Consider the following 116,353-nt stretch of genomic DNA (forward strand, 5'->3'; position numbering starts at 1 on the left):
AACTTTACGAGGTTGTTATGACCTTGACGTTTTCAATTATGTTAAAGTCTTGTTAATATGGTCACGGCAAATGTTCAACGTCTTCTTATTGTATATAACTTCTAACAACTCTGGAAGTGTGGATGGGAGCATAGCATTGTCTTGCTGTAAAATCAAAGGGAGAGGTCCAAAAATGTTTTTCCTTTTTGGCAATAACCGTTCAGCAAACATTTATAATTGTTTCCGTTCATTGTTGCGGACAAAATCTCGAAGTCAGTTGTGATATAGTAGGTTATATCTCCCCACCAGCGTTACCACTTTACTTCAATTGAAGGAGATCTACCTAATTCTTTTTTTTTCAAATAAAATTAAATTCTACTTCCTACTTCGCGCCATCATCAAATATGTATATTAAGGTCTATGTTTGTACCTACTTCAATTTCTAAAACAAAAGCAGTCCCAATACAAATTTGTACGGTCAAAAATCGATAATTCAAATTTTCCAAAAACAAACCAATAGATTTTTATTAATTTTTGCTAAAATGTTTGTTCTTAGTTTGGCTCCATTTAATATAAAACAAATATTTTTGTATTGCTTCAGAAGGGTTCTCCTCATAGAACCGTTATTTTGTGTTTAATATTTCTCAAGAACTTGACTATTTTTTTTCTGCAAATGCTCTTTACTGTCTCAATAATATTTGAGAAGAAAATATTAATTTTTTTTTGAAATTTGGTATCTTGAAAATGGGTCATCATTTTTTACAAAATTAAAATGCAAGACGTCTAATTTTTAAACTAAAATTCAAAAACGATTTTCAAATAAAAATAAAAAAATTACATTTTAAATCTTAAAATCTTAAAATTGTATTAGGATTATAATAACTATTTCTTGTAGAACTCGACCCTTGCAATCAAAACATCCTAAAGTCATTTCATTTGACCAAAAAGAGCCTAATCCTTCCGTTGTCGATGCCAACAACCAATAATTAATTTAAGAAATGATACATTTACAAATAAAAGCTTAAATAGTTCTTATTTTTTTTTTCATTGAAATAATGTAATTTAAAAATATGTAGAATAATATGAAAAAATTCATTTTTGAAATCTACTTCTATTTTTTTTCAATCTACTTCTCTTTTTTCCTAAAATCTACTTCTACTTTTTTTGAGAAGTGGTAACGATGCTCCCCATTATTACAAAAGGCTTCATCATAGTGAAGCACCATTTTTGTACGATTTTAAGAAGTTCATTCTTTGATCTTATGAAATTCCAACTCTCGTTTATAATTTGCCCTTTAATTTTATGAATTTGGAATGGGAGAATACGTAACTAGCTATTCACTTGTAGTACAAGTTTTCGGGTTCGAAACTTCCACTATGTATTACAACATACTAAATCGATTCTAAAATATGTGGCTTTATTCTAGTTGTTGACAGTGTACATAAGTTTATGTATGTGTTTCTAAAACTTAATGAATATGATAGTCTTGTGTCGACAACCTTTTTTTTCTATTAAAAAATTGTATATAAAGGGTAAATCCAAAAACCAAAACAAATTTTATGAAATGCTATAAATATTTAAACTGCAGATTGAAAAATGATTAGAAAACCATCACGAATTTTATTGGAAAAAAAAACTTGTTCATGAATTTAGATAGCCTCCAAAGAAATAAATAAATTAGATGGAAGTTTAAGAAGGAGTTAATAATTCCACTTTTATGTATAAATAAAAATCTGCTCGTTTGAATTTTCAACATATAAGAAATAATCATGAAATTATTGATTTTTTCTCTGTGCAAAATAAAAAATTAAAGCCGGTTTATCAATTGTATTTATCGTTCCAACGTTAAACTAATTGATTAAAAATTTAAATGATATATAGAGTCGCATGTTGAAAATATTTTTTAGTTGCGGGGAATATTTTTGTGTATAAAAATAAAATTAAATAAATAATGCATACATATTTTTAACCTAAAGCCCAATAAGAGCAAATAATAGAGAACAAAATAATTGAAGGTCCTTTTAGAGCGAAAACCACTTAATTTTCAATGAAAGCAGCTGAAACATACATCATTTTTCAAAAGGCAGCCTCCGGCCGTATATACCTACAAATTCATATGGATTCTTTGGATCCATGGTTATTGAGAACAATGCGAAATACTTCGAGTATCATCCATCTTTTTCAGTTTTTTTTTTTTTTTAATTTGACAGTATTCCACCCTTAAAAATAAACATCCTTTCAACATACATATGTTTTTTGATTGCCATTTAATAAGAACCTGCATTACATTTTACGACTTTAACTTGATATTTTTAATTAACTTTAAATGTGGAAATTACTTGACTAATCACGCTAAAGCTAGTTCGAAGTCATCGGCTAAGGTGTAGCTGTTGGAATTATTCATTACTCAAACAATACTCTTTTGTTTTCCTCTCGAACAGCTTTAAAATACATTTCAAAATTATTCCAAATTAATAAAATAATATTAGCACTGGAATCCAAATTAAAGTTATCCCAAGTTCTTAAATGGTCTAATCCTGACTTCGAAATCACGTCATAGTCAGGTTTTTGAGATGTCAACTTTTAAAATTTAAAAAAAATACTAATTATTATTCAATATGTTTGCAATATTTCATAAAATTTTTGCAAAATTCACATTAAGTTCTACAAAGACCTTAAAAACGATGAGCCAAGAAATGTTTTTAACAGAATACGGTTTAAAAGTTAAATTCGTTTTTTTTTTTCAAAACCATGAAAACATAGGATTCATGGTTTCTCAAAATTTCTCGTGAGTAATGATAATTTTCGGAAACTTAGTGAAATACTTAAATGATTTAAACTTTATCTAGAAGATAAATATTTGTACTTTCGAAAATCACCATACGCTACCTTAAAGCACTTTTTTAAAGAGGCATATTTTAATAAATTCAACTAAACTGTTTTGGTAAACATTGATTTTTGACTCGGATACCTTGATAAAAATGTGTAAAAAATTTTGTTGTCAACATTGGGTAAAATTGTTTGAAAAATCTAATTAATTAACAGTTTTTTTTTACATAAATGAAAGTCTTGTCACAAATATATCAAAATTGTTTAAATCCTCGGCTGAGACGAGACGAGACTAGCGAAACGAGATTCTGTTTCGAATGGGGTTAAACAAAAATCTTAGCCAATTAGGGAAATTGTTTGTTGATGGCCAAATGTCGGTCTTCAAAATTGATGAACATTGTTATTTAAAATTTAAAAACATAGTTTAGAAGAACTTGTTGTTTGCGGAGTAACCAATTACCTTGCAAGTTATCAGTTAGAAAGTAATCAAGAATTTTGTCATAGATCATTTAATTATATTTAAAAAATGTCTTGACTGTGACAAATTCTAAAGTAAGAAAGTTAAGAAGCAAAAACATATACAAAGTACTTATAAGACTTTTATTGAACATATAGAAAAAAACAATTAACGACTTTTATACATTAATCTCTAAACAAGTAAAATATATGGGGACAATAATTCGTGCAGAACCAGGGCCTAGTGACTTACAACTCTCAACCATTCCTGCGTGTGAGTCATTATAGGAATGTAGGACTAATTTGGCAAATCCTCTAATTAATCGTAAAGGATTTGTCAATTCCTCCAAGAGGCAGTACCCGTGAAAAAAAATGTAGGTGTCACAGGCAGGGTCATTCCCCCAAGACCTCTGGCATGATAGTTCTATGCACTAACCATCAGGCTAAGGGTACTTCATACATTAATCTAATAAGCTACAATTTTGGCAAAATAATGTTATTGGTTCAGAAAATCGAATGTTTTTTTTAGTCCGTCTATTAATCTCGTAAATGTAATTTAAATAAACTTTCACAATAAACTTTATCGAAACTTCAAACAATTTTCCTTCGATTCATCTTTTCTATTCAATTCGTAATAAGGGGATTCATGAACCAAGACAAATTTTCGCTTTGCAGAAAGAAGTAACTTTCTGCCAGATGCTAACACAAAACATCCCTCAAAATAATATTCGCACAAATTAAATTATATTCTGTATAGCAGGTGTTTCAGCATTGTTACATGAATCCTATTATATCTTTTCAAAAAACTACCCCAAAAGATATTGGAAATTCTAAAAACCAGATTTCTTTTCTGCAAAAAAAACAACAGAGATGTAAAATTTAGTATTTCAATTTGTTCCGAATCTAAATTCTTTTGTTTAAATATTGCTTTTCAAAATTAATTCGAACAAAATATTGGAAATAATAAAATGAGATTTCAAAAATATAAAACCAGTGCAAACAAGGGAAGAAGATAGGAGGCCAACATGCCAAAGACCTTCATAAGCACTATTACCCTGCAAATTTTAGGATTTTAGATTTTTGAAATTCTGTCTCCAAATGTATTAGTTTGACAAACAAAAAAGGTAAAATAATTTCTACATACATATGTACATAAAGGGTGTCCCAAAATTAAAGCAAGATTTGAATTTGCCGCCATTTGTGCAGTGAAGTGTTGGCAACCCTGAAAAAAACGTGTCTTCATTATTAAAGAATATTTCAAAAATAGTGAAAGCTTGGCGGCTGCAGTTCGAAAATTTCATACAAAATATGGTCGGAATAGTGTTTTAACTTCGTCAACTGTGAAGAGATTAATTGAAAAATTCATGGAGACTGGATCCGTTGGAGACGCCAAACACACTGGTCGTCCAAAAACAAGCCGTTCAAATGTGAATGTCGAAGCAGTGCGTGAGAGTGTTGCTGACAACTAAGGACCCTTAATTCGACGTCGTGGACAAGAATTGCAAATTTCAAGAACCTCTCTACAGCGTACACTCACCAAAGATCTGTGTCTTCATGCTTACAAAATTCAATTAACACAACAATTGAAGCCTAATGACCGTGGACAGAGAAGAGAGTTCGTTGAATGGATTATTGAACATCAACAAATTGACCCTCATTTTTCGAGCAAAATCATCCTAAGCGATGAAGCACATTTTCATCTTGATGGCTTTGTCAATCGCCAAAATTGCCCATTTGGGGTTCGGAGAACCCACATGTGACTGTCGAAAAACAAATGCATCCACAACGCGTGACTGTATGGTATGGATTTTGGGCTGGAGGCATAATTGAGTCATATTTTTTTGAAAATGATGCTGGTCAAGCAGTGACAGTTACTGGTGCTCGATATCGCGACATGATTACACAGTTCTTTCTGCCAAAATTGGATGATATTGATGTGTCCAATATGTGGTTTCAACAAGACGGTGCCACATGTCATACAGCCCGTGAATCAATTCAATTACTGCATGAGACATTTCCAGGTCGTGTACTCTCTCGTTTCGGTGATCAAAATTGGCCTCCTAGATCGCGTGATTTAACACCATTAGACTTGTTTTTATGGGGTTATTTGAAATCACAAGTCTATGTCAACAAGCCCACAACCACCCGTGCATTAAAGGAGGAGATTCAACGCTGCATCAACGAAATTCAGCCACATTTATGCAGAATGGTCATGGAAAATTTCAACAAAAGAGTGCGCATGTGCATGCAAAGCCGTGGAGGCCATTTGTCCGATGTGTTATTCCATACATAACCCTATCCTATGTACTTTACGAGTCAATAAAAATATAACTATCAAAAGACTAAAAACGGCGTTTTCTATTTATTTCAAATCTTGCGTTAATTTTGGGACACCCTTTACATATGTTTAAAAAAAATAATACAATTGGTAGTAATAGAAATTTGTGTATTATCGTTTTGTTAATGAACCGGATGTTTGTTTATAACCGTCAAATCAAAAACAAACTATCGGAGAAAAAGTATTTCACATTTAAATCTTGCACAAAATAAAAAAAATATAGGTTTATATTTTGTATTTAAAGTACAGCTCAAAGTGGAGAAAGTGCACGTGAAAAAATGTATATATTCTAGTAGGTCTGCTCATTATTTAGTAGTCTACTATAAGATACACCTTTACGTGTTCCTGCCTCCATAATTAACTCAGATTTGGTGTCAGACAACCACAACAAGTCCAAATGATAGGTAGACGTTATGTTTACTAAACATTACACAGTTTTATCACATTGTTTTCTTGAATAAGAAACTGTCATATTAATTATGTATAAGCTGGAAGCTTCGTTACAGTCTGCTAATTTCAACAAAAATATAGTGAAATAGTGCTTATAAAGAACTTTAACATTTCTTGTGTAGTTCCACATGCCCTTGCACGCGCTGTTTTTTAGGTTTTTGAAAATTATATTTAATACTACCAAAATTTTGTATTTTCTTTCGCAGTCTGAAAGTCAGCCTCAGCCTTTTCTGAACAATTCTGCATTGTACATCCCTGTTTTTTTTTTAGAACAGTACATCCGAAATTTGTTTAACCATTTTGAATGTTTTATGGGGTTGTTTTATAATATATTAGGGTTCCTAACCCAATGCTGTAGTAAACTTGACAGACCGGATAATTCAATTTGCACCACTCATTATTTGAAAAGGCGCTTATTTAGACATCTGGCATAAAGAAACCTTTTTTCTGCAAAGCGAACATTTTTTGTCGGTGTATAAATATATCAAAATTACCAAATGAGTAGAGAAAATGAGCAAATGGAAAATAGTTTAGAGTTACAACATGAAAAATTAGACTGATTCAAAAAAAGCCTTAGATCGTCAATACCACTATATAGCTTCTTTTGGATACTGGACTTTTAACTTCAATTAATTTTCTTCTATCAGAGTTATTAATGATTGAAGAAAAAACCTTCGAAATTTGAAACTTACGTTGATTCTTAAATAAAATATAATTTTCAATAGAGTATACGCATTGTCCAAAAAGTCTTCGTTCTGCAAACTAATTTTAGTGTTTTTTTTTTTGAAAAAAAGTACAAGAATATAGGAAAGTAGAAATAAATGTAAAAACGAAAGTGGTAATATTGAAAAAAAAATTAGTTTCCACCTTCACCTTTTTACCAAATTTAAACAAATTGTGATTGTGATTTTTAAAACCTCTTTTAATAAATATTTTATCTCAGAATCAACAAAACGAAAGCTGAAGAAACAACCTTGGAAAAACAATTTCCGTTGCGTGTTAAGATTTGTATTTGATTACATTCAGAATAAGGTTTTGTTTTTTCTCGGTTATTCTCGTGTAGATTTAATTTAAGATTTGAATATTAGACTGTTCAGAATTTTGCAAATCTATCAAAAAATTATACAATGTATTTTTTTTAACAATTTAAACAGTAAATTTAATAACGGTAGTCGTTTTTCGAAAGCGAAAAGAATGATTAGATTGAAGAGAGCCTCGACAAATTTTGATCCAAAATACAGTCTTGTCACTGAACTTGTATTGCCTCTTTTAACTATATACTGGAAAAAATTATATTCCCAATGAATCGTTCAAATTTAAAGCTGAGCATATACGATTGTCAGATGTGATACTAGCTGACATAGCCGACAGTAACGAAACACCTTCAATGAAAAATTACTTATTTATGCCCAAAATCATACAATGCCATTGTAAATTTCCGATGGTCAATATATCCTCGATAACTTCAGGAACTCAATCTTTGTCTCCCAGAAAACAAAGTATTAAGTTGTTAAATCTCAAGATCTCGGACGGAAATGGTGATCCTGGTCATTTTTTCAAGAAATTACTCAATCAAAAGGTTTTCTTGTTCCATTCATTGTAAAAGTTGCACCAGAATAAAAACCGCACCAAATATTGGCACTCTTGAATATGACGAGGGTTTCCAATAATCTTTTATAGATTTTCCGAGCCACAAATGCGCCTTAGGTATAAAAATAGACATCATCACTTTAGTTTATTTTTCGATGAGTCATCTTGATCAATTTAATGATCAAGAACTCAATCAACGAAGATAGGACTTTGCTGGTGATCTACCGGCATGAAATTTTGTTTTAACTGAATCTTAAAAATCTAATTTTGTATGCAAAATACGGTATTATGTAGTACCTATGCGGAATGCCTGATTCCAAAAATCGATAAACCTATAGGTCTTCGTCAACACAACTTAGGTTTCTTTTGAATAATTGAGTAATTTACTTGTCAAATTTCAGAAAAAGGCAGTTTGAAAAGTGTCTAAATAGTATCTTATTGGAAAACCCTTTACTTTAGAATGAAAAACAAATACATATTAAAAAATAATATTAAAATTTTTTAGAATGTACCTTCCTAGAATAAATTTTACTCCTATACCTATTTTAGATATGGCATTTTTTATCTGATGTTAAGTATCAGTCAATGTTAACATAAGTCCAATAGGAGCTCCAAAAACAACTTATTAAAATTAGCTTCATCTATGTTAATTATACCAAAAAGAACCAATATCAAATAAATTAAATTACATTTCCAAGTAAAATTAACTGCTGTCCATAAAAATATTCCGATATAAGGAAAACCCATCTTACCCTAAACTCATACCCAAAATTATACGAAATATCAGAGCCAGAATTAATGACTTTGAATCTGAAATTACATCTGGGATAAAATTATCCCTCCGGAAATACATTACTGAATAATAATAGATACAAAAAGGGGAGAATAATCCTTAGTTTTTTATATACAGATAGATACGTAAGTAAGAGTATCTGTGTTCTGTAGGTATATCTTTACAAAATGTGTATCCTTTATCTCTACTAAAAGGTTCACTTCGATGGACAAAAAGTCCTGCTCTCCATGTTATATTTCCCAGTTATGGACTCATTAGAAACAAAGAGACTATCAAATTTAAAAGAATTAGGATCATAAAAAGGGTTATGACAACCCTTAAGCTTCTGCTCTAACTCAAAGTTTCAACCCGAATAATAACTTTGGGAACTAAAAACTATAACACTTACTTATTTTTATTAAATTTAAATTTATAACAATTAATTATATTTCAAACCTTAACTTATTATTTTGTCTTATAAATCTAACCTCTTCTGTTATACAAAATTTGAATTTGATCAAGTATGCCTTAAGCCGCAAGCTTTACAAAAAGCTTTTGTATAAAAAAGAAATAAACAAAAACAAACATTTTAAAAAAAAAAACTCTCGAGCAATATAAAAGAAGGGCCAAAGGCCAACAATCGACACAATTGGTTCTTGCATTGAGCAGTTCGGCTGAATACTTCAGCCTCTGCAATCCTTTGTATTTAAACAATTGTTATCTAAGCAACCTTTATCAATAATAAAAGCGGCACCCGCTTTATTTTTTAAAAATAGAAAACAAACGCTGTGTTTTATTTTCTACAGTTCAACCTCCACGCACACCAAGTGTGCCTGTTTATGTGTTTTTCCAAAGAAAACTATTTCCACGCACTCACTCCCTTTACCTCATTGTCTCACTCTACATTGGCGCCCATCTTGTGGCAATAGTTTTACAACAACAAAACACACCACGGAAAATCTTCGAAGAAGTAAACGTTTGGCAAAAAACCAACAGGAAACCGCAATGGCGTTCACTGAAGATCAAATGCAGCGTATGCTTACTGCTGTCATGCAATCGGCTAGACGACCAGGTAGCTTTACTACATGCTCGAGTAGGTTCAAAGGGGAAAGAGACCCAGTCAAAGTTGAAGAATTTATCGCAACGGTTTCATGCTTCAAAGATGTTGAGCATATAACTGAGGCTGACGCAATAAAAGGGTTCCCACTTCTACTCGATGATGACGCTCGGAGTTGGTGGCAAGGTGTGAAATCCGAGGCAAATACTTGGCAAGATGTTATTTCTTTGTTGAGAAACGCTTTCGCTCCCACCAAACCAGCATATAGGATCTATTCTGAAATTTTCGAGTGTAAGCAAAGAGCTAAAGAACCTACGGACAATTTTATTTGCAAGAAAAGAGCTTTGTTTGCGCAATTGCCCTCGCCGAGACCAAGCGAAACCATGATGTTAGATTTGATTTATGGTTTACTACATATTTCGATCAGGGATGGTGTACCCAGAGAAAAAGTAGTCACTTTTCAGGACCTGATCGAACATGCAAGAAGTATTGAGCACAGTATGGCTGAAAAACAACAGTACAATGACAAAACTGAACTCAAAAAACGATGCTCTTATTGCACGCATATCGGTCATACCATTGCGGAATGCCGTAAAAAGCAAAAAGCTGAATCTGACGCAGTAAAACAGGCATGTTCACCATCAAACCAAGGCATACACTGTTACAAGTGTAAAGCACCCGGCTTCTTAAGATCCAATTGCCCAACATGTAAGGAGTTACCAAAAGGGCCTAAATCTGTGTCATTCAATTTAATAAAAAACACTCTAGGAAATGATTTACCGACGATTTCAATCATGTCACATGGTGAAATCGGTATAGCTTACCTTGATACTGCAGCCAGAACAAGTGTTGCCGGTCGTCATTTATTTGAACACCTCATGCGTAATGGCACACAATTTAAGCAGCTGGATGTTGATATAAGCCTCGCTGACGGTAGTGTCCAACAGAAGAGTGATATACGTATAGCACGAACAACAATAATATTCGGTAACAGGTTAAGACCAATAAATTTCATTGCTCTGCCTAAAGCAAAAGACAACAGAACGCTTATAGGTATCGACTTCCTAGAAGAAAATGGTGTGGTCTTAAATCTGGGCCAAAGACTTTGGTACTTCCAAGATCAACCAAAAAAAACTTTCGACTTCTTTGACACAACAAATACTGTTGTCACGCCATCGGAAACCATGCTCCGAGGCATACAATCGTATGATGAGTACATACGACAGATTAAACCGGTTTCGCCACTTAAGAAAACTCCCGAATTCAATTCGATGCAGATGAAGACAAATTTGCCTATCCACTATAGTCCTGTAACACCAGTTCCAATGTCTCCTGACGATTACGAAGAACGCTATGGACCAGAGCCATGTATGTCTTTAAGCACTAGGCAAATCCAAAATCGAAACCAAAGCAACGAGTATTCACCGCATTCAATTCACAACATCTTTCGTGACTCATTGCGTAATGAATCATCTCCAAATGAAAGGAACTTTGGAAAAAGCTTGTTTCCAGAAATGAAACGAAGTGAAGAGCCGCCTGATTCTGACGAATTCTTTACAAAAATCGTGTTGATGTCCATTGATTTTGTAATACGTAACGATGAAGGCCAAGATCTTGAAAGATCCGAGAAAGACCAACTCAACTCCTTGATTTCAAAGTATGAAACAGTTTTCCAACCATTTGCAGAGCCGACACCTTTTGCAGAACACAGAATAGATACTGGCACTCATCCACCAATTGCTACCACTCCTTACAGGCTATCAAATACAAGAAAGAACCAGCTTAAGGACTCCCTCGACCAAATGCAAAACCAAGGTATAATTGAAGAATGTGAATCACCATGGGCAGCTCCGGTTGTTATCGTACCTAAGAAAGATGGCAACATTCGCGTATGCATCGACTACCGAGCTCTTAACAAAATCACTATACCAGATCAACACCCGTTTCCCAGAATTGATGATACTCTCCATGCTACAAAAAGTACAAGATACAAAACTACACTCGACCTCCAAAGTGGTTACTATCAAATAAAAGTCGCAGACACCGACGTAGAAAAAACAGCATTTATAACACCATTTGGTATGTTCTGTTTCCGCCGGATGCCCTTTGGACTACGTAACGCTCCTGCTACTTTCATAAGACTTATGGAAAAGTTTCGAAACGGGCTTGATTCTGCAAACAGTTGGCTACTCATTTATTTGGACGATATCATCATTTGCTCCAGCAGTTTCTCTGAACACTGTGAACATCTAACCAAAGTCTTTAAACGTCTTGTACTGTTTCAACTCAAAGCCAACAGAGATAAATCAAAATTTTGTTGTGCAACCGTGAAATATCTAGGACACTTGATTTCTAATCTTGGTATAGAAGTTGATCCTGAAAAAACTGCAGCTATTTCAAACCGTACGGAGCCAAGAAACGTTAAAGAGGTGCTATCTTTTCTGCAAACCTGTTCATGGTACCGTCGCTTCATAGAAAATTTTGCGGGGATTTCAAAACCACTAAGCAACCTCACCAAAAAAAATGCTACCTGGAAGTGGGAAACTGAACAACAGAACGCTTTTGACACATTGAAGCTAGCGTTAATATCAGCACCGGTACTCCAGCAAGTTTGTGAAGAAAAACCCTTCTATCTCAAAACGGACGCTAGTAGCTATGCCATAGGGGCAGTTTTGGTCCAGGGGGAGAAGGAAAACGAACATCCAGTCGAATACATATCCAGATTGTTAACAGATGCAGAACGTAACTACTCAACGACAGAGCGCGAAGCCTTAGCAATCATCTGGGCAGTTAATAAATTTCGCGGGTACATCGAAGGTTCCACGGTCACGCTCCTGACAGACCATCAACCCCTAAAATGGTTAATGAGCTTAAAGTCTCCAACCGGAAGACTAGCTCGTTGGGCTTTACAACTTCAGCCATACAATGTGGACATCAAATACACCCCTGGCAATACAAACAAAGTCGCCGATATGTTGTCAAGGCCACTATGTCAAGCTAAACATAGTAATAACTCCTGTGAGATCTGCAACGTTAGAATCGATATACCATCTAGAAAAGCAAAAGAGATTCGAGACGCACAACTTGAGGACACTGAAATAAAATCAATTATGGCCTCTTTTGAAGGTAATAACGAGGATCTACCCCGATGGACAGCTCGAGGCTACATCATGAATGACGGTGTTCTCTATAGATATTCACCTGAATCTGATTCCGAAGATGCCCAGTTAGTAGTTCCAACTAAAGAACGCTCTGGTATATTGCATACTTACCACGACATTGCCACAGCAGGACATTATGGTGTGGACAGAACTATTGCTCGGATTATGAAACGGTATTACTGGCCCCGAATGAGGGATGACATAAATAAGCATGTGGGAAAGTGTCTCGAGTGTCAGCGATATAAGCCGACAAATAAGAAACCTGTTGGCCTATTACAAACAGTAGCAAGTAACCAACGCTTCGAGGTCTTGGCTGTTGACTTATTCGGGCCTTTGCCGAAAACCAAAGAAGGTAACCAATGGATCTTTATCATTGAAGACGTTGCCAGCAGGTGGACAGAAATTTTTCCACTAAAAGAGGCCACTGCAGAAAATTGCGCGCTAACGCTTCTCAATGAAATTTTCTTAAGGTACGGTACTCCTAGACGCCTCATATCAGACAACGGAGTACAGTTTATATCCGCTCTCATGCAGCAACTGGTTTATTGGTTGAACATTCAACACACGTTAACTCCACTATACCACCCTGAATCCAACCCGGTTGAAAGAAGAAATCGGGATATGAAAACTCAACTAGGAATCCTGGTCGGAAACGAACATAACACGTGGGATGAAAACTTACCTGCTATCCGATTTGCCATGAACACCTCTAAATGCCAAAGTACAGGGTATTCGCCAGCATATTTAACCTTCGGCCGTGAATGCAGAACAATCGATGACGTAAACAATGACCTAAGAACTATCGCGGAATCTGAGAATTTCATTCCGCAGATAACACCAAAGCTGGTAAAGCTATCCGAAACCCTTCAAATCGCTCGCGAAACCACCGAAAAAACACAGGACCACAACAAAGCCTACGTGGATAAGAAGAGACATCCACAAGCCGTTATAAGAGTGGGAGATGAGGTAATGGTAACGAGTCATGTTTTGAGTAAAGCAACAAAAAACACATCATCGAAATTTGTACCAAGAAGGGATGGCCCATATGTAGTCATAAACAGAGTTGGGTCATCATCTTATCAAATCGCCCATAAGGACGACCTTGCAATACCAATGGGAACCTATCATGCTTCCGCCATAACAAAATGTGGTACTACACAAAACACCGCAGTACCAGTCCGAAGACTGCGTAAAAGAGGACGACCAAAGAAATAGACAAAATCCTGTCACTCCATCGAGACGATCATCGTTCCAGAGGGGGAGACTATAACACTTACTTATTTTTATTAAATTTAAATTTATAACAATTAATTATATTTCAAACCTTAACTTATTATTTTGTCTTATAAATCTAACCTCTTCTGTTATACAAAATTTGAATTTGATCAAGTATGCCTTAAGCCGCAAGCTTTACAAAAAGCTTTTGTATAAAAAAGAAATAAACAAAAACAAACATTTTAAAAAAAAAAACTCTCGAGCAATATAAAAGAAGGGCCAAAGGCCAACAATCGACACAATTGGTTCTTGCATTGAGCAGTTCGGCTGAATACTTCAGCCTCTGCAATCCTTTGTATTTAAACAATTGTTATCTAAGCAACCTTTATCAATAATAAAAGCGGCACCCGCTTTATTTTTTTAAAATAGAAAACAAACGCTGTGTTTTATTTTCTACAGTTCAACCTCCACGCACACCAAGTGTGCCTGTTTATGTGTTTTTCCAAAGAAAACTATTTCCACGCACTCACTCCCTTTACCTCATTGTCTCACTCTACAAAACTTAAAATGGTTTGTGTACTCTTTTTAATTTTTTCTTTGTAGGTACCAAATATTTATAAATTTTACAATCGGTACTAACTTAAAAATGTAGATACGTACCTACATTTGTTTAATTTGACTCTTTCTATTTCCAAAAATTAAATGGATTAAAACTTCGAATACAATTTAATTATAAAGTTATTTGGAATCCTTCAATCCTATATATTTCCGTAAAAAAAGTGCTCAGCTCAGTCTGGCGTTTTACATTTACACGTTCAAAGTCCATAAATATCAAAAATCTTTATAGATATACGGGTTGGGTATAGAGGTATATAGATTTTATTTATATGTATCTGATGCTAAAATGTTTAATGTTCATTACGAAGTATAAAACTTTTGCCAAAATCATCAGCCCTGTGTGTAGCCAAGCCAAATTCATAAATGACCCGCCCCCATTCCATTTCAGTCTTCGTCATCACTCGAATAACCCGGAATGTGTTCAGCTGCCAGGCCAAAATTGATTCCCAACTTCAGAAACTGTGGGTGCTATATTTCATTCCAGTATCTGTATTTATCTATCTATATATCTCTACTCACTCTTTATATCTGTATCTTTGCTGTATATACTACCTATCTACTGTAGAGCACATAAACCGACCAACATAGCAGCCAAGAGTGCTCTTGGGAAATAAGGAGAAATAGAGCAAAGAAAAAAGGGAATATCGATCCAATGCTCGTGAGACTGCTCTTGCTTGTGAATTGAGTCCGTACTTTTATGTCTTTCACTTTTATAACGGGGGGAATACAAAGTTCCTAAAGGGAACCTTATTCAAAGAAAACCCACTTTACATAAAAGTTCAACCTAGGTACCTACGAGCTATGTATATGTAAATATCATAAAGTTTTGCAATACTAGGGTGCCGTACAATGGCTTCAATCTTGCTTCCATTTTGCTTTGTGCAAATTTCTCATACCGAAACCATTTTTGGATCAAGCACCTATATACAAAATGTTTGTATTCATACATACCTACATAAATGTTCTTGAGCTATATTAGATTGAAACTTCGCTACCCTATCTCCATGATAGATACTTAGACGCAATTAAAAATTAATTACTAGTCCACATTTAGCTCATTATTCTGTGCCTAGGTATATTGAACAAATGTATGATCTGATATCGCTCAACGTAGGTGAGTATGTCAGTCAAATCCAAAGTGGCGCAGAATTAATCAAAACATTTATACACATAACAACAACAACAACAAAACAGAATTTAAAAACTCTACACTAAACTGAACATTGAAGTGGAAATTTGAGGCGAAATGCGCGTGACTGTAATTTTTAATATAATTCAGCTTTGCTAGTGTTTGGTTATCGCAGCTTGAAATCCAATGCGCCATAAAAGGTTTTATGGTTACCATACGGTGGAAAATTTTGTTTGACAGAAAAATAATTCGAATTAAAAATGAACTCCATAAAAATAGTATTAAGACTAATCTTATTCTCTTATTCTCTCAGGCAACAATGGAAATCGATACTGAGAAATTCTTTTTAATAAAAGAGGGTTTTAGTGATTTTTAAAATACGACATTTTTTTAAAATTTGGCAGCATTTATAGAAACAGTTTTTCCACATCTGATAGATGATGATATGAAGAAATAAACTTACTTCAAAATTCACTTATACTGACACTAGGAAAGATAAATGTTGGTACAACAAGATTAGTTCAAGAGAAAAACCCGTTTATATAAATTTGATTGACAAATTTTTCCAACCTCCAATATCTTTTACTTATAATTAAAAAAATAGTTGTTCAAGTATAAACTGATTTCACTAAATTTTATTGATTTTTAATTTTTCACCGCATAAGTGAAAATTAACTTTTTGTTTATCAGGATTCTATTTAAGTGATTTATATTTTTACTTAAGCGCAACTCGTGTTAAGCAAAAAGCCACTAACAAGCAAAATGTTATTTTGTCTGTTTCTCCCAACTGTAATAAATTTATTCATTTGACAAAATAAATAAACTACAATCTAATACACACAATTATTTTATTCAAAATATTTATTTCAGTCCAACTTCAGGAATTACTTTTGGGTGTTTGACGGGCTTCTTAATCCTTTTGATTGCATTATTTAATTTTCTTATAAAATAAAAGCCCTTTTTTAGATTTTAATTAAACCATTGTTTCTTATCTGATAAAATATTATCCTCTCTTTCTTTAATTTGTCTGTATATTTATATCAGTCTAATCGCTGCTAAATATCGTTTTTAATTAATTTTTCTTTATAACTTCATTTTATAAATAAGACAGAAAAATAAATAATATTTTGATATTGACGTCTTTAGGTTATTGCGTCTGTGGACACAGTATCTGACTTAACTTCTTTTTGCCTATCGTCAAAGAATTTGTGCCGTATGTCTTAGATATTGTTTTCACAAATTCCATTTTTAAGCTTTAGCATTAACTTTTTCTTACATGTTGCCCAAAGAAAAAAAATCTGCAGGCCATTAAGCCAACAACATCACTGGCCAATTTGATCATCTCTTCTAAAAATAGCACTTAAAACTTTTCAAGAAAAATGTTGCTTATTATTCTGTTGTTCGTACCGCCGTTGACATCTTGTAGTGAATTTTAACAAATTCGAAATCTTTTGAAGCGTGTATTGTTCCATTCTTAACAATAGCGCAGTATTTTACTTCTAAAAAATTCAAAAAATAACAGCAAGATATTAAAAACTAAAAAGTGCATCTGGTGTTGGTTTATGATATTGAATATCAGTTAAGGTGAATATTTTGTATAACTCTAATTGGAGATTCAATTTTCCATTAACATTAACTCATGTTACCAACTGTGCATCTTATTATATCTAAATGCTTTAAAAAAAAATAAATTTGGTGGCGCAACAGTCCGTTGAGAAGTAGTGGCTTGCAACTCTCAAGCATTCCTGTGTGCGAGTACTGTTGTCAGGTATGGAGGGGACCTACAGTTTTCAGCCGAATATGAACGGCAAATTTGAGAAAGCAATTTTCATGACAAGAATTACTCTTGGAGATTTGTCAATTCCTCGCAAGAGGCAGTACCGAACCCAAGACCTCTTGCATGATAGCCCAACGCACTAACCATCATGCCATTGCTAAAGGCATTGTTAAAGATTAAATTAAATAAACCATTTATTAAAAATTAAGGTTTATGAAAAGGGTATATTGGGGCTTGAGAGTTTCTGACATTTTAATTTTAGACCTCCGTTCCCCAGATTAAGACCGTTTTTAATAAAAATTATTATTACTTATTGAATTGCTTAGTATTTATAAAATTGTTTACAGGATTTTTCTTATCAGATAATATTTTTACTTTCCATCATACAAGATACAATGGACAATTTCCTCAAAAGCAAAATAATACAGGATTCGTCTCCAATAATTGAACTTATAATTGAAATGGTGTTCGTCCCTGAAGACTGTTTTAAGTGATATTAATTTTCGATGGTTTATATTCCAAAATGATAAATATCCGACCACGAAGCTCTTGAAAATTATTATAGGGTCAGGTGTAAAGTGACTAAAGCATGTTTTTTTTTTGTATTAAAGTATAATAAATCGAACGAAATTTAAAATGCATCTTTAGGCCGTTTTTAAAAAGGAGTTTAAAAGGATTTTAAAATTGCCAACACTGTATCTCAGTTCGTTTTATATTTAATATCCTTCTCCGTGTAAATATTAATGTTCATCAATCAACATTTTATTGGAATGTTTCAAGGAGATTTCAACATTTGCAACCATTAGATTAAATTAGTCTATGCCTATTTCTAGAATGCCTATAAAGGAATTAAACTTCACATTATGCCAACTCATACCTTATTTTTAGGAAGACGCTTCTGCGCCATTATGGTAACCATAGCCATTAGCACTACAGTTTTCGCCTTGCACATGTTTCCCTTTCCATGTCGTCGCCCCATTACCCATTACCCATCAAACAACACTCTTCAGTCTTCACTCAAAACAAAAAAAAGAAAACCAAACCAGGCAGAATGTGTTTGTAGACTTTAGACATGAACCTAAAACACAAATGGTTGTTTTTGGAGAGTTTCGGTTTTAGTAAGTTTCTGTTTCCGACGACAGGCCATTTTTTTAGCGATTGTAAGTAAAACCAGTCGTAGTCGTCTTTCGGTTTCGCTTCATTTTGAATCTTTTGAATCTAAACGAGGAACGTAGGTTGTTTCGAACGTTACATATTTAGTACATTGTTGTGCTGTGCGCATTTTATTCATTTAAGTTTCAGCACAGACACAGGCTACAGAGACGGAGAGTGTTTTATATTCAAGAGTTTGTTCAATTGTTGTTTTATGTATCGCAGTTTGTGTCTGCTCTCATTGTTGCTTTGATGCTCTGCTCAAAGTCAAAGTATCTTGTGCTAAGGGTAAGGGGTGGATTTTAATTCGAGTATCTAATCAAAACAGAGATATTCTCAGAACTCAGAGATTAGTGCTGCACTGTTATTGTTGTTTTGTGTGTTTCGGCTTATTTTTTGAGTTTTCGAAATGGGGTTTTGTATTGTTCGCGGGTGTAAATCGCGATCAGACTGCAATAACCGTGGAACGAAGTTCCATGTGATGCCAAGGAATATTGCAGTAAGAGAGAAGTGGATTGCGGCAATTGGTCGTTCAACCATACCAAAAAGTGGAAGCGTGTGTAGTAAACATTTCTTGCCTGAAGATTACCAGATGTCACGCTCAGGTAGAATTATTTTCTATTTCTATTTTTACTTTATATTCTTATACCTACCTGCCTAAAGAAGATTATAAATGATAAAGGTAATATGTACTTTTTAAATTTAACTATACGTAGGTATACCTTGCCAAGGATTTTATGCCAAATAATTTACAACTACATAGATATGTGAACCTTTTCTTATAAATAGTATTAATGCGATTGTTTATTGTTATTGTTTTTTTTTTACCAGCAAAATACTGGACTGGTTTTCATGAAATATTTCAACTGTGTAATTTGCACAGATAAAAATGTGCAACTTTTTATTTATAAGTGAAAAATGTTAGTACATATACACACAGTGCCGGTAAAAAAATAGCACCACTAGTCAAAGTTTTATTAAAAAATTACAGCAAAATATTTATGGCTTCACCGTAATATATTATTACTTGAAGTGTGCAACTCTGTCTTTAAAAGAATAACGGTTCTTTTTCTATGGCGAAAAATTATTTTTTTTGTCGGTAAAAAAAAATAGCACCGATTGGAGTTTCCGTAAGAAAAATACTTTTTTCATTATTATTTTTAAAGGTAAGGCTATAAAATATCAAATTTTGATTGACTTATTGATTTCTGCCCATTTCAAAATCAAAATTTAGTTAAAAAAAAAACAAAAATAGGTCGCGGACGAGGAACGAACTTTCATCCAAAAACTTATTGCAAAAGGTCAATCCTACAGTGAAGTTCGGCGTTTAGTAAGGTGCTCCAACAAAATGATAAGGAACGCAATAATATATGCTGCCAAAGGTGAAACTCGTGGACGAAAACCTGCAATGACAACTAATGCTATCAGACGCGTTGTTCGAGAAAGCAAGAATAATCCCTTCAGGCCTGCAACTGAGCTCAAAACTGAATTAAATATAACAACATGCGTGGAAACTGTTCGACTTAGATTGAGGGAAAACAACTTAAAGGCAAAGTTCCTCTTTTGACTACAAAACATGCGCAAAATTGTTTAAATTTTGCTAAAAAGCATTTAAATTGGCAAAATGAGATATGGCGCAACATTATATGGTCGGACGAGAATAAAATCGTGATGTTTAGAGGCAAGGTTTCTCGTTGCTATGTGAGAAGACCCGCGAAAGCGGAATATAACCCCAAATTCACAACCAAAGTTGCAAAGCATGGGGAAGTAAGCATAATGGTATGGGCATACAATGGATTTGGGCCCATATATTGGATAAAGGCAGTTATGGATCAACATGTTTATGTCAAAATGTTATGCTTCCTTAAGCAGACGAGGAAATTCCGCTTTTGTGGGTCTTCCAACAGGATAACGACCCGAAACATACCAGCAGAAAGGCAAAAAAATAGTTTGCGGACAACTTAATTAAAGTATTAAGATTAAGATGTCTTGGGAGAGTATTTTAGTCCAAAGGTGCCAAGGCTTAATCAATTCCATGCCAGGCGATGTGACGCCGTTATAACCAACAAAGGCTATTCAACAAAGTATTAATATTAAATTTAAGACAAATAATTTTCATTAAAAAATTAAATTTTTATTATTTTTTAGGTTTAATTTATAACAAGCAGTGGTGCTATTTTTTTACCGATTATTTTTTTATTTTTCTTCCGTTCAGTGTTCTCAGTAACCTGTAACTTGCAATTTTGTTACGAAGGAAAAAAGTTGTTAACCGAAAGCTTATGATAAATTTGTTCTCAACAACAGCGAAAATCTATATATTGAAATTTTGGTCAAAATCGATGCATCCGCCATTTTGAATTTTAACAACTTAACATTGGATTCATGCTCGGTGACCCACAAAACCTACACATATAATCAAATATTGATCTCTTTGACTGATCGCGAAAAAAAGTTGTTCTAACGTAGACTTTCTAAAAACTTTAAAACTGTAAGACTATCGTGCTAGAGGTCTAGGGTTCAATCCCTGATTATGCCAGCCACATTAAGTTTTTTTTTCACAGGTACTGCCTCTTGCAAAAAAATGACAAATCCTCCTGATATGAAATGCATACAGGAATGGTTGAGAGGGCACAAGGCCCTAGTTCTCAACGGACGGTTGTACCACCTAATTTAATTATTGAAACCAAAAGTTCTTAGGTCCCCTTAAATCTATTATCTATTGATAATAAATATTTCGCAGCAAAAACAATTTTAGCGACCATTTATCTGATACCGTTTTCCATTGTTAATGTTATGCCTAAACCTTTCGAATTCAAAAAACATCCATTGATTTCTCTTTGCGCCTTTTTTTAAATATCAAAATGAACCTTTTTATTAGAAAAATTCTTCATTTTTATAGTGAAAATTCACTTCGCCGCACTCACTCATCTGTTTTTTAAATATATATTCGTATTCGAATGCAAATTAATAAATCGCTATTTCTTGTATAAAATTAGTTCATCAAAAAGTGTTTCAATCCCTAAACTCATTATGTCATTTAATATTGCAATAATTTTTCCCCATCAAAGTTTTGTTTTTTTCTCAATTTTCAGCGAGTTAATATTTCTTGGAACATCAAAGTGGGTTATAAAATACATTTATTCAAAAAATGAACAGAGTGAGGAAGGAAATTCAATTAAAAAAGGTTTCTCCTGAATGAAAAGTATGGAGAAAGGAACATTTTACAAATTAAATTTAAATTTCAATATTGTTTATTATTTTTTCTTGGCAAGATTTAATATTAGCTTAGTTTGAAAAGTTTCAGCATTTTTGCAATAGAATTTAATTTATAACTCAAATTATTAGAATTCAAATTCAAGGCAGCAAAAAACTTCGGATTTCGGAAAATCACTGACTTCGAAAGAATAAAAAGCAAAGCCAGTTCTAATACTGTAGTCAACAGCAATTTTTTTGTATCTTTTTACACAAATACAGCAGCACGAAAAAAGTTCTCTTATCTCATTTTTCTCCAAAAAAAAACTAAAAACTTCGTCAAAAAACAAGAATTTATGTATAGAAAGTTTTTATTTTTTTTCAATCTGCATATTTTTGTTCAATCATCGGAAAACCGGTTAATATTTCTATTAAAAATTTTGTAAAATCATTGATTTAAGAAATTTTATGCTAAATTCATGATATACGTTAGTACAATGTAAATATAAACTATGTAATTTAGAGTAAAAAAATTAACCAAGCACTTGGTTTTATTAAAATAACAAAATAAGCCTCAAGACGCTGCTTGGCGTCCAATTCTTTTTCTTATAGTCGTTAATGATCTTTGGATGAAACTACTAATACATTAAATAATTTCGTTGACGAATGCTGTCTGCTGTCACTGAAATAGCCCCGTTCCCTAACACAATAATCAATGGGTAGCATTTCTATTGGAGATAGTTAAAAATTTGTACTTTCAGTTTTGGGTATGAGTATCACAGTATATCCTATACTTGTGAATTGATCACGTATAGGAAATAAACAAATCACACTGCTTAGTGCTTAGATTTTTTTTCGACAATGCCATAAGTGTTGTTTATCCTTTCAATCAGTTTGTGTATTCTATAGAGCCTTTTTTTCAGAAACTCGCGTACAATTCTCATATTTGTAAGGTGTCTCAATAATTAACTTTTGTCTTAGACAGAATTCAAAGAAAAACAACCAAAATGAAGGATGAACTATGTGGTACCGCCGCTCCGCAATGTTTTATGGCTATCATTATTCATCGCTGTTTCCATAAGCAATGTTCAATTGAAATACCCAGTTACATACCTCCCTTCTATAACAATTCAACCGTAATAACCGAACTTGTAGAAATGCTCATCAGTTAACCCTAAAGTTGAATTTCCGGCGTATTTTTAAATAAAGAGATTGTTTTTTAACCGCACTACACGAATGCTTAACTCGGCACAATAGTTCCCGCTCATAAAAACTTGGAGACATTTAAATACAAAGTCCACTGGCAACCGCAAGGTGGTGTTCTATCCCCTCTCCTCTGGAACCTAGTGGTGAATGAAATCCTAACTAGTCTGGATGCGGAGGGTTTCAGAGTGATAGCCTATGCGGACGACGTTGCTATAGCAGTTTCAGGAAAGCATCTTAATATCCTAAAAGAACTCTTACAAAATGCCTTGGACAGACTAATACTCTGGGCTGATCGGTGTGGACTGGGTGTTAACCCACACAAAACCGATCTGATCTTATTTTCGAGGAGATACAAAATTCCATTTGTCAACCCTCCTTACATTAAAGGAATCCAATTAAAATTCTCAGAAGAGGCCAAATACCTAGGTCTTGTCTTAGACAAAAAACTAAATTGGAAACACAACGTACAGGAAAGAGTCAAAAAAGCTACTGTAGCTCTCTTTTCTTGCAAAAAAGCTATTGGTAATAAATGGGGTTTACAACCCAGAATCACGCATTGGCTATACACATCGGTAATCAGACCGATTTTAACGTACGGTGTAGCAGTATGGTGGACTGCTTTAGAGAAAGGTATAAACAGGGATAAGTTAAATAAAGTTCAACATTCAGCCTGCCTATGTATAAGCGGATCGCTTCGCACGACTCCGTCTGCGGCACTGGACACCTTGCTCTACCTTACACCTCCTGACATATTTAGTAAACAAATAGCTGCAAGCTCTGCTATTCGCCTCAATGCTTCGTCGCAGTGGACTTACAACAACATTGGCCACTCCGTAATTCTAAGGTACTTAGAATAAATTCCAAAGCACACAGACTACACCATCCCCCAACTACAATTCGATAGGAATTTCCAGATTTCTATACCTACCAGATCTTTTTGGGAGGATAGGACATTCTTAGAGGATGAGTCAATCCACTTTTACACAGATGGCTCAAAGACCAAAGAAGGGGTTGGTGGTGGTGTGTACTCTGAACGACTGAAATTAAGTCTCTTATTCCGCCTTCCCAATCATTGTAGCGTGTTCCAGGCGGAACTTTTGGCGATTAAGAAAGTCTTGTCTTGGCTCTAAGAAAACGTGATATCAACATCTGATATCCGTATTTTCTCTGACAGCCAGGCCGCTATCAAATCTCTGGACTCAGTCTCTACAAACTCTATAACAGTCCATAACTGTCGATCATCTCTAATGGAGATGGCGCAACAGTTTAATATTCACCTTTGCTGGGTGCCGGGCCATAGAGACATTCCAGGTAACTGTAAGGCAGATGAACTCGCCAGGAACGGTACAGTACAACCCATCCTACCACGTTTGGCAAGTACTGGCATACCAATCGCTACTTGTAAACTGCTACTAATGCAAGACGCTGTGAGGAGGGCAGGCACCAGGTGGACCAACATCACCACGTGTCAAGCCACAAAAAACATCTGGCCAACACTGGATTTAAAACGTTCAAGGTGCTTGCTCTCTCTAAGCAGATCGCATATAAGCTCGATAATAGGTGTCATAACCGGACACTGTCTAATAGGAAAGCACGCCATGAGACTAGGCGTATTCTCAAATGACTTTTGCAGAAGCTGTATGGACGAGGAAGAGGAAGAAACGGTTCTTCATCTTCTCTGCACATGCCCTGCTCTAGCTCGAAAACGCAAGAATTACCTAGGAGAATTCTTCTTTAACGGCATAAACGATCTAAATCATATCGGGATAATCAGCCTCACACGTTTCGTAAGAGACTCTAACTGGTTCCATTGAGCTTAGGAGGAAGCCTCAAGATTCATGTGGTATCACAATGGGCCATTAAACTGGCCTAAGTGTGTCCGTTCCATCTTGGACAGCCACTATAACCTAACCTAACCTAACCACTGGCAACCCCTTTTAAATCATATCATTTGCTCTAACTGTGGTTAACACTATAAGAGTATTAATAACTCATTGAATTTCCGCAAAATACAATACAAATTAATTTAAACTAAAGAATGGGTAAAAGATACATTAGTATTGAATGTCAACTATTTTTGTTTTGTTTTAATTTTTTTTTTTTTCAATGTTGTGTGTTGTGTTTTTTTGATTTGTGTCTTGCTGTTTAAAATCAAAATTATTGTTGAAATGGCCACGAAAGCTAAAAATAAAAAGATTTTACATTTTGAACAGAGTAAAGTTTTTATTATATCAGCTAAGTTTGTATAATATTATATTTCTGTGTGTATTTTTTATATTAAATTATTCGATGTAAAACTATTTAATTTTGTTAAGTGCAAAAGGTCAAAAATGTTTCTTCTTTAAATAGAATGCATTAACAAGTTATTTAAAAAAGGCTTTCTTTAGTTTTAATTAATGCTCCAAAAATATTTTAAAAATAATACATGCTTATAAAATACAGTCTACATTGATCGGTTTATTGATCGAAAATGCAACTCTATAATTAGTCTGCCTTTCAAAAACTTTTGTCATAGAAAGAGAAACACCATAAAGCAATAATGATTGCTGTGCATCTTATTAAAAAAAAAAACATTGTAGTTCCCGCCTTAATGATGTTCAAGGTTAAAATGCTTATCTATAATTTGATGAAAAAATAGTGTTTGTCAAATTTTTCGAACAATTGAAACTTCATCATTAAAAATGTAAAAGTTAATGAAAAATTTTAACTTTTTCAAAATCTAATGATTAAAAAATAGTTTTAATTAGAAAATACCAATTTCACTGTCGTTTTAGTCTAATAGCTTCCTTTATATTTATCGGATTACAATGATAAAAGATAATATAAAAAAGCTGAGGGATAAGCTTTGATTATGTATACAAATATTAGGAAAAAAAACAGGTAAGTTGTATCTTTCAAGAATGTCAAAGTATTACGTGATTTACTTGCATTTAATGATGTCTACCGAGGACTTAACAAGTAAAGCTGGCCGATAGACTTTACAGACTACGAAAACTGGTTTTCAGTATTGTAGGAATTGACAATTATACTCGTTTCTGCATCATGTTACTCAATTTTGGCAATGTTGGCGATAGTCGGAATTTAAACAAAATAGAACCTTCGTGTTTCTATTTGCTCTTCATCCTTCTTCATCGTAAATCGTTTTATTGAAAAGTCAAGTATCACCTTTAGTGCCGTGTCGCTTTTGGATCACTTCATTCAAACGATTACCGGCACCACTAAGGGTAAGTATTTGAATAATTTTCAAGCTTTTTTTTATACCGTATCGTTCTTTACAATTTTTAAAACTCAAGTTTCTTGTGGAAGACTTTTTATTCAACAATTATGTACCTATTCATGATATGCAAAATGGAAATGTTAATAACTACAAAAAGTAGACATAAACCAAACTTTCATGATAACATCTGGACTTATATTAACGGTTTATGCTCTATTGAAATAGTCAGCTGCATTCCTCCTCACCAGTATACCCTCGAGTCCAACTTCGGCCGTACTGTCAAATACAGGGATTCGTTCTTTAGTCGTACTACGCGAATGTGGAATGCCCTACCTTACTGTCTTTCCTAGTCATTGCAATAATAAGGAATTCAGAACCACTGGGCACCGACATCTCCTTTTAAACCATCTCTCCTCTTCCTAGTGCTCACACTGTGCCTCTGCATAATAAGGGTAGTAATATCCCCTTGAGTGTGTGCTTATTATAGGAAAAAAAATATGTACCTATCGACTTAATAAAGTTCATATACATAGCTAATTAGAAAAGTTTTTGCTTCTTAAAGTCCTTGTATTTTTTTTTCTAAGTATAAAGTTTAAATATTAATTTAGCACATAAAACAATTTTAAAATTTTAAACCTGATCTAACTTTTATTATAAACATTTTTCTTCTTAAATTATACTCAAAAATATACTCAAACTAAATATTTATTGAAATAGCAACAAGAGAATCTTTAAAATAAACATACCTATTTAAAGTAATACCTAAATAACTTTTTGCCCAAAAAAATACTCCAAAAAACAATAAACACAGTGTATACGCACTTTTGAATTTTGTATCTTCTGCGAATAATTTTGTTTTTATTTTTTCTTATTTCGGTTAATAAATGAGAAGCGTGTTAAACGAAGCGTAAATTTTCCAAGCGAAAACACACCTACGTAATTTATTTTTAAAATTAAATAATTAAATTGTGTTTAGTTAAAAATAAATAAATAAAAATAATTTGAGTTCAATAAAAGTTGAGTACCGTTTTGCTAAAATGCACAGATGCGAAATGAAAAAAATGATAATTATAAATTACTATCAAACATTGAGCAAATATTCCATATACTGAATTGTTTAATGATAGGTTATAACAAAGAAGATAAACTAGACTTATTGAATTTGTTAAACAAATTAACGGTAGAACTTAAGATGAATATTACATTTATTCTTAGATTTATAGATTTACAATGTTTTAAGCATTTTGCAAACAAAAGCTAAACTGAAGTATTGAGAAAATTTACTTTAAATGTTTTACTTTTAAAATCATCGCTTACGGAATATACCAAAAAGTAATACTTGTTGTAAACTGCAATCAATTGGTTGAGGGGACTGTTTTTACCATAGCTCAATCTGCTTGATGTAGGACGTAAAGGAACTTGCCTTCTAGTACTTGAACGGCTATAAATAAAATGTAATTATTCCAAAATTGATGGTAATATGACTGACCCATTGATTAATTAAAGCATCGCTGAATCCACTCTCTGTGTTTAGAAAGCGATGGAAGATTTATTAGCATAAGCCAATGATTGTAGGGTGGAAGTTCGAGCCTATTGGACCATGGGAAAAAACGGAGGCAAAAGCGCATGAATCTTCTTTGTACTCCTTCTATTCTGTTTATATGGACTTAATAAAAGGGATCCCATATTATGCAGCCATGTTCCCATGTTGGTTTTACATTTTTACACATCTTTATTATTTTTACACTTCAGAATTTCAGAAAGTAGTTAGCTTATAGCAAGCTTCAAACTACGATCAGAGGCTCATCATAAGTGCATGTGTTAGTGGCTTGTAAGATAATAATACAATTAAAGCCTAACACACGCACAAAATACAAAACATAATTAACATTTAACATGAATTAATACAGAAAAACAAAAGATAAAATAAAGAAGTTTACGAAAGTGGAGCACTGGTTCTAAACAATGATTTTAATCCCACCTTATTTAAATTTAAATCTATCGATGAACAGTTTTAGTTACATAAAATGCTCATTCGACTTAAAGCTTCATTCTTCCCAAAGTTAGTTCTATGGAAGTCAATATGTATAAAATCAAAAGAACGTAGGTGATGAGTTCCGCCTCGGTAATTCAAATGTACACAAGATAGCAAATAAGGTAACATCAATTTCACCGTTAATGAGTTGATGAAGAAATATTTAATCATTATTAACATTCCTTTGATGGAGAGATTGTAATAAGGAGTCCAAACTTGCGATGTATAATCAAGATGAGGACGAACATGGCAATTGTACAAAGAAAGGGTAACATAGGGATCATTGAACTCCTTTGCCCAGCGTTTTATAAAACCAAGCATAGAACTTGCCTTATTGACAATAAAATTAATGTGATGTGTAAACTCTAAGTTGGAACAGAAATAAACACCTACATTTTTAAATGCGGGGACGCGACAGAGTTTTTGCTGTGATATACAATAATAAAATACACTAACGATTCGTTTTTTTTAGTAAAAGTTATCGTTTGGCATTTTAAAGGGCTGAGTGCAAGGCTATTTTTCCCACACCAAAATGTGAAACTATCAATGTCGGCTTGTCAAAGAATACGAACATAGGTGGACTTTATTATTTTAAAAATCTTCATGTCGTCAACAAAAATGAGAAGTAAATTTGAGCGTAGACATAACGACACATCGTTAATATACAGGATGAACAGAAAAGGGCCAAGATGGCTACCCTGGGGCACACCAGATAGAGCAACAAAATGTTCAGAATGACAATTTCTAAATTTTTCCTCATAGCATCTGTTTTCAAAGTATGATTTGATCCAATCTAAGAAAAATGGTGGAAAACCAAGAGCTTTTAGTTTAAATACAATTATTCCGTGGCTTAGTTGGTCAAAAGCTACAGAAAAGTCAGTGCATACACAGTTAACTTCATAACGTTGGGTTGTTCTAAAGCGTTTGAACATATGTTTGAGAATGTGAAGAGATTAGTAACGGTTGATCTTTTTTTCACAAAACTATGTTGCTGTTCGCAAATGATATTTTTACTATAAAATGCTACACTTTCACAAACAACTTGTTCAAACAATTTAGGAATGCAAGAAAGATTTGCAATGGGCCTGTAGTTTGTTATATCCGCCTTGTTACATTTCTTGAAAATTGGTGTTAGAAATGATATATAAAGAAGTTTAAGAATATAAGGGCCTCGAAAATCATGTGATAATATTCGCATCCGCAATTGTGGATTATTCGCAATAATTCCAACATCAGCATCCGCATCCGCATAAACTGATGCAGAGTTTGTTGCTGATGAGGATGTTTTTAACGCTTTTTTCAAATTCGAAAAATAGCAACAGCACGGCATGCATACTATCAATCAAAACGACCCTTTCACCCTTAGTACAAATTTTAAATTAAAATTGGTCCCAAGTTGGCGACGATAAAAGCAACAACAAGTCGTATGCAATGGTGGTCAAAGGACACAGTTTATTTTTATATATAAAGTGAAAAAGTGAATATAGAACATAAATGCCGCCACCAAAAAAAGCAGCATCTGATCTATTTTAATTTAAATAAAAATGATCCTGACAAGTCCGAATCCAAAATATGTCGTAAAACATACTCACGAAAAGAACGCATGACTTCTTCGTTGAAAAACCACTTGAAGTCAAAGCACTCAGAAGAGTTTGTTTTATTTGAGAGCGCTAAAAATGAAAGAAGATGCAGGTATGATATTTGTTTATAAACATAAAACAAAGGCTTGCTTCAGAAGCGATATGGAAATGATGCTAGATTCATCAACTGAAGACAAAGGTGAAGGAGAATCTGATAACGCTAGCCACGAAGCACTTCTCCGAAGGGAGTTAGCATGTTACCGAAATAAAAAAAGACTAAAATTGGATAATGATCCACTTGATTGGTGAAAAAGTATCAAACAGACTTTAAAAGGCTCTCCAAAGTTGCACTGAGGGAACACCAACCAGTGTTCCCAGCGAACAACTATTTAGGGGAGCTGGATTAATATACGATCCACTAAGAAATAGATTACAGTCTGAGAAGGCTGCAATCTTGCTTTTTATTAAATATAACTCACCAATTTTTAAATTTAATTATTAAACGCAAAGATAATCAATACAATTTTCCTTTTGTTTTTATGTAATAAATTCTAAAATCCGCATCCGCGGATGTCAGTCTCAAAAAATCCGCATCAGGATTCGCTTCCGCGGATGTCATAATTTGTACATCCGCAACAACCCTGTTACCAAGTCATTGTCAGCTTTTGTTTTATTATATTTAATTCAGGCCTTGTTTCTTTTAGTTTTTAAGTTTTTTAGGCAAGAGGAGATTTAGAAATATTGCGCGGTTTTCTCAATGGTGTGGTCTCATAAAAAATGTAAAGAGAACACAGTAGAATTTAGAACACATAGCATTATTGTCACAGTTCTCAAACAAATGATTCCAGTTAACATTACATAACAGGATGAAAAGTTCATTAAGTCTGCATTTTTTAAAGTTAAATTCAAGATTTTCTTTGCAGCAATTAGGAAAATTACATACATTATTAATTAAAAGATAGTTCTAATTCTGGGTGATGTCGGTCTTCTTCGACAAGTGGGGTATTGCCTGAATTTACAGCAATATCAGCATTGAGTGTGTCCGAGAAGAATATAAGGTCCAATATTTTGTTGAAGTTGTTGGCAATCCCATTAAATTGGCTTAGTCTACATGAGGAAAGACCGTCAATTTTCCAGAATTCGTTGGTAGAGGACATGTTTGTTGGAGATAGATAGTTCTCATGCGTCTGTTTAGTCCAGATTCGGAAAACGAAGCTTTCATCAATCAAAGTCATTAACTTTTTATAATTAAATAATTTTAATCGCAAATTGTTAAATAATGCATGGAAACATTGAAGCTAGTTACATCTTTATTTGATAAGTTATCATTTTATAAAACTAAAGTGTTGACTACTCGTACAATAAATTTGAACAAATTGATTTTTAAGAAATTAAAAAATGCTCATACGCCTGAGTTTATTATTATTTGACAAAGTAACTTTTGAAGAAAGAATTGCAATGAATAAGCATATCACTTTATTTAAACAAATTCTTTTAGTTAACTGTTTGATCGAAGAAATTAATTTGCATTTTCGTTAAACTCCTATATTACGTTTTCATTCTATTATATTTTTGTATTCTGGTTTCAACTGTAGTAATAGTTAGGTTAGTTTAAAGTTGCTGTTGGCTCTTTAAACAACACGTAACCAAAACATTTCGAAAAACATGTATAGAAAGATCTAAAACAGAACCACTTTATTTCTTTTTCAAATCAAATTTTATGGTTATGTGAGATTCGTGACCAAATCGATATTAATTTTGAAGTGCGGGGTGCTAAGTAATTGTTTGAATTGGGGGAAGCTTTTATAACATTCTATTTTAGTGACAGAACAAGTGAACCCCTTCTTATTGATTATCCCACTGAGTATATTAACAGATGTAAAATTAAAAGTGTGAAAGAAATCCTATTTTTTATGTTTCACCATAATTTCAAGCACTAAAATGTCATAAAATACGCTTTTTTCATATAAAAAAATAAAATAAATATCTCTGTAAACTCTTAATCTCAAGTTTATGGAGCTAAAATTGTTTTTTTAAACAAGTGGGAGATTTGAAGTTGAATAATTACAAATAGAAGGGGACGCCGCCGCCGTACTTGTATTGTGGCCTTAATACATAGACAAAAGAAATAAAATAATTTCGGTTATTACAAAACTGTCGTGAACTTACTTATTAAAGACGCCTATAAGTTGGACTTTGTTTATAAATTACATAAAACAACATCATTTTTCAACAAATTTATTAAGTAAATATTGAACAAATATCGTAATGGCCACCGATATAAAATATGCTTTTGGTTTTTTGACTTTGCTTTTTCGAGCATTTTAATGATATGTAGAAAAAATAAGGAGTTTTTTAAAGGACACAGATGTTCAATTCATTTAAATTACTACGATTGACACTTTTTTATATTGTGTGTATAATCTTATCTTATATTTATAGGATCAAGCCTTAAAAAATAATTTGAATTTGAGATGATAGAAGGGATCCAGAAAAAGTTTCAACACTGAATTGTAAAATCAATTTTGTAAGGTATTGTAATACAAATTTAACCAATTTTTCCACCACTCAAAAGAACACTCTTTAACTTTAAACATTTTTATAAACTTTTTCTTTTTGATTCTTATTTTCTACGACAAATTTGGCCATGTTCCAAGTTTTATCACTTCAAATTATGAACAAATGTTATTGGTAGGTAGAAGGTCCTTACAACAATCCAATCACATTCCTTCTTTCCTACAAGTTTTCAGCGAAAACATGGAGTTATCACGTTCAGTTTATTTGTTTCGTTAAATTTTAAAAGAAACAAGCATACGAACAAGGACAAGAAATTGCTATTCCTGCATTGCTTACAGTCAGGCTCTTGTGCTTTTCGGATTTAAGTTATAAAGTGACACGTAAGCATTAGTTGTAGAAGTTGTACTCAACACCTATACAGGTATAATGTATGTATACAATATACATACGTTGAAAAAGTGATCCTAATAGAAAATACATATACTTTCTGGTCAGTTTCTTTTCTTTTACTTAGTGTTTATTCTTTTATATAGGCGAAGGTAAGTAAAATATATGTGAAACAACCTTATTCTTAAAGAATTATATTTTAAAATAATATATATAAAGGTGCCAAGATAATACTTCTTTATGGACACTTTAAAATAGATTTTTGATTAAATATATCATATTCGTTAATGCGATACAGTGGCGATACACGGACGGCTATCGTTGATATTTACAATAGTTATAGTTATAAAAATACATTAATATGTACCAAATACATTAATTTGGATAAAAGATAGGAATGTTAGTACAATTTTGTCAAAATAATGCGCTATTTAGGGCTCATGCACGGTTAAAACAATTTAAAAAAAAACTATTTTAAGATTCAAAATTTTACGTGAAAAATAAGTTTGTCTTCAAAAATTTAAATGCCATTTTATAAATCAGAAAACCCTGGATTTTTCAAAATCGTTAGAGCGGTTTTTTTAAAACTAATTTTGTATAAATACATTTTTTTAATTTTGTTCTAGAAATATTTTTGGTATACAGTTGTTTAGTGATTGTAAATCTACGCTCTACATTTGAATTTCGTAAAAAATGTCGACCCGTTTTTGAGTTATCGAATTTTGAAAATAAAAATCAACATCAACAATAAAAAAATGTACTTTTCTTAGTCAAATGTTGTTGTTATAAGACCTTATTAAAAAATTATTGAAATCAGTTCATAAGTTGCTGAGAAAATTAAAAAAAAAAAATAACGGTTCTATGAGCGGTACCTTTCCTGAGCAATACAAAAATATGTTTTTCTTATTACAAGAAGCCAAGTTAAAAAATAAAATGATCTTAAAACAAATAAGAAAAACGCTTAACGTGAATCTACTCAAAACCTTCCAAGTTTGAACTCAATCGACCCAATGGTTTAGGCTGTAGGAGCTTGGACAGATAGACAAAACATACAGGACGGAATCGCGGGACCCACTTTTTTCGACTTCTCTACCATCGTAATATCAAGTTTGATTAAAATCTAGAGTTCGAAATTTTTTACGAATGCAAATCTTGCCATATACATTATTCCTATGTGTCGCAAGTAAAAAGGTATGATTTTATTTCCTAAGACGAATAATGGGTTTGCGTCGAAATAATGTTTGAGTCACAATATTGAATTTAAAATAATGTAAGTCAAAATTCTGCATTAGAAAATTCTATAGGAGAAAATTCTGAACTTCAAAATTATAATGTAAATAATACTTAAATATAAATTCTTTATGTTTTTAGTTTAGTAAGTTTTCTAATTTTAAATAACTTTTTTTCATGACATATAAATATGTTGACTTTATGTTTTTCCCTTAAATAGTATTTTTGTGAATTTATATGCATTTGATGTTTTATAGTATTTATTATCTTTTTTATGTCTAATTATCAAGTAAATCAATTGTTCCGGTTTTCAAATAAAAATAATAATAATGTTTTATGAAATACAGTGATCTGTTCAAACAGCATTTAGGTACACTGTATTCTAAGTTCAGAGTGTTTTGAAATACAGAATTTAAGAAATACAGAAATATAACCAAACAGTATCCTACAGAATTAAAAAAAAAAAACAGTATTTTGACCCCTTTTCAGTAAAAATTAACTCTTGAATATTTTACAACTATATTGTACCAAAAGAAATTTTCTAGTATGACCAGATCATTCTTGCACCTTTCTTTAAACTCGCTCTCTTTAAATACGTCTTAAAAAAAACCTTATAGGGACTTTAGACAATATTGCAATGATAAAATTTCATCAATTATTATCTGTTTAGGTTCAATGGTTGAATTTAAGCTATTATAAACGGTGATTTTTTAGCTATTATCTTTTTGGACACACTGGTTTAAAAAGCTGACTCACGTTTCGTGTTTTGTTCCACTGTCAAGCATCTTCAGTTTGATTTATAATTTAAATACGAATCGTGTTAAAAACGAACAACGGTTGCAAATTATTGAATTTTGTTATCAAAATGCGTGCTCTTTTAAGAAAGTTCATCGCACTCTTCTTCCATTTTAATGTGCTCAGCGACGAAGCTCATTTTTGGCTCAAAGGGTATGTTAATAAGCAGAATTGTCGATTTTTTAGTGAATATCAGCTAGAAGCATTGCAAGAGCTACCAATTCATTCAGAAAAAGTCACAGTGTGGTGCGTTGTATGGGGTGGTGGCATCATTGGACCATACTTCTTCAAAGATGATGCGATTCGTAACGTAACTGTGAATGGTGAGCGCTACCGTGAGATGATATCCAACTTTTTTTGGGCAAAAAGGAAGAGCTTGACTTGCATGACATGTGGTTTTAACAAGACGGTGCCACATGCCATACAGCACGCCCAACAATGGACTTATTGAGAGGCAAGTTCGGTGAAAATTTTATTTCACATTCGGGCCAGGTCAATTGGCAGCCTAGATCGTGTGATTTAACGTCTTTAGCTCATGTCTATACAGACAAGGCAAGTAACAGGTGAGATACCATCCGAAATGTTAGAAAGAGTATGCCAAAATTGGACTAAATGGATGGACCATTTGAGGCGCAGTCAAGGTTAACATTTGCATGAAATAATCTTCAAAAATTGAATTATATAGACCATACTTCGATTCTAATAAAGATTTCATGCATTTTTTTTTATTTCGTGTTTTTTTAAACTTAACTATAGCTTTTAAAAAATCACAATTTATTTAAACTAATAAGACTTTAAAAAAATAAACTTATGATAAATCAACAGTTAATAATAATACGTGATGTTTTATATGGTTTTATTTGTTCATAGTCTTTTGTATAAGTATTTTTATTTAACATTCTATAAATATTTATAAATATCAACAATTTTCTTATAGGTTGCTCTGAAAGTCTTCTAAAAACTGCTATTCCTTCTCTAAACTTAATACCTATTTATGATATTGACGATGACGAAGATGATTTTGACGAAACAAATGATACTGGTGTAGATGATTACGTGAGTAATGTTTAAAATAATGTTAAATGTTTAATAATAAAAAAATACAAAAATATTTTTTAAGGTCATTCAGCATGTACACGAACAGCTTAAACAAATGTTATAAATTTAGTAGCAGTTGGGCAATGCTCATCATGAATGAAGGCTTAAAGATCCTATTGAACAGAATTATTTTAGAAGTCAATGAATTTAGTGAAAAATTGCACAGTAGAGTTGTGAGCATGCATAATTAATGCGGCGGCTATTGAAACGTTTGACAGTCCCATTTTTGCGATAATCTACTTTAATCCCATTCAAGATTGAGAGAATTTATCAATTGGTATACAAAACGGTATTGTGAAAAGAAATTAATAAAATAATGAGCTGTCGTGAATACCTTCAATTCTTTACTAGGCAATGTACAAATCATTTTGTTAAAAAAAATTATACAATTTAAAAATTGTGTGCATCATTTCTTGAAATTGTATCTTGATGAAAATGAAGAGTTGAATGTTTCTGCTGTCATTATAATGGCAAGAAATTGAGGTAGCTTAAAGGATACGTTAAGTTTTTTGTAATTGCTTGAAACTGGAAAGCAAAATTAAAATCTAACGGTATTGATTTGTACAATGTACATCAAACTTAGTTAATGCAGAATTAATCTATTTCGTTTTTACTTTTCGATTATCTAAAGAACCATTTATTGATTTTTTCCAATGACTTAAAGCTATGAAAAAACAAATATTTTGCTATAAACAGTTAAGTTTGAAAAAATACCTTCATTTGGTATTGAGCAATCAACTGTATCACCTATCGTAAAAGAGTCATTAAAGTAATTGAAAACCATTTGTGCTCAAAATGGATAAAGTTCCAATACAACCTTTTCAACAAAATCATTTGATGAGTATCTCATTCTCTTTCATTAATTGGACAGGTCTTCACAGATAGAAAAGAAAATAATTGACCTAACAAATGTATAAAATGTTTAAACGTATAAGAACTCAAATTTTGTTGCTATACTCAATTTATCAACAGCAAACGGTTTATTGATAAATTGACAGCTGACAAAAACATAGATCGAAATTTGTTTGTTTGTTCTCAATACCAATTTTTTCATTCAAAAGTAATTCATTCAGCACTCACAAATGTTCAAAAATATTGATGATACCTTTTAGAAAAGTATTGATAAATATCGATTATCAATTGAGAGTTGATCTTCGCTATGAGGTTGAGCAAATTTCTTTAAAGTATGTGAATATGAGTTTTTAGAATAATAGCAACTCTTAAATATGTATTCGGTAAAAATGTGTCTGATAAAATTTTAACTAAACAGAATTCATATAAAATATTAGTAATGAAAAGTTTTAACAAGAAGCTATGCGAATTTATTGATTTATTTTTTGAAGAAGGCGAACATCGTAGCTAAGTTCGAAGACAAGGCTACATTTATTAACGAAACCTTAAATTTTGTTAATTAAATTAGTTTTTAGCACATCCAATTAGCAGTTGTTTTTCTTCGGTTTCACTGCGAAAAACAAGATTTATAAACATTATAATATTAAAATTTAAAACCATTTTGCATCTGTTTAATAATATTTGTATATAAATAAAACATTATGCATAAATAATAACCAAAGTGAGGTCAATTCAACTTTATATTCTTCTAGGTGTAATAAATGATGCTTTAGTTGTTAATTTATTCTTGCAATCAAGTTTTTCTTTTTTTTGAATGTCTTAATTTACTTGACCTGAATAAAGAAAATTCACAGCTGGGTGCAATTAAAAAATATTTACAAGTGAATGTTTTGCAAAATCTATCTGGGCCAAGTTAAATATGCATGAGTGAGTTTTTAGAAATATTTTTTTTTGTTAAATTTGGTAAATAGAAAATTTAAAAATATTTATTTATAATCATATTTTTATTTTGCATAAAATTTTATTAATGTATTTTAAGTTTAACTGTCGTAAATATATAAACAAATTTGTATGGCAAAGTGCTTTTATACTTTATTGGGTTACCCAATAAAAGATTTCTATCTGGGCAGCTGTCATCTTTTGACATTCAACAACTAAAAATTACTATTATAAACAATGGAACGATACCCGCTTTAATAATGCATTTTGTACAAATTCACTACAAAAATGGTAACAATTCTGCAGACATATTTTGAAGTTTTGAAAGAAAAGTTTCCTGATTACGTTATTTCTAAAAGATGTAATCACCATTATTTCCCACTGATATATTTTGATTTTAAACTATTTAAAACTGTTTTCGTTAATTCAACACCTTAAAATGTGGAAATGGTAAAGTTTTCAAGGACACACTTCAGCAAATACGAAATAAAAGGAATATGTTGCTGATATCATTTTTATTATGGAATTATTTCCTTTAATGTCTGTTAAAATATACTCGTTTAATATCAAAATTAAACATTTTTTAGAAAAACCTACAATAAATACTTCATATTTATAAAGCTTACAACACTCACTAAACCTTTCTAAAAAACAAGACTACCACCTGCAACCTGCCAGTTATTTCATAATTTCAAAGATCATAAATGAGACTGTATTGGATTTATTTTCACCTTCAAATATAATAAAATATAATTTATGTACATTTTATTCATCAATATTAAAAACATAAATCTTTATATACATACAACAACATTTTCGTCCTTCCACTTTGAAGTCGTTAATTTAATTTATAATGTTATAAATTGTATTTTGTATGTGGCCTTTTCCTTTCGTGTAAATTATTGAACAATCCAAAAATAATATACATATACATATATTCTTTTTAGAATAGTAAATTCTTAAATCGTTTTAAAGAGGTGATTAATTATCAATTCTCTTTTGATTAAAACATGAGTACATGCATAAATAAAAATCCTTAGCATAAAATTCAATTTAAGTTTTCTTTTTCATTAAAAGGAATTGTTAGTTTTTTCGATTACGGTAAGTTTCTGCATGTAATAAGTTCCATGAGAAAAAGCAAACTCAATAATATATTTCTGTAAACGAAAATGTAGGCATTTTCTTTTTTAAAATGGATGAAAGGAATTTTCTTCCACATTTTCCACCTTTAAATCTCTAAAATACTTATTGATTATAATTTGTACAGTACAACCCGTTTAAGAGAAATCTTTTTTTTTCATACCAGAGCATTTTCGACAAACGCTTAAGCGAAGCTTCCATTGAAAAAACCATTTATCTGAAACGCTTTTAATATTTATATATATTGAATTGGCACATCGTGGGTATACGTATAATAGGGATTCGTGGTAATAATATATTTTCACCTCGAAATTTGCTATTAAGAATTATGGCTTCGATAGCATTTTTCATTTAATTTTTAATTACTTATCGCGTGTCGTTGCACAACCGTAGTGGGTTCAAATTACGAAACAAAATTACCGGAGATCCAACCTTCAGTTGTAAATTATGGGGTGGCATGCCTGGTAAATCCAATGAGTTGAATAAATTACATCTTCGTTAGCAACACGAACTGTATTAATAGATTTGCATGGCACCAAGTTTTCTGGTAACAAATGTTACATCTTGAGGTTTAATTTCTTGACATCCACATTTTTTGCTGGTGAATCAATAATCGTGTAAAAATCGATCGGTAATTTTATGCATCCAGTTTCATCTGTAATAACTTTTCCATCGCCGTTGTTTCGAGAATGTTTTAGCTCTTGAAGCATTTGAACCATATATTTACTTTTAGTTGTACTTTTTCAACATTACGCCAGAGTGGTGATAATTTTAAACACGATTTGATCTCATCAGCGTACTATAAAGCAAATGTTTGTGTGCCATAGTGCATTCATCCCAGTTGATAATTTTACACTGTTTCTGCAATGTGGTCATGGATTATTGTTTTTTTATATTATTCACTGCGACTGGAACATTTTGCCAATTCCACCTGGTGCCCCTTAAAAAAAAGAATCCACTTTTACCTGCCGAAACTGCTAACATAATGTTGTCAAAAATGGTTCTTTGTTCTTCATTAATTTTTGGACTTTGCGAGCAACAATCGCTACCATTTCTTCAGTATTGTATTGTAGTCCACGATTCAGTTCAGTGTCTATTAAATCAGATGCATCTCGACTTGGTGAATGTTTCACTTTAGAAGAGTTTGTTAAGGTAAAAAGTCCGCTAAAGTGGAATGTAGACTGTGAAATTTTGATGTTACTTTAAATCAAAAAATTCACTTGCTTTTTCCCAAGTTAAAGAATAGCTTTACTTAATATTGGATTGGACAATTTTAAAAACATCAAAATTAAACAAAGTTGTTTCAAAACACATTAAACAAAGTTGTTTCAAAACACATTAGACAAAGTTGTTTCAAAACACATTAAACAAAGTTGTTTCATTATCCACAAATCCGATTTCTGAAAATCACATCAATAGTTTAAAAAATTCGTATACAAAAGCAGTCGAAAAAAGAATAGAAAATATTTAAAATTAATAAATTTAAAACTATGGATTCTTGAAAACAATTCAACGACGTATTTGAATACCAAATATTTTATTTAGAAGAAAATATCAAATCGCAATAAAATTTTGTTCCCAGTGGTTACTACATTCCTCTAGAAAAATGTATGCATCTGATTCCACCAATGTCAACTACTTAATAACTGAGTAGAAGCAAACCAACAAAAAAGTTAAACAAATGCAAGCTATTAGTTTAAAAGTATGTAGTCATTTTGACCTTTTGATAGTTATAAACTTTCATTAAAAAACGAATGTAAATAAAAACAAAAATGTTCTTATTAAAAAACAAATATGCAAAAATAAAAAAGGCTAAGAATAGGAAAAAATAAGCAAGTTACCCAGAATTCCAGATTTAATCGAATTGAAAAAAATATACCTAATTACAAAATGCATTGAAACAGTGAGTGTAAGAAGATAACATGGTAGTCAAAATAAAATAAAATTCTTTTTAAAATCATTCTTATTAATGAATCACGTCCGTTCTAGTGAGTGCCTACAATATCTTCGCAGGGAATATTTTCAAGACCTTATTGCAGGTTTCGGTCTGTTGCTTACCGATTGCTTAGAAATAATGGCCATAAGTGTTTGAATCATTTTCGGATTGTTCTTCACTGTTCACTAAAAGAAACAATTAAAAAAAGCGGCTAACTGAAATCGTTAAGAATTTGGTGTGCAAATCACATGTGATATTGAATTAAAACAAAGATCAGCTAAACCAATTTCTTCAATTTTATTACTGTTCTAGATGCGACAATTTTCTTTGTTAACTTAGCCCTCAAAAGAAAATACTCCTCGTCAGAAAACATGATTTTTCGCCCAAATTCGTTTTTTAATTAACCCAAATTTCCAATTGATAATAAAGTGAATTGAATCCTAGAAGAATTCTTCTTAGGATTGTGCTAGAAATGTTAAGCTGCTGATAAAAGCGCTAACCCGCTAATTTTCGTGAATTGAGTCTGACTCATCTACTACAAGCATACCAGTCTCAAGAACTCGCAAAAACTTGCACATATTTTAAACTTTTTATACTACATTGTTAAAGCTATAAAACACTCACTCTACAAATAGTTAAAAAAAACATTGGCAAATATTAAATATTTACCAATGTTTTTTTAACTCAAATTGACTTATTTGGTTCCACGGAAATATACTGTATGTCCTCCAAGATTTAGAATAGAAAACGGCTGTCAGTGCCAAAATAACCACTTCCTGTATAAGTAGTCGATTTCAATTATTCCTGAACACAGCCGTGGAAGATTGTAGACCTGTTTGTTTCGTATGAGATCGACTCCACAAATGTATTTATTATAAAGTATTTATTTATCAATGTGAAGACAAAACAATACCACATACATACCATGGCTCTAGAAGCTTCGATTTGATTTGCAATAATCCCTAATCGACTGCCGCATGCTATTGAGCTTGGAATAAAGAAATCGATTTAGACCAAACGTTGGCTTTACTTAATCTTACATTTTACCAAAACTAAATACTTATCTTTTCGAAAAACAAACAAAATGGTCAACATCATTATTAAAGCCATTGAAACTGAAATGTTCAAGAGTTATGTTAGCTTCTCACGAGTTGAAATTACTTCGTAAAATTCAGTTTGATCCACAAGATGCGATGTTCGAAATAGACCCCCTGCTGACTTTTGTCGTGTATTGTTGCGAATATTTCCTATTCTTTGGTTTTTGCTTTTTAATTAAGTTACTTTTTTTTCCAACCATATGGGATATTAGTTGAGTTTCCTATTTGTGGATACAACTTGATTTATTATTATGTTGAAAATAAAGACATTTTGAAATGAGTTTTGTACTAGGTAATAATTTTCGCAATTTGAATTTATAACGTTTTTATTTTCAAATATCAACCACTGCTACTTTTCTTACTTATACTTTCTTCTCTGTAGTTAAAATATTTGTAAGCTTATTTTATTTAGACAGCTAAACTGTGAAAGTTTTTATTTCTTTGAAAAGAAAGGGTATTTATTATTTAATCCGATAGGTGATGCCGTAGTGAAATTTGTTTGAATAAAATAAATCATATCCGCATTTTTTTTTATAATAAGCACACACTCAAGGGGATATTACTACCCTTATTGTGCAGACACAATGTGAGCACTAGGAAAAGGAGAGAGTATTTGAAAGAAGATGTCGGTACACATTGGATTTAACTTCCTGAATATTGTAGTTACTAGGAAAAAAAAGTGTGCTACGGCATTCCATATTTGCATAGTACGGCTTAAGAACGAATCATTTGACAATACGGCCGAAGTTGGACTCGAGGGTATACTGATATGATAAGCATTCCCAGAAGCGCGAGTATTAACTTTAAACTGTTGATTCAGTTATTACAAAAAAACTCAAGGGAGTTCGATGCAACTAGACATATTTGACTTCGAAAACGATCGCGCTGAGTATTTCCCCGAATATAAACTCACAAATAAATCAGATTTTTTTTTATCTCGAATGAAGCAGTAACAAATTTCGTTTAGTTTGAGATTCGAAAATTAATTATCTTCGTATAAATCTTTTGTAGGCTTAGACATAAAATGGCACTTAATTTCCAAGCTTCCTTGTTGTTTGGAAAATAACCAATTTGTTAGATTAAGCTTTAAAGTGAAAATTATACTTATTTTGTATTCCATCGATCAAGATAATACTGTATTTCACTCGGGCGTATACTTACTTTTTATATGTTGTATCATATAAGGTACAAATCCACATAATCAAAAAAGAATAACAACGTCTTTTGAATTAGCTAGATAAAAAACATAAACTGCATATTTCTCCTTCCACTTAATTCCACTTGACGTTCAAAAAAGGACATTTATATGATATGTGAATGTCATGCAAATGTCAAACACACCTCTTTATTGATTATAACATTTTGCTTGATCTTTCACATTTGCATGAAAGTAATATTGAGAATTGAATAATACATTTTAATTTCGAAAAATAAAATGATGAATTTGTCAAACTCATCCAAACAATTCCGTCATTTTATTTTTCCTTTTTCTTAATTTTCAATTTAAATGGTAAATCGATTTTAGGGAAATACAAAACATCATAATAAATTCTGTAAAAGTTTTCCAAGCATTTTCCTTGTTTTTTTGCCAATACCGACTACGAAACAGCATCAATCATGATTTAGGGTGTGAGAAAACCAGGGATCCATCGTCATCGTCAGCATAGCCATTTTTGTGTTTAGATTTCATGTCAGAACAACGCCCATGTACCAATTTTTAAATAAAAATCTCCTAAAATAACAATTTTTCATGTTTATTTATGACAAAATAAAATCTGTTTATAAATACACATAAATTAGATCAAGGCGTTTCTATCCAAAAAATTCGACAAGCGAAATTACGAACAGTCGATAATTTACGTACGCTGTCGAAAATAACCATAAAAAGTCTCCGCTCAACCTTAAAAAAGAAAAACACATAATGGAAAATAAAATTGAGATTGTTGAGAAATTTTGTGCCAGAAAAACAAGAAAGGCACAACACAAAGCACCTCAAGTGGAGACTCAACAAAGTTGCTATAATATCAGGCTCTATACATTAAATACAACAACAGAACAAACAAGTGTATAGTATCCACCACCAATTTTCAAACAAGGCAAAATGCCAACAACCTCATACATATGTACGCTGCTGACTGTACTGTCCGCTGCCCTCTGCGCGCCGCTATCAAGCTACAAAAGCTTGCTTTTGTGCCATGAAATTGGACGGGCACTCGGCTCTCAGTCCCAGCAACAGCAATGAAACAACAACAACCCACGAATGAACGAACGAAAAGTTTCGATGGAAAACTAGAAGCCTGATACGTCCGACCCCAGACCCCACTGATGCCATTCGATTCGAAGTATTATAGAATCAGCAGCAGCAGCAGTAGTAGAAACCATGCCAATTCGAAATCATGCCATTCGTTCAGATTCAGATACAATATATAGATACAGGGGCACAGCAACAGCAACTGCCATAGCCACAGCCATGACTATAAGCTGCAGAAAGCAAATAAAATGTATATCAAAAGTATCTTCGTGTATATGCGTAACCTGCAGTGAGTACGCCATCATAGCCATATAACTTGGCTTGCTTAATGCTTAACTTGTGCTGACTTTCGTTTTGAGTTCGAGTGGCTGACGTTGATATTTTTTCGACGTTAATTTTTGTTTTTATTGCTGATGTGTTGAATTTTAACGACGCAGTTTTGCTTGTTTGACATGTTGGCCGAGCCACTCTGTTTTATTTATGGCATTCATTATCTACTTTAAAAAAATTAAAAAATGTCAACTGGTTTGACCTGAAAAATTTACTGTAAAAATATATATACTTTTAAAATTACCTTAAACATAAATGAAAAAAGTTTCTTTTTTTGACTTTGTGTCCAATCTATTATTCAAATTGATTTTGTATAATATTTTCTTTTTTAACTTGAATAGCTTTTTGGAGAAACTTTCTTGAATGGAAAGAAGTTTTCTACATTCATATGGGCGTGGTCAAAAAGAAAAAGTTATTATCAAATTTATAGTTTGACTTTGGGAATTTTCTAAAAACAGTTACTAAAATTGCACTTAGGCTACCATAGGCAAGGTTTTTGACATGTCAATAGATGACACAGGCTTAAATCTTCGATAACTACTATAGAAGTCAAACTGTTTTAAAACAGTAACTTCGAGTTTCTGGACTCAAGACTGATTAGTTCTTTGACGTTATGAAATAAGAACTTAAGTCAGAAATTGGTCAGGCAGACTTAATGGACTTGAAAAGAAAAATTTGTTTGATATTGTAAGAAAGTGGTAACTTTACTATATACACAATTACAGTATTTTAATCAAACTATGTTTTGTACTGTTGTTAGTGCATTGGTCTTGGGTTCAATCCCTGCCTATGCCATCTAAAGTTTTTTCACGGGTACTGCCTCTTGCGAGGAATTGACAAATTATCCAAGAGTATTTCTTGTAATGAAAAGTGCTTTCTCAAATAAGCCGTTCGGCTTAAAACTGTTGGTCCACTTCATCCCTGACAACAGTACTCACACACAGAAATAGTTGAGAGTAGTAAGTTACTAGGCCCTAGTTCTCAACGCACTGTTGCGCCACCCAATTTTTTTTATATTTTGTACTACGTATACTTTGACAAAAAGCCACACATCCAAAATTACAACCTTTATAAAAAGTAGACATTTATTTACGGCCTTTCTGCTTAACTTATAACACTTTTATTATCAAACCATCTTCAGCGGTAATGCTGATTTCTGGTATAATGTTTATGTTAACTGCCAGAATTGTTGTTTTTGAAGAGAGGAAAATCCTCAAGAGATTCCTGATAGTCCATTAAATCGTTGAAAAATTACATGACGAGCCATTTGTCTCTTAATCATTTACATTCAAATGATTTGTGTTTTTTTTACTCCGCATGTAATTTCAAATCATTTGGAGGAAAAATGGTTCCATCAAAACGGTGCATACAGTGCTTGCCACTAATAGATGTTGATCATCTAAAAATCGTTTTGTCAAATCTTTGATCTGTGCTAATAAAACAATAATTGATTATTTAAAAGACAACATTTCACACACTTTTAACGAAATAAGACCAAGTCTGCTAGAAAAAGTGTTGCGAATTACACCGAGTGCCACAAAATTAAAAGATTGGTTATTCTGCTGAATTTGTTGTGATTAATTTTATTAAAAAAAGATATGCAGAAACAAGTATACATCTGAATTGGCCCAATCAACATTTCAAATCAAATAAATAGGATTTGGAACAATTCTGAATAATCCAATTAGTTAAACAAATAAAGCATGACCATTGAAAGCCTCGAATAAAACAGAGCAACCCACAATACAATTGTATTTTTGATCTATTTGGTTGAAACTGTAATTTATGCTTTTATTGATATCAGACCAGATATTTGTCTAGGAATCTGTCCTCAAATTTGACCCTATTGTGTTTTATACATTTTTTTGTTGTGTATTTTTTCTCAATTCCTAAAAACCATAGGCTTATCAATAGAAGCGATATCAATGTCAAAAATTCAATAACTATAAAACATTATCTAATCCAGGTCAGAGCTTCATCAAAAACAAACAACAGTATAAAAACCCATTTCAATTATTTTGCAGATTTAGCACTTTCTGGAGAGTTTTTATTTTTTATCCACATTAGATTATATATAGAAATTTTAGTCCCAGCGTCAAAAAATATCCACATCAAAATCACAGATTGTGTGCGTAATTATGAAACAGCAATTTCTTGATTTCGCCACTCTCGTAATCTCGGTAGAAATGAGATAAGGAAAGGTCGTCTTTTTATTGATTTAAATTGCCATCATAAATATTGTTATCACGATCTTTTTATTAGTACAAGGTCTTTATTTCATTTTACTATGTATTTAAAGAGTTTAGAAATGTTTGCTTGTGTATGCGAGAAAGAACACATAGTTTGGCTTAATTAAGAACACCAAGTATAATGTATTCGTTCTTTCGGTTTTTATTGACCACTTAACCGAGATTTACACTAATTTTTATTTGACGCATAAGTTTTCATTCCAAAGCTTGAGTATAGCTTACAATTTTTTGCTAGTGCTTCATAAGTAACTTTCTTAAGTTCTTGACCATTATTGAAAGAAGAGCGGATTGTACTCAAACTAAAAATCCAATCGTGTTAAACAATTAAACTGCAACACTTGCGCCTTTAAAAATGCTCATCAGTGCTACTACATTAGTTCTTTAACAGCCGTACTACACGAATGTGGAATGTTTTTCCTTATTCTGTCCTTCCCTGGCATCGCAAAATTCATAAATTCAGAAAAAATGTGCACCGATAACTCCTTTCAAACACCCTTCCTTTCCTATTACTTACACTGTGTCTGATGTGTCCACACCAAGTACAAATTTCAGCAAACATTGTTTAAAAGCCTTTTTAAAATATTTCGCATTTGTTAAAAAAAATTCAAAAAGCATTGCAAAAATATTTCAGAAATGTTTCTGCTTTGGTTTTTGTTTTGTTGTGGACGCTTTTAGAAACATTTACAAAATTTTTCTTTAATTCCCAGTTTTGCATTCAGTTCTGTTCTTGAAAATGGAATTTTGTTTTCCAGCTGCACATCAAGAATGTGATTGTACAGAGTACCGTACCTGTTTGCCATTTTAAAATACTTCAAAAATGTGCTGCTGTGTTATATATTAGATCCATCTTAACTTTCCTTACACTGTTCTTTAACAATTTACAGAAATAACCCCTTTAGTGTGCGCTGAATATAAAGAATTGTATAATGGAATTGCTTTTCTATGTGTTAGAATTCTTTAAATGAATTTTAACTTAAAATTAAATTCAATACAAAATCTTATTCATGGCCATAATTTTATCAAACAATATATAAAAAACAATAAAGGAACTTTAAATGAAAAACAGCAGGACGTCTTCTCTTTCATGTATTCGCTCTCATATCAATTAAATCAACCATTTATCATTGATTGCATCCGAGATAAAGTTTGTTTTTTCAGACTTGTTTTTTTTTTTGTACTTTTTCAAGGTACAATCAATGAATTTATATGGAACTTTATAGTTGATTGATTAATCGAAATACACAAAATCAACGAAACATAAAAAGAATATAATCAAGCAAGGAGAGAACTCCAAAAGAAGATGGAATCAAATGTAGAGGAGCACTCAAAAAATGGATCCATCTTATCGTGTATGATGTGTTATAGTGAGTCGGAATCCAGAATATATTTTCCGGTCTAGCATACGTTTCAATGGCGCCCACATTGTTTTCGCAGCTCCTAAAATCTTTCAATGTAAGCACATTTATTGTTCTACACAATCTTTAATAAAGCAACGCCAGAAACTGAGAAAAGTCGCTCTTGAAGCTGAAAAATTGGAAATAAGTTAGGAATTGTTTCGAGAATAGAAAAACATCCCTGGTTGCCCCACAAATGATACAGGAAACTGAAAGTTTTGCAACCAGGTACCAACGTCAACATCACAGATAAACAGTGCGCAGAGTAAATGGAAAACAGTATATAAAAAAGCAGCAGCGTGTGATCCACACTGATTTATTTCATTTAAAATGAGATAAACCTTTGGTGGAATCATAGCAAAACTTAATTATCTTTTCTATTGTTTTCTTTTGAAAAATAAGCCCAGTTAGTGCCCTTTCATTAACAAAACTAAATAATATCAACAGTAACAGATTGATTGTTTCTTCAATTGAAAACACATAATTCCAAATGCACAACTACTCAACGAACACAGCCATCGAGATACAAATGCAATATCAATCGTACCAACATTTGAGAACGAAATCACATAAGATCCATTCGAGACTCGTATAAATGTCAAAAACCCATCGGTAGTAAGATTCTGCTTTAACTTTTGTCGGTAGTATTCATACTGCGGATATAGTTTTTGTTGTTCGTGTAAAATCTTACTATAATATTGATAGATTTTCCAACAAAACACGGGAAATATTTTCCTACAGTGTTCAAACGGATTGATGATACTGCCTTTCTGTCAAGATTTCGAGCGCGAAACAGTGTTGCATGTAGTTTTATTCTCCGAAATAAAGTACAATATTTTTTAATTTATTTCTTTCCGTCTATAATTCTGATATTTTAGTAGTTTGTCTGCATTCCAGCTGTAGACTAATCCAAGGAAATTAATAAATCATTATAAAACCGGTCCAGCCGTTCTGGAGTTATTATTAGTGTACCTAACTAATGTGACTTCTCTTTATTTCTATAATTAGATTCAATAAAGAGACATTCCAATTTGTATAAGTTTATCCGGAACTTGTTTACCTTCCATTTCTTTATTTTTCGTTGAAACTGACTGAAGCAATTTTTTGTTAAAACTTTGTCTATTGTTTTTTTTTTTTATAATTTGAAAATGCAGTAATTTATCACGAATTTTTAATCTTTAGCTGCGCTTAATTTATTTTAAATTGGAAGTAATGGTAACTGGTCGAGCAATGTCATAGAAAATAATCATGATTTATTGCATGTTTCCTTTTAGAATGAGTTCCAGTTCAATGGAAATGAAAATTAATTACAAACACTTTAAATTGTTTTTTCTCATTTTCTCTAAATTAGTTTCGAAGTAACTTTCAAGGTAATTTACGAGAAGTTAATTTTATTAGATACAATTTATCTTTATTTAGAAAAAATCAAAATTATTTTTAGATTTACGAAACAAACGTACGTGGGATGAAATCTCTTAATTTTAATATAAATTAATTTCAATATCCCCTTAATATCTCTTATTTCTGTTTCTTAAAATTAATATCATATGATTTACTCTTCTTATTTTTGAAAAAAGAAAAAAAATATAATATGAACCAACCTTCACAATAATATGTCAATCAAAAATAAATTCTACAAAGCTCGAGGTTTCTTCGTATCGTCGCCGGAACAACTGTCATTATATGTCAGTCAATTTAACTGACATGGTCTTAATGAATATTTTCTAATTTCAAATTCTCGCATGAGTGTACGACTGTTAGAGTGTTCGAGAAATTAAAGTTTCTTCGTTTTTAAATTTCTATACAAAAACGTATGTACATATATACATATACATACATACATACAATGTTGGATTTAATTAAAATTTAGTATCCGACAGCTGACTCTGTAAGCGTCTTCCATATTTTATTATCCAAGAATAAACGACCTAAAAAATGGAGAGAAACAGACTTTTCTTCGATCTTGCTCGTTTTCTTTCAACATAAAAACTTTATTCTTCATAAACACAGAGAACTCTACCTTTCTGTATTATGGTAGCTTACCAACTTTATTGTCTCTTTGTTTTTCCAAGAAATTCGTTTAAAGTCTTCTTTTGTGACGATGCTTTGCTTTAAGGTGTGTCCAAATTAGGTAATATTATGTTATGTGAGAATCAAGAAGTACGAAAAATTAGCAAACCAAAATGTATATAATTATGGAAGTATGTAGGTATGTATGAAATTTTTGCTATAAAAATTGTTTTTAGTACTTCGATAAGATTATAGTTATGTAAAAATGTATTTCTGACACAACGGATGACGCACTATCTCAAGAAGATAAAAGATTGCTTAATCAAAATAAGTACTTGATTTTGGCTAAAACAAAAAATTGTCATACCAATTTCAAAAGTAAACCAAAAATGAGTCAAACAAATGTTCGAAACTTTCGAAGAGAAAATTCTTTTCTTATAACAGTGTACATGCATGTTTCACTTAAATGAATCATAAGCGAGAGTCACGAGTTAATTGATGAATAAATCATTTCACAACGAACGTACATTTAGAATTACTTATTTTGTTTAATCAAGTCAAAAGAATTTAATCGAATCTATCTTACCTATGATTCCGTTAGATTCTTTCTAAATCATAGGTTATTTTGACATTAAAAACTGTTACTGCCTGAAAATTTTGACAAAAAGAATGAAATAAATCAAGTTGAATGAAATGAATCACACTAACGAACGAACATCACTTGAAATTATTAAAAACTGATTTCCAAAATGAGTTCTGTGTAGCCCCATCCAAGTTCTTGCAAAGAAATCGTTAAACTGGTTGTTAGTGGACCGCACTGATTGTCCCTGACTTTGTCGTACCGGTAACATATCACCGATATTTACAGCTCAACATTTCATGCCCATAAAGCTGGGATTATTCGCTTACAAAGCACAAGTGACTTAGTAATTTATGGCTCACGACCATCTGCTTCGTAGTTTGGGCCTTAGAATAGCTTTCGTTGGAAAACGATTTTGGAAGAAGAATCATTTTTACTCACGAGGCGCATTTTGATTTCGGCGGGGCAGCTACAATACAAATAAAAGAAAAGATCGCTTCTTGAGCAAACTAGGGAAAACCCGAACGTTAATGTCAAGCAATTCGTGAATCGTGAGCTACAGACCGAAACCGTCAATAAAGTCTTTGGAATATGGGATTAACTGAAAGACTTATTGCAGTCACTTGAACGATGACGTTATGTTCCATAAATTAATGGGAACGTTTGTTCTTAGTAATAAGGCCATAAAACATAGAAGACATTTAATTGCTGGCCCCACTATTCAGCAATCGTAATAGAAGCATACAAATATTAAGTAAATAAATGGTAAAATCAAATTTAATAGGCACAATTAATTTGCTTCAAGCGAAAATGTATCTTGTTTCTTCTCGTTAGTTTCCCTTTATTAATAAGATGAACAAGTTATAAACGACTTCAAATTATAAGTCCATATATGTGTGGCAAATTCTGTGCAACTCATTGCCTACAATATTATTTTTTTTTATTTTTGATAAGTTTTACTAAGATGTTAGGTAAACATTTTTAGAAATTTGGTTTGAAAAAATATTGGAGCAACTTATTACAATTTTCTTAATATTTCCCGGTGCTGTCAAATGAAGCCAACAGAAATAAGACCAACTTTTTCGATTTTTCACTTTTTTAAGGTGCAATAAAGCAAATTAGCAGAATTTAGTTTTATTACGCTGAAAAAAGTAAAAGAAAACTAATTTGTTTGTGTTTTGCTTTAAAAGGTTTGATTTGTGATAGCCGCAACCTTAACCCTTAACCTTGCACCTACCTCAAATCCTATAGTATGCCCAACCTGGGGATTTTTTCTGCTTTATTCACAGTGAAAATAAGTTGGTATTATTTCTCAAAATAACTTGGCCTTATTTCACTTTCCCAAAGTTCAATATAACCAACCGGTGAAAATTGGTTCAATTCCACTTTTATAAATTGCATTACACACATTTTTGAAAGTTGGTCTTAATTTACAGCACATATTGGCAGAGCTGTACAAGAATGCAGTGTTTTTAGTACTGAATGGAAAGACTTTTTTTTTTTGATTTAATCTCAGTACTTTGATTTTCAAACTTAAGTCCCAGTTAATTTTGCAGTCTTGTATTTAAAAATCATCTGAAGCAGTCAAAATAATTCATTTTTTGGACTGATTACAGTGTTTCACAAGTCTTTGACATTCTTAACATTCCTAAAGTCTTTTCAATTCAATCAATGTATCAAGTCTTTTTACTGCTTTGAAAGCCTTTTGATTACTATGAAGCCGCGGTCGGAAGCTTTAGATTTCAACTATTATTTTAACCTCCGCTTAAAATAAAAAAATTGACCAAACAGAAGTGGATATTTAAAATAATTTTTCAAATCTATAACAGTAAACCGCTTCTTCACAGTAGTCAAAAGGCTTTCATAAGCATTGAATAGTCTTCAATTATTAATAAGAATTGAAAGCAGTATCAAAAGAATACATTGAATTCATTTAATGCAAAGAATGTAAAAGACTTTTGAAAACCTTTAAAGATTGCAAGCAGTAAACAAAAAACAAGGCATTCTTTTTATTTGAAGTCTTTTGACTGCTTTTGATGATTGCATTATTTAAGACTTTAAAATAAAATGGAAATGGATTACCGAAATTAAAAGAATGGGATAATAAATTCTGTTACATTCCCGAAAAATGAGTTGAATTAGTGGTACTTTTTGGAAAGCAATACCATTATATTTCATTCTGATATTTGGCTTGTTATCAGCTTTTCGAAACTTTAAACTTAACAAGCTAACAAGTGGAATATATTTGCCCCCATTTTTAAATCTGCATAAATGTCAATTCTTCTAAAAAGTGACAATTCAAGAATTAATAAAGCAAACAAACCTTAATCCCGGGAACGGAACTTTCAGGAACTCAGAATTCATATGGGTTTAAAAAATCACAAAAACTTCAATCTATGTTTTGATTTTAATTTAAGTTTTATAAGTATTACAAAAATCATCATTTCAACTTAATGAATTATTTAATTTTTTACAAATTAAATTTTTGCTAAAAGCCTTTTTACATACATTTTTTTTGAAATGTCTTAAAAACTGAAGCGAGAGATGGGAAACAGATAGCGGGTGCTGGTGTTCACCTTTAAAAGTCCCATTCAGTGTTTTTTCCATCATTCTCGTGTGAAAAAACTTCAAGAATTCGATGTTCTTTGTTATGAACTGTGATAGCTTCGTGCATGAAGTTTATTTTATTGAGTAGACTAGAGTTCCTTTATATTCAGATTTAATTAATTGAAATTAATGCTTTTACATTTTGAATGAATTTTATTCACAATGGTTGCTGGGTAAGTACAAAGTTCACACTAATATAGCAAGTTGTAAACTTTAAGTACATGAGCTCTACGTTTCATAATGTCAGAATTATATATGTAGAATAATTTTAAGTGTTTTAATTGAATAAACTACCCATACATAATGTATAGATGTAGGTACTTTAGAGGTTTTGTAATTTGAACCCTACTTTATTCGCACGGAAAAATTTAAGAGCGTACCTATTTAAATTTCAAAATTTTGTATTTCATTTTTGTGTTTATTCGAGTATTAATCTAAATGGAATCAAAAGGATTATTTACATAAATGCAAAAATTAAACCGAAACAATTTTCAACTCAGTCTTGAATCGAACTTAATTATTCAGTAATGAATAAATATGTAGTTAAAAAAAAAAATTAAAACAATTAATGTCAACGGCATTTGAATTTTTTTTGCAATAAAGTTTGTACTTTCTTGTTCTTTAAAAATATATTTTTCTGTAGTTCTTTTATTTTCCTCCTTTTCCCATTTGCAAATTTGAAAATAACATTTGTTTATAATTTAAATTTCAAGGTTATGCTGATACTTTTGCATTTATCTTGAATTTTTCTATTTGATTTTATGCATTTGATTCTTCTCTAATTTAACACATATTGATTTTTTTCAAAATTTTAAATAGATGTTGACCTAGCCTCTACCACATCCTCCCCTATAACATGTGTCCACCACCTTAAGCTGCATTTTTATCAACCGATAAGCAAAAAGCTTATCAGCACAGACAATTATTATTAAAATTTCCCCAACCAACAATGGAAACAATTCGAAACGATAACAAAGTGTAGAGTATAGTGAAATAAGATAAGAAAACCACCAACAAAATTCAATATTTTCAAAATCGTGTACATAATGTAGATGCTGGTATCTATAAATAGAAAAACACATGGGGGCATTTTTCCAAGAATTCATTTTTCTAAACCTACAAAATTAGTTTTGTTTATCTTTAACCATAGGACTTCTTTGTTTCGAACTCTCGAATTTTGATTTATCTGTTCTTCTATGTTTTCAAAATATAGTCTTTACGATATTTCGATGATTTTGTGGAAGAAAATACGAATATTTATAAGTGCTTATTTTTGGAGAAAGAATAGATAGTAATTTACTTTAAAAAGTATTTGATCCAAATATAAACATACATATGTAAGGTCTCAATATTATGAAAACTTGACTCAATATCAGAAGGTTTGGAGAGAACTAAAATTAACAGAAGCAGAAAATAGAAAACATAATTTCCCTTAAGGTATAAGAATTAGATCAAAACCAAACTTCTTTAGCAGCTTCAAATTTCACTTGAAGTCATTCGCCACTCATTCCTTTTAGTTTGAAGCTGGAAGGGCTTGCATTTGACATCTCTCAGACACAACTGTCATTTAAAGTGTCATAATATTATCAGTTGAATGTTTACTAGTTTCAATAATTGATCCAAAAAAATTAAAACTTGCTTTAAACGTTATGCTTCAAACGCAGCCACTATTAATGCATTTCTTCAGGAGTCGGTAAAATCTACGGATTCCCCAAAAATAGGTAAAAATGTGAAAAAAGTGAAAGCGTCATTGATGTCGAACTAGTTACATATGATTTGAATGTATCGATTTCCCGGATTTCGCAGCAAATGAAGGTGTCTTGCAGATCCTTTAAGACTGACGATTGATGATCGCGTAATTTCAACCTATGGCAATCGAGGTCATTCGTTTCGACACAGTTAAATTTTTGTATGTAAGGCTACGCAAAAGAATATACATATAAGCTCGAATAATCCTCGAATTCTGGATGCATTTAAACCTAAAACTACTCAAATTATGACCGAGAGACCACCCAAATTACTCAAAAATCATACTTTGATTAAGTGTGTCCATAAAAATTTTATCAGCAAAAAAAACGTTTAAATCTAAAAAGCAAAAAGGTTTTGAAAACTTTCCTTTAGTATTTTATCAATTTTTTCAGGGTTTCCATCAATTTCAGAATTGGCGCAATAGTTTTATCATCTGCTTTTTAACAACTATTGTAGTATCTCAATTTCTATAGGAGATTACATTAAGAAGTAAAGCCTGTAAATTAATAACGTTCAGTGAACTACAATACATTAATGCATGCACCTTATCTAAAACAAATATCAAAATATCATTCAGCTTCAACTTGAAACATAGCACCCCTAGCTATAAATAACCTATACAAATAATCTTCTTATGGAGTTTGCACGTGCAATAGGTAAAGAACTGTCAGATAACACGTGATAAATTCCAATTTATATAACATCTAGAGGTAACACGTGTCTGATAAAATACAAATTTAAGATTTAAAGGAAATAAAATGAGTTTGAATGCAATTATTTATTGCCTGCTGTAATTTGAGATGCAGTTTTTAAACGTGCAAGTTATGGCAGAACTTGCACATGCAATTGTTGGTCACGTAAAATTACACTTTCTACTGCTATATGCAAGACTTAAAATGCTTAAATGGTAGGAGATCTCATGCAGTTAAAGTTGCCTATTTATCGGAAATGAATCGTTCAACCCAAATTATTTTCAAAAATAAATTGTACAAAAGTTGATTTGGTGGGTCAAACTCACATTGAGACTTTTAATTAAAACTTGAAGTTCTTTAACGCTTTTTTTTCTAAAAATATCCTTTCAAATATCTAAATTTCTTTACAAGCAGTATTAAAGAAAAGCAGACGCCTATATGTTAAGATCGATACCAATTTTCCATTTTTGTTCGAAGTTGAGTTACTGATATTATAACATTATTATAATGTATTGTTATACCTATGATGATTTCTAAGAAGTTTTAAAGCGTGTACTACCTTAGTTCGGCTTAATATTACTGATCATCTGAAAATTGGTCTCAATTTTAAGTTAAAATTCTAGGGCTTAATTAAAATTTAGAAATGTTTTGATTTTGGTCCAGTTATTGCCTCTTGCGTAAAATTGATAAATCCTTAAACATTTTTTTCTATCATGGAATGTTCTTCTCAAGTTAATAGTTCGTATTTGGTATAAATCGCTAGGTCCCTTCAATTCCTGAAACTACTTGCACAAAAACAATGGTTGAGAGTTGGGAGTAAAATATGCCTTAGTTATCCATGAGTAACGATATTTATAATAAATTAAATTGGATGGCGCAACAGTCCGTTGAGAACTAGGGTTCTAGTGGCTTTCAACTCTCAACCATTCCTGTGTGCGAGTACTGTAGTCAGGAATGGAGGGGACCTACAGTTTTACACCGGATCCGAACGGCTAATTTGAGAAAGCACTTTTCATGACAAGAATTACTCTTGGAGAATTTGTCAATTCCTCGCAAGAGGCAGTGCCCGTGAAAAAACTTTAGATGGCATAGGCAGGAATCGAACCCAAGACCTATGGCATGATGGTCCAACGCACTGACCAACAAGCCACGGATACTACTAAGATTATTTATTAGTTTTTATAAATGATAAAAACTTGTAATTTTTATGTGATTTTTTACATTATTCTCAATAAAGATCAACTGAAAACTAAGCCTTAACCCAGGTTTTCTAAATTTCAACAAACTATATCTAAAGTTTAAGGTCGTAGCTCCCTTAAAGAATATGTTTTATTCGTTAGAAATGTATATAAAACTTATATGAATTATCGACTTTTTATAATGAACTATAACTAGTGATTGTGATTATGCAAGGATTGGTGATTGATTAAGTGACATATAAAGTATTAAATATTCTACCTGAGTTGATCAACTGCAAAAACTTATTGTTATTTTGGCAACTATTATACAAATTTATCAAGTAGCTAGGTTATGTAATATAGGTAGTGCACGATAAGAGACTATTCGATGATTGAATCATTGATTTCCACCGGTTCTATTCACTCAACAGTGAAATAAACTGATCAATTCAACAACTAGATTCAAGCCCCTACAAAGCTCAAAACACGTTCAACATTAAAATGTTTAATTTATTATTGACGTTTCATATAACACTAGAGTTCAATTGAATGCTTATTCAACCATTCAATTATTTAATAGTTGAATAATAATCTAGTTCCATACATCAGTTGTTTTATATTAGTAACGCATATGGGCATAAACACATAAATTTAATCCCTATTTAATGTTGAAATGGAACTAAGTACAAGTAAGCGTATATTGTTGTGTAAATTAAGGTTTTAATTTGTTTTGTTTATTCCTGTGTAAAGGGTTTTTCATTTTTAATGCCCCGCTATTTGGACAGCTGTCACTCTTAAGGCTGTAATCCTTAAACATTTGGAAATTGAAAACAACATCATTACTAAAAATTGAATGATACATCAACAACGTTTTGAAATTTTTAAAATTCCCTTCAAAAAAGGTAAACATTTTGTAGTCGCAATTCGAAAAACTGAGGCCATAGTGATATCGGTTTAATAAAATTTGAACTATAAAGACAACATAGAAGAACTATCAAACTGTGTGGTCAAGATCTAGCAATATCGGAGACTAAGTTAGTAAGCAGAATTGTCATATTTGACGCTGGAAAATCCATAAATAATAATTATTGAAAAGCATCTCCATTCTTAGAGAGTCACTTTTTGGTGAAGTTTTTGGGATTACTTATCCGAAAATGAGGTTGTCGAAAAATCTATTGTGAATGGTTTGCACATCTGAGCTATGAATTATGATTTTTATGGCCAACATTTGAAGATATCGATGTGAACGAAGTTTATTTCACTGAAACGGCACGTGAGCGACCTGGTAGTGTCATACGAGTAATGAAGCAATCGAAGATTTTGGAAGAAAAGTTTTCTGACCGTGTTATTTCTCGAAGAAAAAGCCAGAGTTGTTATACGAGGTCTTGTGATTTAACACCTTAAGAATTTACGTTAAGGTGTATGCCCATAATTCACAATCGATTGAAGCCATTGAACATTGCATTGTTGAAGATATGGAGGACATATAGTGGCAAATCTGAATGCAAAAATATAGGGTTACCATCCTTAAAAAAATCGAATGTTTTCTTATTTTGTTAAAGTTAAGGGTTGTTTTTTATAAATAAAAAAACTTAATGTCGAGTCGTATCATGATAAGTTATACCTATGAGTTCTCTATATTATCTCATGTTCGTGAAAACTCTTATTTGTTTATTTAAAGTAAATAATACCAAAAATACTAGTTTTCCACATAAAAAGTACCTATGAGTTATTATCATGTTTAACTTTAAAATCAAGGACGTAGAAATATAACTTGTTTTTATATATACCATTGTGCAATTCAGACGGGGACTCGTGCTAATCTTGATTTTTTAAAGGGTGTCCCAAAATTAACGCTAGATTTGAATTTGCCGCCATTTGTGAGGTGAAGTGTTGGCAACCCTGAAAATAAAGCAATTTGACAGCTAACAGTATAGGGTTATTAAAAATGGAGCGTTACACGATAGAACAACGTGTCTTCATTATTAAAGAATATTTCAAAAATAGTAAAAGCTTGTCGGCTGCAGTTCGAAAATTTCATACAAAATATGGTCGGAATAGTGTTTTAACTTCGTGAACTGTGAAGAGATTAATTGAAAAATTCATGGAGACTGGATCCGTTGGAGACGCCAAACACACTGGTCGTCCAAAAACAAGCCGTTCAAATGTGAATGTCGAAGCAGTGCGTGAGTGTTGCTGACAATCCAGGAACCTCAATTCGACGTCGTGGACAAGAATTGCAAATTTCAAGAACCTCTCTACAGCGTATACTCACCAAAGATCTGTGTCTTCATGCTTACAAAATTCAATTAACACAACAATTGAAGCCTAATGACCATGGACAGAGAAGAGAGTTCGTTGAATGGATTATTGAACATCAACAAATGGACCCTGATTTTTCGAGCAAAATCATCCTAAGCGATGAAGCACATTTTCATCTTGATGGATTTGTCAATCGCCAAAATTGCCGCATATGGAGTTCGGAGAACCCACATGTGATTGTCGAAAAACAAATGCATCCACAACGCGTGACTGTATAGTGTGGATTTTGGGCTGGAGGCATAATTTGGCCATATTTTTTTGAAAATGATGCTGGTCAAGCAGTGACAGTTACTGGTGCTCGATATCGCGACATGATTACACAATTCTTTCTGCCAAAATTGGATGATATTGATGTGTCCAATATGTGGTTTCAACAAGACGGTGCCACATGTCATACAGCCCGTGAATCAATTCAATTACTGCATGAGACATTTCCAGGTCGTGTACTCTCTCGTTTCGGTGATCAAAATTGGCCTCCTAGATCGCGTGATTTAACACCATTAGACTTGTTTTTATGGGGTTATTTGAAATCACAAGTCTATGTCAACAAGCCCACAACCACCCGTGCATTAAAGGAGGATATTCAACGCTGCATCAACGAAATTCAGCCACATTTATGCAGAATGGTCATGGAAAATTTCAGCAAAAGAGTGCGCATGTGCATGCATAGCCGTGGAGGCCATTTGTCCGATGTGTTATTCCATACATAACCCTATCTTATGTACTTTACGAGTCAATAAAAATATAACTATCAAAAGACTAAAAACGGCGTTTATTTAATTCAAATCTTACGTTAATTTTGGGACACCCTTTACAAAAATACGAAAAAATTACCACAGTGTGGATTTAATCTTGATTGTCGTACATTCACCGAGTTTGATTTATTATAAAACATCCTTAAACTTGAACCAAAGATAATGTTTCAATACAAAAAACGTTACATTTTCTAGAATCTACCGATTGAGTGACAATTCCATATCTAAGGCTCTTTCTATGTGCATATTTTACTTGTATCTCAACTGAAAACATATTTCCCCAAACTTAATAACGTCAATCAACAAAATTGAAAACGACAAAGTTTGAAAGAGGTTTCTCATCAAAATAACAATAGACCTTCTGTCAGTTAAATTGACTGACATTTATAACAAAAAATAATTACTTTTGAATGTAAGAGGCTCATATTTCGTTAAATCTTCCTACCTACCTACGTGGCATAATCAATAACGAACTATCTATGCAAGAATATCTATAAATTTGAGTAAATCACTTAAATGTATTGAAGTACCTGGAAGCTAAAAGCATCTTTACTAGGTATCTATTCATTATCAAATAATAAAAACAAAATATACCTACGACCTTGCAAAACTTTTCTTCGATCTCGCTTATTTTCTTTCCTTCAAATACCTAATACCTAGCTTACTTACCTTTAAAACATGTCGACAAACTTTCATTACCAATTCATTCAGATTCGAATAATTCCTTTTATCTTTTTTATGTATAATTTGTGTGTCTGCCATCAAAATAAATTCTTTATCATTAAAAGATCCTTTCCAATTTCAATGCTCGCTCTTTGGTTTGTTCACATTCTTTACTTTATATACATTTTCCATCTACTTACTATGTAAAAATGTATAAAGATATCTGTGAAGTACATAAAATTACACACACAAATGTACGAACCTACATAGATACATACATTTATTGTAGATATACCCCTATACCCTGCATCTCTCTTTTATTATGATACCAACAGAAAAACGAAAACTCTTATTTAAAACTCGTCGTTTACGTTTCGTTTCGTTCATGTTATTCGTTCGTTCTACGATTTCCTCTGGGTATAGATACTTTTGTATAGTTTCCACATTTTTGTAGAGATATTTTGCCTGTTTTATTATACCTACCTAACTGTATATACCTACTATAATCTCTACTCAACCACCGAAACCAAACCGAACCGACACAGACCGTGTATAGGCAAATAGGGCAACGGCAAACAGGTTATATGACTTCCCCTTGGTTTTTTTGTTGATTCTCGTGACACGTAAGTCGAGAAATTACCTAACCTGACCGATTTTGTAGGTTAGGTTTATACTAACCTACGGTGTGAGTCCGTTTTAAATTGTATCTTTTATCTAAATTCTTATTTGGAAGGTGAAACTAAAATACCATATTTGGTTAAACCTAGGTTTGAAAAAGATATCTAATCAGCTTATCTTTCTTCATAAATATCGAATATCGAAATCTTCAAAAATTTCCCATAAATTTGAAACCTGGCATTTTAATTATGCAGTACATCAATTATCCATTAACAACTTTCACGTCCCTATCTAACGTTGGGAATTTTTATCGAGTTGTAATTTCGTAAAAATGGATGACGTGTAGGCAGCTTGTTTGGATTTCGCCTTGATAAAAAATACCGATTTTCATTTTGAGACTATTTTTGTACATTGTTTTTTTTTTTATGATTATTTTTATTATCTGGTGTAGAGTTTATTTTGTAGACTTTTCTTTTACATCATCGCTTTTGTCTTCGCCTTCGCTTTGCAGGCAGTGGCATACCTAGGTATAATAAAAACAAAAATACGGGTTTCATTTCTGTTGCCTTTTGCGATGTGCTGATGTGTATTGTGTTGCCTTGCCTCACATCGCATCGTGTCGTCGTTGTCGGTCTCCACTTCTGTGTACACAATTTTATCTAGTCTACACAAACCAGCCCAGGGTATATTGCGCCGATGGTGGAGTGGTTTGGTATTTATTTTATACCAACTTTACTCAACTCGTAGCTCGCACCTCGCACGGCTGACGGCACAACTAAAACGTACTGAAACCGACAACGACGACGACAGACGTTTACGTTCCTATCGGTTGTGTTCATCTTGCAACCGGAGCTGATTTCGAGTTTAGGTTCAACTTTGGCCGAAGATTGTTGTTGTGAATAATAAAAAAAAGACACTTGTGCTAAAGAAAAATACAAAAACTTAATTCTTAACTCCAGAGAGATTCAAAGATACAGATTTATTTAGCGATTTATTTTTTTTAGTATGATAATTTTGCAATTTGCAAATGAAATGAGAACAATCCTAAAGTTTTGTAAACTATCTATAAAAATGCTATTATTATGAAAGTAAAATTTGCCGCTATGTCTACAATGTGCGTTCGAGTAATATGAAAATATAAACATTTCTATTATTTTTTGGTGGAGACTCATACCTTTCTAATTAGTAACTTAAGAGTGACATTTTTGATAAACAACAAATAGAAGAAAAAATTGTGCAAATTTATACCTACCTATATTTAGATGATTTACCTGAGCACTCAACGTGCTACAGTTTATCCTGGGAAAATTTCTATAAATTCAAATCGGGAAATGAAAGTAAGTAGCTTGAGGATTCTTTTGTTTTTTAGTACCTAATGTTTTTCTTGTTGCATGTAGGAAAAATTGTTGCTTACAAAAGTGTTTTAAAGGGAAATGATTATACATTAGGCCTTGTTTTTTTTAATGTATCTTTCTGATGATAGATAGATCTTAAAAAAACGTGCTAATAAGAATAATTATACATGTTTATTGTAATGACAATGAGAATTTGAATGAATGTGGTTTAACGTATATGAGAAATAGATACATAGTCTTTGTGTCTCTTTCTAAAGTGCATTTCTTTTCATTTTTTATTGTTTTCAAAACAATCAACAAAAGGGATGTTTACCTGGTGAGATAGGTAGTGGTACATAAAAAGAGTTGTCTGTTCAATTATTTGATTTGAAATGCACCTGTCTTATACCTTTAACTGTATCGTTGATAACTTTTTTCTTTTTTTAAATAAACATATTCCTACACAGGTAAAATGTTTGTTTCTTAATGATTTGTATTATTATTATTATTTCATATTTGGCGATAAACCTTATGAGTTACTTTTCTGGAAATTGTAAATTTTACAGAAAGTTGTTTCTACCTGGAATGTGTACACATTGAACATTAGTGAATTAAAACTATTTTGTTTAAATAATCACACAAATATTTTATAAACTAAAAGCCTAGCATCATTCCAAATGCCATTGTATTGTAACAGAATTTGTTTCGATGGTACTATTGGATCCGACTAGGCAGGGCCGGATTTGTATAAGAGCAAATGTGGACTTGGCCCGGGGGGGCCTTTTCTTTGAAATAGTTGTTAGGAATTCATTTTTCAATACCGATTTATGTCATACAAAACCTTCAGCCACACCCTCTTTTGGGGGCGTTTTTTTTAATCAAAAATATTCTCGAAATTTTTTAAATTATCTGTTTTTAAGGAAAACTTTTTTTGTTTATAATTGATAAAATGTTTATTCCTTTTTTAATTAAATATAAAACGTACATAAATCTAAACACGTTTTAACAGTACAATTTCTTTTTACTTATTTTAACGTTTTACTAAAGATTAAATTTAATTCAAAAAATGACTACTTTAAGCTGTAAGTAGTTTGCTAAATAAGTATAATATCTAAGCTAAGTAGATACATATGTATATACATATGTATGCATGTATGTTCCATAGATTTGGGTTTGTTTGTTTTTTTGTTTGTTCGTGAACTGTCACTGTTGAAACGTGTTTAGATTTATGTACGTTTTATTTTTAATGAAAAAAGGAGAAACATTTTTCCAAATACAAAACAAAAATTATAACTTATTTAATTAAATTTAAGATTTTAATACATATGTTAATAGTAAAAAAAATACTCTTTATACTTATATAATAAGCCTTTACTATATAGTTTTTTACCACGCCCACTTGGGGTCTTTTAAAAGCAGTCTTGTAAAAGAATGTAATCTCTTGTGAATTCGATCCTAAATCTTTCATCTAATTCAACTCAAAGATTGCATTCATTTGAAGGATTTGCAATTATTAGTAACCACTTGCATACCTTTATTGCAAAGACTTTAAATGAGTGGAAAAGCTACAAAAAAATGTTTGGAAATCTTTTTTGATTTCAAATGGTTGGTGATTGTACAATTTAAAGTAGCAGTTTAAAAGTGAAATCTTAGAATCCAAACTCAAAATTGAAGTCATTAAAAATTGCATTCTTTTAAAAGACTGATTGATGAAAGTCATTTAAGTGTTGTTAGTGATTTTTTTAAATCATGTTATTGTTAAGTACGCATGTAAATACACATGTGTATTTAATTTATCTATGCAATACTTATTTAATAGTTATAAGATGGATTTATTTTATTTTGGCGCCTAAACAAAATTAAAATGTTAGTAAATAATGAGCTAACTTTCGCGAACTTAACTAGTTAATAGTTAATAGTTTCATAAATTTTTTGTTTTAACTTTAAATATATAACTAATGTTAAAAATATACAAAAATAAGTGTATTAGTCACATTTTTTTAATACAAAAATGCTTCAAAAAATGATGTGACCAAAACATCAAATTTTGGATAAGGTATATAATATTTCTCAACGCAAAAAATAACCTTGTTCATCAACTTTAAAATCCAAAATGTATACTAATTTTTTTAAAGGAGTGCTCATTTATGAGATTTAACTATGATTTTCTTTTAAAAAATGAAAAAAATTAATATTAAACATTAAACTTCTGAACTAAAATGTTAACTCGTATTTACCATTATGGAAATACCCATAAGGCGCCAACTAATGTACTCCGTGTCTTGTATAGCTAGCTAAAATACTCTTTATTACAGAATATCTACAATTATTATTATCATATTAAATGAAGGTTTTAATCATAGTTTAACTTCAAATGTAATCTCCAATTCAAAATATCTTTAAAATTATAAAATTTTTCAGTTGTAAGATATAAATTAAATATCAAATCCCTGAGCAAGCTGCGTACTATAAAAACAAAAACAAAAATTTGTAAAAAGCATTTATCTATGAAAATAAAATATCTGTATATCTAAAATTATTATTATAATTTTATGTTATTATACTAATTATTCATTATAATGTGTGGTTGCAAAACCCTAATTTCTTGTAAAAATTGCATCAAGTAATTTTTAAGAAAATTTTATTAAGCTTTTGTATAGCAGTGATGTATGTATATAAAGTTCCCATCCTTATTTTAGACATCTTATCAATGAACTTGGCATTAGAGTGCTTAAGATTTAAGATAATTTTGGTGTCCACTTGTTGATGTCATCCCTTTTAATATGACATCGTTGTCTTAGATCTAATAATAGCGTTAATATACATATTTGGTTAATTATGTTTGCTGTATTTATTATAAGTGCGAGAGCCCCTCAACATTAATTCAGGCCCTTCTTAGACCAAATGCGTCCCAGACTACTTACTTGTTCTATTTTGAAGCAAACACTTGCGTAGAGTTCTTAGTTTAAAAACTACCCTCGCACAATAGGACACTCGCAAATAATGCTGAGAATTAAAAGGAACTAACATAAAAATAAAGCAGCGAATAAAGTGAAATTTTGATATTTTTTTAAGTGGAACACACAAAACCCACATTTTGCTTTAATTGTCTGAATAAATAGCTTTCCATAGCTTAGAATTAATTTCTTAGTATTTTCTTCTGCTTTGGTAGAAAAATATTTAACAAAAAGTATTTTTTACTCAAAGACATATAATATTCAACTCCAGAAGATAAAAGAAACCAAATGAACTTATGTCCCACCTTTTCCTAATATAAGAAATTGTATGTGGCATAACGTAAATTGGGTTTAATATTCGTTACACATTTTGAGCTTTATGGAATGGTTGAGTGTTGTTAGTCACTAGGCCCTAGCTCTCAACGAACTTTTGCGCCACCCAATTTATTTATTTTTATTTAAGCCTCAATATCTGTGCTACTTCTTTTGGTTATTGTTTCTCATGAACATGATTTAAACAACTTTCTTAAAAATACCATTTTTGGGGGGGAGTTCCTAGTTGAATTGTTAGCACTTTCCCTACTGCTCAAAACAGCATACTTTAAATTCTGATACTTTTATGGAATAATATTTGCTTAATATTATTTTTAAGGGTATAATTATTATTATAATATATTATTTTACCTGCTGTGCTTTATATTCAGAATGTACCTATTGTTTTGATCTGTATACATATAATTAGACGTATAGTTAAGAACTATCTATTAAATAATGATCCATATGCTTATATTTAAAAAAAATAATACATATTCTATTATTAATATATATGTACCAACCTTTATACTTACCTCTGTATATGCGTCTGGATAAAAATCCAATGGGGAGCTTTTTAGGGACTTTAAACATGGTACTCAGGGTTAACTGCTGCACCGATTCGCATCATACAATTTTATGAAATTTCGAAGATCTTTTTCCTTCAATTCACATGAACACGACGGATTGTATTGATCTCCATAACAGAGTTTCTTTATTTTGTGGTTTTAAATGTGTTTGCGATTTTATATATGTATGAACGATAAAAAACGAGGTTCACTCAGAAACGAGATGATTTGGCAACCCTTGCCTTGATATTTTGCCAAGGGGATGAACAGCTTTCCTCGTTTGCTTGCCATTAGCCCCTTGGATAATTTTACCACTGCCAAATGTATGTACTTGGCAAAGATCCCTCAAGCAAAATCACATAGACTAAATTTTCTGAAAATGCATAAATAACTTTGTCCGTATTGAAAACGGACTTTCATTTCAAATATTTAACAAAAAGTATTTGTAGCAAGTAAATACATATATGTACATAATTTAATTAAGAAAACTATGCAAAATAATGTTACTGTTCCCTTTAGGAAAAAATAAAAACAAATACGTTCAACTTCGTCGAATCTCTTGAGAATTGTCAAACTTTATAGAAAGTTTGCTGTAAATATTGATTTTTCTATACTTAACATTTAACTAGTTATTTAACAAAGTTAAATTATCAGAGGGACCCTATTGGAAAAAAAATTTCCCACCCATAGCTTACATTTGGAAAAAAGGATTTAATTATAGACATATATAGATTCGATATATTTCCAATACGGGAACTCTAACTCTTTATTTGCTCTTTCAAATTTTGTTAGTTCGGAAACTGACATCCATAAAATAATTGATTTTTAAATAAGCTACACAGAAAAAAAAACATTAATTGCTATTTCCTTTTCGGCAGATACAGGATGTCCTGCTGATAGTTGGTGTAAGTGGATGTATACATCATATTGAAAACTAATTAATTGATAATTAGTTAACAATACAATGTTAATTTTATCAACCTTTGCTTCATCGAAACAAAACTAGACATGACTAGAGTGCATATAATGTAAATTTATTAAAATGGTGTTCATTTGGGTCTAAGATTTTTCAGTTTGGATCTGGCAACACTGCGCATGAGACCTTTTTATTTCCAGAATGAACACATTAAATAATCGTTATCTTAAATACATTTCATTTGCTTCTCATTAAAAAGGGACATTTTTGTGAATTTTCATACGAACATTAAATGTTTCTCATTTTAAATGACGACATTAAGTTTAATGGAGAATGAATAATTTTAAGTAAGAGTGAAATGCGAACATCTTCATCTTAATTTTTTCATTTAAATGAATTAAAAGAATATGAAAATCAGTTAAATATTTTTAATTCTTTTGTACTTAAAAATATAGACTATGCTCAAAAATAACTTTCAGACCAAATCAGAGAAATGTAAGACTTTGTTATAATCGGAATAAAAATACCAAAATTAATGGGTCACAAGTTTTTAACTGTATGCTTTTGTCGACTTTCTTAAAAAATATCAATTTCTTAAGGAGGAAGGAGCCGCATTAAAATCTAAGGAGTATGAGAATTTTAAAATTATTTCTGATTAACATTCTTGGAAAAGATTTTTAAAGAGATTAGATTATATATTTTGCATTTTTAAAAGAAAATAACAGCCTTATTGGACGTAAATGTGATGTGAAGACAAATTATAAATAAACCAAAGCCTTAATACCTCATTTTTGGCAACCCTGGGTTGGGCCAACTTTTGGTTATATTTATAACCCTGTATGTTATAAAGATAACTTAATGTCCTTTTATTTTAAGCAAAAACCTATATTGGATAAATTTTCTGCACTTTAACAAACTCTAAACCTTTCAATTGTAGGCAACCCTAGATTATGTTAGAAAAGCATATACCGTTGGCAATAGAATTTAATAACCTTTTATTTGAAAATCAATCAATTGAATAACAGATGTGGGTATATTTACCACGCGAACCCACATTGTTAAGGGCAAGGAAGGGAATAGGCGACACCTTAGGGCCAGGTTATAGCCAAGCGAAAATTAAAATCCTTATTAATAGCTTTGATAAAATATTGATGATTATCAAATAACAGATGAGATACTCCCACGGTTGCCACTTGGAAAAAATTTGCATGACCAAAGCTGAAAATAAAAATGACCAATCGTACCAAAAAAAACGAAAATAATTTGTGTCCGCAACGGTTTTAACTTCCCATTGGAAGTTATTGTAATCGTTCTGATTCATCGAATTAAAAATTTTGACATTTCTCGACGTTTTAAGGTTTCTAGAGTTAATTATTTTATAAATCAAAAAAACTGACAAAAAATAATTGTCACATCGCATATTTAACGAACAAAAAATGGTTATATCACTGAAATAATTGTATGCAACGAAAAATAACGTTTTGACATCAAACTTTAAGAAAAATCGAATTTATAGTTTTTTTTTATAAAATGTAAAAACCCAAAAAAAAATATTACTAAAAGTTGGTAAACATTTACTTTTGACTCAAATATCTTTTCAAAAATTAAAAAAAGTATTGGCTTCAAACTAATTTCATTTAAAAATACTTTTTTCGACATTTTGTTATTTTTTTTATAAAAATCTAACAGGCAGTCTTTTGATACAAAAATCTACAAAAAATAGTATGTAACTGCTAATAAAATTGGTAAAAATTGATTTTCGACTAAAAATAGATTTTGAAATCAAACAATTTCATCATATTTAAAATATTGTTGGTAATTTAAAAAAAAAAATTGAATAATTCAACTAACAATTTTTTTAATAAAACACGAAAGCAAGACAAATTGGGAGACGGGATGGGAAGTTATAAGTGTGGGTCGCATTCCAGCCTCTTTTTTTAGATCACAATGTGTTAACATTATGTAAGGAGATCGAATATTATCGGTTAATAAAATTGATACAAAATTCATTTAAATAAATGTCTTTGCAGACCAAACGCTATGGTTATTTTTCTCATCTTGAAGCTCTTTAAGCCTGCCTTTCGTTTGTTAATTTAATCAAAGTTAATTTACAAAAATGTCCACTTAGCAGCAGCTGAGCTGTGAGTAAGTAACACCAAGTTATAAACGAACTTACCTTAATTTTGAAAACAATATTCATTTAAACCGTTTTTATGATAAATGACCTTTTCTGACATGTCCATTTTATCCGTTAGATTATGATCTTGAGATGTGATTATTTTGAGATGTTAAGCCATCTGCCAATAAATTGTGAAATGAATACATTCAGTGTGTGCATTCAATGATCGTGCATTTCTTATGGGGTGCGTTCAATTAAATACATTTATGTACCGTTTACAAATGAAAAGTACTTTAAGCTTTCAATTATTTTTGAGAATAGAGTCGAGTTATTTTTTTCCAATTTCTTAAATAAAGGAACCAAATGGAATAATTGAAAGTTTTGGGTATTTCATATTTTTTTTTCTCTTGCAACCATTAAGTAAATGAAAATTCGAATAGAGTGGTTTCCCTTTACTAACTTCATTTTGAACTTACTTATATTTTTAGTATTCAACTATGGACTTTGAAAATGAATCTACTTTTGATGAGTTCACGGATACAATTAACAACCTGGAATTGGAAAAAGAAAAAGGTAAATAAAACATATATGTATTGTACATTATGACAAATTTTCATCTGTGCAAAATCACCTTAGTTTCGAAATAAATAAATACATTCATTATGTTGTGAGCTGTTTATTAATACAAAAAGTTAGGAAAGTAACCACGATGAGATGATGTGAAACGAAGCTTAAAGTAGAACGTATAGTTTATCGCACGAACTTGTTTTCAAAAATTTTAATGCTATTTTATCAATCAAAAATACCTTGATTTATCATTAAAGAGGGTTTTTAACTTCCCATAGGAAGTTATTGTAATGGGTCCGATTTGTCAAATTGAAAATTTTGACATTTCTCGACGTTTCAAGGTCCCTAGAGTCGAAATAAAAGATTTTTAGAAAGATGTCTGTGCGTGCGTGTGTACGTACGTTCGTACGTCCGTACGTCCGTACGTCTGTACGTCCGTACGTCCGTACGTCCGTACGTTCGCGACGTTTTTTCCGTCGTCCATAGCTCAAGAAACAGAAGAGATATCGACTTCAAATAAATTTTGTTATACAGATAATAAGGCAGAAAGATGCAGAAAGGGCTCTAAAGAAAATTGCGTGGGTGGTTTTTTTACCATAGCAGTTTAAAAAAAAGATGCAAATTTTGGTTAACCCTAAATATCTTACGAACCAAAAACGCTAGAGACTTGAATTAAATTTTATATAATAAACTGTAACGTAATCTCACAAAAATATATTTTTTTGAAAAAATCTATCTAACGGTTTTTTTTTAAATCAAAAAAACTGAAAAAAAAAATTTGGCACCTCCTAAATTTAACGACTAACATATGATTTCATCTCCAAAACAATTTTGAGCAACGGAGAATAATATTTTTGAAATCTGATAAAATTTTGAGAAAAATCGAATTGACAGTTTTTTTTATAAAAAATAAAAATCTAAAAAAAACATTACTCAAAGTTCGTAAAAATTAAATATCGATTCAAATATCTTTTCAAAAACTTAATATTAAGGCTCCAAGCTTATTTTATCTTATAAGAAATATTGTTTTCAACATTCAGTAAAATTTTGAGGAAAATAGAATTGACAGTTTTTTTTACAAAAAATAAAAACCTAAAAGAAATGAATAAAAGTTGGTAAAAATTGATTTTCGACTCAAATATCTTTTCAAAACTTTGAGATATTGGCTTTAATTTACTTTTATCTGTTAAAAAATATTGTTGTCAACATTCATTGAACAAAATCGAATTGACAGTTTTTTTTATAAAAAATTAAAAACCGAAACAAAATTAACAAAAGTTGGTAAAAATTGAATATGGATTCAAATATCTTTTCAAAAACTTGAAAGTTGGACTTCAAACTTATTTTATCTTATAAGAAATATTGGTTTAAGCATTCTGAAAGATGTTTAGAAAAATCGAATTGACAGTTTTCTTACAAAAAATAAAAACCTTAAAAAAAAATGTATAAAAGTTGGTAAAAATTGATTTTCGGCTCAAATATCTTTTCAAAAATTGTAGATATTGGCTTTTAACTACTTTTATCTATCAAAAAATATTGTTGTTAACATTTAGTTAAATTTTGAAAAAAATCGAATTGATAGTTTTTGTACAAAAAATTAATTAGGTACCTAAAAAAAACTTAACAAAAGTTGGTAAAAATTGATTTTCGACTCAAATATCTTTTCAAAACTATAAAATATTGGCTTTAAACTAATTTTATCTTATAGAAAATATTGTTTTCAACATTCGATAGAATTTTGAAGAAAATCGAATTGACGGTTTTTTACAAAAAATAAACCTCTAAAAAAAACAATACTAAAACTTGCTAAAAATTTACTTTCGACTCAAATAGCTTTTCAAAAATTAAAAATATTGGCTTCAAACTTATTTTATTTTACAGAAAATATTGTTTTCGATATTCAGTGATATCTATATATAAAAATCCAAATTTGGTAAAAATTGATGCGAGTACAATAGTACATATAGACAAACTTTTAAGCAAGACAAATCGACAGACGGGATGGGAAGTTATCAGTGTGGGTCGCAGCCCAGCCTCTTTTTTTTGATTAATTTTGTATACATATTTATTAGTCTCAGAAAAATTGGAAAAACGCTTAACACTTAATTTGCTTAAAACCTTTATTTTCAAGTTTGAATTCAATCGACCTAATGATTTAGATTGTAGAGGCGATGACAGATAAACAGACGAATCGGGGAACACACTTTTTAGACTTCTTTACCATCGTAATGTCATGTTTTATTAAAATCTTGAGTTCTACATTTCTTACGAATGCAATACATATGTCCCAAATTAAAACCTTGGAAAAAGTAAATAGAATAATTAATTCATATAAAATAATAAGATTTATGTTTTGTTTGTTTTCGTTTTTGTAATAAAAGTTTAAAATGCATTTCTTAGAAAAAAAATTAAGTCTATTTTTAAACAAACAAAACAAGCTTTTATTTAAACGGAAAAATAAAACTTGATAAAGTGTTTTTTCGTTAAAATGAAACAGACGTCAATAAGTGTCCCCTTCTTCTTTTCCTAATATATTATGTACTCACACTGTGTCTTTGACATATTAAAAGTATTCAAAACCCTATTAACCTTAATCTATTACCATTACCATAGCAGATGCTCAGCAAAATGCTTTAGTGCTGGTAAAAAAAACAAAAGAAATCTGAAAATGGTTTGAAATCTAATCAAATTTTCTAGTAAGATTTTTAACTGGTTTCATGAAATCATTATATGTAAATTGCTATAAATCGAAATTAAACATTTATTTTGTGTTAATTACTGTGTGTCAGAAGAATACAATCGTTTTTATGAATACCTCGAAGGCACAAAGTAAAATTATTGTTATCTATTTCTCGAGAATCAAATACACACGTTTTAGCAAATCAGGATTAAAACTCCTGATGGTTTTCAAATACAAAATTGCTAAAGCATATGTATTTTTTTCCGACACTTTGCCATAATATATACACACATACATATGTACATTTTAAACGAAAAATCAGGAGTAACACCTGAAAATATGTTCAAAGTTGTTGTGAAATTAAATTCAATATTTTCTGTATTGATATCCTGATATAAGAATTATTTTTTGAGGTATTTGAATTTCAAATTTCAAAAACTGTTGTTTTTTTAAAGAAGGGCGTTATAATTAAACGTATCTCAGAGCATTTGACAGGTATCGTGGATACGGGTTTCTCAAATATGTTTAGGGTTAGTTAACGGTTTGCATGGAAACGCACCAATAAAATTTGACTTCAAATTTCAATTAACGTGATAATCTTATTTTTACGGATGTTAAGAAAAATTATAATCACATGCTTGCGATAAATTTTGTCTATTTTATAAAGATTTCTTATAGCAATTTTGTATCGTTGAGTGCACTCAAAAACTTTCCCGAAATGTTAGCTTGTTAAGTTTAGCACCACGAGTTTTTCTATGGTGGATACATCTGCTCCCCAGGCGCATGTCCATATCTACACCACTTCAAATGTCAATAATTCTTTATAAAAGTTCAGTTAACTTTTAAATAAAAAAAATAATAAATTAAATAATATTAAAAAATAATTGATAGATTTTCACAGATACTAGAGAAAAACTTAAAATTTGACCTCGGTCGTTAACCCCATCATTATAGCATACCAAAATACATATTTATATTTCAAGCCACTACATATTTTCATTCCACTATAATCTCAAGCAAATCTTTTGAAATTATTTTCTGCACGATAACATCAATATAATTATATAATAACAAATTATGTTTCACGTTTTATGTTGATACTCCAACTCTGCTTCGAGCCCGTTCCATCGCTAACGCTCTGTATATATCCAAGTTCCCGGGACGGGAACAAATTAAAGAAGCAAAATGTGTATATACATAGTTGGTATAGCTTAAGTAAGGAGGTGGCCATTATTAATGTAATTTGTTGCATGTTTTATCGAGCTTCCTATAAATTTAATTTATAACTGAAGGGGTCTGGAATATAAGAGTTTTTTTGTTTGTATAACAGGAATTAGGAGCTGTACTTATATCTATGCTTATTGATTAATATTAAAACATTTTAAATACTCGGAAGAAAGTAACAAAATAGTATCTCTTTCGGAAAACTCATTTCTATTTTCGTATGTAAAATATTTCACTAAAGTAGCAGATGATTTTATTATCATAAATCTAAAGGTGTATAGTTTTGGTTTATATTTTATAGCAATTCTTTTTTTTATAAACTTTGCCAATAATACGTTGAAAACACATATTTATCACGAATAAGCTTATTTTTACATAAATAAAGATAAAACCTTCTCCCAAGATAATGGCAAGAACGCCCCTTTAAAAACTCATGCCTAAATGTCATCGTTTTACGTCAAAGTTAAAATAAAAAAATATCATAAAAAACTTATCTATTTATAATTTTTGTTTTTAATTCAAAGAATGAACTTCCTTAGAAAATTCCAACATCCATTGCTGTTAGACTGTGAAATCACTGAGAATCGCTTAAAGTATTTCTTAAATAAATTGAATTTACCTTAGCAACAAAATTGAACCATGAGGTTTCTTATTGAGGAGACTTGGGATGACGAATGAATAATTGCCAAGGTGGCACATGAAAGTAAAACATTTGTTTTATTTTGAACTTAGGTGTTTAATTTTACAAATATTGCATTATACTCTTTCTTAACAGTTTCCAAACTTACATTTTTGAGAATTTTCCTTATTTTTTTTGTATAGTATGCATAAATTAAAATTATTTGAAATTAAAATCTTAAATAAGGTCATTCAATGTGAAATAATAACTTTTTCTTTAAGGACGGTAGCACAATTTTGAGGTTTTTATAGTATTTTCTGAGAGCCCAAAATACATTAAAAAAAACATTTTTTCAAGAAAAACGACCCATTGAAGCAAAAATACTTATCGTGGTCCTACAAAAATTATATTTTGGCTTAAGATATATAAAATTTATACTTAAGCATAATTAGAAGACTATTTTGTTGGACTTCAAAGAAAACAAATAATTGGTTTGTTAAATTTGAAGAGCAATAAACTACATATTTCGACAATTCCAGAAATTAGAAAAATGTTCTTCATTTCGATATTTTCTAATTTCGATAGATTGCCTTTCCTTACTTTTTCACTAGAAAACTATTTAATACTTAAAAAAAGGCTGCAAAGCTTATTAAATACAAATATGAAGTATTTATCATTGTAACCAATCATTGAAACTTATTTGAGAGATTATTTATAGCTATCATTAAACATTTCTGTCATTTCCCGATTGAAATTAAGCATTTCATAACTGGGATTAAGCTTTTAAGGTAACCTTTGAATATGGAAAGTAAACTGACATGAATGAATAAAAAGAAAATGGAACACTTTCCGTGTTATAATTATAATTTATAACTCTCTCATTCGCTTTTAAATTTAAAATCTAAAGAACGACTGATAACTGACTATTGTTACATTACTTTAAGTTTTCCAAAGAACAAATATCGTGTCCAAAAAATCAAACAACTTTTTCGGAAACTGTTCGATTTTATTTTCGAGAACAAATAAGAATTAAACATAGAAAATATTTAAAGACAAACAAAGTTACAAATTGGTATATATACAACGATGAACAAACATAAAAAAACTATTTAAAAATTCAATTCTAACCCCTTCACAAGATTTGAAAACAGAATGAAAATTATTTCTGAAGATTTCGAAACAATACAAAAAAAGTCAAAGAAAAAGCGATTAGATATAAATGAAATAAGAAGTAGTTTTTTGAACAAGTGGAAAATGATATTTACGATTTAAAAACTAATAAGCAAAGATTATGGCTTGATGACACTGACCCTTTAATTGTCATTTTTAGAAATAAATCTTTGCTAAATATATTCTAACAAGATATAAATTTATAAATGAGGCATTCGTATAAGATTAATTTAAATAAATAGCTGATACAAATTTCGAAGTTTAATCTTCAATCGATTTTAACAACTAAAATATTCATGATTATCATTGGAAATTTTCTTAATTTTATTATAACTTTGAAATTATCCAATTTCAATTTTCAAAAAATAACAAATGAAACGAACAGTAAAAAATTGTAACTTTATTTTCTTTTAGAAATTTACGAAATATTTATATTTTTAACTACATATGGTGATAACTCCAATCACACTTTTTTATTCCTAGAAATATATTTTCGTTATTTTTTTGAATAAAAGTAAATAACCAATTAAATTTGTTGGCTTAAATTTTTAAGAAGACCTAATTTTAAATTGTTTTGTACATCTCTTGTAGGTCTCTATTGAACAACAAATTCCAAAAGATTAAGTGTAAGGCCAATTAGAATTGCATCATTTAAAATGCAAAACTTAATGAAACATTTTACCACATCTAATGTTAGTTTTTTTTTTATTTCTACAAACATTTTAGTGGTTTCGATACAATTTTTATTTGTTATAAATTAGTTTAATTAAAATCGCAAGAAAAAACTAATTTCATTGTCGTTTTATATGAATAGTTTCCTTTATAGATGTCAGATTATAATAATTGAGGTAAATCATAAAAATATTCGAACAAAATACCGGGAAAGTTGTATTTTACAAGTATGTTACAATCTTAAAAGAAAACTGGTATTTGCGTAGTTTGCTTGCATATGTCCACGGCTTTATCAAGGAAAGCAAATCAGTAGACTTCACTTTTTGAAAATTTATTGACAATTATAATTGTTTCTGTAACATGTCCAGATCAAATCATAAAAGCTGAGCTACAACTTACCATTGATATAACTTTGCCCATCATTGATATGATCTTCAAAAGTTGTCTAGATCTGATCTATACACCTCAGCGATGCATGGAGAGAGGTAAGGTTGTTTTCATTCCCAAGGCGGGAAAATGCTCTCATTTCAAACCCAAAGATCTAACACCTATTAGCCTATCATCATTCATTCTCAAAACTCTGGAACGATTGATTGATACCCATGTGCGTAATAGCATAAGAGATAAGAGATAAGAGACTTGCTTAATACAAAGAGGAATCGGTAGAAACAGCCTTGCACACTCTGAGCAAAAGGAATACTTTCATTCAACAACGTTGACACATCCGCTATGACGACCCTAAACGTCAAATACTCACTCCGTGCGTTGATTAATCTAATAATGCTAAAAAGCAGGATCATCAACTCTAAAATGCGACAACATCCTAATGCACTGAGAGACCCCCTCCAAAACGCACTCAATATGCTCACTAGGTGGGCTGATCACTGCGGATTTAGTATTAATCCTCAGAAAACAGACCTCGTCCTTTTTTACGGAAATACAAGATCCCAGTAATTGTACCTCCTTCAATAAAAGGTGTACCACTAATTTTTACCAATGAAGCCAAATACCTTGGTCTGATATTGGTCCTAAAATTAAGTTGGAAATCTAATATACAGGAAAGAGTTAAAAAAGCTACGCCAGCTCTATTCCTTTGCAAGGAAGCCATAGGAAGCAAATGGGGTTTTCAACCTCGCAAAACCTATTGGCTATCCACATCGGTCATCCGGCCAATACTTATGTTCGGGGTTGCAGTATGGTGGACTGCACTGGAGAAAGTCACATACTACGACAAACTTAGCAGAATCCAACGCACTGCATGTCTTTGCATAAGCGGGGCATTGACAACCACACCCTCAGCAGCGTTAGACACTCTCCTCCATCTGACACCCCACGACATACAAGTGGCAGCGAGTACAACTATAAGACAAAAAACTCCTGGAAAACAAAAGCATTCATTTTTATACAGATGAATCAGAGACAAATGAGGGAGTTGGTAGTGGTGTTTACTTAGAAAAGCTTAATCTAAGCATCTTATTCCGCCTCCCTGATCAATTTAGCGTCTTCCAAGCGGAAATTTTAGCGATCAAAGAGGTTTTCTAATGGCTAAGAGAAGACGTGATATAAACTTCTGATATCGGCATCTTCTCTGACAGTCAGGCTGCTATTAAATCTCTTGACGGTGTCTCAACCAAATCTCAAACGGCCCTCGATTGTCAATCGTCTCTTTTGGAATTGGCGCAGCAATTTAATTTTGTTGGGTGCCGGGCCACAGAGACATCACAGGAAATTATACAGCCGATGAACTCGCTAAAAATGGAACCGTTATTCCTATTTCATCTGAAAGGGAGAAGATAGGTATACCGATAGCTACATGTAAACTTCTGCTAAAAGAAACAGGTATTGCGATAACAAACTCTAGGTGGCACAATTTACCAGCATGCGCAGCCATAAAACTCATATGGCCTTCACTGGACCTAAAGCGTTCTAAAGACTTGTTATCTCAAAGCAGACTTTATACTAGCTCATAGGCAGACACGCAATCCGACTTGGTGTAGCCTCAAATGACTTCTGCAAGAGCTGTATGGACGAGGAAGAAGAGGAAACAATCTCTCACCTTCTCTGCACTTGCCCTGCTCTTTCAGTAAGACGAAAACTTCATATGTGAGACTACTCTTTTGATAATCACAGTGAACTAGCTAAAAAGGATATCAAATATCTTCTTTAAAAAAATCTCAAAATAGTTCGACTAGTAAGAAGTAATTCTCTAGATTCATGTGGTATCACAATGCGCCTTTTCTTTTGGCCTAAGTGCGTGGATTCTGAATCTGCAGCCACTTTAACCTAACCTAACTTAACCTGTAACATGTTGCCCAATTTTATACTTGATCTTGAAAGGGCTGGTTGGTATTTTTGTTTTTCGTAGCACAAAAGTCGGCTTTGTTAATTTCAACAAAATAAAATGTGTCGCTATCTCCCGTATTACTTCATTCATTTAAGCCAAAAAGTCACAATGTTTTTCTCCAAAAAATTACATAGGGTACTTTTTTCTAACCAGGTAGAACATCCATAGTGACTCAATAGGGTTAAACCTGATTTCGTATTTTAAAAAATCCCATTTTTGTATTATGAAGGGGATTTTTAAAATGGCTCAAGAAATATTTTAAATAAATACTGAATCATTTTTAATTCACGTAAACAATAAAATGAAACATTCCACAAGAACTGAAAAGATATTACACAGGTCAAAAAATAAAATAAAACCACGATCCCCCTAAAGTTTGAATTTGTTATGTTAATATGAATGTTAAAATGAATATTTTGATCACTAGGTACTTATTTGCGATGTGATACTAGAACAGTCTTTACAAATTTTTCCAAATTGAGCGATAAAAAAATATAATTTATAAAATAAAACATCAATTTTTAATTTAAATGTACTGTATCTGTTAAACGAAAACAATTAATGAAAATAACAAGAAGTATTTTGTAGAAAAATCAATGCGCAATAATTTAGTGACCTATTTTTCTTAAAGAACAAAATTACCCAAGTTAGTATAGAAAAACTTGTATAAAACGTAGTTAATATAAAGTTATGAAAAGTAGCAGTGAAGATCGGTTTTTATATAAATTTTGCTATGCCAATCAAGAAACAAATAAAATTGATGTTTTACCTTTTTTTCGAAAAATTCACCAGATTTTATTGTACTTTTATTTTTTGTAAATGTAAACAAATATAGTTCATTTATGAAATTAAAAAAAAACATTTTAAACGGACGCTCTTTAAAAAGTTATGGTCCTTTTAAAAGAGACAAAATTATTGTTTCGGTAGAACAAGTGAAACGCCACTCATAAAACACCCCTAAAGCTAAATTGATGAACAAAATCTTTTGAATTCCTATTTGTCATAACAAATAATATACTTTCTGCAGGTTTCATGCGAGTACAAGAATTTCTTTATTATCATAGGGTTGTATACACAATCCCACAATTATTATCATCCCTTAAACCAAAAATATTTGCGATGGCCCTTTTGATTCTTTAATACAACTCCCTTCTTTCTTAAAAGATATCCGCTTGAATTTTGCTAATTGAAGATTTATAACATAAAAGGGACCACTTTACGTTTTAAGGGTTGTAACATAACATCTCATTACTTCCCATAAAATGTTTATTTTTTTGAATTTAATTGTGTTTTTATTTTGTTGTCCCTTTTTATTAAAACTATTTTTTTTTCTATTCCAGATTTGCCAGCGCTCACTTGCGTCGACCTGTTTCCAGATCCACCACATTTGGCTGATGCAGCATCTGCTAGGCCCGATGAAGACGGTAGCCTGGCTGATGAAGATGAATTTCCGGGTTTTAAATCAGCCGAAATTAAATCGGAGGAAACCCAGAGTGAAAACACAAGTGACAGCACCAAGCAACTTTCTGATTCACTCGAAGATAAAAACTCTCCCAGAGCATCGCCTAGCAATCAACCTTTGGCAGAAAATTTAAAAAGTTCAGCTTTAACCACTGTTAGTATTACAAGTGCACCAATTTCTCCAAATGCATATTTCTCATCAGCTGAAAGTGTTGCTTCGTCAGGATCGTCTTCGAAAAAGTCCAAAAAGCGTTACTGCCGTAAATGTGATACCAATTTTCGCAAAACACGTGAACTACACGAACATCTTAAGCAGCATGTGTGCATGCCACAAATTCGAATCGAAAAACTCAGTGATGATCATGAAAAAGTCAAAGAATATCTCAGCTTATTGAGTCCAAAAGAAAATTCAACCAATGGAAGTCTCAAACTAAAATTAAAATTGCTGAGTTCGCAAAATTTCGAAGTGGTTCCGTCTAAAAAGGATGCCAAGCCGCAGGGAGAAGAGGCTCGTATACGGGTTTTGAAAGCTTCAGACATAAAATGTAAGCCGGAGTTAAATGAAAACACTCCCTTAGATCCCCAGCATCAGACTATGAGCCCTAAGTTGCCAAATTCGTTTATACCTCCAGAAAACAAGTATTTTGAATGTCCCACATTCGATGGGCTGGATAATTTTGCTGAAGAACTAAACAATACTAACGAAGCCACAGACGATTTGTTGAAGAAGCTTTTAGAGAATAAAGAACAACAACCATTTCCCAGAGAGGGGGAGTGGCCTGCCATTGCCAATGAGTTCATATCTATAGACAGTCTAGCGCCGAGGTGCAATGTCTGTAACATGAATTTCTCACACCCCAAGTATCTGTATGAGCACAAACAACTCACTGGTCACGATTTCCATAACAGAACAAGTGAAAGTCAACCTGCTCCGAATTCACATCCCGACTTCAGACACCATGCACAGAGCAATTTTATGCACGGTGGCGTGCCGCAACAGCCGCATTCTGCCCAAAACATGCCTCCTTTGTATCAGCTTGCTCAAATGCGTGGTAATTTCCATAATTACGGCCCAAGAATGAATGCGAGACAAGTTATGCATCATCATCCGCAGCCGTCTCCACCACCAGGATTCCATCCCTCGCAGTGCATGATGACGCGAACCCCGCCGCCACTTTACCGTGTAAACGGAAATCCTGCTAACTACCCGCCATCCCATTTTATTGAGAAGCGGTCTGAACTATATGGACCAGGAGCTGGTCCTGGACATGGTGCGGGACCTGGACCACAATTTCACAGTAACAATAGCCAGCAGCAACATCATCAGCAACAGCAGCAACATCAGCAGCATCAGCATCAACAACAGCAGCATCAACAACACCTACAACAACAGCATCAGCAACATCTTCAACAACAACAACAACACCAGCATCAACAACAGCAGCATCAACAACAGCAGCATCAACATCAACAGCATCCCCAACAACATCCGCAGCAGCATCCACAACATCCTTCACAGCATCCGCAACATCCATCCCAGCATCACCAGCAACAGCAGGGTCCGGACATGATGCGACAGCCCATCTTTTTGAAATCACGACTGCAGAAAGCTATTCGAGGACGAGCACAGGGTCCAGCAAATGAAAGCCCAACATCTCCAGGAATTCTCACAGAACAAACTGCAATTAGACCAAGATTCTTAGGCCCAACAAGCCAAGGGCCTGGCCAGATGCAATTCCCAAGGGCTCCTGGTCCAGCTTCTTCCAGGCATCATGGTGAGCCGCCAGCAAAAAGAATTAAAGTCGAGCAAGGGCCCCAGTTCACGTCTTCTTCGTCCTCATCACCAAATGGAATAGCTTCTCCTGGAATCACTAGTTCTCCGAGTTTACCGGTTATCCAGAGCGTTCATAGTGGTATAAACGCTAGTAGCTTCGCGGCATTGAGTGAAAAATCTAAATCTCTATCATCTGGAGATTCTATAAGTCCATCGGCTAAGGGAGCTGTCAAGAATCCAAAAGATGTTGCCAACATTCTCGCAACTCGGGGAATAACAGTTACACACAAAGGCAAATCATCCAACGCTCCCACAGCAAACAAAGGATCAAGTTCGGCCAATGCAGCACAAGAAGCTGTTCAAAAGCTTCAGGCTAACAATTCGGTCAGCATTATTTCCAAGAAGAAACCCGCTGAAATCAATGCGACAAGAGCAGCTGCTGCGGCTTCAGACCATACAAATCGTATCCCAGCCAGATTTCTCTCGTGTCCTGTTATTACCTGCAAGGAAAAGTTCCTAACTTCCGAGGGTGTGAACCGTCACGCTTTTCGATGGCACGGAATTCCAATGCCAAATGCAGATCGAAATCAAAAACGTTCCGTTCGATGCAGAGAATGTAATCAACTTTGTGCTACGCCCGAAATTCTACAGGATCACATGCGACGTGAACATGAACCAAGTGTAAATGAGATTGGTATCCCTATTGTCGATTTGAGAAATGAAGAAGTCAAACGGAAACTCGCAGGATTGGGTATTTTCAATTATGTACCATTAACCGCTGCTGGAGCCAGCACAAGCTCTTTGGCCTTCCCAATTGTATCAGTGCAAGGAGGCTCGAATTCAAGTATTTGTAATCTTCTAGGATTGGGTGCTAACTCCGTTCTATCGCTGGGGCCTATCAAGTCAATTGCGATACGAAAGACAAATAACAACGAGAAAAAGTGAAAACTCACAATACACAAATTAATTAAATAAGTTTGTTAATTACATAACTAGTTTAAGATTTTTCTATTTATAAAAATAAAACTAAGATTGTATTATTAGTAAAAAAGGAATTAAATTTAAAAAACTATTTTATTTAAATACTCGTATCTACTTTATGGAGCTTGTCAGCGCATTTTAGAGTTTTTTAGTTTTTCTGATTTTTTGTTTATGTTACTTTCTGTGTTCCGTGTTTGAAACTTGGGCAACATCATCAACAACTTATCGCTGAAGAAAAACTACCAGATTTAGCATAAGACCCGATGTACCTTAAGTCATTGGAGTTTCTTGAGTTTAAATTAGTTTTTTTTGTTCTTAATGGTTTTTTAACAAACATCGGTAGGTACTTCGATTTTTTAGGAAATATTATTCGATGTTTTAGATAAACACATCTTTAGCTATAAAAATGTATTGATAGATTCTCCGAAAAAGGTACAAGTTTTTAGTTTTTAACGTTAGCTTAGCTTAGACCATAATCAATGAACGGACCCCTTATCATCAATCAAACTGCAAAATGAAATACATTTTGTTTTTTAAAGTCCATTTTACTAATTTCAATTAAATTCTGGTATGAAGTTCGTTAACATTTTTAGCATTTTAGTTGGAATATTGCAACAGTGGTACAATTGTATCGAATTTAAAAAAAAAAAACGGGTATTATTTTATGAAGGTATTTCACTTTAGGTTGGCAACATTTTTTTAACTGCTGGCCATTTTATTTGTATTACCCTTGTCCTGATGGTCACTGCATAGAACTGTTATTCTAGACGCCTTCAGTTCTTGTCATGAAAAGTGCTTTTTCAAATTAGCCATTCGGATTCGGCATAATCTGTAAGTCCTCTCTATTCATGACATGAAAGCAATGGTTAAAGTTGTAAGTCAGTATGCCTTGATTATTTACGGACTGTTGCGCCACCTTATTTATTTTATCTTTTGTCAGCTGTTTTTTCCAGCTGTCAAGTGATGTGCATATTTTTTGCAAGTAGTCTAAGCGAGTTTATTTAAAGATTGAACATAAATTATTCTTCTTAACTTTGTGAAAAATTGGTCTTATGCAAATACATCAATGCAAACACCCCTAGAAAATGTTGACATTTCTCTGAGATTCAAGGTCTATTGAATGTAAAAGGTTTTTAGAGACATTGTTGTGTGTGCATGTCTACGTACCTTCGGAAACCTGTTTTAGTCGGCTATATCTCAAGTACCGTCGTAGATATCGATTGCAAATGAATTTTGGAACGTATTTTCAAAAAATTGAGTATAAGTTTTTTTTACTATAGAAAGTTAAAAATTACCAATAACGTCAACCACTTCAGTTAAATTTTAAAACTATACAATATGATGTTAAGCCAACATTGAAACAAAATTTAATTAACGTTTTCTCTTTTAAATCAAAAAATGAGAAATAAAAATATTTGTCACCTCAAATAGTTTTTTTTTTTTTTAACATAAAATAATATTATCACCACAATAGTTTTGTGAAAGATTAATAACGAACTTGACATTTGGTAAAATTTTTAGAAAAATCGAAGTAATAGCTTTTTTTGAAAATATTTATAATAACCTAAAAAAAACTCACTAAAAGTTGGTAAAAACTCGACTCGAATATCTAAACAAAAAGTAACCATAAAAAATATTGTTTTTAACGTTTGGTAAAACTTTTGATAACAAATTCAACTGTCAATTTTTTTTTATAAAATACAATTCTACAAGAAAATACAACACAAAATTAGTAAAACATGATGGTCGATTTGAATATTTTGAGAATGAATGAAGGTATTGACTCTAAAATTATTTCAATCGACGCATAGCATTGTTGTTTATGTTTACTTAAATTAGTAAAAAGTGCTTTTCGACGAGCGTAATATGGAAAAAGGAAGATATTGACTTAAAACTCTTTAATATCTCACACAAAATGTTGTTATTTATATTTTTGTCAAACTTTTAGAAAAATCGGCAAACGGACAAGGTGGGAAGTTATTAGCGTGGGTCGCATCTCAGACTCTCTTCTATTTGTTTAAATTGAAAACAGTGTAATACAAAAATAGAATGAAGATATGTGGGCACAATATTTATCAGATTTATTTATTTATTTTATTTATTTTATTTTGAACGCTTAGTAACTGTAAGATACAATATCTTATAAGGTAGTAACAAGCTTATAAATGAGAATGACAATGTAATTATTATAATTAAATGACATTTCAATTATTTATATTATGATTATTATTATAATATGAAAAGTTTAATAACTTTCTATATGGTCTATGTAAGTATGTAATATAATTTTAAATTGAAAAGTAATTTATTAAGTCCTTTTTAAGTCTTGTTGTGTTTTGATTTTCTTTAATAAAGCGAATTTACAAAAAATTGACGCTCAGAAGTTAAGCATGTACAGCGAGGGTGAACTAGTTGACGAGTCCTGTTAGAGGTGGGGAAACATATTCTGTCAAAACAATATTGTGGTTGTTGTGTGTGCAATATATCGGAGAGGAGGATTAAACAACGAAGTTTTACATAATTTTCCAAGGGCATATTTAATAACAGGGAAGAATAATTAGATATTCTGTCATACCTACGTAAACCAAAAGCATAGCGAACGATATTATTAAAAGCAGTATTAAGTTTGCGTTTACTATCATATCTACAGTTGCAATATAACTCACATCCATAAATCAAAATAGGTATAAGCAAGGTCTTTGCTAGCAGTATTCGTGTTTTTACTGGCGTAAAATACTGGGTTACCCAAAGTGTACGTAGAGCACCATACATTTTGCCGACAAGTCCGTTTATGTGATCGTCCCAAGTCAAATATCGATTAAATGTAACGCCAAGGTTCTTTGCAGTCTGTACGTATTCGATTGGACCATTACTTAACATAATTTGAGGAAAGTAAACAAGATCTAAGTTCTTTCTTGAGATAACTAAGCATTTAGATTTCTTCGGATTCAAAAAAAGACCATTTAAATGGGACCAATTTAAAATTTTCTCAAGGTCCTCATTGACATTGGAGACTCCATTGTCAATAAGTCCGAGAGGGCAGCTTAGATATAGTTGGACGTCATCGGCATACAAGTGGCAGGAACTATTATCGATCAAAGATGGTAGTTCATTTACATACATTGAGAATAGTAAAGGACTCAGTATCGATCCTTGAGGAACGCCAGATAACGTTGGTAGAAAATTGGACAAACTGTCACCAGCTTGGACTGCTTGCTTTCTATATTGTTTAAATATGAATATATGAGCTTTGTGGCGCCTGTTGAAAAATTAAACTGCTGCATAAGCTTGTTACAAAGGATGACATGATTAACTGTGTCAAATGCCTTGGAGAAATCAAGTAAAACCAAAAAAATTACATCATCCTTATCCAACGATTGCCTTATGTCTTCAGTTACGTTCAAAAGCGCAGTTATACAACTGTGCTTTTTGCGGAAACCAGATTGTTGCGAGGTAAGCATGGAGTTAGTCGTAAGAAAAGCGTTGATTTGTTTCTGCAAAATTTTCTCAAAAACATTAGATAAATAAGAAAGAATTGAAATAGGTCTGAATTCGGTTCCTTTAGCATTTTTAGGAAGTGGTAAGATTTTTGCCACCTTCCAAATGTCAGGATAAACTCCAGACATTAAAATGGAGTTAAATGTAAACGTGATGTAGGGCAGCAAAAATGGCAGAATCATTTTTATAAATTTTGGATCAATTCCGTCCAGACCAATAGCATTAGACTTGATTGAGAGTAAGATTTCTACAACATCAGTAGAATCTACTGCTCGAAAACCGAAACCAGGATGATCTGAGTCTTCCGCAAACGAGACACCCCCAGAAGTGATTGGCAAAGGCGAAAGTGACGGTCGTGAGGCGAATGCTTCGTTAAGTGTGTTTACATCAAGACCTACAGCAGTCGCATTTCTCAACTTTCCAATGCCAACGTTTCGCAAGTTTCTCCATAGTTGTCGCCCATTCAGTGAAACATTTAAATGCTTTTGAGATTTAGCTGTACGAATTTCTGCAATAACTCTGTTCCGAAGAGAACAAAATGCGAGTCGTAACTCGGGCAATCGATACCGCTTCCAATTATTAAATGCATGATCCCGTTTTTGCATTAACGATCTTATATTATTTGTAAACCAGGGCTTATCATTTTGTTTCAAAATTTTTGTTTTCAAGGGAACATGAGTGTCGTAGAGAAGATTTATCTTGTTCGTTAAGAATTGAACTTGTTCATTGGAAGAAGGCATGTAAAAAATGTTATCCCAATTGATGGCTCTTGTATCTTCCTCCAAGTGCAGAACATTAATATTCTTAAAATCACGATATGAAATCTGTTTGACGGCATATATAAGATTAAACTTTATTGTCAAAAATTTTAAGTCATGCCTTGAAAAAGCCGGTGCGGAAAGTTGATCATACAAAACCACATCCCTAATCTCACTAACCAAAAATAAGTCAAGCAGTGTCGCGCCCCCGTCAAAGAAGTGAGTCGGAGTCACAGTATTAACTGGGCTAAGATTGAGTGCACGCATGTTATGAATTAAAATGTTTGGGCTTAGTAGATTGCAATTAAAATCTCCACATAAAACTATATTTGGAAAGCCCAGAGAGATTTCTTCTAAAAGTTCAGAAAATTTTGAAAGTTCTATATGCTTATTTGGCCTATAAATTGCTCCTAAAAGTAGATTGCTTTCGCTTCCAAAAACCTCAACGAATAAATATTCAATAGGACTACCTCTCTCAGAAGAAAACTTTAGTTTAGATTTTATAGAAGATTTTATATATATTGCCACACCACCACCAACACGATCTGCTCTATTGTTCCTAAAAATGCGGTAGCCCCCAACAAAACACAACTCGTCACCAATATCATCTCTTAACCATGTTTCAGTCACACATATAACATCTACATCTGAATTAATAAAAATGCCACGAAACTCGTCAATTTTCGGTAACAAACTTTGAGCATTTATATGACAAACCCTAAGACCACATTTCTGCTTACTCAGGACCCTAACCATAGAATGCAAATTACTTGAGTTATTCATTATACACAACAAAACTGAAAAAAAGAAAATTCAAATAAATAGACCGACAAAAGTTTATGAAGAAAATTTGAAATTAAATTAAAATAAGAAATATTATTATAAATTTAAAAGCAAAGTGTTTTAATAATAAGGAAATTCAACATAGACAATTCAAAATAAAGGAAAATAATATAAAAATTTAAATAACAATGTTCGAAAATAGTTGGGTTTGTTAAAGCTGCAATCATGTTTGGAGGCTGGCAATGCTATTCAATTCACCAATGTTCTCAACCTTGGCTGGTGCATCATTTGAGTGACGTTTAATATATACCAATCCACGCATTGTAAACACGGAGAAAAGTTGTTTTTGTTTCTTGAGATGTAGTGCGGCATGGAGAATGTTATTATTTTTTTTTTGTCAGACATTCGCGTAAGTACACAGTCGTTTCAGAATCTAGTCCGAAATTACTCAAATTTAATTGCTTTTTATGTTGCTTTCGGTAACGTGCAATAGATGTCAAAATAAAGTTTCTATCGTATGCGGACTGAAGTTTTAGGATTATCGAAGAGTTGACGTTTTGTGAAGTGCGTATTCGAAACGAGTTAATTAATTTTGGTGGTAGAATATTTAAGTCGTGGCATAAGTGATTGATATACGTTTTGATGTTTTCATTTTCTAAATATGGTATTCCGAAAAGAACAGCATCACACGAAACGTTTTTATTATCAATATTTTCTTGCGTTAATTTTATTTGGGCTAGTTCACTACTCAAAGATGATAGCTCGGAAAGCTTGTTTCATTTTATTGCATTATTAATTGAATTTACTTTCAAATGAAATAATTACGAACACATACATTTTTTAATACCAACTACAAAAATTTCGCATTCCTTCTTTCCTACAAATTATTTGATTATCTTAACATATAGGGTTTTTTCAATAAGGGCCAAGTCCCGATGCAAAATTCGCCAAATTAAAGGCTGCGAAAAGCCGAGTTATTGTGCACGGCGAGGAATGGTCTGCCTTGGGTTCTGCTGTACACTTTCACGGACCTCGGCGCATATCGTTTGCGTTAATGAACACTAATTTTAGTAATAGAAATGATTTGCAATATACATCTGAATAATAATCAAAAGATTTTGACAGATGTCACCAAAACGAAATGGCCCCCACGACTGAACATTGAAACAAATAAACAATAACATTTATAATGTAAACACAAATTTCATTCCAACAAAACAAAGATTATGAAGAATTCAGATATCAAATCTATGTTTGTAACTCAAAGATAAACTTACGTCTTCCATTCTTAAAGTTCCATAAAGAAACATTAATTTTTTGGAACGTTCGAAAGACAGCAGATTTCTCAAAGGGGTGTGAATTAAAGACCATTTCGAAAAAGTACGCTCTATTTCTGCGGACGATGCGGGAATTGTAAGTAATTAAAGTACAAGCTTTGAAAGATTGGGTGCATATAAATCGGTCGTCTTCCAAGACAAAATTGGATTTTCAACATTTTTTTTCATATAAAGTTTTAAGAACTTATGTTGCACCCGAAGAAAAATTTCAGCTATTTCTGGTTGAGAACTCTTGTCAATAAAACCGTCCAGTTTTGTTGCCTTGTTTTCCTCTCGCGATCTTTTAAGCAACTTTGAATAACGATTTGGATGTTTTGGAGACGATTGTATGCCCGATGAAGATGATTGTAAAGATGACGTTGACAGAAGAGACCAAGTTGAAATAGACGCTTCTCCAGATGCCTGATTGTCTGATGAACCTATGCCCGTAAAAGTTGACGGTTTAGAAGAGGAAGTTGATGACAGAGACCAAGTGGAAACTTCTTCAGATGCTTGATTGTGTGCTGACACTGATTCCAAGCTAGCTTTAGCTAGAACAACTTCATTTGTTGAATCGTTGACCAGAATGGATTGCGGAACTGTTGTGATCTCGACTCCATCTTCTCACCATTGAATCTAAGCAAATACACATTTTACAAATTCGCTTTCTAACAACTACACAAATATAATTTAATGAATATTGTTGTTATACTTACTGATTCATCTCCGTCAATTAATATGCAGTTGTGTTCATAAAAATAGCAGTGCTGGTCAAATTTTATTAGATTGTCAATTATTTAAATGATGGAAATTCTTACAAAAAAAAAATTAACATGTCACTTGCATCTAACGGGCTTTCATATTAGAGACTTTTAGCTTGAAATTATACTCTACTTTTTCCGGTGAACACACATTATTTCAAACTCTCTGAAAATAGAATGTTCATAAAAATATGAGTGTCTTTGATTTTATAATTGAAATTCATTTTTTTGTTATTTTTCTGTAAATAAACATTTTACTATTTAAAGTTTTAAGTATTTGTAACATACTAGCATAAAAATAGTTAATAAATATTAGCTCAAAAATTAACAATGGGACAGTCAAGACACTGCACCGAAGAAACTCGAAAACATATTACAAAACTGCTTTTCGAGGGAAAAATCTACCAACATATTCAAGACATCCTAGGCTCCTCAGCAAAAATGGTCGGTAACGCCTTAAAATGGCAAAATAAACCGTAAACGCTAGGCCCAAAAGCGAAGAAGCGAAACTACCAGCCCGAAGTCCCTGCAAGGTACCATTCTTGAGGAAAAGGCATGTGGAAAAGAGAATGGAGTTTGTTAATGCGCATAGAGATTATGCAAAAGAGAAATGGAGGAATGTTCTGTGGAGCCATGAAAGCAAGGTCGTCCTTTTTGGGTCCAAGGGTCGTCGAGAATATGTGAGAACACCCTAAAATGCAGCATACGATCCACGGCGCACTATAAAAACAGTGAAGCATGGTGGAGGAAAAATTATGATACGGGCTTACTTTTTAACTACGGGTACGGGGTCGGGCCTACTTATCCCATCGGGGATATAATTGATGCAACCGAGTATATGAAAATTATCGAGGAGGTTATGTTACCCTATGCTGAAGAGGAAATGCCGTTGGTTTGGGTATACCAACAAGACTATGACCCAAAGCATACGTCAAAAAAATGCAAACTCATGGTTTGCGCAGAAGAAGTTATACGTTGTGGAGTGTGTGATTCGTGAAAGGCTATACCATGTCGAGAGGTGTCAGTTTTTAGTGGACTCGGTGCACGTAGATGCGAAGCTTCATAAAAAACAATGGTTATGCAACAAAGAACTAATTATAAGCTAACATTATTTGTATACTTTCATATAATTTATTACACTTTTGCTTATTTCTTACGTAATAGATCTAGTACTTTGTAATGCAATGCTATTTTTATGAACAGCCATATATTTAAAAAACGATTTTTACTGTGACAAAGCTAACGGTAAAAAATCGATACTTATATTCTGTTATTTTGAATAAAATATTTTAGTTTGTTATTAGAAGTTTAATAAAAATATTTTATAACTTTGATATTGAAGGACTTTTTATTTTATTTGGAGAGCACTGCTATTTTTATGAACACAACTGTATATGTTTCTATTTGAAGATCACAATGGTTGCATTAGCGAAACAATTTATTCCGTTTTTGGATTAAAAACATACCAGTGTTCTTTTAATCGTTGCAAAGCATTGTTGCAATTGTTTATTGCAAATTTGGCACAAAACCACCAATTTTGAGGTTTCAGGACATCTTTTTGGTATAAATTCCAGATCCGAATACAAATTGGTAACAGGCCTTCCGGTTCCGGATTGACGCTTTGTTTCATTTTTTGACTCCGGCATTTTAATTTTTATATCTGAACTTTATAACTCATAAAACGTGACTTTTGACTTGGAGAAATGTCAAAAACATAGATTAGTTACATTAGTTAGGTAAATAATTCAATTTGTTACATAAGTTACATTAATTACGCGTAACTAATTAAAATTGGTAAAACTCGCGTAACTTACCAACACTGCCCACGAGGCGCCAAAATTTACCCGCGCCAATTTAAAAACCCTATATAGGTTACATATCCTATCCGTTCATCCCATACCCATCGCATACTCATCGCGTAACTCATTTCATTTCTGGCGCAGTCGGCAGGATTTCTATAAACGGTAGAAATCCATACGAGAACGAATCCTAATTAATCAAATGAATATTGTTTAACGTAAATTCAAATATATTCGAAAAGTGAAGTTTTCGAGAATATAATCAAACAAATGAATATTGTTTGAACGGGAACAGTGAAGTTTTCGAGAATATAATCAAACAAATGAATATTGTTTGAACGGGAACAGTGAAGTTTTCGAGAATATAATTAAACAAATGAATATTGTTTAACGCAAATTCTAAAATATCCGAAAAGTGAAATTTTCGAGAATATAATCAAACAAATGAAAATTGTTTGAACGGGAACTCAAATAACTTTTATTTGCCTAAAAAACAAAATCATATTAGTGTGTAACAAGTGAATATTGTGAAGCACTTAAAAAAAGAAAAAAAAAAAAAAAAAAACAACGTAAAAACATAAAAAATTTTTTTTATTTCCATAAACTGAACTTGTAATTTAAAGAAATCACAATTAAGAAAAGAGACAGAACTTTGAAATTTTGGCCAACTATACCAACAATGGACCAAGAAACCTTAAATAGTTTAGTGGAGGCCATCCAAGCCTTAGCAGTGCGTCCTCACGAACAGAGTCGCACCGTTAGAATACTGAAAGAAATTGCATATATACCAGAATTCGGAGGACAAAGTGAGAAGCTGACTCAATTTATCAACGTAGTCGAGAACCATATCAGTGCAACCAGAATAGAGGAAAGACCAGAAATATGGCAGGCAATATACAACACCAAAGTGACAGGAAGAGCAAAGGAACTACTAATCCACAATATATCAACAACATGGGAAGCAGCAAAGAATCTACTAAAGCAGCACTTCCGCCCAACAATTAGCTACAAAGAAATTGCGAACAAAATTACATATCTTAAAATAATATTACTTTACCTACTAATAATACAAGTAACACCAGTACAATCGACGCTGACAATTAATGAATTGACTACGAAAAATGGATACTCCATTATAAATATGGGAAATTATTAAAGATACACAAACCATACTTCACATTATAAATATTCAAGACTTAAGCCAAACTCTTGATTCAATAAGAGATAGTGTTAAAAATTTACAAACAGGAGATGACAGGACAATGAGAAAGACAATAGAAAACATTCAAGCAAAAATTTCGGCAGTAGAACCAGAAAAGACTAGACAAAAACGAGGACTCATCAATATCGTAGGAACAGCACAAAAATGGCTTTTTGGAACGATGGACGAAAACGACAGACAAGAAATTATAAAACATTTGAATACTATAGAGGAAAATGATAGTAATGCAATTTTTAACCTAAACAAACAAATTAAAATAAATTCCCATTTTAACGATTCAATCTTTGATCTTAAAAATATAATAGAAACAGATAGAAAACAATTAGCTCAAACATACAAAGAATTATCTATTAATGAGAAACGCATTATTAAACAGCAACTTAAAACTGATCAAATATTATAATTACGAATTTTAGAAGATAAAGTTAACCAAATTATAGACACTATAGCACAGATAAAATTAGGAATGGTTCACCCAAGCATATTAACAGCAACAGAAATAACAGAAACAAAATTGGACTTCTATAAATTAAAAAACGTAAGAGTAGGAATTTTAAAATACGATAAAAATAGACTCATAATAGCTATGAAAATACCAAACAATTATAAGTTAGTCGATTTTAAACTGATAACAGCTAGTCCCACAGAAACTAAACACGAAGTAATAATTGAAGATCAATATGTCATAGAAATTAACGAAACAATGTATAAATATGATACAAAAATCCTATATGAAAAGGAACTAATACCAATTAATAATTGTATTGTAAATCGTGATTGTAAACTAAAAGAAAATAACGCTATTGAAATAAAATCATTAGATGATTACACTGTCCTTTGTAAAAATATGAACAATATAGAACTAATAAATAATTGTGATGATCGTAAAGTAAATCTAAATGGAAACTATTTGATTGTACTGAATAATTGTTCAATACAAATATTAAATCAAACTTTTAGTAATAAGAATGTTAAATTTGTTGATAGATATTTTTATGAAGAAAATATAAAATATAATTTTACAAAAACTTTAAACTTTGAAGAAATCATACTTAAAAACTTTGTAAACTTAGAAAATATAAAAATACTTAAATTTCATAAAAATGTAAGTTATTCTGCTATCATTGTCTTTGTATTAATTTTTGCAATATTTATTTTTATCCTTCTGAGAAAAAACAAAAGTTTGAAAGTTTCAATAAACAACATAAGCAAAGATACTCCTAAAATTCAGGAGAATTTTAATTTAAAGGGGGGAGAGGTTACATATCCTATCCGTTCATCCCATACCCATTCTATATTTTCTCCTTTAAACTCAATCCACTTCCCATAGAGCTAAATTCCATTAAAATTTGTTAATATCAAATATCACTATTTTTCCCACGGAAAGCTAGCTCCCAATGCACGCGCATTTTTTATGCCTTGCAATGTAACCCGAACCCACATAAAAATATAAACGAAATAGTTTTAATATAATAATTTGTAAATCTGCTGAGAATGCAGTTTAATTAGAATAAGGAACTTTGATTGTATTAAATAATAAGGAAGCAGTCAGTCTATAGCGAGACTTGGTCGAATAAAGAACTTTTGATTTTTTAAAAACCTTGTTCGCGTAACTCATTTCATTTCTTATATAACTAAACCTATGTAAATGCTTTCAAATATAAGAACGCCAATAATATTTTCTAATTATCACAAAAACAAAACGCCCACTTTTCTTTCTTCGTTTTACACAATTGCCAAACTACATTTTAAGTATAGTATAGCCACAGGCGATCGCTTTTCAATGTAATTTTACTTGGTCTTCCTTAACATCAGAAAACGCGAAAATTTATTTTCCATGCTGGTTTCTCAAAAAGAAAATCTATCTATAGGGGCAGTACAAATTTCCTAAAAAAATCTAAACCGAAAAAAATCCTTCATGAAAGTTAACGAAATATTCAAAATATAATTTAAATTAACGGTTAGAATGATCGAAAACGGAAATAGCAAAGACACAACCCATTAATCTTTTTAAATTTTGTTGGGGACTAGTTTTTGTATCCGGAATGGGCTGTCTCCGTATCAGCTTTGTATATGAAAACATAATATACAAACACCATAGTACTTTTGTATACAACATACCGACATCTAGATATTCTTCGTTGAACGTCTTGTGGAGAAATTATTTTACGACGGGAGACTTACGAATCCTGATAATTCGAAGCAGACGAAAATAGGGAAGAAATAGAGAGGTTGAGGAAAAAGGGAAACGTAGCTGTTGTTAGGAATATTCATAAAATAACGTGCAATGCAATATAAAGGCTATAGAAAAAGGCACTTCATATAAATCCGGGATGTTTTGAATATTTAAAAAACTAACAACAACTATTAAACGTGCCTTAGTTTTTTTCTTTTCTAAAAGCAACTACATATATAACGTGTTTTATTTTTGTTTTGACAGTTGCATTTGGTTTGGGAAAGTTGTAAATATAAATGATCCTTTGAAAATTATTCCGATACAAATTAATACAAAAGTTCCTTTCCTTTTGATTGTTAATAACCACGTACATATATTTAGTTTTTCTTTTCAAATGAATGTCTTACTAGAAATCTAATTTTTCTTGAAATTATTAAAATATTGCGTGAAAAAATCCGATCTTTCCAATTTAATTTATTTTACCTTCAATTTAAATTAGATTTTTTAGATTTATAATCACTTGCAAAAAATTCGTTATCCTCAATTTTATACTTTTTTTCATGAATTTCTAATAAATTAGTGAAAAATTGAATATTACGAGTAGTTTCCAATGTGGCAGTAAAATACAAAACGGAACCCGAAAAATATTAATTTTAGCAAATAATTTTATACCAACATATATTAATATTATGATAAGAATAGAATAATACTATGTGTTTATTTACAAATCAGGTGGAACATATGTCAAAAACAAAATTTAAAAAAAAAGAATCGCAATACTAACATTACAGCCTTCTCCGCCGACTAAATCACGAAATTGCAATCTAATGTATGTTAAAACAAAAAATGCATACACACAAATATTTATTTTGTACATTATTAAGATATCGTACATAATTGCAATACAGTTTTTAATTTTACGTCTAAAAAACAAACAACAAAACCATAGACACTAAAAACAGTTAAACCTTTCATAAATCCATATTTATATGTACAGGGTTATCCATTTTACGGTTTCAAAAGTGAACGTAAATAAAAACATACAAAATACTGTTTGTTCATTATATTTCTTTTTTATTATAAAGTTTGAACGTTGACGTTATGTGTCAAACACTACATCATTAAAATGGCATCGATTCTTTTGAAACATTTTTGACAAATGTTGGTTTTAAGTGCTTTAATCTGCATAACCACGGTCTTGTGCGTACCCCCTCTAAAAAAAAGTCCAGCGGTGTCAAATCTCTTGATCCAGGTGGCCAGTTAATATCGCCACGACGAGAAATTACTTCGCTAGGAAATGTCTCTTGCAGTACAGCCATATTCGCTCGAATTGTGTGGCATGTGGCACCGTCTTGTTGAAACCACATATTCTCAAAACCGCATTTTTCAATAGCAGGCAAACAAAAGTCGGTTATACACGCCATAATGTGCAGTAAGACAGTCCAAATTCCTGAGAACGAGGAGGAATCGACGCACTCAGGTATTTGATCCCTTACACCAGCGATATTGTCAGTGGTACGGCCGAAACGATGATGCACAGGCCTTACAATATCTGTAACCAATCCAGTCTTTTAACAATTTTACCAATGGCTTGCGTAATTGGAAGACTATGTAAACCATAATCTGATCTTAAAGCACGATATGTGGCTGTGGCAGAGTCGCCATTTTTTTTAGTAGCTAAGCGATCCACTTTCGTAAATGTCACACTTTCAACTGAGCAAAAAAAATTGGTTTAGTTTGACAGATGCCGCATACCAGCCCTAAAGTTTTGAAACCGCAAAATGGATAACCACTTATTTTGAGTGCAACAGTTAAAATCTATCGAAACACGTATTAAAATAATGTTAAGTTAGTTAAACTTCCAATGTTTTTTTTTATTTTAATTTATTGTAAAAAAATAAGAATCAAGGGTCTTAAAATATCTTATGAAAAGGGGTGTTTTTTCAACGATATGGAAAGTAGCTAGATTTCTGCCAGAAGCTTCCTGCTAATAACTTAATGTCTATTAGAATTGATTATAATGTTTGATTGCTCGTGTTTGACCAAGATGGAGTCTTAAGGTTTTTCCAAAAAGTGTTTTTGACATTTTTCTTTGAAAACTTCATATTTTAGAAAGAGAGACCTAAGTAAGTAACTAGAGCATCAGCCCCAGAAATGAGAGCTATATACTCAAGCTTATACACTGCCAACCACTAGGATGAAGCCAAGCTTTTGGAAAGTGGAAGTTTTGTATCCGGAAACGTTTACTACTTGTGAATAGGTACGTGTTTTACCATTACAAATTCATTAAAATAAAGGGCTATAAAAAAGAATTTTTTTAATTTTCCAATATCAAATAATAAACTACTAAGAAAGCGTATAAAAAGGTCATCGCGAATTTCTCCGTGCAGAAGTTTATAAGTACAATTTTTAAAAACTTTTGTATAAAAGAGTGTTTGTTTTGTTTTAATTTAATTTCAAACTCACATGGGCGTCGGAAAGACTTTGACAGCTACGGAAAGAGCAAAAATATATGCTTTCAAGGATTAAAGACTCTCATAACGTGAAATAGCAAATTGCTGATCTACAAAAAAATATTTGAAAAATTAGGCAGATACAACATCATCATGAGAATAGGGTTTCATTTTACAAAAATTTGGACCTCTGTCTAGAATTTTCCGAAAAGACATCACCATCATTCACACTTCGAGGGTTGTTAGAAGTTTAATTCAATCAGAGAAATGGACATTTTGCTATGGCCCATATATTTAGCGTTGTGGGGACTCAGGTCGAGTCAACCCACCTGATTTATTTAATATTTAATCATGTACACCCTATACCTAAATTATCAATCATGTATTCATTCTGTTCATTTATGTATACTAAATGTCATTCAAACTTAAAATGAATTGTTAGATATAAGAAGAATAGCTCATAATAAAAGTAGATGTTAAGAAGAACGGTCTAGGCTTTGTGCATACGCATCTACAATCTGGTGACCCCGTTAGAAACAAGTACCGCGTGGAAGTTTTCCATACCTTTAAAATAAAAAACAGTTTTATTCGTTTTAATTTTACATTTTTATCACATTCATTCAAAGTCGTAACAAATTAACGAAGTAAAACCAACCATGAAGGAAGGAAGAAGTCCACTTCACGCTGAAGGTAACAATAGTACAAATTACGAAGGGGGTGATAGCAATGGAAGCCATACAGATGGGACAACCGGTGGCACTAGCAGTCCAGGTCAAATTTTCGGCAACGAGAACGAAGTATTGCGGGTTTCGATGAAGGTTTCCCCTTTCTGGACTGAAATGCCCGAAATCTGGTTTGCCAGCATGGAGGCACAATTCGCAACGTGTCGAATAACCTCAGATTTTTCTCGTTTTAATGCCGTTGTTGGTTCGATGGACGGAAAAGTCCTCGCACAAGTGAGAGACGCTGTGTTACAACCACCTGCATCTGGAAAATATGAAAATCTAAAAAAAGCTCTAATCGATTGCTTTTCGGACTCCGAGCACAAAAAGATGAGGAAACTTTTATCGGACGTTGACTTAGGTGATAAAAAGCCATCCCAACTCTTCAACGAGCTTAAGGGTTTAGCTGGAAATTCGGTCGGAGAAGAATTCCTAAAAAGCATATGGCTTCAACGTTTACCCACAGAAGTACAAGCCATTTTAGCGGCCTTCAAAAGTGAAGACGTCAAAAAACTCGTACAAGTAGCTGACACGATTCTTGAAACCACATCAAATGGAAGCCATATATCAAGAATTGATCATCGTGATGCCACTTCTCTTCATGAAGAAAGTCTCATACATAAAATCGAAGCACTCAGCCGCCGCATCGACAAGTTTGAAAACTCAAATTACCGCCATCGCAACAAAACACCATCTCGCTCACGCCATCGAACCTCAACACCATCACACCACCGAGACCCAACACAATCAAACGGTAAACGTTACGACATATGTTGGTACCATTATAGGTACAAAGACAATGCAATACATTGCAAGCAACCATGCAGTTATAAAAATTCAACCGGTTCAAAAAACGATTAGAGTTGTCACCATCCTCGGTGACAACAGTTGTAAAACATATTCAACGTTTGTATGTTTCGGATAAGACAACACACACGAAATATTTAATTGACACCGGTGCTGACGTCTCTGTCTTGCCCCCCAAAAAACATCAGAAGTCTCTTCATTGCAACACCACCCTCTTTGCTGCTAACGGAACAAAAATAAAAACCTTCGGAAGCCAACGCTGTCAAGTTAACCTTGGACTACGCAGGGTATTCATCTGGACATTTTACATCGCTGACGTGGCACAACCCATTATAGGATCCGATTTCTTACAACATTACGGCCTTCTTGTTGATGTCAAGAATAATCGTCTCATTGATGAAACCACCAAGTTGTCTACTACTGGGAAGTCATCCTCAGGTAATTGCGAAATTAAAACTTTTGATACTAAACACCCGTTTGCAGATTTGCTCACAAAATTCAAAGATCTCGCTTCGCTCAACACCGCTGGAATTCAAAGGAAATCTCTCACGGAACACTGCATTGTCACTTCAGGACCAGCCGTTTTTGCTAAACCTAGACGATTATCTCCAGAAAAGCTTGCAGCCGCCAAATCGGAATTCGCATATCTTATGGAAAAGGGCATATGTAGGCCATCAAAAAGTCATTGGGCGAGTCCACTCCACATGGTTAAGAAGTCAAATGGAGACTGGCGACCATGCGGTGACTTCCGCGCTCTCAATGCGAACACGTTGCCTGACCGATACCCACTTCCATACGTCATGGACTTTGTTAATATTTTGAACGGAAAGAAAATTTTTTCAACGATCGATCTGCAGCGTGCGTTCCATCAGATCCCTGTCCGAACGGAAGACATACCAAAGACCGCCATCACGACACCGTTTGGTCTTATAGAATACCTTTTTATGCCTTATGGCATGAGAAATTCAGCACAAACCATGCAACGCTACATACACGAAGCTCTGAACGGCTTGAACTATGTATTCCCGTACATTGACGACATATTGGTTGCGTCAGAAGATGAGATTGAGCATTCAAAACATCTTGAAGAAGTTTTTGTTCGACTTCGTGAGTATAACCTTAAAATAAATCCTTTAAAATGTCATTTTGGAAAATCGAATGTAAAATTTTTGGGATACTCTGTTGATCAACATGGCATCAAACCCTTGCCAGAGAAGGTTCAAAATATTGTAGAGTTTAAAAAACCTACTGTAGCCAAAGATTTAAAAAAATTTCTGGCCATGATTAATTTTTACAGGAAATTTATTCCCAATGCCATTGTTAGCCAAATTCCTCTTTTTAACCTCGTTCAAGGTAATAAGAAGAATGATAACACACCAATCAAGTGGACACCAGAGAGCGACATCGCCTTTGAAAAGTGCAAGTCCGATTTGGCCAACGCTACTGTACTTACATATCCCATTCCAAACGCAACGCTTTATCTGTTCACTGACGCATCGGATACTGCAATTGGGGCTGTGGTAAACCAAGTAACGAACAACACTTCCCAACCACTAGGATTTTTTTCGAAAAAACTCACTGAATCCCAGAAGACACGGAGCACATACGACCGTGAACTCTTGGCCATGTACGAGGGCGTGAATCATTTTCGACACCTATTGGAAGGAAGATCATTCTCCATCTACACCGACCATAAGCCGCTAATTTATGCGTTCCAGCAAAATCTGAATAAAGCATCACCAAGACGAATTCGGCAACTCGACTTCATCAGCCAGTTCACAACATCAATTTTGCACGTTCCTGGAAATCAAAACGAAGTAGCGGATTTCTTATCGAGGATAAACGCAGTTTACCTTTCTCATCCAATCGATTTAGAAGTGATTGCGAAACAACAGATTGACGATGCCGAACTGAAGTCCTTACTTCAAGAAGGTAACTCAACTTCCTTACGTTTTAAGCTTCTATCATTTCCAGGAACAACAAAATATAAACTTTTTTGTGACACATCGACTCCAAAGATCCGACCATATGTCCCCGAAAGCAGCAGAAACACAGTTCTCAGAAACCTGCACAGTCTTTCGCACCCTGGCGTTAGAGCTACTCTTAAACTCGTTCAAGAGCGATTCGTTTGGCCCAAAATGAGAGCAGATTGCACAAAATTCGTAAAGAACTGCATACAATGCCAGAAATCAAAAATCATTCGACACAACAAAGCACCAATCGCCCCATTCAGTTTGACATCCCAGCGTTTTACCCATATCAACATGGACATAGTTGGCCCTTTGCCTACATCACACGGTTATAGATATCTATTAACGATCATAGATCGATACACCCGATGGCCAGAAGCGTACCCTATGGAAGATATCAGGGCAGAGACAGTAGCCAAACATCTACTCCATGGTTGGATATCGCGATATGGCATTCCATTACAAATAACCACTGATTTGGGACGACAATTCGAGTCAACACTGTTTAGCGAGCTGAACAAAACTTTAGGAATAAAACACTGCAGAACAACATCTTATCATCCGCAATCCAACGGGATCATCGAACGCTGGCACCGCTCCCTTAAGGCTGCCATAATGTGCCATGGAACTGCCAACTGGTTCCAAGTTTTGCCCCTCGTCTTGCTTGGTTTGAGGACGTCCTTCAAAAAAGACATGGATGCCACCCCAGCAGAACTTCTCTATGGTGAAACAATTCGGTTACCAGGCGAATATGTTTCTGAACCGACAATTAACTTCTCAACTTCAGAAGACTTTGTAAAAGAATTGCGAAAAATCATGTCCACCTTACGACCAACAAAACCCAACCACCATGCAAGACCCAAATTTTTTGTACAGAAGTCCTTAGAAAAATGTACTCATGTCTTCATAAGAACTGACAGTGTTAGATCTTCACTCCAACAACCATACGAAGGACCTTATATTATTCTTAAAAAATTTCCTAAATATTTTTCTATTAAAGTAAAAAACAAAATAAAAAACATTTCTATCGACAGGTTAAAAGCAGCTTTTATCAATACTGATGAAACGGATGAGCCAAAAACTAATAATGAACAAACGAATACGAGGAATCCACTACCCAAGACATCGAAACCTAATCAGACACCTGCTACACCGGTTGAAACAACAACTCGATCAGGCCGAAAAGTCATTATTCCATCCAAATATCACTAGTGTATGGAATCTCTTCCAGCGGGGGAGTACTGTGGGGACTCAGGTCGAGTCAACCCACCTGATTTATTTAATATTTAATCATGTACACCCTATACCTAAATTATCAATCATGTATTCATTCTGTTCATTTATGTATACTAAATGTCATTCAAACTTAAAATGAATTGTTAGATATAAGAAGAATAGCTCATAATAAAAGTAGATGTTAAGAAGAACGGTCTAGGCTTTGTGCATACGCATCTACAGCGTAATTGAAAACGTTTGGCCATGGCTTTCTCGTAAATTTTAAGCGGTTGGCAAACAACTTGAAGACAAGGACAACTTAATCAAAACTTTTCTTGATTTCTGTGTCCAAATTGCCGGTGATTAAAAAAAATGTAATGTTTCTATTCCAAAACGTCTTATAAAGGTAATATACGAAAATGGCGGAAATTACTAAAATAAATAAAACGTTATATATAAATGTTGTTGAACCATAAAATAAAGGAATTTCAACGTTCGTTTTTAATTAACCCTTTACTTTTATAAATTTGTAATGGTGAAATACCTTCTATTTACAGGTAGTAAACGTTTTCGAGTGTAATAGCCTTTCCACATCAAACCCAAAACCATAAAATCGTTCACACCGAACATTTACATGTTTTCATTTGACATTTAAATTTGTTTAGCACCTGTCAAATTTTGTATTGAAAAAATAAAACAAAAAAAAACTTTTTTCATTATCTCAAGCCTCTACCATAAAAAAAATTTCGTTTTCTTTTTCAAATGCTGGAATTTCGAAAGAAAAGAAGAGCTTTAATATTTTATACAGGTACGAACCAGCACTTTTTGGGAACGTAAAATGTTAGTAAACAATGTATTTCAAACCACATTTCAGAATGAGCTGCAGAACTTCCGATATACTCTGCAATGTACTAAAGGATCTGGAAATACAAGATACAAAGTTTAGCCATATGTAGGTACTTATCAAGTTAATTTTCAGGAAGACAAAGATCTATACGAGCTCCAAAAGAACGAAGGGATACCGTCATTGAGTGGGTTAACAAATGTTTCGATACTAACATACAAAAAACTCCCACCCGGCGTCTCGTATTTGTCTTTGCCGTCGACACCCTTAAGTCCATAATCCTTTCCTGTGCTGTGATAGATCAGCATATCAGCGCAGACAAGGACGTAACACTAGCTCATCTCTAAGAAGAGTTTCAACTGAAGTTCTGGGGACGGGTGAAATGGAACCACGACATGAACAAACAAGAACTACAAGCTCGCTTGGCTGCAGCTATCCTCTTTATTCACTTCAACCGGTCCGAACAATTCGCTAAGCCAATTGTCTAGAAAATATATCATAGAATCAACAACACACAAAACTATTACAATGCAAATGTATTTTATTTTAAACATTTTCTTCTTCTTTTACAACAAATTCAATCTAAAATACTGAGCTTATGACTATTGCTTCTGTTGACCAAATGTCCGAGCAACTTATAGGCGGGGTTGAGAAGATTCTGAACGATTTCGTATAGGTCCTTATGGCGGGGCAGAAAAAGTCAATTCCTAGTTCCAGATTCGTACCAAAATCACACTCATCCAGAGCGATCACTTAAGCTGTTATGATGGGCTGCAATTTCTCCATGACTATCTCTTTGGCTTCTTCCTTTGAGGACTCACCTGACTTATCCAAAGCACTGAGGATCTTCTTGATGTTTTCATCGCTATCCATCTTTTCTTTTATACTTATTCTCGCCCACAAATGAATTTATCGCCTTTCTGGTATCTCCCAAACCCTTGTGATTGAGCGGAGTTACCGGAAAGTCATTCTCGACGTAGTAAGCCAAAGCGTCGAACATATTTGTGGTTACGAGCTCGAAGAAGCGTCCCTTGGAACTGTCATTACGAACTATGAGCAAGTCTTCCACGTTCTTGGGATCGTCACACCAGTAGCCATAGTGAATTCCGATTCCTCGCGTAACAAAGAGCGTTTGTAACTCTGTCACTGGGGCTTTTATTCTCGAGGTTGATACATTTTACCGCAATTTTTTCTGCTGCCACGCAGCTCCCCCAAAGTTTCCTTTTTTTCTTTTCCATATTCTGTAAATAAAAAACAAAAAGCAATAATTCTTATTTTGTAAGGAATTTGTATAAATAATATTACTTACTTAATGAAATATTTGTTTTGACAGCAGCCATCAGCTGTTTTGTTTACATTAATTTGAGGGCTGAATGTTTGGAAAGGTTTGTTTATTTAGTTCAACTTTGGATTGCTACTAGTTTTCGAGAGATTTTAAATAAAACTTGTGGTTTACGAAAACTTGTGCTTACCAAAAATGTATAGAAAACTTGAGTTTTCGATGTAGGTTTTCGTCGAAAACCGATAATTTCGCAAAAACCGGGTTTTGGACTTGGTGTAAAAAGCCTATAATACTTCCACCAGCTACAAAAAGCGAAAATCGATTCCAAAATGTATGTCCTCATCCTAGCGGTTTGCAGTGTACGTACATAAGTTTTATAGATAACAGATCAATAGAATAAGGGGAGAAATAATCTATGAATCTCCTTTGGAAACCAAACCTCTTGCTGCATTTTTAAAGACAATGATGCTATACAATACTTCATAGTGTATGTTTAGCATAAATGTTAAAAAAGAATCCAAAATCCACGAAAAACGGAGTAATAAAGTGTGCCATAAATTAAAATATACTAAGTTCTAAATTTAATTGTATTTTAAAGTATTTTAGCAGTGATAATAATAATAAAAATTGTTGAAAAATGTAATAGGTTTACTCGGCAAGTTTTTTGTTACTTTATTTTATATAATTATTTAAGTTTACGTGAAAAATTGACTCCTGCGTACAATATATCTACTAAATCAAGATTTTTTTGACAAAGACATGGTTAAAATTCAAAAAGAGAACAAATAAATTAGTTAACCGCATCATAACTTCATTTTAACTAAAAAAATATTTTTTATCAATTTTGCTTTCCGCTGACGATATGTCACACTGCTGCAACCAACATTCCATGTTTTGCATGTCACATCCGCAGCGTCACTTCACTTGAAACTTACCATTTTCATGATATACGAGGTGTGGCAATTAAGATCCGGGAATTTAGTTATAATTTAAAAAGTGGCAACACTTTTTCATTTGTTGTCATCTGTGTAAGAAGGGGGATCTTCCTTTTAGTTAGAGGTTAGAGTTCAAAGTTGAAGTATATAGCACGTTTGGTTTGCGTTTTATGGTTATTTTTTGCAAGTAACTTTTTTTGTGGCGTAGTGAAAAGTGTGACGTACATTACAAGCAACGTGTTGTGATTCAATTTTTAGTAAAATCTGGCTTAAGACCCTCGGAAATCGTTCGAAAATTGCAGGTTGTCTATGACGATAGGATGTCAAAAACAAGTGTGCTTGATTGGCGAAGTTGTTTAAGGAAGGGCGTGAATCGACGGAATACGATGCACGTGAAGGAACCTCTCGTACCTAATGTCGTCTTAGCATTCGTGCATTGTTTTACAAGTTAAACATCAACAAAGAAACGGTTCGCAAGATGTTAAACGAGAATTTGAACATGCGAAAGATCTGCACAAAAGAAAAGAAAGATCTTACAAAATATTTTGCTATTAATGCGGATACGGAAGTTTTAATTAACCAACAGTTATCAATTAAAGTCAGAAAGTGTAAAAAGTCATAAATATGATTCATTCAAAAGCGTATCTTTATAAAATGTTTAAGAATTTAATAAGAAATCTACTGACAAACCTACAAAAAATGTTACAGGTAGGGTGAATAACAAGACAACCTGCTTTCGAGCTAAATTTCGAAGGATTTATTCCGATTCAATAATAAAAAGATTATTATAAACATAGATAAGCATTATATCACCAAACCTTTATTTGCATGCATTTGTTTAAATAACTATTTTAGGTTGAACGATGTTCATTGTACATATAAATCAAGTTATTACTAACCTCTTTATCGCAACATTAAAAAAATCTATCCATACTGATATAAAATAAATATATTGATAAGATTAGAATTGATATTGACGATGACGCTTCAAGCGGCAAAAACCAATTTGACTTTTAAAATTTAATGTAGTTTACTTTTATATTTTAACGGTATAACGTCGTGTTAGGTTCATAACTTTTTGTGTGCTCGTGTTTAATTATAAAAATATTTAATAATTTATTATCTTGAAACAAAATGCAATACTTTTACCTAGTTATTGCCGCCCTAGCATTTGTGACATATGTCAACTGCGGTAAATATATAAAATATAATATATGGTATATAAATATACCAAAATTATTTAAAAAACTTACATTTTCAAAGAATGAAATTTAAAAGTGAAAACAGTTGTTTTTTATAATAACGATTTTTGTAAACTTTCAACTTAATACGTATTAGAACAGTTTAATTTAACAAATCATTTCATAACAGTTTTCAAAGAAAAATAATGATTCAACTTCTTTTTTAACTTAATACAAAAATAACCAAAGTCCCATTTAATCGTCAATACTTCTTAATTCTGCACACAAAGATAAGGTGATAAGGTGTGCTTATTAGGCTTATCATGTTTTATGTTTGTGTGTTTAAGTGCCAAGGTGTTATATGCTTTGCCTAATGTGAAAATAGTTTAACGATTGGGCGTCTCCTTTTGCCGTTAAATCAATATTTTAAAATAATACTGGTATCTATTTATTTCTATCAAATAGAAGATGGACGTAGTTATAGTTGAAGTTTTTCCAATTAGAGCTTTCATTTTATATTGAAAATATGAGTATTGTTTTAGACAAATTAGTGTATGTTTATGTCACGCACCCTTGACATGATGGTTAGTGCGTAAGAGTTTCATGTTGAGGTCTTGGGTTCATTCCTTGCCTGTGTCAGGATTTGACAAATCCACCAAAAGTAATTCTTGTCATGAAAAGTGTCCAACTTGCTGTTTGGATTCGGCATAAAAACTGTAGGTCTACTTCATCACTGAAATTACTCACAAATAGGAATGGTTGAGAGTTGTAAGTCATTAGGCCCTAAGTCTTTGCGGACTGTTGGGCCACCTAGTTAAATTAATTTTTAAAGTTGCACATTTGCGGCAACTTTATGAATTTCATCTTTAAGATCTTATATCGGCTTTGGAGCATTGCCAAAGAGCGCACCTATCACATGCTCGAAAGAAAAAAAATCTAGAGGTGTTAAATCACAAGATCTCGGTAGACGATTGAAATGTTGGCCAATTCCTATTGTTTCAGACTTGTGTAGCTCGTAACGAATTTTACTCATTACATTGCGTTATCGTCTTTTTTAGTAATAGAGTAAATTCTACCTGTCAAATGTCAAGAGATGACAGCTTGAAAAGTTTTTTTTCCGATTTTATTGGAAAGCATTATATTATGACGAATTTATGATTGCGATATTTATCTGCAAGGTGCCTTGTACAAACTTTTTAAGTTGAAACTCAAAAACAAACAAATTTAAACAATAGTAAATTGTTCTTTGTTTTGGATTCATGAATAATTTAGACAAAAATTTCAAACTATTTTTAGCGATAATACATTATTTGTTTTTTTTTTTCTAATTTTAACATTTTTCGAATCTAAAACTATACGAAATATTTTTCATTCACGAAAATGATGTTTTTTAACATTAAATTTAGTTTTTCATTTTGTATACAAAATGTTAAATCTGCTCTCGTAAATTTAAAATTCTTACAACCTTATTTTTAATGTTTTTAGAAAATTGTTAAACAAATTTTAAGATACTTTTGAATAAACTGTTTTCTATTTTCCTTAATAGATGCTTGTGTTCAATGTGATTCCAAAACTGATCCAAAATGTGCAACAACTCCTGAGAGATTCTTAGCAAAAGAATGTTCCAACACAACTTCCAAATGTTTTTCAAGAGTACTCAGTAAGTAGATTGATATAAACTATTATTTAATTTTTAGCTTTATACATTTAAATATAAATGTATGTGTATATAGAAATAAATAATAATAAATAATTTGATTAACAGATGGAGTAACAATTAGGGGATGTGCTGTCGATTTAGACAGTCGAACTGCCAGCCAATGTAATAATGAAATGGATTGCTTAATCTGTTCATTCATGGAAGGATGTAATAGAAATGTAAATAGTTGAATAAATTTTATAAAACTGAATGTGTTAAAACTATTTAATGTTATATTATTTTCTGCTTTAAAGGTCTTCCCAACCCACCGAGCACAATGTTTACAGTGTACAGGAAACGGAACTGGAGTATGTGCAAGTGATACATTTGCAAGACCAAGAGTTTGCCCAATTTACGAAATTGGAGATAAATGTTTTGTCCGCAAGTCCAAAAGTAAGTTTTGAATTTAATTGATAATAATTATTTGGTCAAATTTTTATTTTTGGCGTTAGTTATATTGACCTGTAATTGAACAAATAAAAACATAACGGAATCATATTTTTAATTCTTAAAATTGACTGAAATTAAAGTCAAGTTCATAACTAAAACAAATTAAGATTAGTCCAATATTTAATTTAAATGGTTTCGGTAGATAAGTTAATTTTTAACGTAAAAGTGAATATTATACTTAAGACTCGCTTCCTGAACGACGGAACCAATATTCAAAACTGATTACTACTCGGCAGTACGCGAACAAACTAGATATATCGGTACATCAAAATTTCTAGAAATTAAAATCTTTTTTTAATTGCTTTGATTTGTTTCTGTCTTATATACAAAAAAAACATATAAATATGAATATTTGAAGACTACTTATGTACATATGTACATATATTCAGAAATTGTCATTTTAAAAATGGTACGAAAACAGATCATGGACCGAACATAAGACGTTGGGTCCATTTATAGCTATCATTGGTTTTCAACATTTTAAATTTAGTTTCAAAATTTAAAAGCAATCAAATTGGTCTGTTTTCGCTACAAAGGAGACTCTACTATATATACACAAAAGTCATTAAACAAATCTTTCTCTCTTTTTCAATTGTGTCACAATTGGAAAAATGTAATTTTGTATCGACTTTTGAGTTATTAGTAGCAACAGTTTTGAATCGGTATATTTCCCTAGCTTGACGTTAAATGTTTTTAAAATTAATAACTTTGAAAACTTACCTTAATTCAATATTTTTCCGTCGGGTGTTACAAAAAGGACATCACAACAAACAATTTTCAATACTGACTTAATATTTTTTTTCAAATTTAATTTAAGGCCAACATTAACTTTAATCCTTATGCATTTAGTTCTAATTATATTAAACTTATCCTTTCCAGATGGTAATCTTACAAACGCTTTTATGAGAGGATGTCTATCGTCGGCCCATGCCGAGAAATTATGTCGCAAAGACGACTGCTTCACTTGTGAGGGTAATGGATGTAATATCATTGCATCAGATTCGGTTGAAATACCCTTTGCCAATGCAGCAGCTATCCTAAACTACTCGTTTTATTTAATTAGTGCTGTTTTCTTAATTCGATCAAAACTAATTTGAATTTAAGTTTAAATTTAATTGAGTTGGAATTTTATCTGTCCAATGTAACAAGAATAACATTTTTGTAACAATTTTTATTCCATTTGTAATAAAACTTTTTTTTAATAATAAAAAAAAAAAACAATTTAAATTTTGGTTATTTTTAACTATAAGTGTATTTATGAAGAACAAAATTATTTTTGTTTTAACTTTCTGTTTTTAAAATAACGCTGCATTGAATGTGCAACGGAAGTGCAGGAAATAAGAAAAATTAACGATGTGTCAAGGAAATGCAATTATACGATCGAGTCAAAGGAAGATCTGAGTTGAGTGTATATTTTGTACTTGAGTAAATATGAAAGCAAAACAGATTCCGGGATCGAAATGGAAAATCATTTTTATTTTAAGGGTGACTTGGTTTCTGTTTCGAATAAATATGTTATCACAATATCACATAGAGCGGGTGAAATCGTTTCAATAAGGACATCTCTATCTTATTGATAAAATAAAAGCAGATAATTTATTTGATCTTTGCGTTGCGTTGTGTGGCTGGTAGTGTCAAAAACTTACTTAGATATATTTGTTCATAACTTTATCTTTTAGTAAAGGCGAAACAGCTGACAAAAATTTTGTAGTTTAATCGCAAACAAAATTCTTTCACGAAAAATAGCAATATAACGCCGATTAAAACTATTAAAGAATATTTCTTTTGGACTTTAACTGCATAAAATATCTCTGGATAAGATCAAATTATCACAAGATTTTGGTGGCCAATTGCGATTACCACTTCGAAAAATTACACGGTAAGGATTTTTTTTCTGCAAAATAGCGAAAGTTTTGAAGTTTGTTTGGCACGGTAAGTGTCTCGTTGAGAATAAACATCATCCACATCAATATCTTTACACCATTAAATCCATTCATCGTAACATTTGCACCAACCTTATTTCTACAGGAGTATGGTTTACAATAATCAATCTAAGAGCTTTCGAAGATAATTGTTTGATGTAATTTCGTATAATTTAGATGCATTTGACTTAATTAGTGAAAAAACAACATTTCTGGTGATCGACCGGATTGAATTCTTGTGTTAAATAAGCTTTTAAAGCCTTAAGACCTTACTTTTCATGCAAAATAAGGTTTATTGTCTTTATGGAATGCCTAATTCCAAAGATCGACTAATTTGGGTTTTTTTTAAATAGGGCTACAGCTACAATTTCTTCACAACTTTTCACAACACCTACTTCTACCATTTTTCTATAAGTTTTATTACTTCATGACAACCAAAAAGTTTTTAAATTATCTTTGTAGTTTAAGTTATGGCGTGTCAAAAGACGATATCTTCAAAAGTCACAGCTGTCCAAATACTGGGTAGTCTAAAATAAAAGCTGTTTTTTTTATTTACAAGAACATTTTTTAATAAATAATATGCAGGAACAATTGTTAATGGAATTACTACTACTTCTACTTATGTGCTCAGACCTGTTAAGTCCGTTAGGAGCCCCTTAAGGGGCATAGGACCTCTACTACGCCTACGCGACATCGTGTACAATTTCCGGAGATGTGTCTCAGCTCCCTCTAACTCTTTCCTAGTGACGCTGATCCCGCCTCAACTGTCCTGCGCCATGTGCTTCTCGGTCGTCCAGCTCTTCTTCCTTCTACTTACGTCCTCAGACCTGTTAAGTCCGTTGGGAACCCCTTAAGGGGCATAGGGCCTCTACTACGCCTACGCGACATCGTGTACAATTTCCGTAGATGTGTTTCAGCTCCCTCTAACTCTTTCCTAGTGACGCTGATTCCGCCTCAACTGTCCTGCGCCATGTGCTTCTCGGTCGTTCAGCTCTTCTTCCTTCTTGTGTGGGAGGATTCTACTGCATTGCTTGGCCTGCAATGCAGTCGTTACCTTTGCGAAACGTGTGTCTAATCCATTGCCACTTACGCTTTCAAATTATACAGTCTATAGGTTCCTGGCCTGTCCTTCTATGAAGGATCTCATTTGATATGCGGTTCGGCCAGAAAATCCTTAGGATGTTACGAATACATCTATTCACGAAGGTTGTCAGCTTTCTTGTAATGGCTAAAGGAACCTTTCAAGTGCTGCAACCATTAAGAATTCGACATTTGTGCGAAACAGTAGTAGCTTTCTTCTAAAGCTGATACATTAAGTCCTCCAAATTTTCGACAACATACCGAACGCCGCTTTTGCTTTGCCGATGCAGCAGATGACGTCTTGTTCGGTTCCGCCTTCGATGGAGACGATGCTTCCAAGGTATTGAAAGCTCTCCACTTTTTCCACCGGTTGCGAGGAAATATTTATTTGAGAGGATGGTAGGGTTCCTAAGCTGATCATTTTTGTTTTGCTGGAATTAATTTTCAGCCCCACAACTTCTGCTTCTCTCTCCACACTTGTTGTCATTTCATGGAGATCCATGATCATATGAGAGAGTAAGCAAACATCGTCCACGTAATCCAAGTGCTGTAAATAAGATGTCAAAGTCCATTGGATCCCTTCGCAACATGACAAAGCTGCGCGCATTACATCGCTTTTCACCAACAAAAACAATATTGGCGACAGAATACAGCCCTGTCTGACTTCACAACGGATTTCAAAATCATCCGACAACCTACCATCGTGCAGAACGTGACACTTGGATCCATCAAATATGTTGCATTAATAATAGCAATTAGTTCTTCTGGGATACCTCTCCTCCGTAAAGCTAACCAGATATAATCCCTGTTAACGCTATCAAAGCCCTTCTCGAAGTCGATGTGCAGCAGATTTAGTGGTGATCGATATTCAAGGCGCTGTTCAATAATGATCCGCAGGGTGTTTTTATAATCAATACAGGAGGATCCATTGCGGAATATTGCTTGTTCGGCATCGAGTGTGGCCTCAAGGCGTTCTCTGATGCATTCCAGTATGACATTTGTTACTATTTTGGCAACGGCAGGTAGAACGCAAATTCTTTTCTAAAATGAATGGAATTAATTAAACTTTTTTGTGTATGAAAACATTAAATCGATTTTAAGAACTTATATCACTCAAATTATATTGATATCAATTTTAAAATATGAAGACGAATACAGTTTCAAAGTAAAGTTTCGTTTTTACATTTTGACTGTAATCAATATTCTCTTTTATTTTATATAAGTACTTATTATTTTTTTGGAAAACATATTTTTATGTGCGTGTGTAAACATTTTAAAACGGAAGTGCAGGAAATAACAAAAATGAACGATGTGTTAAAGAAATGCAATTATAGAAAAGTTTCAAAGGAACGCACAAAAGTAATGTTATATAGGTAAGAAGAGAAAAGATTCGGGGTCGAATTTAAAATTGTATTTCATTTCAAGGGTGGCTTTTTGTTAATGTCTTTATTAAATTATGTTATTGCGGGAGAATTTTCATAAAAAACATTTAAGTGGTTAAAAAAGATCTTATAACTTATTTGATCTTCAAAGAGTCTCAAGCAAATATGTTCTGAACCTTTTAATATAGTTTAACATGTTGGAAATATTTAAAAATAACTTCAACATTTTCGGGCATTCAAAAAATTGAGCAAAAAGGAAAAAATGATTGATTTGATCAAAAGTTGACACCGCGACATACATTTTGGTGTTTGGTTTTATATTCGAAAACTACTTTAAAATTTTGATAAAAACAAGAGTAACATCATTGAATAGTTACAAATTCTTCAATGGTAGCATGCAGTTGCTAAAAATCTTAAAAGAGACGACACTTTAAGAAACTTACATATGTAGATACATACAAAATGTATATATTCAGCCATATCAGTTTCCCATTTTGTTCCCCCAGATTTTAAAAAGATGTCAGAAGCTGTTCGAAAAATAGGCCTGTTCAGAAAATAGTTCTCAATGAATGTTCCCATCTTTGTAATGGAAACAGAGAGTGAAATTTGAGCTTCAATCAAAGTAACGATATTAAAATTCAAAGCAAAACCATGCATATTGTTAGAAGAAAAATAGGTGAAACTGCGCCAAACTGTTTGGAGAGATCATTCCAATCCGTTGGATCGTTGTTACCTAAACTATTGTGAGAATGAAATTAAATTTTCAGCTTCATTTAACTATGTTAACAATATTAACTAGAGGTCTTATCCATAGTATTGTCCTCAAAAGTACATTAATACTTTGGAATTCTACTCGTGGTTAAACTTGATGCAATGCTTTTAGGCAACCCACACAACGCAGATCATATTAATAAATATATTTAATAAAAGAAAAAAATAATTAATTTATGTTAATTAGGTATATGTTTAAACAATTGACTCTTTGTCACCAAAAATCCTCATGATAAAGGGAATAACATTCGGGTGCAACTCATAATAAGGCTGATTGACAATTTAACTTGTAAAATAGGTATTCTGAAGATAGTACGAATTTAACTTTATCATTCATTGCTTTATTTTTCTTGGTTATGCATACATTTCGAAGAATCTGTCTTGAATAACCTGATATACCAATTTCACTGAGATGCACTTTAACAAAATAAAACTTCAAACTATTTTAAAGTTTTTTATATTCAAATTTTAAAATCTTTTTGAGAACAATAGCTACTAGTACCTACATTCTATATTAATTCTATTGGTTTTGTTATTTGGGGCAGAGATATACATATATGTATATGTATAATATACATATATTGTATATATGTATATAAAAAAAACCTTAAGAATAGCGGTTCATGATTCTTTTCTTTTTTATTTTTATTGTAGCATTTGTTGAACCTCGTCTAATTTAAGGTTGTAGCTACTTAATGTTAAAGTTTCGTTTATATTTTTTTATTTGTATGCATTTATGTTCATATTTTGATTTATATAAATCAAAATCGTCTCCTGTTGTGGAGATCGGAAGAGTAAGTCAGTATTGCGGGGATGGAATACGTTCGAAAATGGTTTGCTAAATATAAAAACATTTGTTTGTTAACAAAGCAAACCACTATAAACAAAAACTAGAAAAATTAATAAAATCTTTTTTTATTTGGAATTCTGACCAAATTCGATAAACGGTTATATTTTTCGACTACAAAGAACTTTAAAAAAATTTAGTTTTAAAATTAAAGTTAATGAAATTTTGACATCTTCATATCGTTATATTTTGTTTTAGCAGGGGAGATATTGACAGTCTTAATGAAATCATTCCTACATTTGGAAAAGTGCTCCAAACCTTTTTTGCAGCCAATATTACATAGTTATAGCAAACACGATATAAACTATTTTTGAACAGCATTGCCATTTAAAAGTAAAAAAGAGGCTGGGATGTGACCCACACTTATAACTTCCCATCCTGTCTGTTGATTTGACTTGCTTAAAAGTTTGATGGTTTTCGTGTTTTGTTAAAAAACTTGTCAGTTGAATTATTCTAAAAAAATTTAAAATTACCAAGATTGCTTTTGATGAAATAGTTTGATTTCAAAATCTTTTTTTCTCAATGAGATTTTTAGTGAAAATCATTTTTTACCAATTAAAACATCAATTTTTAACAAATTTTGATTATTTGATTATTGTTTTTTGTAGATTTTATTTTTTTTTTATAAAAAACGGACTATTTAATTCTTATAAAAAAACTACTAACTATATTTTCTGTGAAATAAAATTCGTTTGAAGCAAATTCTTAATTTTTGAAAAGATAAGTCGAGTTTGAGTAATGTTTTTTAAGGTTTTTTTTATTAAAAAAACTGTTAATTCGATTTTTCTCAAAATGTTACCAAACGTTAAAAATGTTATTCTTCGTTGCACAAAATTATTTTGTCTTGTTCGTAAAATTTTCGAGGGGACAAATATTTTTTTTTGATTTATTAAAAATCTTTAATTTGATATTTTTCCAAAAATATACTAGTTTTTTATCACGTTAGAATGTCCAATATAAAATTTAATTCAAGCCGCTAGCCTAAACCACAATTTGAACCTTTTTTTAATTTGCTATGGTAAAAAACCACAAACGCAAAATTTCTTAAGAGCCCTTTCTATATCTTTTTGCATTATTATCTGTATAACAAAATTTATTCGAAGTCGATATCTCAACTAGTTCTTCAGCTATGTACTACGAACAAAACATCGCGAACGTACGGACGTCTAGACGTACGAACGACTTACACACGCACGCAAGAAACCTACAGTTTTAAGCAGAATCCGACCGACTTATTTGAGAAAGCACTTTCATGACAAGAATTATTCTTGGAGGATTTGTCAATTCTTCGCAAGAGATAGTACCCGTGAAAAAAACTTTAGATGGCACAGGCAGGGATAGAACCCAAGACCTACGGCATGATAGTCCAACGCACTAACACAGTTTTTCTTCCATTATATCCCAAACCATTATGTCCAACTCTTTAACGTGCGGTCTCTGAGTTCGTTTTTACTGTAATTTTTTGTCTTAAAAAAAGTTAAAAAAAATATCTAATGCGAATTTGCTTAAAACCTTTACTTCCAGGTGTTCAAATGTTGTACTGTTCCAATAGCATCAGTTCAAAATTTACTGACGAAATCAACAGCAATGAGGTACAAGGCTTTTGGTTACTTAATTTCTCCATTTAAATGACGTTAAT

The 116,353-nt window shown here is 32.1% G+C and overlaps 2 protein-coding genes and 1 long non-coding RNA gene across 5 annotated transcripts; 2 read left to right on the forward strand and 1 right to left on the reverse strand.

Moving 5' to 3' along the window:
• Positions 1–18,517: 18,517 nt before the first annotated feature.
• On the forward strand, positions 18,518–82,929 carry LOC129945110 (formin-J-like). Of its 3 annotated transcripts, XM_056054769.1 has the most exons (4): positions 18,518–19,128; positions 35,620–35,738; positions 69,838–69,922; positions 79,966–82,929. In XM_056054769.1, the coding sequence occupies exons 1-4, from the start codon at positions 18,933–18,935 to the stop codon at positions 82,803–82,805; spliced, it is 3,240 nt and encodes a 1,079-aa protein (XP_055910744.1). In that variant the 5' UTR covers positions 18,518–18,932; the 3' UTR covers positions 82,806–82,929. The 3 variants fall into 3 exon arrangements, with proteins under 3 accessions (XP_055910744.1, XP_055910745.1, XP_055910746.1); XM_056054770.1 differs by lacking the exons at positions 18,518–19,128; positions 35,620–35,738 and adding an exon at positions 61,617–62,479; XM_056054771.1 differs by lacking the exons at positions 18,518–19,128; positions 35,620–35,738 and adding an exon at positions 69,357–69,375.
• Positions 43,119–44,511, reverse strand: LOC129945111 (uncharacterized). The gene is made up of 3 exons (XR_008781489.1): positions 43,857–44,511; positions 43,534–43,644; positions 43,119–43,476 (listed from the first exon to the last, which is right to left on the reverse strand). It is a non-coding gene; the product is annotated as an uncharacterized LOC129945111 (long non-coding RNA).
• A 23,476-nt stretch (positions 82,930–106,405) lies between the features above and the next one.
• LOC129946904 (uncharacterized) lies at positions 106,406–109,904 on the forward strand. Its single transcript, XM_056057279.1, has 5 exons — positions 106,406–106,574; positions 108,110–108,223; positions 108,329–108,441; positions 108,517–108,655; positions 109,592–109,904. The coding sequence occupies exons 1-5, from the start codon at positions 106,517–106,519 to the stop codon at positions 109,807–109,809; spliced, it is 642 nt and encodes a 213-aa protein (XP_055913254.1). The 5' UTR covers positions 106,406–106,516; the 3' UTR covers positions 109,810–109,904.
• The last annotated feature ends 6,449 nt before the right edge of the window (positions 109,905–116,353 follow it).

Source organism: Eupeodes corollae, chromosome 2 (genome assembly GCF_945859685.1).
Source record: "Eupeodes corollae chromosome 2, idEupCoro1.1, whole genome shotgun sequence".
In the NCBI taxonomy this organism is placed as follows: domain Eukaryota; kingdom Metazoa; phylum Arthropoda; class Insecta; order Diptera; family Syrphidae; genus Eupeodes; species Eupeodes corollae.

Bases quoted from the DNA above. Each gene is read 5' to 3' on its own strand.
- LOC129945110 (XM_056054769.1), top strand. From the start codon at position 18,933: ATGGGGTTTTGTATTGTTCGCGGGTGTAAATCGCGATCAGACTGCAAT. The intron at 19,129-35,619 runs GTAGAATTATTT...ATTTTCTTATAG, and splicing joins TTACCAGATGTCACGCTCAG to GTTGCTCTGAAAGTCTTCTA. The intron at 35,739-69,837 runs GTGAGTAATGTT...TTATATTTTTAG, and splicing joins ATACTGGTGTAGATGATTAC to TATTCAACTATGGACTTTGA.
- LOC129946904 (XM_056057279.1), top strand. From the start codon at position 106,517: ATGCAATACTTTTACCTAGTTATTGCCGCCCTAGCATTTGTGACATAT. The intron at 106,575-108,109 runs GTAAATATATAA...TTTCCTTAATAG, and splicing joins TGTGACATATGTCAACTGCG to ATGCTTGTGTTCAATGTGAT. The intron at 108,224-108,328 runs GTAAGTAGATTG...TTTGATTAACAG, and splicing joins ATGTTTTTCAAGAGTACTCA to ATGGAGTAACAATTAGGGGA.